Raw genomic sequence first — 144,179 nt, 5'->3', positions numbered from 1 at the left:
CATAGTATTCCATTTTTTGTGTGCATACATGATGACTTCTTGATCTATAGTTGGGCATCTGAGTTGTTTCTATATCTTGACTACTGTACCAAGTGCTGTGTGTGTATATTCCTTTGAATTAAGGTTTCTATCTGGGCATTTAGGCCCCTCGCTGACCCTTGCTGATGCAGACTGGTGCAAAACCTGACCCTCCTCCTGAAGAGGCTGTAGCACTGTCCTCCTGTTGTTCATCGATCTCCTCGAGTGGGCACCAGTAACGTCTCCATTGTGAGACTTGTTGTTACTGTTTTTGGCATATTGAAAATGTCACAAGGAACTTGCCAGGTTCTGACATGCGGGCAGGATACTCTCAGTAGCTTGCTGGGCTCTCCAAGAGGGATGGAGGAATTGAACCCGGGTCAGCTGCATGCAAGGCAAACGCCCCTACCCACTGTGCTATCATTCCAGCCCACTGAAGAGGCTAATAAAGATAAATATATACTCCACAGCCTCCCCTACAAACCCACCCCCACCTTCTGCCTTGGAATCATCCTCATCCCTCTCCCTTTCCGGTGAGTTTCCCCATTCCTTTCTCGAGGCTCATTCTGAGAGTCCACAGAAAGGCATGCTCTGAGGTGAGATGTGTAATTTTCTTGTGAAAAAGAGAGAGGGAAGGGGGTAAGGAAGAGAAAGAAGGATAAGAGGGAGATGGAGGGAGGGAGGAGGGAGGACCATTGACACAGGTCTACAGGAGAAAGTTATACTAAGACATTCCATTTGTTGACACAGTGAGACTTTGAAATACAGAATCAGGTGATGGGGCCAAAGAATGTGCCTTACACACAGCTGACCCAGGTTCAAGTCCCAGCATTCCATATGGTCCCTCGAGCACCACCAGGAGTAACTCCTGAGTACAGAACTAGAAGTATTCCCTGAGTATTGCTGGGTGTAGCCCAAACCCCTGCCCCCTGCCCCTCCACAAAAAAAAGAATCAGATGCTTACATGGAAAGTATCATGCTAAGCGAAATTAGTCAGAAAGAGAGGGACATAGAAAGATTGCATTCAGCTGAGGAACATAAAGTAACAAAATAGGAGACTAAAACCTAAGAATAGCCGAGATAGGTACCAGGAGGTTCACTCCATGGCTTGGAGGTCAGCCGCACATGCTAGGAGAAAAGGCAGCTCAGATAGAGAAAGGAGCACCAAGTAAAGGGTGTTGGGAGGATCCTCCCAGGATGGGAGATGCAGCTGCAAGTAGACTGTAGACCGAACATGATTGCCACTCAATGCCTCTTTTGCAAGCCACAGCACCCAAAAGGAGATAGAGAACAAAAGGGAATGCCCTGCCACAGAAGCAGTGTGGGATGGGGGGTGTGGGGAGGGATACTGGGATCCGTGGTGGTGGAGAATGGGCACTGGTGAAGGGATGGGTACTTGATCACTGTATAACTGAAACCCAAGCACAAAAATTTGTAAGTCTACAACTGTACCTCATGGTGTTTCACTAAAAAAAAAAAAGAATCAGATGCTTAAATGAGGCTCAGTGTCTGTTCCTTCATGAACTCTGACACCTGGACTACACACAGCCAGGTCCTGAACACATGGGACGCTCAGTGGGAAAAATTAACAAATCCCAGTTGAGGGAGCAGAAGCGAAGAGGCTAAAATCGAAAAGACTCCCCTCCGAGGTGAGCCCAAAAATCCACCACGAGGGACTCGTTTCATGGGTTGAAGGTGCTATGTCGCTCATCTTCATTTTTTCAAGTGTCAAACAAGCACCTAACAGCATCAGAGAATCGTATCTTTGTAGGGTTTGATCTGTGTCAGGAGTTGATGCTCTGATACTGGTGGTATTACAGCTATAGGGTAAAGAAATATTTTTAAAGGAAGATGGGGTTGGGGGTGGAAGCCAGACAGTAGCTGGGATGGGAGCAGAAGCAGAGAGAAAATTACAAACAGGCACTCAGGAACCGGCAGCTACTTACCCTCTTCACAATTTTATATTATAAAATTAGAGAACATAAAAGCTGGCAGGAAGCCTAGAGATCACCCATACCATGGTTTTCTACATTGCATTGGCAACTTGTCCTTCGCATAAATATTGCCGGAAGCCTGATTCTTAACCCAGGGGGAGGGAAGCCACCCAGACAGAGGAGGGTCTCCACACCTGGCTGTTCTCAGGGCAGTCCCTTAGGGCACCCCAGGACCCCAGGCTGCCCACACCAACTGCAAATCCTTGCCTCACACGTTGCGTGTCCCAGAAACATCATTTTTGAGATGCCCAGTGTTGCGGCAACAGCTGCTGTGTGTCTGTCCTGAGCAAGTCACACAAACTCAGATCCCATGCTGTGAGAGTGGACTCTCGGACAGGGTCTCTCCTTCTGATCTCCTATCAATTTTTCGGGGTGCTGTCATTTTTTATGTCCATTTCTATCAGCTACATGATGCGAGACAAAATAACAGTTCGTATGAGTTGGTTGAAGGGAGAGAAAACAGGGGTTAAGGCACATACCCTGCCCATGTCCAGTACCAGTTTGGTCTCCAGTAGAGCATCATCAAGTGCAACTCTGGGGCCCCCAACCACCACAGGTGTGACCCAGGGTGATTCCCAGCCCCATATCCTCAGGCCCTGACACTGACCCGCCAGTTCAGTTGGCCAAGAATCACCAAGAAGGGATCCCCAGGACTCTGAAGCACTGCTTTTGAGATTACTCCCTACAGAGAGTTGGAGAGAGCACTTGAGCCCAGATTCTCTCTCCATCTGCCAAGCTGGTTCTCCAAATGCATGTGCCCCGTCCTGCAGAAGGGGAAACCAAGGCATAGCCTGGGAGTGAGCTGCATGCAGCCAGGAAAGAGCAGGAAGAGGGCTGCCAGACCAGAGCTCCATTCCAATTCCTTCACCCAAACAATGTAGGATCATGTAAGGTAAGGTAAAGGCCCTCCCGTTGATCGTCGATTTGCTCGAGCGGGCCCAGTAACGTCTCCATTGGAGACTTTGTTGTTACTGTGTCTGGCATATCCAATACTCTCGGTAGCTTGCCGGGCTCTCCGAGAGGGGCGGAGGAATCGAACTCGGGTCGGCCATGTTGGCCGCTTGTAAGGCGAACGCCCTACCCGCTGTGCTATCGCTCAGGCCTGGAGAAAGAACAGTGTCAGTGGCAAGTTTCACACACTCATCTCACTCTCCCTCCCTTCCGGGGCTGCCGGGAGAGGATTCCCAGGGAATGCCCTGACCTCTCCCCTCTGACTTCACCTCAAGCCACATTTGGCTGGGGTCTCTCCTCTAGGAGTCCAAGAAGCTTTTTCTAGGTGCCTGTTCCTCGACCGACCACAGCCTCTGGAGTGAGGGCCAGCCCCAGGTCCCTACAGCGTTGGCCAAGTTAACACGCAGGCTCATTGCATGCTGAAAGAACCAGTCAGTACGGGCAGAGTGAAATCAACCTCACACAAGAGAGCATCTTGGGAACACCCCAGCCTATGTAGTTTGTGTGTTTGGTTTTTAGTCCTCAAAGTAAAACATCCAGTCCAAAGGTAAACAAGAAGTGATTTCTAAATAAACGCAAAAATCTGCCCCAAAGGCAGAATTAAATAGATGCTTTTGTCCCCTAGATTGCACATGAGTCTCTTTTTTTTTTTTAATTTTTATTAGTGAGACGCTAATTTCTAGACTAAGTTGTAGACTTACAAAATTTTGTGCTTTGGTTTCAATTATACAATGATCAAATACCCATCCCTCCACCAGTGCCCATTTCCCACCACCACGGATCCCAGTATCCCTCCCACCTCCAATCCCTCCCATCCCAGCCTGCCTCTGTGGTAGGGCATTCCCTTTTGTTCTCTCTCTCCTCTTGGGTGTTATGGTTTGCAAAAGAGGCATCGAGTGGCAATCATGTTTGGTGCACATGAGTCTCTTAACATGCCATTCTACTCCATCACAAAGTCCACAGCCTCTCTGTTCTCCAGCCTTTTGGGGCGAGAAACCTAAAGGGTAGGTGCCACTACCCACTTGCTCTTGGGTCATCCCAGCCTCCACCAGTCTGTGACAGGTGAACCCCGAAACCCTGCTTGTGGCCATCCAGGAAGAAGCCAGTCTATGCCCACAGCTCCTTCTGCCAGAGCATAGTTTCAATTGCTGGAAAGAAGCCAGCAAGGAAGAGAAAAGCTTCCTTGCCAGCCTTGATCTTCTCTGAGTTTCCCTTACCCTGGCTTACCCTGGGATCCAACCGACAACACCCTGGCCCGTACAAACCATTCAAGACTCGTCAGTCTATATGTAGCTGTTAGAAAGGATGAAGTCATGAAATTTACATACAAGTGGTACTACATGGAAAGTATCATGCTAAGCGAAATGAGTCAGAAAGAGAGGAATAGACATAGAAAGATTGCATTCAGCTGAGGAACATAAAGTAACAAAATGGGAAACTAACAACCAAGAATAGCCGAGATAAGTACCAGGAGGTTCACTCCATGGCTTGGAGGCCAGCCTCACATGCTAGGGGTAAAGCTCAGATAGAGAAGGGAGCACCAAATCAAGGATGTTGGGAAGATCTGTCCATGATGGGAGATGCATGCTGAAAGTAGTCTATGGACCGAACATGATTGCCACTCAATGCCTCTTTTGCAAACCACAGCACCCAAAAGGAGAGAGAGAACAAAAGGGAATGCCCTGCCACAGAGGCAGGGTGGAATGGGGGGGATGGTGGGTGGGAGGGATACTGGGATCCGTGGTGGTGGGGAATGGGCACTGGTGAAGGGATGGGTACTCGATCATTGTGTAACTGAAACCCAAGCACAAAAATTTGTAAGTCTACAACTGTACCTCATGGTGTTTCACTAATAAAAATTTTTAAAAAAAAGACTCGTCAGTCTATGCATCCAATATCCCAGCTCCATCCACAATGGGGTTTTCACTCTCTGCCATCCTCACTGCTTTCTGGCCTTTGGGGGGCTTTATCGACAACGCTCCCCCTGCTGCTGCAGGGATTACAGCAGCTCCTCTGACAGCGGCACCCAATGTCTCTCCTGGTGCTCATTTCTCACGTTATCCGGCCGTGCCTCTTTCTTTTCCATTTGCTGCTGAGTTGGTCTTGCTGGACTAGATGGCTGGCAAATGGCCTTTGCCTGTGTCATTGTGGGAGAGGCCTTGTGCCAGCTGCAAGTCTTGATCTGTTTCCTCTTCTCCCCCCGGGCACACAATTATATATGTTTCCTGGGTTCCCTTGTAAGTGCTCCCTCACAAGATTTAGTCTCAGCCAGCTTATTGTGTACAGAGTTCAGGTCTGGAAGAAGCAAGCAAGACCTCAGAACCAAGCCTAATAAATGTTGATGAGAGCTGTTTCTCTCTAGAGAGGAACTCTGACTCATTAAAAAGGACGGAGAAACATAGAACATTTGCACTCATTTGCAAGATATTAAAAAAAAATCATAGTATGAGAATAATACCCAAAGACAGTAGAAATGAGAGCCAGGAGGACTGGTCCATGATAGAAGCTTGCCACAAAGCACGGTAGGGGGTGGGCAGTTAGGATAGAATAGGACCACTATGACAATGATAGTTGGAAATGATCACTCTGGACAAGAACTGAGTGCTGAAAGGAGGTCAAGTGATACGCACGGTACAGAATTGCAAACCACAGTGCCTAAAGGGATAATGAGAGAGAGGATGGGCACTGGTGGAGGGATGGGTACTTGATCATTGTATAACTGAAACCCAAGCACAAAAATTTGTAAGTCTATAACTGTACCTCATGGTGTCTCACTAATAAAAAAAAATAAAGAAAAAAAGAAAATGTACACTGGTGAAGGGGACAGTGCTGGAGTACTGTATGACTGAAACCAAATCTGAACAATCTTGTAGCTGTGTATCTTACAGTGATCCAACCAAAAGAAAAATTTAATAAAAAAAATTTTAAAGGAGGAACAGCAGAAATACAATAGTATCATTTTCCAAACTTCTGATGAAAGAATAAAATTACAGTGATGATTGATCATTAAAACACACACTGCCATCTATGAAGCAAGATTGTCCCCCAGAAGGAGACTGAATCTGGATTAAGACTCGGAAATATAATGACCAGTTTCGAGAAAAACCCAGAGAAACTTGTGATGATCCAAGGAAATACAGAAAAATTGCACAATAGGGCTGCAATTAGCAAAATCCAGACTGAAAAGTTCTAAAGGATCAAGGACCTGACACAGATAACTTCAAAGGACAAAAGGGAGGGAGGTTTCTCTCAATCAAGAGAGACCCGAGAGAAGTTGTCAACCAACTTGACTGTGTGCCTCGTGGTTTCTAGCAAACTGCTGAAGAGAGAGAACAGATCAGGTGAAACTAAAACTGAACCCATACTGGGTGATAGCAAGAAACTGTTGTCGGTTCTACAGGAAATAATAAGTTTGTGTTTCTTGTGTATTTTAAAGAGTCCCAAGGGCAAGAGCAATAGTACAATAGTGTGAGGTCGACCTGGAACTTCAATGGTCCCCCGAGTTTGTCAGGAGTGATCCCTGAGTGCAGAGCTGGGAGTAAGCCCTGAACACTGCTGGGTGTGGCCCAGAAACAAAACCCAAAAAATCCAGAGGCCTCTTCTGGTGAGGAGCGTGGTATTGGAGTATTGTAGGCTTGACACCCTGTCATTAACAGCACTGTAAACTATGGTGACTAAAATAGTTTCTCTAAAATACCCATAAGTAGAGAGAGAGTAAAAGGAAAACTGTCTGCCATAGAGGTAGGGGGAGGGGTTGGATGAGGAGGGAGGCGTGGAACCGGGAGAAGGTTACTGGGGACATTGGTGGTGGAAAATGTACGCTGGTGGAGGAATGGGTGTTCGATCATTGTATGACTGAAACTCAAACATGAAAGTTTTGTAACTGTAGCTCAGGTTGATTTAATTTTTTTTTTTTTTAATTTATTTATTGAATCACTGTGGGAAAGGTTACAAAGCTTTCAGGTTTATGTCTCAGTCATGCAAATATCAAACACATTTCCCTTTACCAATACTTATTTTTTACCATGAAGAACCCCAGTAAAACCCCCACCACCCACCCCTCCCCGTCCCTGTGAAGCAGATGAATTCTAGTTAACACTCTATCTGCTTTGATTAGATTCATTGTTTCAATAAAAGATTCACCACTATTATTTAGAGTTTACCCCCCCCCCCAATCAGACATGCTGAAAAAGCATTGTGAAGTGATTTGCTTTCTACGGCTGGGTTCAAGAATTAAATGTTGGTTTTGGATTTCTGCTCTTTTACCTATTGACCCTGGAAGTATTTCTACTGAAAGTCAGATAGTTAAGAAATTGGTTTCTGTGTTCTGGAGTCCTGGCCGTGCTGGAGAGCCGCTCGCGGGGGGCAACCGGTGGCCTCGGTAGGGCGTGAAGGGCGGACCGAAACGCCCCCCTTCCCATGAGGTTTTAGTCGCCCCCACACTCCCGGCTCATACCTGCTGTCCACAAGGCTCCCATGTGGCCGCCATCTTTCTTTTCAGAGAGGAGAGGGCGAATGGGGCAACACCCTTTCCCCTCCGGCAGACTTGATGGCCTGGATCAATGCAGAGTCTGTTCACTTTTCTGCTCCAAGCTGCTGGGTTCTGCATTAAGTCCTTGTGCTTCTGGGGCCAGGGCCGTGCTGGAGAGCCGCTCGCGGGGGGCAACTGGTGACCTCGGTAGGGCGTGAAGGACGGACCGGAACGCCCCCCTTCCCATGAGGTTTTAGTCGCCCCCACACCCCCGGCTCATACCTGCTGTCCACAAGGCTCCCATGTGGCCGCCATCTTTCTTTCCAGAGAGGAGAGGGCGAATGGGGCAACACCCTTTCCCCTCCGGCAGACTTGATGGCCTGGATCAATGCATAGTCCGTTCACTTTTCTGCTCCAAGCTGCTGGGTTCTGCATTAAGCCCTTGTGCTTCTGGGGCTGTGGCCGTGCTGGAGAGCCGCTTGTGGGGGGCAACTGGTGACCTCGGTAGGGCGTGAAGGACGGACCGGAACGCCCCCCTTCCCATGAGGTTTTAGTCGCCCCCACACTCCCGGCTCATACCTGCTGTCCACAAGGCTCCCATGTGGCCGCCATCTTTCTTTCCAGAGAGGAGAGGGCGAATGGGGCAACACCCTTTCCCCTCCGGCAGACTTGATGGGCTGGATCAACGCATAGTCCGTTCACTTTTCTGCTCCAAGCTGCTGGGTTCTGCATTAAGCCCTTGTGCTTCTGGGGCTGTGGCCGTGCTGGAGAGCCGCTCGTGGGGGGCAACTGGTGACCTCGGTAGGGCGTGAAGGACGGACCGGAACGCCCCCCTTCCCATGAGGTTTTAGTCGCCCCCACACCCCCGGCTCATACCTGCTGTCCACAAGGCTCCCATGCGGCCGCCATCCTTCTTTCCAGAGAAGAGAGGGCGAATGGGGCAACACCCTTTCCCCTCCGGCAGACTTGATGGCCTGGGTTAACTCATCATCCGTTCACTTTTCCGCTCTAAGCTGCTGGTTTCTGCATTAAGTCCTTGTGTTTCTGGGGCTGTGGCCATGCTCCAAACTTAACTCTGATTTTCAGGGAGAAAGATTGGGTGGTTTACTTCTCATTGATCATTTTGTACATAGAGAGATGTCGCGAGGCCGCGTAAGCGGCCGCGCGGTTTTTGAGAAAAAGTCCTCGTTCCCGCATACTCGAGCTGTGTTTGTAGAGGCTTCTGGTCACCAGGGTTCCATCTGGGGGAGGCGGGATGCAGCGCCTTACTCCATCTGTAACTTGCTGGTGCTCTCGGCTCTTTTTGGAACCTGTTTTTTCTTTTTTCTTTTCCTCTGGGATCCCGCACCCTCCATGTGTTCCTTCTCTTGTTCTGAACGTTTCAAAGATGGCGCTGGGGGGCGGGCTGTGGGCATGACTTCCGGGATCAGAGGTTACCTGGGAGGTGTAGTCCGGCAGATTTGAGAAAAAGTCCTCGTTCCCGCATACTCGAGCTGTGTTTGTAGAGGCTTCTGGTCACCAGGGTTCCATCTGGGGGAGGCGGGATGCGGCGCCTACTCCATCTGGAACTTGCCGGTGCTCTCGGCTCTTTTTGGAACCTGTTTTTTCTTTTTTCTTTTCCTCTGGGATCCCGCACCCTCCATGTGTCAGGTTGATTTAATTTTTAAAAAATTTTTAATTAAAAAAGTAATAAAATTTTAAAAAATGGTTTCTAGGAAATAATAAACTAAAACAGTCATCTTTTATAGATCCATATTTGCATACAAAATGATGTGATATCAGGGTTTGGCTTCAAAATAATCTAATGGGGAAGCAAAAGAAGAAGGGGACGAAGGAGCTGTCGACCCAATAAGAATGTCCCTTCGGGCCTGAGAGATAGGAAGCAGGGAAGGCACCTCCCTTGAAAGCAGCTGGCCCGGATTCCATCCCTGGCACCCATGTAGTTCTCCAGAACCCTGCAAGAAGTGACCCCCCACCTCCGAGAACAGCTGCATGTGGCCAAAGGGGGGAAATGTTCCTAAATTGATCCCTGTTGAATCAGAATGAGGAGCATTTGGAATGAGCATTTGTATTCCTCTCCCTTTATATGTGCTTGAAAAATCCTGCAGTAAGAAAATGCAGCTGGGGGTCGAAGTGATAGTACAGGGGGTAGGGCATTTGCCTGCATGCAGCCAACCCATGTTCAATCTCTGGCATCCCATATGGCCTCGAGTAATTCCTGAGTACAGAGCCAGGAGTAACCCCTTAGTACAACTGAGTGTGTCCCAAGAAGTCAAAAAAAGGAAGGAAGGAAGGAAGGTAGGAAGGAAGGAAGGGAGGGAGGGAGGGAGGGAGGGAGGGAGGGAGGGAAGGAAGGAAGGAAGGAAGGAAGGAAGGAAGGAAGGAAGGAAGGAAGGGGAGAAGGAGGGAGGTAAGGAGGGAGGGAATGAAGGAAGGAAGGAAGGAAGGAAGGAAGGAAGGAAGGAAGGAAGGAAGGGAGGGAGGGAGGGAGGGAGGGAGGGAGGGAGGGAAGGAAGGAAGGGAGGGAGGGAGGGAGGGAGGGAGGGAAGGGAGGGAGGGAGGGAGGGAGGGAAGGAAGGAAGGAAGGAAGGAAGGAAGGGGAGAAGGAGGGAGGTAAGGAGGGAGGGAATGAGGGAGGGAGGGAGGGAGGGAGGGAGGGAGGGAGGGAGGGAGGGAGGGAAGGAAGGAAGGGAAGGAGGGAGGGAGGGAGGGAGGGGGGAGGGAGAGAGGGAGGGAGGGAGGGAGGAAAGGAGGGAGGGAAGGAGGAAAGGAGGAAAGGAGGGAGGGAGGGAGGGAGGGAGGGAGGGAGGGAGGGAGGGAGAGATAGTGAGTACAAGCTCTTTGCAGGAAGTCATCAGCATGGACAAATCTACCCCTCTTACATGAGTAGGAACCAAGTTTCTACTTGGAGCCATTAGAACATTCTTGGTCAACTTATTTCTATTCTACATTTAAAATATAGAAACAGCCAGTGGTTATTAAATAGCATATGTCTTAATGGTGCTATATTTACAAAATTATTCTGTCATCCGAATCATTGTCCCTCCTTCTTCTCTCGGTGTGTTCTGGTATTTGGACCTTGAAATGAAAATGCCAAGCAGACCATGGGAAAATGTTTGGGAAATATCCTGCATCCTACAGGAAGACCACGTCAGCTAGTCAATATCCTTTGGGGAGTGGTTCTGTTACGAATCTACCTTATTATGCTGACTCTGTCCTGTCCAGAGACTATTATGTCCCTGTCAGATGCCTGGTTAAACTCTAACTAGACCACTGACTCATGGCTCTCTAACTCTATTAAGAAAAGGATCTACGATTAGGTCTGATTCGTTTTTAGCAAACTTGCATAATTCTATTTACGTTTTTCAGTTCTGTGCAGTTACAGTAATTCCAATAAAAATACATTCAAATGTCAAGCCCATCATTTTAGAATTTGTGTGTGAGGTAGAAGTGGGTTAGCTTGTCCCCTTTCAAAAATCCTGGAGTGTTTCTGCCCAGAGGGGAAAGGGTGTTGCTCCCTTCCGCCCTCCTCCCTCTGGAAAGAAAGATGGCGGCCGCATGGGAGCCTTGTGGACAGCTGGTATGAGCCGGGGGTGCGGGGACGACAAAAACCTCATGGGAAGGGGGGTGTTCTTGTTCGTCCTTCACGCCCTACCAAGGTCACCAGTTGCCCCCCATGAGCGGCTCTCCGGCACGGCCACAGCCCCAGAAGCACAAGGACTTAATGCAGAACCCAGCAGCTTGGAGCAGAAAAGTGAAAGGACTATGCGTTAATCCAGGCCATCATGTCTGCCCAGAGGGGAAAGGGTGTTGCCCCATTCACCCTCCCCTCTCTGGAAAGAAGATGGCGGCCACATGGGTGCCTTGTGGAGAGCAGGTATGAGCCGGGGGTGTGGGGGCGACTAAAACCTCATGGGAAGGGGGGCGTTCCAGTCCGTCCTTCACGCCCTACCGAGGCCGCCAGTTGCCCCCCACGAGCGGCTCTCCAGCACGGCCACGACTCCAGAGCACAGAAACCAATCTCTTAATTATCTGACTCTCTCTCTCCTCTACTCTCTACTTTATGGCAGGTACTTTTCCTCTCTCTCTCTCTCTCCCTTTCTCTCTCTCTCCTCTCCTCTCTCTGTCTCTGACTCTGTCTCTTTCTCTCTCTGTCTCCTCTGTCTCTCACACCTTTTGGGCATTATGGTTTGCAATACAGGTACTGAAAGGTTATCATACTTTCTTGTCCAGTGTCATCATTTCCAACTATAATTGTCATAGAGGTCCCTTCTCTATCCTAACTGCACTTCCCTGCCACCACTTCTGTCACGCTTCCAACCGTGGAACAGTCCTCCTGGCCCTTGTTTCCACTATCCCTGGGTATTAGTCTCATACTACCTCTTTTTGTATCTCACAAATGAGTACAACTATTCTATACCTATCCCTCTCCTGACTCATTTCACTCAGCAAGATACTCTCCATGTCCATCCATATATAAACAAATTTAACGACTTCATTATTCCTGGTGGCTGTGTGGTATTCCTCCGTTGTAGATGCACCATAGTTTCTTTATCTAATCCTCTGCTCTCAGGCACTCAGATTGTTTCCAGATTCTGGCTATTGTGAATAGTGCTGCAACGAACAAAAAAGTACAGATAGTTTTTCTGCAGTGTTTTTTTTTCTTTTAGGATGACAAGAATTTATTCAAGGAAAAATTTTTTTGATATTATTTATTCTTTTTGTTTGTTTGGGTTTTTTGTTTTGTTTTGTTTTATTAGTGAAACACCATGAGGTACAGTTGTAGACTTACAAGTTGTTGTGCTTGGGTTTCAGTTATACAATGATCAAATACCCATCCCACCACCAGTGCCCATTCTCCACCCCCACCAATCCCAGTATCCCTCCCACCCACCCCCATCCCCCTCCCACCCTGCCTCTGTGGTAGGGCACTCCCTTTTGTTCTATCTCTCCTTTTGGGTGCTGTGGTCTGCAGAAGAGACATTGGGTGGCAATCATGTCCGGTCTATACACTACTTTCAGCATGCATCTCCCATCCTGGGCAGATCTTCCCAGCACCCTTTATTTGGTGCTCCCTTCTCTATCTGAACTGCCTTTACCCCTAGCATGTGTGGCTGGCCTCTAAGCCATGGAGTGAACAATCTGGTATTTATCACAGCTGTTCTTGGGTGTTAGTCTCTTATTTTGTTACTTTATGTTACCCAGATGAATGCAATCTTTCTATGTCTGTCCCTCTCTTTCTGACTCATTTCACTTAGCATGATATTTTCTATGTAATACCACTTGTATGTAAATTTCATGACTTCATTTTTTCTAACTGCTACATAGTACTCTATTGTGTAGATGTACCAAAGTTTTGTTAACCATTCATCTGTTCTCGGGCACTCAGGTTTTTTCCATATTCTAGCTATTGTAAACAGTGCTTCCGCAGTGTTTTTAAGGATACCTGGGGTATATTCCCAGAAATTCTATCATTCTTATTGAGAAACTCATTCTTGAGGAAGAAGAGAAGTAAAATAAGAATAGAGTGAGTAGCTCTACTTTTTCTGGGATGACTGTGTTCATTGTGTGAAATTCTCTGAGTAGTGACTTGTTTCCTGTGCCCAGAAGTGGCAGCAGCCTTCCGATTCATTGAGTCCTTCTCCCTGTATTCGCTGAGTACTTCTACCTTCTACCTGAAGCTCCACTTCAGCTTCTCAGGGAAAACACTTTCCATCGTACAGCTTCAATCTCTGATTATCCCAACCTCTTCCCCTCCAGGCCAACATGAACAGTGCACCAACAGGGCAATGCCCACGGTTTGATCTCTGATGTGAGGCTGAAGCCCACAGACAGACAGGCTTCATTTCCTTTCCTCTCAATTCCCAGCAGCGTTTGACCAAAGAGAACAAAAGAAGAATGAACACAGAGAATGACTTGCAAAAGAGCGAAGTGATTTGTCAGAGTCCATTTTCTTTGAAGTTCCTTTCCTCATCCCATCTGAGTTACTTCCTCCGCACATGGCAGTTCTGAGGTTCCCTAAGGGTTCATAGTTCTGGCTCACATCAGAGGCCATTATCATCTTTGAGCACCCCCTCGAATAATGTGTAACAGTACACTTGAATCCAAGTCATCTTTGTCATTCTTGCTCCACGTGTCACTGAATTTGGGCTTTTTGGTTTCGAATCTCAAAGCATTCTCAATTTAGGATCTTCTGACAGTCTATAGACACAATCTCTTACTCTGTTGTGTGACTCACTTGTCCTTTCTCCCTCTCCCTGTCTGCTCATCCACTCAAATGCTAATTCAGATGCTCCCCTTTGATAGTAATTTGGGGATTCTAAGCCATGTTACACTTTTCTTTTTTAATTTTAATTTGGTGTGTGTTGGGGATGGGTGGGTGGCAGGGGTTGGGCCACATCCAGCATATTCAGGAGTTACTCCTGTCTCTGCACTCAGAAACTAGTCCTGGTGATGCTGAGGTACCAGATGGGATGTCAGGGATCAAACCCAAGTCAGCCACATGTGAGGCAAGCCTCCTACCCACTGTACTCTCTCCAGCCACCACACGAAACACCTCTACTTGTTAAATCTCTTCTCTAGTGTCTGAACATGGAATTGCACATATGTTTTCTCTAAAATGTGTAAAGTTGCCTTGTTGAGGTTTGTAAAATGCACTTTGTGCCCTGCCCTCCCTGGTATCTATGTCAGAGTGATGCAAGGGGAAAATGCACCCAAAGATGATTTGAAAATATGCAAACTTCTTCCTTATTCTTGGGGGGTGCTAGATGACCTTGAAGGTTCTACTTCCCCTGAATCCACAAGCTTTTTATTAGATAACTGACTCCCTGCTCTGCTGCTAAGGCCCAAGAAACCAAAGTCTTTCACAGAGACGTAGAGGCAGAGGATTGGGGTGTCTGTTAGGACCATCTTGCCTATCATGATGGCCTCATTTCTAAACACTTCCAGAGATGGGACACTAAATTCACTACCTCCAAATGGAATCCACTTCAACTTCAAAATGTGTCCCTCCAGAATATATCCTGGAGATGCAAAAAAGTATAGTAGAAATGATATCTGCACTCATGTGTTCACTGCAGTACTGTTTACAATAGCCAGAATCTGGAAAAAATCCGAGTGCCCGAGAACAGATGACTGGCTAAAGAAGCTTTGGTACATCTACACAGTGGAATACTATGCAGCTGTTAGAAAAGGTGAAGTCATGAAATTTGCATATAAGCAGATTAACATGGAGAGTGTCGTGCTAAGTGAAATGAGTCACATGAGAAAGAGAGGAACTTAGGAAGACTGCACTCATTTGTGGAATATAAAGTAACAAAATGGGAGACTAACACCCAAAGATAGTAGAGATAAAGCCAGGAGGATTACTCCATGACTTGAAAGCCGGCTCCACATGCTGGGGGAAAAGGCAGTTCAGATAGAGGAGGGACCACCAAGTAAAGGATGCTAGGAGGGCCCGCTTGGGATGGGAGATGTGTGCTGAAAATAAATTATAGACCGAACATGATGGCCTCTTAATACCTGTGTAGCAGACCAGAACAGAGGTGGGGTGGGGGGAGAATGAGGGGGAGGGATACTGGGAATATTGGTGGTAGAGAATGGGCACTGGTGGAGGGATGGGTACTCGATCATTGTATGAACAAAAGGTAAGCACGAAAGTTTGTAACTCTGTAACTGTATCTCACGGTGATTCATTAAAAAAAAAAATTTTAAAAAAATGTGTCCCTCCGGGTGTTGGAACATTATATATTAAAACCCTATCATGAAAAACTTTGCAACTATAGATCTCACATGATTCCATTTTAAAGATACATAAAATAAAATAAATATTAATCTATCCCCAAAAATGTGTCACCTCTGAGGAAGGTCTTTTCTGAATATAACCAAGATCCACCTTGCTGCAATATATCTATCTAAAAATTATGATTCTATACCAGTAATGTGGGCCAGAGTGATAGCATAGCGGGTAAGGCATTGCACACAGCTGACCTGGGTTTGATTCCTCCACCCCCTCAGAGAGCCCGGCAAGCTACCGAGAGTATTCCACCCACATGGCAAAGCCTGGAAAGCTCCCATGATGTATTCAATATGCCAAAAACAGTAACAACAAGTCTCACAATGGAGACGTTACTGGTGCTTGCTCAAGCAAATCGATGAACAACAGGAAGACAGTGCAGTGACAGTGTTACCAGTAATGTAATTGTTATAATATTTATCATGCCTGATTTTATTAGTAATGCATACTGTTATTCTTCAGGGTGGTTACATATTTGTTCCAATAAATATCTGCATTGAATCAAAGCAAACAATAAAATAAAATGAACTATGCAAGATTTGGGAATTGTATAGGGGGAGACAAACAGAACTTTAGATCAGAAAGATACTGATATATTTTAAAAGTCGGTGAATTGCAAAACCCAAATAGATCATCCAACTGGGGGTGGGGAAGCAGAGCCCAAGTAGACAAAAGAATAAAGAAATGGCACAAATTGAATCCAAAGTCCCACGTTAAGTGAGCACGTCCCTCTTGAAGCTGTTGGCGTCTTTGACAGTCAATCCCAATAAGCTCAGTGTTCACTGAGAGCTGACAAGTATTCAGCTGAACCAGACCCAGTCATTGTGCTCATACAAATGAGCCAAGAAGGCAGCTCCGAACACTGTGTGGAGCCGACACTCTCCCTTCCTCCGTGGCTACATCTTTCCATCTCAGAAATCACTTGAATTGGGTTGCAACATTGGTTAGCAAGGTTGCAGTGGTTGGAATTTGCTAGGCTTGGAGCAGTAAAAATGTGAATTGAACTTCAAAGGGGGCAGAAGAGCTTATTTTCCTGTCCACAAAAAAAAACCCTCAAAAGTGTCAAAGACTCACAATTTTTTAATTGATTTTTTTATTATTATTATTATTTTTTATGAGTGAAACACCATGAGGTACAGTTGTAGATTTACAATTTTTTGAGCTTGGATTTCGATTATGCAATGATCAGATACCCATCCCTCCACCAGTGCCCATTTTCCACCACCATGGATAATATCCCCCCCCACCCCCATCCCCCCATCCTCCCCTGCCTCTGTGGCAGGGCAATCCCTTGTGTTCTCTCTCTCCTTTTGGGTGTTGAGACAATTTTTTTCTCAAAGCAGCCATCATGATCATCTCACCAGTCACCCTATCCTGGGCTCTGGGCTGTGGCTCCTGACAGTGTGCTTCTCTGCTCCCAGGACAGTCTCCAGTAATGAAGAGCCTGTCAGCGTCTCTGCTGCCAAAGGAGTCCCCCTGCTAGAAGCCGGAAGGTGATCCCTGAGTCACCCCTCAGTGCCCCGGGGTTATTTGGAGAATCTCCATCCATTGGGTCTTCCTTCCCATGGAGAAACCTCCCTGGGAAAACTTTGACTCCCTGGTTCTTTTATGCTTACCCACCTGGGGGCTAAGTGGTGTCTCCAGTCCCATCTGCGTGCTTTTTTGTTTTTGCTTGTGGGGTCTCTCCAGCGGTGCTTGGTCCCAACAGGATTATACTAGTTAGAGCTCAGGAGGACATAAAGTGCCGAAGGATTGAACCCAGGGTCCTGTGCAAACTGGACACGTGCTCCAGTCCTTTAAGCACTTTCCCCCACCAAACAACTCCATCTACCCTCTGACCAGATTAAATTCCCCCATTTAGAAGCTAGTTCACCTGGGGCCAGAGCGATAGTACAGCAGGTATGGAGTTTGACTTGCATGTGGCCAACCCATAGGGTCCCAGGAGTAATTCCTGAGTATAGAGGCAGGAGTAAACCTTGAGCATCGCTGGGTATGACCCAAAAACATGAATATAAGAATAAAAGTTAGCCCCTTCCTTTTATGGTCATAGTTACAAACGTGCCAGGATAAAAGACTGTTGCTCACATATGAACTTGTAGATAAAATAACTCAGATAATTCAAAGGGAGGTAAGTCCATGGATAAGATCCACTTTTGCCAAAAACAATGGTTTAGCAAGGTATTTGAAAACTAACTTCAAGGCCAGAGAGGGAGGGAGGGAGGGAGGGAGGGAAGGAAGGGGGAAGGTAGGGAGATGAAGAGAGGGGGGAGAGAGAGAAGAAGGGGAGAGAGAGGGAGATGGAGAGAGAGGGAGGGAGAGAGGGTGGAAGGCGAGAGAGAGAAAGCAAGAGCGGGAGGGAGAGAGGGTGAAGGACGAGCGAGAGAGAAAGAGAGGGAAGGAGAGAGAGAGAGAGAGAGAGAGAGAGAGAGAGAGAGAGAAGGAGCTCTGTGGACTGAACACTTTGTCTTGGGGAGACTCAGGTTCTTGGCCTCAAACTGCCTAGTCTCCAGAGCCCCACAGACTCCTACCATCAAGTATGAACCACCCGCCAAAAAAAAAATCCCAGGTTTAAAATGTGATCTACCTTCATGAACCTTCCAGTCATCACAGATTTGAGGACACTTCAAGATGGTCTAGTGGCTCACAGAGGTTAAGCATACAGGAATCGTCTTTGAATGAGGCTGGGAAGCCAAGAGAGAGTTCCTGTGTAGGCGTAACCAGCAGACTGCATGATCCAATAGGCCTACATCTCCAGGAAAGTGGCAAAACCTCCTCATCACAGCAGAAGGAAGAAAGAAGTTCCTCTGAGCTAGCAAGAGTCCCTTTTAATATAACGGGGTGCAGGCTGTTGATCTGAGTCAGAGCTCACATGTCTTACCAAGAGAAAGCACTTTTCAAACTGCCTCTCTGTTGGACTTGAGAGATAATATGATGGAGAGGGCACTTGCCTTGCACATAGTTGACCCAATACTATCCCTAGCATCCCATATGGCCCCAGGAGTAATTCCTGAGCGTAGAGCCAGGAGTAACCCCTGAGTATTGCTGAGTTACCCAAAAAACATAAGAAAACAAATTGCCTTTTTGTTATTGTTCTAAATAAACCCAGTGTGTTTATGAAATACGTGACTGCATGTGGTGGGGAGTGGATTGGAGGGGGGCAGGGAGTGTTGGGCCATGACCAGTGCTTGAGTGCTACTCTCAGCTCTGTGCTCCTTCCCAGAAGCGCTGAATAACTTTGGAGTGCCAGAGATTAAACCAGGAACAGTCACCTGGTGGGTACGTGCTTTAACCCCTATACTAGCTCCCTGTCCCCCGACTTGTTGGGGGATCTTGATATAGGAAATACAAAGTTGGATTCCATTAGGAGGGCATGCATCAGACTTAAATTTGGAATGGAAATTTAAATTTAAAGTTACTTCTTTCACACAGCTCACTAGCTCTAAATATAAGGTAAGCAGATCTGAAGTAAGCAAATGGGACTTTCAGAGGAAACAAAGCAAGTTCAATGAGCCCTTGGAAAACACATCTTCTGGGTCTGTTTCTGCCACTCTCTTTCTTCCTATACATTCCTGGAAAGTGGAGACTCAAAAGTTTTTCATCAAATTTTAATTATCACCTTGCACACAATGAGCTCTCAATGATTAGGCATACGAGTGAAAAAGTCTGTCTCCAGTCAACAGAAAGAGGAAACCAAATCCTTATTATTATGCATTAAAGCCCAATCCTCAGAGCTCGTGTCTCTGAACCATCCAGGAAGGATTTCTCTGGTTTCTGTCTTAGTCCCTCTCCTCCTAATCACTCCTATCCACTCTCCCGCCCCCACCCCAGACTCACTTTCCACCTCCTCTGAGAAATCCCCACTGTAGCAAATGGAGAATTACTTCTTAATAAGAAGAATCTAGAAAAGAAAAAAAAAAAAAGACCGCAATGTGAGTTCCAGGAGGAGCACGCTCCTGATATGCAAATTTCATGTAATTATTTTCACCCTCTGCCACATCAGGTGTGGCCTGCAGCCACACACTCAGCATTGTTCCTACAAGCATCTCCTGACAACCTCATAAAGATTTCATTTCAAACGAGCTCGAGGCTTACTCAATAATTCTGCAAAGTGGCTCTCCTACGCATCTTCTCCCAGCATGCCTTTGAGGAAGAAAATCCAAGGCCTTTCTGCTTCTACCTATAACTCTCACATTCGGAAAAAGCTCCCGCTCTCCGTCCCCAGAGGTCTGAGAATCTTTAGAAGCTCAGCAACCTCCAAGTCTGACATGCTGAAACTTCGCGAGCATCTTGTTGTTCGATCTGGCTTCTAATCCACTGGGGTTTACTCTCTGGTCCATGGGTAATCAGCAACACAGGAAGAGGGGAAGGTCAGTAGCAAGTGGTCCATCCAAATATTTTAGAAGCAGTAAGTCTGGGCAGGGAATATGAAGAGATATTTGAATGGAGCCTTAGAGAGAGACTCATGGGGCCCAGGGGAAGGCAAGTGTGTGAGGTCTACGTCCTCCAGAAAAGATCTGTCATAGGACCAGATGGGCTCATACTTCTGGAGTATGAGTTCACATATTTATCCCCTGTGCCGAGTCTGGTCCTTGGAATTGACTGAGAGCTTAGAGCAGGGGGAGCTACAGCTGGAAACTCCGTGAGGGGATAAATATGTGAACTCATACTCCAGAAGTATGAGCCCATCTGGTCCTATGACAGATCTTTTCTGGAGGACGTAGACCTCACACACTTGCCTTCCCCTGGGCCCCATGAGTCTCTCTCTAAGGCTCCATTCAAATATCTCTTCATATTCCCTGCCCAGGAGTGCAGAAATCAGAACATGAAGATCATGTTGCTCATAGTAGGTAGATAGAGAGATATGTCCATGGCCATATGAACCAAAAATATCTATATACATATATTATATAAGTGCACGCGTATATCCACACAAACACAAGTACACAAAAGAATAGCATTTGTCCACAAAGAAAGGAAATCCCATCATTCTTTGGCAATATGGATGAGCCTGGAGGATCTTGCATTAAATCAAATAAGCCAGGCACAAAATGACAAAAACTGCATGATCTTCCCTATCTGTGAATCTCAAAGAGGCAGTCTCTCAGAGGAGAATGTGATTTCTAGGAACTGGAGGGTGTGGGGAAATAAGAGAGGAATGACACACAGTGATATTGGCCCCAGCATGAAAAGTTTCTATTAAACAAGATGAGGAAGTTCTAGAGATCTAATTCACAGCCATATAATGAAACTGTGCCGAGTCTGGTCCTTGGAATTGACTGAGAGCCTAGAGCAGGGAGAGCTACAGCTAGAAACTCTGTGAGGGGATAAATATGTGAACTCATTTGTGGTGACTATTTGACAATGTATAGACACATATCAAAACACTGAGTTTGCATCCTAACAATATACCAAAAAAAATTCTTTTTTTTTTTGCAGCGTGGGAGATTGAACCCAGAGCCTCAACCATGCAAGGCAAGTGCTCTATGTCTGAGCTATATCCCTGGCCTAACTGCAACAATTTTTATTTATCAGTTCTCAATAAATTAGAGACGATGGAGAGAGATGATTTGCTATTTTAATCGATAACTATTAAATTAGAATGTACCAAATTTCAGCTCACACTGGCAATAAATAAGAGATCGTCTGGCTTTATGGATTCTACAGTTTAATGTAAAATATTTGCATTGCATAAAAAAAACAAGCTGGAGACAGAACAATAGTACAAGGGGTAGGACCCTTGCCTTGCACGCAGCCAGCCCAGGTTCAATCCCCAGCACCCCATATGGTCCCCTGAGCAAACCAGGAGTGACCCCGGAGCACAGAGTCAGTGGTATACCCTGAGCACCACTGAGTGTCCTCCAAAGATAACAAAAAAAGAATAAAACTACTTTTGTACTGCAAAGGAGACCACCAACCAATTTTAAAGAATGGGAGAAAGTAATTGAAAATCACATATCTGACAAGGGGTTAATAAAACAAAAAAATAATAATTTCATTAAAAGTGGACAAAGGATTGTCCAATGCAGACATTAAGATGACTGGCAGACATGCATCAAGGTGCTGGACACTGAGAGTGATCAGGAAGGAACAAGTCAAAGTCGTGGAAAGATATCACCTCACTCTGTTTAGAAGAGCTATTTTTGAAGAGTCAACCACTCACAGGGGTCCAGAGATGGCTCTGAGGGAGAAGTGTCCGTCTCACCTACTTGAGGCCACAAGTTCAATCCCCAGTGCCATCCACCTGGTCAAGTTCAATGACAACAGTCTGCCGTCTGGCACCTCTGTCTTCTCAGCTCAGCAACACTGTGTAATCTCTGGCACACAGCCAGGCATGCACAAGTCCTGCAACTAAAGACTCATGAGGACTATGGCAGGAGTCACAGGTGCCAGCAGCTTGTATGTGAGCCCCACGGTAACTCCCAGCCAAGTACCACCACCAGAATGTGGAAGCTGCATTCTAAACAAGCGCAGCCCCAGAGCACAAGTATGTGAACAATATACAGGTGTGTGTGGCTTCCCCTAGTCATCTCAACATCAATGAATGGAAGGGAAGGGTCAAGGAGAAATAGTGTTGGTGAGGGTATGGAGGAAGCATGAGCAGACACACTCTTGGTGGGATGAAAACTTACACGACTGCCAGGGCAAACAGTGTGACAGGGCCCCCCAAAATGCAAAGAAATCCAGCATTCCCATTCTTCAGCGTTCATCAGAAGATACTGAAAACAATAACTCAAAAATAAATAAATAAACACCCAAAGTTCATTGTAATATTACTGAGGAGTGATAGCACAGTGGTAGGGCATTTGCCTTGCACGAGGCCGATCGGTCAACCCAGGTTCGATTCCTCCACCCCTCTCGGAGAGCCCGGCAAGCTACCAAAAGTATCTCACCCGCATGGCAAAACCTGGCTAGCTACTGGTGATGTATTCGATATGCCAAACACAGTAACAATAAGTCTCACAATGGTGACATTACTGGGCCCACTCAAGTAAATTGATGAACAATGGGAGGACAATGACCGGTGACAGTGACAGTGACAGCCAAGACACAGCTCTATCTGGGGGCTGGATCAATAGCACAGCAGGTAGGGAGGGCATTTGCCTTGCACCCAGCTGACCTGGATTTGATTCCCAGCATCCCATACGGTCCCTCAAGAACCACCAGGAGTAATTCCTGAGTGCAGATCCAGGAGGAACCCCTGTGCAACGCCAGGTGTAACCCAAAAAGAAAAAGACATAGCTCTATCTGGATAAAATGTTTTTCAAATCTACATGTGATAAAATATAGGATTCTGACCTAAAAAGAAGATATTCTTGACATTATTTATTATGTGGCTATATCTAGAGGAATTATGCAAAGTGAAGTAAGTCACACAAACAAGACAAGTGCCATATGATCTGTTACCTGTGGAGTCATAAAACATAGTATAAAAATAATTAACCTGAGTTCAGAGATACCAAAAACAAATTGTCACTTGCCAGAGTGAGACAATGGGACTGGGAGAAATAAATGAATGGGATCTATTTTAAAAGGTACAATTATATATAATAAAAATAAGTTCTCCTTAGTGAAAAAAAATTGTAATCGTGTGTGGGAATATGCTAACTAGTCTTATTGTGGTGATCATCTTGCAACATACACAAATATCAAATGATTAAGTTTTATACATGAAACTAATCCGATGCTTCATGTAAATTATTCTTCAGTTTAAAAAGAAAGAGGCTGCATGGATGTAACACTCCATTTTCCCCATGTCAAAAGGCCACATTAATGTGCCTTTTCACTTAATTTGTTTTCATAAGTTTCAACTCTATAGAAGCATTCTTATATTGTGATAGAAAAATGTATAGGGATGGAGAGACAGTTCAACAGATTGGAAAACAGGCTCTTCGTATGGGAAATCCAGGATCCATTCTCAGTACCACAGGGTCTGCTGGTAGCCCCCCACCCCCAACACAGAGCCAGAAGTAGCCCTAGGGAATACAAGGTGTGGCCCAAAAGTCTACACAAACAAAAACATAGCATATAAAAACAAGATAATGTGATTTTCTTTTCTTTTTATCTTTTTTAATATATTTTTTAAGGCAACAGACTCTCGGGGCTGGAGTTATAATACAGCCAGTAGGGCATTTGCCTTGCACGCAGCTGACCTGGGTTAGATCCTCTGCATCCCATATGGTCCCCCAAGCACCACCAGGAGTAATTCCTGAGTGCAAAGCCAGAATTGATGGGTATGATGAGAATTGATGGGTATGACTCAAAAAGAAAAAAAGGCAACAGACTCTTTTATTTTATGTGGTTCCCCAGAGCACTGTCAGGAGGAACCCAAAAATAAACAAAGTTGAACATATGTCCCTGCACAAAAGGAATTGAACCTTGCCAAGCATTTCAAAAGCATCATCTGGATTCAAAATCTAATTTGAAGTAAAAATAAAATGTAGACCAATGGCAAAAGCTGTGTAAGTGATAAAAACCTTATATTAAAAAATTAATACAATACATTTTAAAATACAGTTTTGAAGTTCAGTGACCAAGTTGTCCATTACATGACATTTATGATATTCTTAAATGGTAGTATGGTTTAACATCAGAAAATCTGTTAATGTGATTTATCAACAAATTAAAGAAATGAACAGAACTGGACAGATGGCATAATAGGCTAAGCATGTGGAAAGCCAGGGTTTGAGCCCCAGCACACATGGTCCCCAAGAACTGCTAGGAGTGAGCCCTGTGCAAAAAGCCAGTAGCCCTGAGCATTGTCAGAGATGATCCAAAAGGAGGATGAGGGGGAGGAGGAATAAAACCCATATCTAACTAGATGGGTGCCAGAAAAGCATTACATAAAAATTCTAAGTAAAATTAAAATAGGAAACTATCTCAAATTTAATGGCAATGTTCATCTTATACCAATAACAATTATAATTACCCCTGAGTGGTAGTATTCTACTCAGGTTAAAAATAAGGGAGGATGCCTAAATATCTTCCAGAATTGTTCTTAAATTTCTAAAATTATTATGCATGAATTTTATTTCCAAGAAACTCAAGTATCTCAACAACACCCAAAAAATTAAAACAAAGAAACAAAGCAGAAGTATAATCAGATATAAGCTAAATATACAAAGAGAAATCCTTTCCTTTATACCAGCAATAAAAACTTGAAAGCATGCTAGGATGTAGGTGTCAGGGGAGCCCAAAGAGGGACACTCTGAAACCTGCATTTGCTGTTCCACAAAACCACCACACCAAGGATTTCTCATCTCCCAAATTCCTGGAACTCACAATGGAAGACTACCTACCTGACCTTGGCAACCTACCCCTACATAAGGCTCCTTTACTTCAACATAAATCCACCCTAAATATAAATCCAGGCTGGCACAATCTTCACTAGCCTCTCTAAGGACTTAAGAGATCCACCCAGGAATGGTCTCCTTCCTATAAACTCTATTTTAGCCTGATTCTCCTCTTGGATTCTGTCTCTTCCTTTCTGCAACTCATCCCCAGAACTTTCAGTAGATACCTTTCAAAATGCAATATATCAAAGATAAAATTAATAAAGCGTAGGCTTGTTATTTAGTAACCAAGAAGATAATATAAAATTTTATCCAATGATATGGAGATAAAGATATATGATACATAGATTGTGTGGATTTGTAGCTAAAAGAGACCTTGGAATTACCCGGCCCAACTTCCATTTACTGGAAAGAAACTTACAGAGAGCCTTTGAAGTTGATTGTACTCACTAAGAAGCTGCTTAAAAATGGAATCCAAACCCAATCCATTGCTCTTCCTGCTGTGTTGAGCTGGTCTCATGAGAAAACTCAACAATCAAGAAAGAAAAACTTGTTCAAAATGACCTTCAATCAAACAAATTGAAAATGCCACAGGAATTAGAATATGTGATTGCTTCCTTCTATAACTTCAGTTATCTTTGCTAGCCAAGGGTCCAGAGAACAAAAATAAAAACAAAACAAAACATTACACCCAAACTGTAGGCAGTTCATGCTTAAAATAATCACTCTGTCATTGCTGAAACAGTGAGCCCAGTGACACGGTGCCAGGTAGCAGATGTGCAGCTCATCTGGAAACTCCCCACTGTGTCCATTTAAATCTGTGCAAGGCATCGAAATGATATTGAAGAGTGCTCCAAATTTAAAGCTATCTACCTTCAACCATCTGGAGAATCTCACTTATTAAATTGCTTCTAGCTTCAGAAAAGTCTCATGATAATTCATTATCAAGAGAAAAGAAATCTGTTCCTGGTTCATAAGCCTGACGGACAGCCTCTCAGTCTGCACTAATGACTGCCTGACATGCACAGAATGAGACCATCTGAGACCGTCTGAGACAGATGAAGAGGAAGACCCTACAGCATCTCAGATACGGGAAAGGATTTAGGGAAATTTACAAATCAACTCTAGCAAGAAACTGAAATGCAAGAAGTGATTAGCTGTAACATAAACACAAGACTACTTCCAAAAGCAATAACACAATCCCATAGTTCCACAACACCATACTTTGAAAGAAAGGTATTATAGGTACAAAAAGAAAAACACTGAAGTTCCTGGGGTTTTGTTGTTTGGGGGAGTCACACCAAGAAGTACTCAGGCCGTACTCCTGGCTCTGTGCTCACTCCTACTGGGGTTCAGGGCCCATATGGGGTGTGGGAAACAGAACCTGGGTCTGCTGTGTATGTACAAGAAAGAACCCTACCCACTGGAATATCACTCTGGCCCCAACACTACATTTTTTCTGAAAGTTTAAACTCCTAACATTTACTAACTGCGTTTCTCCAGTGGTAAGGGACTAATGTCAATGAGCCCCCAAGGGTGGCTTATATGAGGTGGAGAGGAGAGAGATGGTCACTTTCTCCCAATCTACTTCTGCCACCCCAGGACTGGCTGGGAAGGCTAGGATTGACAAAGTCTGCAGATGAACTCCTACATGCCACAGGCCAGAGCCCCGCAGGTGACTGTCAAGCCACACCTGATGTCTGCTTGGTCTTCTCGGCATGGAAGTTAATCTCCACCACCACATTTCTCAGGAAGCCGCGGACTCAGGCTGGAGCGAGGAAGTAACTCTTTGCAGGAAAAGAAAGCCAGGCCTAGGCCTTATCCAGCCCTTAAAGGTCTTTGTCCTATCACACAGAATAGATTTTCAGGAGTAGACAGCAATGAAGCGAAAAACAGATTTTATTTGGAGGTGTTGAGGAAGGGGAAGGAGGAAGAGAGAGAAGTGAGAGTAACATGTTCAAGAGAGAACAGGAGCTTCTCCAAAGGCCCAAGACATATCTCAAGAGGGGAAATGCAGTTGACACATGTGCTTGGACACCACATGTGCTTGGCCACATAAGCACAAGCAGCACATGGGCTCGGGCAGCATATGCACACGCTTCCTTTGTTGAAGGTGGCTTTTATAGGGTTTCTCCAAGCCACCTCCATGCGGGGCTTCTACCTAGGTCAAAGTCCATGGCTAGGGTGGTTGCCAAGGGGGTAGAGTTGGGAGTGGTTGATGGTCTTGAAATTCCTTTCCTGGTACCTTTGTTCCTGCTGGAGCTTTTCTGAGAGGGGGTCCAGGCTTCCCTGGGTCTGTTAGAAGCAGGTGAAGTCTTATCAGTAGTTCCAGTGTCTGAAAGATGGGCTTTTTTGCAGTCTCAGGGTCATAGGTTTTGGTTTTGGTTTTGGTTTTGTTGGTGGTGGTGGTGGTGGTGGTGGTGTTTGCTTTTTTGGGTCACGCCCGGCAATGCACAGGGGTTACTCCTGGCTCTGCATTCAGGAATTACTCCTGGTGGTACTCGGGGGACCATATGGGATGCTGGGAATTGAACCCAGGTCGGCCGAGGGGCAAGGTTTTATTACTTCCCAAGAATTACATTGCCATAGAGGCCCTTCCCTATCTACCTGCCTACATCAGGACAAATGATAAAGCATACTATTTTCTTTAGATAAAATTGTTTCTTGGGGCTGGAGTGATAGCACAGCAGGTAGGGCGTTTGCCTTGCACGCGGCCGACCCGGGTTCAATTCCCAGCATCCCATATGGTCCCCTGAGCACCGCCAGGAGTAACTCCTGAGTGCAGAGCCAGGAGTAATCCCTGTGCATCCCCGGGTGTGACCCAAAAAATAAAATTGTTTCTTCTTTTCTGAATGCAACTATTCAGGTGATATTGCAGAGATAGACAGGGGGCTTTGATAACAAGCTTTTGGGAAATAATAAAACTAAGGAAAAATTGCATTGACTTGAAGCCCAAAGGCATGAGGAGCACCTTTTAGATGCAAATCCTGAGCTCTCTGGGGATGGAAAAATTGAGGCACCTCCCAGAAAAGGGTGGGTCCCCTCAGGAAAGGAGTACCTATTGCAGAATAAAAGGCCCTGATATATGAAAATAACATCAAGTTTCCAAGGGTTTTTCCTGTGACTATATCCAATTAACCATTATGTATGCAGAGAACTCCAGGCCAAAACAAGTTGGGGAAAAAAGTGTATGTAAAAGCCACTCTCTGCTTTTTCAGCTCTGGTGAAGCCCTGTTCTCTCTTAAGCCTGTATCTCTGTATCTCTCTCTGCTCTCATATCTAAGTAAATTTCTTTAATAAAACTATTTTACTTCACTATTTTTCCTCCTCCTGAAATTCTTTTCTGCAAGGGAAAGCAATGTCCCTGGGATGCACTGAGTTTAGGACTGACTTTTCTTCCTTCAGCCTGAGTCTACGGGTCCCTGAGAACTCGGGTGAAGGGGACCAATTCCTGCATCATGCAGAAAAAGTGGACCACAGATACAATCTGACAGCTGCCTTTGTGGGGCTGGTGGGATGCCAGTGTACGTGCCATATAGGTACTGAGAGCAAATTTTACTAGTCCTAATCCACTCCAGGCATTCTCCTTCATGACCAAGATGGCTTGAGCAGAGAGGTAGAAACACTCTTCTCAAAGTGACCTCCCTCACTCCCCACTTCCCCAGTCACCTACATTAGTGATATCTTCATTTTTTTATTTGGGGGGTGGAGTGGGGGGGTACACCCAGCAGTTCTGAGCGCTGACTCCTGACTCTGATCCTCAGGAATCACTCCTGATAGGGTCCCAGGGACCATATACAGTGTGAGGGATTGAACTGAGGCCAGCCTCATGCAAGGCAAGGACTTTAGACGCTGCACTGTCTCTCCAGGCAAAAGGCAAAGACAACACACAACAACTGGAACTATAGAAATAATACAAAGGTTAAGATGCATGCCTTTCATATTGATGTCGGTGGACCCCCAGGTGACTTATGTTAAGCCAAGAGGAGAGAGGCGACCACTTCCTCCTGATCCATCTCTGCCACCCCAGGACAGGCTGAAATTCCTTTTCTTGAACTTTGTCCCTGCTGGAGCTTCTCTTGGAGGAGGGTCCAGACTTCTGTGGTCAGTGCTGGTCAGGTCAAGGCCCTGTCAATTCCTAGTTCCTCTGTCCGCCAGGTGAGTCCTGACAGCCTTAGAGCCAGTTGGCTATTAATTCCCAGGAATTTCATTGCCATGGGGGCCTTCCCTATCTACCTGCCTGCCTCAATATGGTTAATCCCAGTCCAATCCCAAGTACTACATAAATGGTCCCCTGATCAAAGACAAGAGTCACCCTTAAGCACAGAGCCAAGAGCAGGCCCTGAGCATGGCCAGTTATGGCCCAACGCTTCCCCACCGCCACCAATAATAATTTTTTAATTAAACAAATTTTTCTAATGCCCTAAAATTTACCAAGAGGTTCCCTACTTGATTTCCAACTTTACCTCCTACCTGGCTCTAATTCAGAAGGAACCATGCCCAGAAAAAGAAGAATATCTCTCACATGCTCATCAAGTCTCTGTACACACTCCAGGTCAATGAAAAGCTTAGACTCTGAGAGTCTATCTGGGGTCAAACTAAGTAGTAAGGAAAGAAATCTTCAAGATTTTTTGTTGTTGTTTTTTGTTTGTTTTTGTTTCGGGACCACAGCAGGAAGTACCTAGTGCTTATTCTTGGCTCTGCACCCAGGGATCACTCCTGGCAGGCTCTAGAAACCGTATGAGCTACAGGAGATTGAACCCCGGTCAGCTGCATGCAAGGCAAGCACCCTACCAACTCTCCTATCTCTCCAGCCCACAAGATTTTTTTAAGAGACAGAAAAGAAGCAAATGATAAAGTTCAACCAAAAGCAAGAACTGAAAGAAATAAAAAATTATTTCTTATTTCTATCCTGCTGAATTGAACAGGCTACAAATTGCTTTTATTTTGACAACAAAACTATGGCCACATAGGACAACAAGAAAGGTCACCTGAGGCTGGTTTTTCTAACCCCATTAAGGAGTTACAGTAATTGAAAATTCAGAAACTGAGAACCCTATCCCCACCCACAGAGTTCCACAGAATTCCAAAGTGGCAGGAGAGAAAGGCCAAAAGCTTGGCTGGGGACGGTGCCGTGCACAGGACTATTGATTAATGAATTGCATTCAGAATCACACTGCAGAAAGCGACCAAGACTGCCTGGAGCTGTTGTAGGAAAGTGGTGACTGGTGCCAAAGAGGCAACAGGGAACTTAGTAGCTGATGAATACATTCTGCCTCTCGGTGGAGAGGGTGGTGACACGACTAAATAGACTGTACTTAAAGGGGTGCTTTTTATTCTATGTACACTGCACCTTATCTGGAAATCAATGAAGACCATCCCCATGAGTAAAGCTAAGGCGATTTATTCAGAGCTTGTAGAGCAAGGCAGGCAGCCATGATTGCTGCATTGAGTAGAGATTCCGAGACAGGCAAACCTGTGGGAAAGCTTTCTGGTTGGAAACAAAACCAAAAAATATATATATATTTCTACTTTGCCTGATTTGTCTACAATAGAGAGAAGCTGGAGGCATAAGGGGATCTACTTAGCTTTCCCTGATTGGCCCTAAGTTAAAGGCAGAAGCAAAAAATAAGGGAAACTGTCACATACTGATTAAATGGTACCCATTATGGATAATTGTTAGACTGGTTATTAATTAGCTTTCTTCCTGGGCTACCAACAAAGATAAGTGTAGGAAAGTATCAGACAATAATCAGTCACCATGTTATTGTTTTTTCTGTGTTTATTTTAATTTTGTTTGTTTGAAATTCATAGATGAGTTTCACATATACAATATTCCAACACCAATCTCACCCCAGTGTCAACTTCCCTCCACCAATGTCTCCAGTTCCTCTCCTACCGCCCCTCAATCTGCCTTCTTGAGAAGAAATTTTTAAGTTTGGTTGCTGTACTTTAGATCTCCTGCTTTCGGATTTGCGAGTTCTATGGTTCAAATACATAGATATGCCACACTTCTACACCACCGTTGATGTGCCCGAGTCCCTGGTCCCTGCCCCTGCTACCTTATTCCTCCCACCCACCCCTTCAGTTTCTTTCCTTCCATCTCCTCAGTTCTATAATCCAGGTATTTTTTAAATTTCCCTTGCCATTTATTCAGTCAGTGAATCCTTGGAGACATGACAGATTGCAATGGATAGAACGTCGGCATTGCAGAATCCCTTCTCCAGGGGAAGTCAGAAACTTCTGCTGTGCTCCCACATCAGCATGTGATCAGGCATGTGATTATTTCAAGCAGAGATGACTGGAGTATCTGCAGGCCCACTCAAAATCTCCCCACTCCCATGCATGCCGAAAGTAGACTATAGACCGAACATGATTGCCACTCAATTCCTCTTTTGCAAACCACAGCACCCAAAAGGAGAGAGAGAACAAAAGGGACTGCCCTGCCACAGAGGCAGGGTGGGATGGAGGGATGGGGGATGGGAGGAATACTGGGATTAGTGGTGGTGGAGAATGGGCACTGGTGGAGAGATGGGTACTTGATCATTGTATAACTGAAACCCAAGCACAAAAATTTGTAAGTCTACAACTGTACCTCATGGTGTTTCACTAATAAAAATTTTTTTTAAAATCTTCCCACTCCCTACACCACACAGAGGAATGAAAACTGGGTGTACTACCTAGAATTCATATTTCTACAAGAAAAAACCTTTCTATCTTAGAAATGGCAAGTGAATTACCTCCCAACCAACCATCTGGTCTACCTTATGTGGGACACACTCGCATTTTTGTTTCTACTTGATTTTTTATTTTTATTTTTTCTTTAAAGAAGTTTCATTCGATCACTGTGAGATAGTTACAAACTTGCATGATTGCATTTTAGTCAAACTGTGCTCAAGCACCCATCCCTCCACCAGTGCACATTTTCTACCACCACTGTTCCCAGTGCCCCACCCGCCACCAATACCACACCCCACTCCCAGCCTCTGTGGCAGATACATTCCTTCTTACTCTCTCTCTCTCTAGTTTTGGGCATTGTGATTTGCAATACAGATACTAAGAGGTCATCATGTTTGGTCCTTGGTTTACTTTCAGCACACATCTTCCATCCTGAGCAATCCCTCCAACTATCATTTACTTAGTGGTCCTTCTCCAGCCCAACTGCCTTTTCCCCCAGCACATGGGACCGGCTACCAAACCATGTTGTGATCCTCCTGGCCCTTATCTCAACTGTCCTTAGGTGTTAGTCTTGTATTATGCTACTTTATATTCCATAAATGAGTGCCGTCATTCTATGTCTGTCCTTCTCTTTCTGACTAATTTCACTTAGCATGATATTCTCCATGGGACATGCTCTCTTGACCAGATGAGTTCCCCCACCACACACACACATACACACACACACACACACACACACACACACACACACACATACCTTGCTCCACTGGGATCTGACTAATCTTACCCAGTTGGCTTTAGATTCCACATCTATGTAGATTCTCCACATGTGTGTAATTTATTCTTCTTTCCGACTAATCTGATATTAATTTGGTTATCAAATCAGCCTCAGAAGAGCTCAGAGGTCTAGGGGGAAGTTACATCTCCACCCTGATAAAGGCAAGAGTCAGTGAGAATCACAGTTTCCACAGACTCGGAGCCAGGTGGTTAAGACTGAACAGCAAGCATGGAGACTGTACTGACTTCCAGCATGACCCATTTCCCAAAAGCCTTAAGGAGGCTTCCTCTGCCCCTCATTGGCAGCAGATAACAATGAGATTAAACCCTCTCATCTCTGAGACAGCCACAGATGCACCTCGGGGATCTGAGTGATAAATCATCTCCAGAGTATTTGTGAAAAAATTAAGATGCAGTGTTTCACAAATGCCAAACCACTCTTGGGGCTGAATTTATGACTGGCTTTAACAGCTTGCTTTTCTTTCTCCTCAAGCTCTGGTTCTCTTCACACCCAGCTTCGGAGGTAAAATAGATAGGAGCAGGGAAATTTCCATAACAATGATCGTCACTCAAGCTGAAGACACTCATCATCAAAGAACTGACAACCTAATGGACTGTTCATTAGATCCTTCAAGAATAATAAGCCCCGGCCAAGTGAGAGGGCCCAGCCGGAGCCTGAAATCAAGGAAACACGGAGGAAGAGGACGGGAAAGAAGCCCGGAGGCGACAGATGATCCTTTACTAAAAGAACTGTCTGGGTGATATACACGGCACTTTGCAGAATATTATCACCAACTTTGCAAGCATAACAAGTTTCATTTAGAATTCTTTTATACAAAGAGAAAAGAATTGGGAATTTTATATTTTAATCAGACAGCTTAAATACACATTCAAATCATATACTTTTTTTTTTTTTGCTCTTTGGGTCATACCCGGCAATGCACAGGGGTTACTCCTGGCTCTGCACTCAGGAGTTACTCCTGGCGGTGCTCAGGGGACCATATGGGATGCTGGGAATCGAACCCGGGTCGGCTGCATGCAAGGCAAACGCCCTACCCGCTGTGCTATCTCTCCAGCCCCTCAAATCATATACATGTTTTTAAAGAAGGTCTAATATCTCCCCTTCCCCCACCCCCCTGAAGAGACTGGATAGGACTATCAAAGGCTTTTGCAACATTTCCCCTCTCTTTCCCCCTCAAAAATGTAGGAGCTCGGGGGGGGGGGGGGGGGGGCTGGAGAGATAGCACAGTGAGTAGGGCTTTTGCCTTGTATGCAGTCAACCCAGGTTTAATTCCAAGCATCCCATAGGGTCCCCCGAGCACGGCCAGGAGTAATTCCTGAGTGCATGAGCCAGGAATAACCCCTGTGCATCGCCAGGTATGACCCAAAAAGAAAAAAAATATGTAGCAGATCTCTGGGATTAGGAAAAGGTCAGTAAGACTGGCCTGAGGCTTGTGGTTTGAGGGTGAGCCAGCCTCTCTCTCTGAGAGAAGCTGTCCCGTTACACTCTGTCGGCTGTGATTGGCTCTGAACAGGCCAAAGTGAAGAATCCATTTATTTCTCCAAGCCCAGGGAACACAGACACTGGAGTGGGTAGAGCTGAGGGTATCTGGGAAGCCGGAAACGGGTCTCAACATGGCACCTCTAAGCAACAGGCTTCTATAACTTCCGGTCAGGAGGAGTCAGGTTTGCCCCTTGTCCTTTTAAGGTAAAGGGGCAAAGTAACCACTGGGATTAAAATCTTAGTTCTGGGAGCTATGGAGATAGTACTGAGTGTAGGGTGCTTGCCTTGCACATAGTCAAGCTGGGTTTGATCTCCTGCATCCCATAAGGTCCTGAAGCACAGACAGGAATAACCCCTGAATATCCCTGAGTATCATAGGTATGGCCCAAATTTAATAATAATAATAATAATAATTTATAGTCAAAGTGACATCTGCACTTGTTTGTTCATTGCAGCACTGTTTACAATAGCCAGAATCTGGAAAAAACCTGAGTGCCTGAGAACAGATGACTGCTTAAAGAAGCTTCAGCACATCTATACAATGGAGTACTATGTAGCTGTTAGAAAAGATGAAGTTGTGAAATTTACATACAAGTGGTACTACTTGGAAAGTATCATGCTAAGCGAAATGAGTCAGAAAGAGAGGGACAGACATAGAAAGATTGCATTCATCTGGGGAACATAAAGTAACAAAGTAGGAGACTAACACCCAAGAATAGCCAAGATAAGTACCAGGAGGTTCACCCCATGGCTTGGAGGCCAGCTGCACACGCTAGGGGAAAAGGCAGCTCAGATAGAGAAGGGAGCACCAAATAAAGGTGTTGGGAGGATCCTCCCAGGATGGGAGATATATGCTGAAAGTAGACTATAGACCGAACATGATTGCCACTCAATGCCTCTTTTGCAGACCACAGCACCCAAAAGGAGAGAGAGAACAAAAGGGAATGCCCTGTCACTGAGGCGGGGTGGGATGGGGGGCTGGGGGGTTGGAGGGATACTGGGATCAGTGGTGGTGGAGGATGGGCACTGGTGGATGGATGGGTACTCAATCATTGTATAACTGAAACCCAAGCACCAAAATTTGTAAGTCTACAACTGTACCTCATAGTGCTTCACTAATAAAAATTAAAATAATAATAATAATAATAATAGTGAAAGTCTTTGTTCTGTTCTGTGGAGAAGGGAGATGGGCAGAATGTGAAAAGCCTTTTGTTAGATTTCATACATGGCTGAGACTGTCCACAGCCACCATAGAAGAGGGTCCATGGTTCTGACTCTTGATCAAGGGCAAGTGGTCATCAAATATACTAACAGTAATAACATAATAAAGGATAAGGACAGTAATGATACCAATAGACAGGGAGACCACTCATCATAGAGCATTTGCTCCCATGTGGGAGGCCCTAGGCTCCATCCCCAGCACCTCCAAGAAAACCATAATTAGTAATATGGTCATAAGGAGCCCTGAACTTTAAAATGATGTTCTCTCCTTATCCATGCGTAGTTGTATTTTATGTTCCATCACAGGACCTGGCCTACAGTCCCCTGGCACCCAATGCATGGGGGTCCAGGCCCAGGCTTCTCATCTCATAGCATCCCACTGTAGCAGGAAGAGGGGATAGGGGGCCCCTGGTAATGGGATCTTCAAGATGTGATTTAAGACTTTACTGAGTCACCCATCGCTGTAGCACAGCTGGTAGGGCATTTGCTTTGCACATGGCAGACCCGGGTTCAATTCCTCCATCCCTCTCAGAGAGCCCAGCAAGCTACCAAGAGTATCCACCCACACAGCAGAGCCTGGCAAGCTCCCCGTGGAGTATTCGATATGCCAAAAACAGTAGCAACAAGTCTCACAATGGAGACATTACTGGTGCCCGCTCAAGCAAATCTATGAACAACAGGACAACAGTGCTACAGTGCTACTGAGTCACCAGCTCTGAAGCAATCCAAAGGCACAAAGGTGACGCGCAGACGCAGAAACTGAGGTACCATCCAGAGAAGGCGGGACACCATCAGAATAAAAGCTCCAAGAATCTCCCACTCTCTCCACATTTCTCTAAGTAAAACTATTTTGCTTCACTGTTTGTTACTTCCTGAAATTCTTTTCTTTGAGGAAAACCATGGATTGACTTTCCTTTTCCTGCACAGAGAAATTCCTTGCTTGAGCCTGAGTCCATCACTCCCCAAGAACTTGGGAAGTAGGGACCAGTTTCCACACTATGCAGATCAAGTAGATCAAGTGGACTCAAGGTGCAGTTTGAAACTTCCCAGTGGAATTGGTGAGATGCTAGTCCCCACACCATGTGGATGTCCATAGCAGACATTACCTGTCCTAGCCTAACCCAGGCATTTCCCCAGGTGACCAAGGTGGGTGGAGTAGGAAGTGGAAGCACTCTTCTCTCAAGGATACCTCTCTTGTTTCCCACTTCATCAAGTCACTCACAACACTTGGTGAGATAACCAGGAGTCAGGCAACCCACCACATAATTCATGAGTCACCTTGGGAACCCACATTTTGGTAGGAGCCATTTCTTCCACCTGCAACACCACACTAATTTTGACCAAACACATTAAACTACTTGTTCACTGCACGCTGGGTCTGATCAAAATAGGGTCAGGATTCCACTCTCCGGACTCACTGCTGAGGAATTCAGAGTGTGCCCAACACTATTCACTTCTGCTACTCCTTCAGCCAGAGGGGCAGAGTTCTGACAGCAGCCAGAGGCCTGGAAACATCAAGCTGGCCAGCTCACTTCATTCCCCAGATGTCTGTGTGAGAAAAGTGAAGCAGAAGATGTTTAGAAGATCCTTGCAGAGAGTGTTGGACCAAAATAAAATTTCAACACTACATGGAAGAAAGGAATTTTTTCCTTTCTTCTCCTGCCTTTCTTCTCCTGCCCCAGTCTCCTGCCCCCGCGCCTGGCTGTCCTCACCGGGGCCCCTTGGAGCGGTGAGGGTTGAGTTTCTCTCCTCCCACCCCCACCCCGAGCAGAGCCCCAGCAGCTGAGGACCTCCGGAGCCAGCCACAGCCATGCTGGGACCACTCTCCACACATCCGGACGGGCCTCATGCATGAAAGAACTGGCAGAGGAACTCAGGCATGCGGGTCCCGGGGCTGAGGTCTCCAAGCCTACTCGGATTGGGACTGGGCCTTCTCCACCCAGACCCCCACATCTTCCAGTAGGTAGGCATCACACCCACCAGCTGCCGACAGCACCAGGTTGCTCCCATCAATGGCCAAGACGCATAGACTAGAAAACCCAGCTCCCATTGTGACCGCGTGACATCTTAGTATCTTTGCTTTGGAGAACCTGGCAGGCTACTAAAAGTATCCTGCCCGCACAGCAGAGTCTGGCAAACTTCCCGTGTCGTACTCAATATGCCAAATACCAGTAACAATGATGGGTCTCATCCTCCTAATCCTGAAAGAGCATTGAAATGGCTCTTTTAAAATCTCAGGGCTAGGACGAAGGAGATGTTAACTGGTGCCTTCTGGAGAAAATTGACGAACAACAGGATGATCATGATCGTGATCGTGATGGAAGAAAGGACAAAAACAAAGTTTCTTTATCTGAGTTTAAATGGACTACAGAGGGAAGAAGGGGGGGAGAGAGAGAGAAAGAAATAGAGAGAAAGAGAGAGAGTTCTGATCAGTTGCGTACCACCCACTTCTGATGCCCAGCTCAAATTCCAAATTCTATGCAGTTGAAAGGGGGGCATATGGTGAGCTACTGTCAATCAAAAGGGAGGAAAGCTAGATTCAAGTCATCATCAAAGTAGCAAAGTGATGGTCTTCAACAGGAAGATATAGTCATTCTTAGAACTGCTGGTGGGAGAAGTGTCCCTCATCCAATTAAGCGGGTTCCCCAGCTAGCTCGGGAGTAATGTTTCAGGTCACCTGATTCCTGGCTATTCGCCAAGTGTGGCAGATGACTTGTATGAATTGAGATGGAAGGGAAGTAAAAAAAACTGATGAAGAGATTTATAGCAAAGTAATACAGTTTTATTTAGAGAAACATGAGGAGGGAAAAAGATAGGAAGTTGTGTTCAAGAGATGAGACGTCTTCTTCAGGAGGGAAAAGGCCAAGAGTTTGAAATGCAGCCAAATCTTCAAGATAGTGAATCCACCACAAAGTAAAAGAGAGGAATTAGGTTAAGATCATCTCAGGTCAAAAAGCAGTCCATTCTCCCAGGTGGAAAATGTGCCCCATTTGTCTTTAGAAAGCTGACTTTATAGCAGGGCTTTTGCCAAGCTGCCCTCACCTGGGTTAGAGTCTGTAAGGAGAAGAACTTTAGATTCTTGATGTTCTTTTCCATGTTATTATCATTACATGGATATTTTTTGAAGCCTCTCTTTTTCAGAGGGGTGCGTCCTTCTCTGGGTGGTGCCATAGTTTTTGATCTGAGTAATGTTTCATTTTCTCCATCTCCCAAGAATTCAGCATGTCAAAGGGTGGTCCTCACATCTTTGGACTACTTCAGGGTTAGAAAATCTCCTCTTAGTTTTATTATTTTTAAAAAGTTTATTATCAGGGCCCCCACCTATCTGCCTTCCATACAAGTGTTAAATTGTCCTAACTAAAATCACCCCCAACAGCAAGTGATACAGAGAAGACTTTCTCGTTTGGGGGGTGGGTTAGTTTTGAAGGCCACACCTGGTGATGCTCAGGGCTGATTCCTGGCTCTGTGCTCAGGGATCCAGGGACTATAATGAGTGCTAAGGATTGAGCCTGGGTCAGCCACGTGCAAGGCAAGTGCCCTACCTGATGTACTTTCACTTCAGTTCCAGTCCCAGGAATGAGAACTTTCTGAGCTGACTCCTGGCCAGGGATGTGCTGGTCCTTGTCATCCTGAGGCTCTGGCTAAGCTGAATTCTTTGGTGATAAGCTGAATGCTCCAAAAAGTTCCACTTGATTAGTGGTGACTCACTGAGGAGGGAATTAAAATGCCCTTAATGGCAAAGGAATAGGAATATGTTACACCTAAGAATTTAGAGATGTAAACACTGCTTAAAGTCATCATAGATAATAGATTTGTTATTTTCGCCATAATTACTTCTATTCTGTTCTAAAGAAATGGTAATTATGAATGTGATTTCTGTAAAGAAATCATTATGTGGAGGGGAAAGGTCTCATTTTGATGCATTTGGAGACCCAGGACTCATTTGCTGGCAGATAATACAGGAACCAGAACTGAGTTTCTAGGGAACAACATAATTCCACTTTAAAAAATAAAACTGCATTGTCAAAATGGCAATACTTCCCAAAACACTGTATAAATTCAACGCAATCCCTATTAGGATACCCATGACATTCTTCAAAGAATTGGAGCAAACACTCCTGAAATTCATATGGAATAATAAGCCCCCACGAATAGCTAAAGCAATTCTTGGGAAAAAGAAAAAGGGAGGAATCAACCTCCCTAACTTCAAACTCTACTACAAGGCAGTAATAATTAAAACAGCATGGTACTGGAACAAAGGCAGAGCTGTAGACCAATGGAACAGGGTTGAATATACTGACGTTCCCCCCCCCCAAAGCATACGAGCATCTAATCTTCGATAAGGGGGCAAGAAAAGTGAAGTGGAGCAGGGAAAGCCTCTTTAACAAATTATGCTGGCAAAACTGGACGGCTATATGCAAAAAAAATGGGCTCAGATCTCTGCCTAACTCCATGTACAAAAGTAAGATCTAAGTGGATTAAAGACCTCAACATCAGACCGGAATCTATAAGATACATTGAGGAAAATGTTGGCAAAACCCTTCATGACATAGAAGCTAATAGTGTCTTCAAAGATGTCACACTGCTGGCCAAGCAAGTGAAAACAGAGATAGATAAATGGGACTATCTTAAACTAAGAAGCTTCTGCACCTCAAAAGAAACAGTGACCAAAATACAAAGACAGTCAACGGAATGGGAAAGGATATTCGCCAACTACACATCTGATAAGGGGTTAATTTCAAGGATATACAAAATACTGGTTCAACTCCACAAAAAGAAAACATTCAACCCCATCAAAAAATGGGGAGATGAAATGAATAGAAACTTTGACAAAGAAGAAATCCGAATGGCTAAAAGACACATGAGAAAATGTTCCACATCATTAATCATCAGGGAGATGCAGATCAAAACCACAATGAGGTATCACCTCACACCACAGAGACTGGCCCATATCCACAAGAACAAAAGCAACCGGTGCTGGCGCGAATGTGGTGAGAAAGGGACACTCCTTCACTGTTGGTGGGAATGCCGACTAGTTCAGCCCTTCTGGAAAACAGTATGGATGATTCTCAAAAAAACTAGAAATTGAGCTCCCATTTGACCCAGCAATACCACTCTTGGGAATATATCCCAGAGAGGCAAAAAAGTATAGCCGAAGTGACATCTGCAATTGTCTGTTTATTGCAGCACTCTTTACAATAGCCAGAATCTGGAAAAAACCTGAGTGCCCGAGAACAGATGACTGGTTGAAGAAACTCTGGCACATTTACACAATGGAGTACTATGTAGCTGTTAGAAAAGATGAAGTCATGAAGTTTACATACAAGTGGTACTACATGGAAAGTATCATGTTAAGCGAAACGACTCAGAAAGAAAGGGATAGACATAGAAAGATTGCATTCATCTGGGGAACATAAAGTAACAAAATAGGAAACTAACACCCAAGTATGGCAGAGATTAGTACCAGGAATTTTACTCAATGACCCGGAGGACAACCACACATGTTAGGGGAAGGGGGAGCTCAGAAAGAGAAGGGAACACCAAATAAAGGGTGTTGGGAGGATCCGCCCACGATGGGAGAGCATGCTGAGGGTAGACTGTCGACCAAGCATGATTGCCACTCAATGCCTCTTTTGCAGACCATGGCACTCAAAAGGAGAGGGAAATGCCCTGCCACAGAGGCAGGGTGGGATGGGGTCGGGGGGAGGAGGGAATGCTGGGATCCGTGCTGGTGGGAAATGCGCATTGGTGGAGGGATGGGTGTTTGATCATTGTATAATCGAAACCCAAGCACAAAAATGTGTAAGTCTACAACTGTACCTCATGGTGCCTCACTATTAAAAAATAAATAAATATAATAAAAATAAATAAATAAAAATAAGTAAAGCTGGATTATGGCAGCCTGGTGGAAATGTTTGCACCTTTTTGAAGGCTGTCTAGACACTTGGAATTGAAGCATCTGAGGAGGCAGTAATCAGTATTTCATTTCAAAGGCTTCAGGTTGGATGTGACAATGTCCAACATTCCATGATCCCAGAAAGCATCAATGGCTGAGAAACCCACCTCTGACTTTGTGCTCTAAGAATAGAAGGATCTCACTTTACATTTCATACTTTATACCACCAATATACCAAGAGGAGCATACCATATTTAACTGGGCTTAAAGTAGAAGGCAACCAATCTTGGGGGTAATATATTTATGCAGATATACAGATATACATACATGTGTGTGTATATACATATGCATGTGTATCCATACATATACATATATACATATATATATATAAATGCACAGAAGGCTCAACCTTTAAAAACATGTTACTAATCTCTTAGAGAAGAGCTTAATGGCTCCTGAGTGAAATACAACAATCTTCACAGACTTTCCTCTAAGAAACTATTTTTATCTCATTTTTAGTGGATTATTCATAACAAGCAATACAAAATAAATTATTTCGGTTCGCTTTGGGGGCAGGGTTTGGAGTTCAGGGTGTAAATATGGTGGTGGGGAAAATGTAATGGGGGTGGGATTGGTGTTCAAATATTAAGTGTAATAAAATATTGTGAACTTTATAAAATTTTTTTAAAAGAATGAAAGGGTCGGGGCTGGAGTGATAGCACAGCAGGTAGGGCGTTTGCCTTGCATGCGGCCGACCAGGGTTTGATTCCCAGCATCCCATATGGTCCCCTGAGCACCACCAGGAGTGATTCCTGAGTGCAGAGCCAGGAGTAACCACTGTGCAATGCCAGGTGTGATCCAAAAAGAAAAAAAAAGAAGAAGAATGAAAGGGTCTCAAAGCAATACTGTTTCTAGCTTATGACCCAACTCCACTCTGATTTCATAAAAACCTGATTTTTCTCCACTTCTTGAAAACATCCCCTCATTAGTGATCTTCTCTACATTGCAAGAGCCCAAATAAAATCATATGAAAGGGAGGGAGAGATGGTTCTCTTCCCCTCCTACCCTTCTTTCTTTTTTATCCACCTGGTGACTCCAGCCTCCTAACTCCAACTCCCAGGGGGCCAAAGAGATAAGACAGTGGGTAAGACACTTGCCTTGCATGCAGCCAATCTTGCATGCAGTTTGATCCCTGGCACCATATATGATCTCCCAGACCTGCCAGGGATGATCCCTGAGCACCATGAGAGACCCCCCAAGAGCAAGAAAAATAAAAGAGTGAATCAGAACAACTCCAATTACTAAAACAAGAGGCATCATGACCCAGCTACCCAAGAAAACCCGTATGACAAGTGTTCTGGGGACAGGCAGAGAGGAACTGCTGTTCAAGCAAGATTTAGGGGGTCAAAGAGGGAGTATAGGCAGAGAATATTGGCAAGGGATGCCCAGACTTCTTGAGCCCCATGTAAGGGGCTCCAAGATAAAAAGAGCTATGCTTGGAAGAAATCAGTGACTGCCTGAGAGCAAGTGTCCTGTCCCAGAAAAGCAGATTTGAATGAATGGCATTTGACCTGGTAACCATACACTGGCCTCACACCACCTAAAACCCGCCCACACACAGTCCCCCAAGGATAGCTCCCCAACTTAGAGTGAGAAAATTCTTTCCAATTGCTTCTGCCAACAACACTTTTCAGGGAGGATCTCTGAGGACCCTGGGTTCCAGAAAGTTCCCAGAACACCTTGGAGCAAAGGAGAGAAATCCCCTTCGCATTTCCATCACCCAGTTCTCTTACTAACTGACAATGAGCAGGAAAAAAAGATATGATGAAAGGGAAGCAATTTTCTCAAAGAACAAATGAGCCATACCCAGGAGCTAGCCCAGAGCTGCAGGGCAAAAAGAAATTAATGATCCCTATGAACTTGGGTCACCTACACCTGTGACCTCTAAGACTTGGTCCAAGGAATTCCCATGAAAGACAAAGCCTTCTCTCAACTGATTCATTTGCCAGATTCTTTCCTTCCACCTTCTATCCCTGGGTCCCCAACACCAGGAAGCCTGGTGACCGAGCCATGTTAGCGAACCCACCTCCGTGTTTTCATTGGATTCTGCCCAAGTTAGACTAGGAGCTCCCTGAGGACAGAAACTATGTTCTCCGGTACCATTACTTGGCACAGCTGCTACAGGGAACTTGACAAATGCTCATTGAACACACAGATGAACTGTCGTGAAGGTACATTCTTGCTGGAGAATAACGGAATGGGTGTCAATCATTGTGAGCCATGTTGTTGCCAAATCCTGAGCCACTGTTCTTGCCGAAGGACAATCACTTGTGTCATGGCAGTCCATGGCACACACATTCATCCTGCCTTAGAATTGATGACCCTTCTCTTCCAGCACTGGAGCTGGAAGATAGCTGGAGCGATAGCACAGCGGTAGGGCGTTTGCCTTGCACGCAGCCAACATGGCCGACCCGAGTTCGATTCCTCCGCCCCTCTCGGAGAGCCCGGCAAGCTACCGAGAGTATCTCGCCCTCACGGCAGAGCCTGGCAAGCTACCCGTGACGTATTCGATATGCCAGACACAGTAACAACAAAGTCTCCAATGGAGACGTTACTGGGCCCGCTCGAGCAAATCGATGATCAACAGGAGGGCCTTTATTTACCTTTTACCTTACTTACTTCTCTTCCAGCAAAGCACACCTTCTATTTGAATGCGGGGTTTCTCCAGATATCAACATTAAGGATTTGGGGGCGGGGTTGCTTTGTTTCTGTTGGGAGACACCCCCAGTGATGATTAGGGGTTACTCCTGACTCTGAACTCAGGGATCACTCCTAGTGGTGCTCAGGGAACCATATGGGATGGATGAGGGTAATTGAACCCCAGTTGGCTGCATGTAAAATAAGTATCCTACCCACTGTCCTATCTTTCGGGTCTCTCAACATTTTAAGATGCTCTGGAATATAAGGTTACACTTATTATTAAGAACTCAAGGTCATCGCTAACAAGAACACTAATCAGAAATCCCCTTACATGATTCAGATCTCAGTGAACTTTTCTCAAAAGACAGAAGCTGAAGAATAGACTTAGCTCTTTAAAAAAACAAGCCTACAGCCCAACTCCGCTGCATCATGACCGAGCTCCATGGAGAAGGTAAACATTTCAGGAACATTGGGGTGTTTTGGATGAAAACTCCAGGCCCTCTTAGAGTCAGGATGTGTAATCTCCCCCCCACCTCCCTCTACTTCCAGAAACCCCATCAGCCACGTCACCACCGAAGCCATATAAGCTCATCTACCAGGCTTGTTCCAGACACACATAAATAAATCTTGAACGAGATCAACTAGCCACCAAAATTTCTCAGGTACCCAGTCCCAGCTGAGACCTCTGGGTTGATCTCAGAAGAGGGGCAGACCAGCTCCCACCCTACCAAAGCCCCAGCAGCTGCACTCACACCCCAACTGTCGACATGCTTCCCGTGACTTCCTAATCAAATATTCCAGATTTTCTGAACATCTCCAAATTTTACAACACTAACATCCCAGTAGGAGCACACCAGATTGGGTGGTAAAGTAACATAGAAGCCAGCTAGTCTCCACAAACAAAAAGATTGATATGAAAGGCTGAACTTGCAACAACAGTTCAATAAACCCTCAGACAAGGACTCAATGTTTCCATGGTGAGATACAAAACTTTTCACACATTTTCTTTTACTGAAGCATTTTTTTTATCATTCCATTCACCAGTTAGTGGTAAGAAGCAATATAAAATAAATTATTGTGGGCCTGCTATGAGCACAGACTTGAGGGGTGGTTGGGACGTTGGAGACAATGGCGGAGGAAAGCTGACAGTGGCGGTGGGATTGGTATTGAAATATTGAATGCCTGTAACAAGTCATCATGACCAACTCTGTTAAACCATCGTGTTTAAATGAAGTGGGAAAGATTTTAATAATATAGACAAAATACATAAATAAATAAATAACAATCCTAAGTACTGTTCGCTGTAGACTTCCATAAGTGAAAGAATTAGATTAAGCATTTTACAAGTATGCTCTCACGTAATCCCCTTAAAAACCCCAAGGAGTTATTGCCATTTTATAGATTAGGAGACTGACTTTGAGAGAGGCTAAAAGTGACTGGTTAGATACAATGCAGATGACAAGCTGCAGATCCCAGAGCCCAAAGTATCAAGATTTAAATCGTCCATTGGCCATATCCATGGTGTCTAAAAAAAGAGATGTTCTTGGACAACTCCAGTTCTATCTCCAGAACCACAAAGTATGTGGGTGAGGTGCTTGCTTTTCACAAGACAGACCCAGGTTCAATCCCCAGCATCCCACATGGTCCCATAATCACTTCCAGGAATAGTTCCTGCATGTAGAGCCAGAAGTAAGCCCTAAGTATCACTGGGTGTGGCCAAAAAAAGAGAGTCTTCCTGAGCACTAATATATGTGACTCCAAATCTCCCCAAAAGAAGACAGGGAGAGAGGGGAGAGATGGATTGACAGTGGGCGTGATGAGGACCAGAAAGGACCATTAGAAGGACAGGAAACAAGGAACCATATTTCATTATGTCCCCCTGAAAATGTCTGTACTGCTCCAAGAATATTTGTTTCTTTCATTATTCTCTTGTTATCTGCCATAAAACTGGACGGGAACCTGAGGCGAGGAGTGATTGGGAGAGCATTATTCCTCAATTCTCTACTGGAATTTGACATAAGATCGTATATCTAAGCCCACGTTAAGAATCTCTTGAAGGCAATAAGCTTGCAAACTAGATTTCCAGCAGCAAACCACACCACCTTGGGGCTAGTGAAGTCTGTGTGGAGACTAAGATGCAAGCTATCAATAACCAAGACTTATAATGACACGGAAAATTCCTGAGGGTTCCCTCTGGACACTGGAAACTTGTCCTGGAGCAGGCAGCCCTTGGACACTCCCTACAAATCACAGAGATGCTCTTACCCAGTGCAGAGAAATTCTGTCCAGATCAACTGACAGAGATGGCTCAAAAAAAAAAAAAAACAGGTGTGAGTCTGGGCATGAAATATTCTGACTGCTTTTCATATGGATCATTGGGTCCCTTTAGTGAGAAAAAAATGAGTCCCAAAGTGTTGGGTGCAGGTAATTGATGAAAAGAATATATCAAAATTTAATGGAGGAAAAGAGTCTGGTTCCACCCCGTCCACCTCCCACATCTGCTAGCATGTCGATTCACCGGCTCCATCAAATCCCAACTAAACCATACAAGCCAAACAGCTAAGCCTTACGGAACTGCTGGTCCCTGCATCTGGAAACCCCAGAACGCCTCTAGGAGGCAGGTGGGCCGAGTACAGGTTTTGGCAGACCACCCACCTCTATCCACCGCCACAGCTCTGCCTAAGGCTCAACTCACCACCTCTCCAATACTTCTGCAGACACACTGATCTCTGAATAATTTAAGGTACCCAGTGCCCAGGATGAGAACTCTGAATGTTTTTTTGGGGGGGAGGGAAGAGGGGTCAGGGAGGGTAGCCTCTCCCCGACCCCATCCCCAACCTTCCCAGCCTGCCACCTTGTCAGTATTTTGGCCCAGACCACAGATCCGGAAGTGCCCGGACCACGTGGCCACATGACACCTCCTGAAGCAACAAAAACATAATAAATTCTTAAACAAGGATTTAGCAACCCTCCGGTCAGATATAACAGTGTTCCCATGAATTTATTTCCTACATCTATTGATTTTAATATTGCAACTTTGTATCTAATCAATTTTAAGCCTAGGATTGTATCAACAGTAACCCCTTTTTTTCTGCAATTAAAAGAAAATCTTTAAGAGAGGTTGGTTCTTATTTTTCCTCTTGACAAAGAAAGATCTTGGGTCTGGGGAGGTCGCTCAGGGGGTGGTAGTGTGTGCTTTGCTTGCAGAAGACCCCAGCTTTGATCCCTAGCACCACGTGGTCCCCATCAACATCCAATGCACTGTGAATTGGCCCAGGTGTATTAGACCTGAGCATTGCTGAGCATTGCTGGCCCTGGGTCCCCGATACCATCTGAGTAAGCCCTGGTTCTCCTGAGCACTAATTGGGGGCTTCCCTTCCCCCACCCCCCAAAAGACAAAGAACTGCTTGGAATCACATCAGAACAAGATGAGACTGGAAACTGTTCCCTTTAGAAGAATCAGAACGATGACTTAAGGGTCTCCAGCTTTTTTGACTTCTTCTCTCCATAATTAATAAGATATGTGGCTTATTTGTACAATTTCACTGTGGATTGCTTGGGGAAAGTTGATTTGAAATAAAGACAAATGGGGGTCGGGGGGGAGAGGAAATGCAGCAGGTAAGTTATTTGCCTTGCATGTGACAAACCCTAGTTTGATTCCTGGAACCCCGAATGGTCCCCCAAGCTTAGGAGTGATTCCTAAGCACAGAGCTAGGAGTGAGCCCTGAGCACTGCCAGGTGTGTCCCTGAAAACCAAGTAAAAATGATGATGGTGATGATGGTGATGATGATGATGATCAAGAAGGACAAACATTTTGTGGAAGACAAGGCCACACATGAAAGGAAACGTTTAAATTCTCCCGAACTGCTGACTTTTTGTAATAACTGTGAAGCCAGGCATGGAATGAACTGCTGCTAATTTGCATCTATTACTCTGTCTAATTAATCTTGAGAACCAAGCCGAATCAGGAAGAGACAAAGCTGAGCTCCTATGAGCTTCACTGAGCTGTCAATGAATATCAATGTTCTCCTCTCTGTACTTCCTATACAATCATTATTACTCCCTGGTTAGGGAACCAGGAGGCACTCTTCCACAAACAGGATGCTGCTGCTTCGAGTTGCCACAGTCGGCTTGCTCTTTAAGCCGTATTCTCCCGTGAACACATAGCTCGCTTGCTTGCCTCTGTGTTTCTTTGCTGTTCTCTCTCTTCTATAAAGAAGCATGTGCTGTCTTTTTTTATTATTTTAATGAATCACCATGAGATACAGTCACAGACTTACAAACTTTCATGATTGCATTTCAAACAATGTTCAAGTACCCATCCCTCCACCAGTGCCCATTCTCCGCCACCAATGTTCCCAGTATCCCTCCCCCCCACCCCCTTGCCTCTGTGGCAGGCACATTCCCTCTTACTCTCTCTGTCCTTTTGGGTTTTATGGTTTGGGTTTTATGGTATCAAGCAGCCAACATGTTTGGTCCATAGTCTACTTTCAGCACACCCCTACTATCCCGGCATGTATGTGTTCTGTCTTAAACACATACTCCTCTCTCTCTCCCTCCAAATCTTTCTAAATAAGTTCCAATAAGAACTATCTTGCTTCACACACACGCACACACACACACACACACACACACACACACACAAAGAAGTTGCCACATTCATGTCCCATTCACTTCTACTTACTTTCCCAGACAAGCATCAACCAGAGGTATAAATTGTCCAAAGGTCTAACACCATATATGAGATCTGCATGCAGTGGAGTATTATTAAGCCATGCAAAAGAAAGCAGTACGAGACATAAAAAGGTGGAAGAATCCTGAGAACAGCATGCCGAGTGGGAGAAGCCAGACACAAAGGCCAGCTCTTCTCTGACTCTCTTTCTATTCACCCCATTCTCTGCGAACACAGAAAGCCAGCAGGCAGAGTCCGGGTTGCTGCATGCTGGGTTCAAAGTGGAGGGAAGAGAAGGAGAAAATTACCAAGGAGCTCCTTCATTAGTTCTGGATGACCAGAGTGAGGGAAAAGTTCTGAAAAGAGCTCAAAGTGGCAGCCACACAACGTGGTGAATATAAGAGGTGCCACTGGAGTCTCACTCTCAAATGGTTCATTTTATGTGATGTCAATTTCACTTCCACAAAAAGAAATTTCAATAAAATGAGGCACTTACTTTATGTCCTTTTAAAAATCCCATATGGAAATGTTCCTCCATATGCAAGGCGTCAGGACAGTCTGACAAATATCTGTAATAAAAGCAGCTGATGAGAGCCTGTCTCCTGTCCCCCCCACCCCCACCCCTCATCTCTCCAGAACAGAGCAGAAAGTCTTTGGGTGGATCATAATCTTCTGAAGAAATATGGATTTAATCAAACAACTGGGTTTAGTTGAGCAGAGAAGCTCCCAGCCACAATATCCCACTTTTTAACCCTCCTCTGTAGGATTAAAAAAAAAATTGCAAATGGCAGCATGTCCCAAAGCTCTTTCTTTCAAGAGGTGGTTGATTATATCTGTCTCTTCTGAGCACCTTGGGGATGAGAGAGCAAAGTTATTCCCCGGAGGAGGCTCCTGGGGTTCAGAGGCAATTAGTCCTCCTGGCTGATCTGAGGGTCCAAACCTCTCTCCACACTCAGAATTCAATTTCCCCACAGAGAGATACCAGCTAGTTTGTGTGTGTGTGTGTGTGTATGTGTTAGGAGGTCACACACAGCAGTGCTCAGGGATCACAGAGCCTATGGGCCTCCCAACTCTGCACTCAAAGATCACTCATATGGGCCTGGGGGACCTTACAGAGTGCCAGGGATCAAACCCAGGTTGGACTCATGCAAAACAAGTGCCCAGCCTGCTGCATCATTGCTCCAGCCCCAAGAAGTTTCTAGCGAGTATTTTCCCAGGAGCCCAGAGACTTGTAAAGAGAGATAGGACCCAGGTTGTTGAGGTCCACTCCCTGACTGTAGCCCACAGTACTAGATTGGAGGGAAAGATAGAGTTGTATCTCCACAGACAGGAGAAGGAATGCACTACCAGCCGAAGGGAGAAAAGGAGACTGGTAAGGACATTAATATGTACTTACTATATTAAAGACATTAATATACACTGTGTTATCTTTGGCTGGGCTTCTAGAGGCAGAGAAGAAAGAAGTGGTTCTGCATTGCAGAAAATGGTTCTTCCTTCATCCAAAGTCAGGAGCGGACAAGACACTAAAATATAAACAGTGTTTGTTGGTTGTCTTGGGGATTGGGAGTTTTGTTTTGTTTTGTTGTTTTTTTATTTTGTTGGGGGGTTCACACCCGGCAGTGCTCAGGGCTTACTCCTGGCGCTGTGCTCAGGGATCACTCTTGGCAGGGCTAGGAGGACCACCTGGGGTGCAAGGAATCAAACAGGGTCAGTTGGGGGCAAGGCAAGATGCCCTTCATACTGTATTGTCACTCTGGCCCCATGGAAGGGTTTTTTGTTTGAGTGAGGTTTGGGGTTTGCTGGGCCACACAGTGATCAAGAACTACTCCCAGCTCTGTGCTCAAGTGTCGCTCCAGGAGGTGCTTGGAAAGGCACCGGTAAGGCGGGGGATCAAACTCAGACCTCCCACTCCACCAGCTGAGCTATCACTCTCTGATCCCAAACGGCTTTATTCTTTCAATAAAGATTGAAGCTGTCAGATGGGCTTTAATTCACAGGGTGCCCCCAGATCCATTCAGTTGGGCAATTCTGCTGTAAGAAATGTTTTATTAATTACACCAAGGCATATCAAAAATTAAAAGTTAAGTTCTGTGAACCCCAGATTCCGTTTCCATTACCTATCATTGTTAACCTTTTATCTCAACCAGAAAATTCAAATAATGCATCAAGTAGAATAAAGACGTGTTCCGGTGAATTGAGATGAGTTGTCATTTTAACGTGCTTCCCAACTACCCTTAATTGATAACACGCTTATATTAAATGCTGCATTCAAAGATGGAAGAGCGTTATTTATAAGGAACAATCTTCAAGCCGGCATTGTCAGATGGCCTGGTACTTCAAGATTCTATTTCAAGGCAATCCCTGCTGCCCTTAGAATTCTAATGAGTCTCATAGACAGAATCCCTTAACAGTTCAGGCAACAAGGAATGCTCTCCATAACAATATTCTCTTTTAAAATGCGGAGTTTGCAAGCAAGAGTTAAAAGGAGGTGGGGCTGGAGCGATAGCACAGTGGGTAGGGCGTTTGATTTGCACAGGGACAACCCGGGTTCGATTCCCAGCATCCTATATGGTCCCCCAAGCACCATCAGAAGTAATTCCTGAGTGCAGAGCCAGGAGTAACCCCAGAGCATAGCCGGGTGTGACTCAAAAAGATATTTTAAAAAAAAGAGTTAAAAGGAGATAGTCATGTGAATAGGCATTCAAATCTGTAAGCAGACAGGATGGAGACCCTACCTGTGCTAGCTAGTGGGCTCTAAGTCAGGGGCTCTCAATTTTTGTTTGGCTTTGGGGCCACATATGGTGCCAGAGATCAACCCAGGTCTGCGATCTATAAAGCCAATGTCCTATCTTCTGTACTATTCTCCAGCCTCAGAGGACACTCTGAGTTTTTATTGTTTTTGCTTTGGGGTCACACCTGGCCGATAAAAACAGCACAGAGGGTGCCTGGAGGAAGACACACAGGCTGGAACCAGGAAGCACGTGGGGCCCAAGGACGGGGGCTCCAAGATATCAGGGAATGATGGGGACCGACAAGCAACTCATCATTCATGCCCAAAGAAAATGGCTCTGAACGTTCCCCTTTGCAGAGGAATGCTCCCTCTGCTCAGAGAAGGCAGCGAGTCTGGGCTGTTCTATGGGCCCTCACCCTGGCGGGCTTCCTCCCAAGGGGTCACAGCGCCGACTAGAGGAATCTCGGCTGTCTCCAGAAATAGAAGGCAGACTCTGGAGAATACACCCCATGCATAAACACAGATGCCCAGATGACCCGACCCGGCTTTGTTCTTACTCCCCAGTCCTGCCTGCTTCTCCGGAAGAGAGGTGGCAAATAAAAGTACAATTACAGTGTTTTCCAACACCTGACCGTGAGTGGCCTGGCTGGGACAGTCACATCAAAGGCAGCAGAAATGGACCCGAGGCAGCTAGTGAACACAGCAGTAAATATTTTGACTCTTCATATCAGCCAGAGGGTACCTCATCCTTCTTTACTCAATAAGAACTTATACTGCCAAGAGAACACAGGTATAACCCTAAACAGGCCACCTCTGGGAACCACAAGCAATAACTTCCTGTCATTTCCTATTTCCAGTTCCATGTAAGTGTCCAAGGTCTAGTTTTTTTCGGGTATCCTAAAAAGACAAAGGTGCACCTGAACATGGAGAGCCCAGAAGCAGCCTCATAGGAAAACTAAACATAAGGTTTAATCTCATTTTCTTTGGCGTAAGCATCATTGTGATTTGGGATGGTCCCAAATCCACCTGCCCACTGGCCATTTAATTCAGAGAGTTTTATTGCTGGGGTACCACAAATCTTTTATACTCCAGTTATAGTATCTTCCAGTGCTCAGTTATTTTACAGCATGCGGCATTTATGAAAATATCCTTTGAGGGGCTGGAGCGATAGCACAGCAGGGAGGGCGTTTGCCTTGCACGCGGCTGACCCGGGTTCGATTCCCAGCATCCCACATGGTCCCCCAAGCTCCACCGGGAGTAATTCCTGAGTGCATGAACCAGGAGTAACCCCTGTGTAATGCCGAGTGTGACCCAAAAAGCAAAAAAAAAAGAAAAGAAAAGAAAATATCCTTTGATGCAGGGGACCCTCCTTCACCCCATATTCAGCACCAGACTACAAGTTCAGGTGGGACTCCTGATCTTTAAGTCCAGGAACTGAAAGATGTAAATCAAGCAATCAAGCTGCTAAATGAGCTGGATTTTATTCTCCTACTTCGATAAGTAAACCTTCCGAAAAAATAAGAATCCAACATGTGTATAAAGCTGGGCCTTTGTTTGCCAACCTCAAATTTGGAAAAACGTCAAAAACCACAGAATATATAAAACATGTCAGTTTAGTGGATGGGGTTGTTCAAGAGTAAAAATAAATTTCATCAATTGAATTTAATCCATACATTATAGGGCGTCTTCACTTCATCTTGGCAAAATCATAATTTAGTTTTACAAGCAATATTTTACATATGTATAATTGATCTAGAGACTTAAATGACTATATAATCAACACCTAACAATAATTAAGATGCAGAAAATTAGGATGACTTTTTATTTTAAATGTAAGGTAAACAAAAAGCACATTTAAGATCAGAGAGATATCACAGCAGATAAGGTGCTTGCCTTGCACTCTGCCAAAACAGATTCGATCCCCAGCACCCCATCTGGTCCCCCTAAGCCCAAACACAGAGCCAAAAGTAAGTCCTAAGCATCACCAGGTATGGGCCCCCCAAAAAGTAAGGTAAAACTGTTAGGGCACGACTCTGGATCTCTGACCGCAAGCAAGGACCACGCAGGAATGCAATCAGCAAGCAGGTAGTTTATTGAGCTGGCTAGCCAGGGTCAAGTCATCAGGCCAGACCCCGAACTTCTTCAAGGGGGATCTTATATAGGCCTTCACTGGCCATTACAGCAGAGCCCTTGCATTTCATGGGCGGCTAGTGGGTATCTCCTAACTCAGACATTTGGTTATCTTTCTGTTTACCTGGCTCCCTTTGATTTACAGCTCATGGCACCTGCATTCTTGTGGAGGTGGAGGTGGATAAGGGAAAAGTTACTAACAGAGGTACAGATAAAGAAGGGTCAACAAATGGAGACAGAATTTACATCTCAAGGCTTCACCAGGGAGGGGGCAGGTAAGGAAGAGTTACTAATTAGCAGAGTTTAGCTCTGGAATTTCCCTCAGGGTCCCAAGGGACCTTACAAAACAAGACATCAGATGTTGAAACTCAAAACCATGGGGCTGGAGAGATTGCACAGCGGGTAGGGCGTTCCCAGCATCCCACATGGTCCTGAGCGCAGAGCCAGGAGTAACCCTCTGTGCATCGCAAGGCATGACCAAAAAGCAAAAAAAAAAAAAAAAAATCATTTTTTTATTTTCAAAATATATTTTCTAGAGTGTTTCAAACTATGTTAGTATGGGAGAAAATATGTATGGGTAAAATCTTTTAAATATAAAAATTTAAATTAAAAGTACTTAAAAGAGAAATTAATTTAACTTTAATGTAATCAAAGCTTATTAAATGAATTTTACAGAAGTTAAACTCCACCTAATTCTAGCATTTAATTTCTATCTAGTTGCCTGCATAAAGAATTGATCAGAACACTTCAGGCGTCTTATAGCTAGACCTACACATATGCATGCTTAAGAATAATTAATATACGTTTTTAATATTTCAAAATATTCCTCCCTGTAACTACTGTAAACACTGTGTTAATTTATGAATGCCTCTGGAACCAGGAGTTGGAACACAAAGAAAGCAAGAAAATGAACACTTGGCTCGAGCGAGAAGCAATCATTGTTTGTGCAAGAATCCATTGTAAGTTAATTAAAGGTAAATTAATCAAATCGTCTCTGCTCTACCCCAGTGGTCTGCTGCTCACATCATCCCCACAGCATGACCCTCCCCATCCGTGGTGTCCAGGCGCTCGTGCCTTTGCTTCAAGGACACGAGGCAGGACCAGGGAGAGCTCTTTCAAAAACAGTCACCCAGGCAGGTGTTTCGGGCAGTGAATCCGACTGTGCCCAAGCTGGGAATGGGTTCTTGAGAAAGAGTTGTGTGTGTTCTTTGGGATGTGTGTATGTGTGTGTGTGTGTTCTTTGGGATGTGTGCGTGTATGTGTGGGTGGGTGTTTTATGCAGGACTCTCAAAGCACAAGTGTTTCAATATTGAAGATAAGGTTGAAATCCAACTCACCCATCCACCCCATCTGTTGACATTCAGTGCAAATCATTTGAAATGCATAGAATCTCTGAAAGAGCTAACAATGGTGACACAGTTAAACCGTGCCAGGCTTTGTTCTGAGCATTTCATCCTCATCATTTTAAACTTGCATGACCACCCCGTGAGATAACTACTGTTCATATATTAATGTAGGAACTTATAGAGAATCTACCACACTGTGTTTAACATAAACAAATGTATTTTTGAGGTTTCATCCTTAAATTTACTTTGTTCTCTTAATATATTCTGAAGACCTTTTTGTTAAGGCATTTACATCAAACAACATCCACTCAAAATAGCAAGAGGTACATGCAAGCAAAATTTACTTTTGGGGGAGAGAAAAGTTTTCTAAAACTCTTCAAACTCCCCATTTACTGGGGCTAGAGCAATAGTACAGCAGGTAGGGTGTTTGCCTTGCACATAGCTGACCCCGGTTTGATCCCTGACATCCATATGGTCCCCTGAGCACTGCCAGGACTAATTCCTGAATGCAGAGCCAGGAGTAACCCCTAAGCATTTCCAGGAGTGGCCCAAAAAACAAAAGCAGCCTAAAAAAAGCCATACACTGAGATTCCTGACCTTCTATTTCTAATTAGTTTCAGGTTCTAAGATTCACAGGCAATTAGTCAGCAGGTGAACATTTAGCTGCAATGCTGACCAAAGCAAAGCCTCTAGTGTGGAAAGACCCAACCTTTTTCTCTCCCATGGAATCCTGACAGTTTTCTAAATGAGAGAACAAAAGTCCTGCCTTCAGTTTTTGGAGCATTTTCTAATAAATAGGCATGAAGTAGTAGAACATGTAATATACACACAATTATTCCTTAACAGAAGATTCTCCTCTGCCCTGGCCAAATTCTTATCAGTCACTTTCTGACCTCCCACCCCCCAACAATATCCTTTCTTAGATTCTGAATTGGTCAAAACTCCCCCAAGTTCTACGTGGACCTACTCCTCTTCCTCACCCCCCACTTTCTTCTCCATCTAATCAATAGATAAATCCCAGCCTAAATATATCTGAGCATTGGTGTTGGAATACTGAATGTAATGAATTATTGTGAAAAAAAACTTTATAAAAATAAAATTTTAAAAAATTAAAAACACGTATGAGCATTAAAAACACGTGTGAGCATCTCGGTGGGACCTTCTACAATTTTAGGGCTGGAGCAATAGCACAGCGGGTAGGGCGTCTGCCTTGCACGCAGCCAACATGGCCGACCCGAGTTCGATTCCTCCGCCCCTCTCGGAGAGCCCGGCAAGCTACCGAGAGTATTCGGTATGCCAGACACAGTAACAACAAAGTCTCCAATGGAGACGTTACTGGGCCCGCTCGAGCAATGAGCATTAGAAGATAAATAGCCTGAGAATTTCATAGTAGTAAAATAAGAGGCTGCTAGACCTCCTTTCAGAACTGTCCCCAAAACTGCTGGTTTCCATGGAAACTGGAGGATCAGGCTCTTTGGGGTTGACAATTAGGGACAGAGAGAAGATTCATCTGTTTATTTACTCCTCTTCATTGCCATCAGTAGGAAAAACCAACTAGCCCATTAGCATTTACTGGTGTCAGGCAAGATGGGAGCAGAGCTTGTGGGGGCCTGAATGCAAATGACTACACGAGCATCCTCAGGTACTCTTGTCTAACAGGTGTTTTAGATCACTGTCTTCAACCACATTTACACCTGAAGATCAGCGCCTGTCCTGCAAACCACAGTTCTTACTGAATGGTAGATCGGTGGTTTTCAACGTTCTACACCTGTGGACTTTTTTATTAATTTAAAATTTTTTAAATTTTAATTTAATGTAGTTCAATTTAAATGAAGTGCTCAAGATGACCTCAGTGCCTGTTGTCCGTCCTGGTGTTGTATGGATGAAAAGCCACAGCTGGTCATGACGACAGGTGATAGATCCAAAGTAAATGCCAAATCTGTTAACATTTTTCCATTTCTGAATCATCTTTTAAAAAAATCATATACAGGTCACATCATCCTCACTGCAGTCCAGCAGGGCAACCACACCATCAGGATTCATGTTCTCTCCAATAAAGAACATTCTAGAATGCTGAGTTCCCAGACAACTCTGCCCCAGGCCCCTGCATTGGTACTGAGGTTTCCCAAGCTCCCCACCCCATTCTCTTTCCAGAGATCATGCACCCCAAGTCTGCTGGTCCTCACCGTGGGTCACCAGTGAAAGAATCCACAGTTTTGATCCCCCGACGCAAACAAGACTCATGGGACCTGCTCACCAGTTGACTCCTGTCGGGGCTTGAGTGAGGTCAGCCCCTCACACCAGCCAGCTGGACAGGCTCGAAAAGCTACCATTTCTCCAGAGGCTGGCCCCCAGCTCCTGTCAGTTCCCAAACTCCTTATCCCAACTCTTCCCCGGCGATCCTGGCACTGAGCTGGCCCATTCCTGGTGCAGGAACCACCCCCTCCAGGAAGACCTTTGGGGCAGAGTTCATTCTGAGTTCCCCATATGCCCTGGAATCACCTCCTCAAACTATCTTCTCCAAGAAACCACTAAGTAAATGATGATTGGAGGGATCACCCAGTATGGGAGATATGTGTTGAAGGTAGACCAAAGACCAAACACGATGACCTCTTAGTATCTGTATCCCAACTCATAACACCCAAAATAGAGAGAGTAAGAAGGAATGTACCGCCACAGAGGCAGGGGGTGGGATGGGGTGAAGGTGGCGGGTGGGATACTGGGAACAATGGTGGTGGAAAATGTGCACTGGTGGAGGGAAGGTGCTCGAGCACTGTATGACTGAAATGTAATCATGCAAGTTTGTAACTGTATTTCATGGCAATCCAATAAAACTTTAAAAAAATAAACTATATTTTTCGGGGGAGCAAGACACCCCCCCAAGCAGGTGGCACCCCACCTTCGAGTGAGGCAGCCCAGGACAGAGATGATAGGAGCCAGCCCACCCCAACAGCCCAGCAGCTCAGCACAGAACACAAACCTGAGAACCACTGTGAATCATTAGCGTTCAAGTGGGTCTCATGAAAGGTTGCAAGGCTGGAAACAACAATATACACTGGAGGCATTTCTTTTTTAAAGCAGGCCAGAGGGCAGGCTGGGGTAATATGAAAAGGAAGCTGGTAACATTAGTGGAGGGAAGTTGACACTGATGGTACATTCAGTACTACAATATTGTATGTGTGAAACTCGACTATGAATAACTTTGTAAATCACAGTACTTTAAAAATGTTGGGGTGGGCACCTCCAAGAGTGATTCCTGAGTGCAGAGCCAGGAGCAACTCCTGTGCATTGCCGGGTGTGACCCAAAAAGCTAAAAAAAAAAAAATTTAAAAAGGGCTAGAGTGATAGTACAGCAGGTAGGGCATTTTGCCTTGCACACAGCCGACCCGGGTTCAATTCCCAGCATCCCACATGGTCCCCTGAGCACTGCCAGGAGTGATTCCCACCAGCTGGGAGAACTTGAACACCTCTGAACCTCAGTTTCCTCATCTGCTAATGAAGAGGACAACATCTGGGGGCAGGTGGCGCTGAGTGCAGAGCCAGGAGCAAACCCTGTGCATTGCCGGGTATGACCCAAAATGAAAAAAAAAAAAGATTTAAAAATGTTGGAGTGGGGAGAGAGAATCACTGTGAGATCATCAAACATGAGAATCATCAAACCTGAGAATCAGAGCCTGCATTTTCCCACCCCCACCCCCGACACCTGACCTCTGCAACCCACCAGCTAGGAGAACTTGAGCATCTCTGAACCTCAGTTTCCTCATCTGCTAATGAAGACGACAACATCTGGGGGCAGTGGTGCTGAGTACTCGGCAAGCTAACACAGGTGAATTCAGTAGTGAACTCACCTGAGACCTTCCATTCCATGCCCAGCACATGAGGCGCGTTGTGGCCGTCACGACAGGGTCTGTGCTACAGACAGTGCACTGGGCAGGCGGGTAACTCCCAAGTCCCAGGAATCCACAAACAACTCAGAAGAAAGACAAGAGGAAGCACAGCCGTGGGAGAGGGCAGGAGCACTTCCGGGAGGAGTTGTCAGTTCGTGCAAAGGAAGCCCGTGTTGGGGGTGGAGACCCCACCAGCTGCACCGGTGATGTCTGGCCTGGCAACACCTAGATTCAAGCAGTCCCTGATTAGAACATGAAAGGGAACACTCCTGTCCTAGAATGCCTCCAATCCTACTGGAAACGCGTTTGTTTTATATTTTTTAAGAAAATATTTTTAAACTGCAGAAAACTGTGCTTAGGATATAGGACTACAAATTATTTGAAAGATGGTACTATAAAAATGCTTGTAGGAGTGATAGTACAGCAGAATGGATGTTTGCCTTGTACATGGCCCACCTGGGTTAAATCCCCAGCATCCCATAGGGTCCCCCAAGCACCGCCAGGAGTCATTCCTGAGTGCAGAGCCAGGAGGAACCCCTGAGCATCACCGGGTGTGACCCAAAAAGAAAAAAATATATAAAGTCTCCAAGAGCAGCAGCCAGGAGATAGTATAGCGGTTCAGATGTACCTGACCAGGGCTTGATTTCTGGTACCACAGGACTCCCTTGAGCATTGATCAACCTGGGTTCAGGCCTCGGGTTCCCTGAGTGCCGTGGCATGTGGTCCTATATGTCCCTAGCATTGCTGAGGTGCCCTGGATGTCCCCAACATCGCAGGTCTGAGCAGCAGCATATCTTGGGGCGCCTGCACTGAACTGCTGGTCCAGTTGGTGGGGAATCCCTGGGGATCCCCAGACCGCTCAATACCACTTGGGGGCACCCACCCCAAAATACACTGAGAGCAGCGACCTTCAGACTGTCACTGAAATTGGCAGTCGCTGACTGTCATTGAAATTGTCTGAGGAGACCAAATGCTAATTTCGATTTTGATTTTCCAAGATTCTCACTGGATCTGCAGTTTTAACAAGGACTCTCAATCCAATGACTCTGGGATAAGTCATCCAGGGATCTTAATTTAAAAAATGCATTGAAACAAAAAGCTGTCCAACAAAATAAAAATTAAAAACACATCAAAACATGTTTCACTAGAAATATGTGGCGGGGGAGGTGGGGGACACTTTATAAATGACTATAGTGAAAAGGTGGGTCCAAGGTGGAGGTTGTGTAATTCATCACGAGAATTTCACTGAGCTCCCAGATGGAAGCAAATGACCTTTAACTGAGTCCCCAAACTCATAGCAAAGACCTACTGTGTGCCAGAAATTGGACTGAAGGTGATAGAGACAACAGTAGACTTAAATATTTCTAAGAGCAACCTCACTTTAAATCAGTATCGAAAAAATGTTAAATCTTTAAAAGCATTTCATTTTACAATAATTATGAGCTTCAGTGGGATTCACCAAGCATTCCTTTTAAGTAAATGGTTTTGTGGTATCATAAAATTCTATGTATGAACCATTAACTTCACACAACTTTTCAGGAATACAAAATAATAATAGCTAATATTTATTCAGCACTTTAAGAGGAAATAGTCTAAGTCATCGCTATAATAGTCTTAAGAATAACTCAAAGCCTAGGTACTATTTTCCCCTCTTTAGGGTAAAGAAAACAGGTTCAATGAGGTTAAATAACGTTTCTAAATTTACCCAACAACAACATGGTGACCAAATATCCAAAGAGAGATGAATAATGAATAAAGACATTGTGTTATATATACACAATAGAATACAGCAGAAAAAGTGATATTAATCAGTTCACTGCAACTTGGATGAAGTAGGAAGGCATCATGTTAAGTGAAATAAGGCCCGGGAGGAAGGAAAAATACTGGATAAGTTTACTCATCTCGGTGGACAGAGAAACAAGGGAAGGGAATAGAAGGTATCAAATGATGGCAAACCCTTGACCATGGGCTACAGAATGGAGAGTGCCAAGTAAGAGTGTTGAGGGGGGAGGGGAAGGATGAGGTTATTTTTTCAAAATAAATCGAATTATTTTTAAAAAGAAAAAAGAAAACTGTGACTTTTCTAGAGTATTGCCTCAGTGTCAAAAACACAGGATAGTGAAGGCAAGAGCTAGGCAAATTCCATCCACACATTTTTCTTATCATCCTTATAAAATCAGGTTTATTCAAAGGTCTTAGAGTCCCAAGGTTGAGATCATTCTCCAGAGGAGACAGGATGAGCCCCAAAACAGAGATCACCCCTAGTCACTGCTGGGATCTGTGAGGACACGTTTCCCATTGACCTTGAAGACTGTTTTAGGCTGTGCTAAGGAAGCAGAAGCTATGTCTTGGGGAGGTGGGGGGATGAGGAAGCAGGTCTGATATTTTTCTCAGTAATTGTTCATTTTTCATTTCATGCAGAAGATGAAGGAGCTTTAGACTCTAATGGGGCAAAGAACTGCACAAGCTTTCAGCTTCATAATTTATGCTATCATTTTATTCTGTACAAAAAGATAAATGACATCATAACACTCTTAAATCAATTTAGGCTTGAATTTATGTTAGGAAGGTAAATGTGACCACTGATATTTCCATAATAGGTTTAATTTCCGTTCAAGCTCTCTTTGTAAGACCAGAAAACTCCTACTTAAGAGGAAATTGCATTAGCATATGATAAAAGTAGATGCAGAATAGTCACCTTTTGTTTTAAGTGCTTAAATTCAGTCCAGTCATGCAGTTATGGGCTGAGATTAATAAAAGACTCGGATCCAAAAATCACAGGACAGCGACAGCATATGGACTTTACGATCCCAGAGACAAAGTCTCTAAATCTAAGGAAATAAAATGTAAAATAAAGCTTAGGACTGGAGAGATAGTTCAGAAAGGCACTTGCCTTGCGTGTGGCCAGGACAATGGTTCGAATTCCAGCACGTCATCAGGTCTCCTGAGCACATGCAGGCTGAGCAGTCCCCGAACCCACACAAGCCAATGAGAGTCTAAGGCTCGCCTGATGGGTTCTCGGGCTGCATGTGAGCTCTCCCGCTCCAATCCCCAAGGCCGCCCTCCCAGACGGGCTCACATTCTGACTTACACTGCAGCTCTCTGGGGACTTCTCTTCTCGGGGTGGAGCACCCTGGAAGCTGGGCAGAAACTGGGCTGAGCTGTAATCTACGTGATGTCTCCAAACAACAATGGCTTTAACGTTCCCTAACCAGGCAAAAGTCAACTTCTGTCTCTTGGAAAGTCCAGGGCCAGGGAGGGAGGCTCTGCCATCTTCAGAAAGTGGTCCTCTTCTGTCTAGAGAAAGCAGTAGGAGCTGGAGTGATAGCCCAGCAGCTAGGGCGTTTGCGTTGCACACGGCCGACCCAGGTTCGATTCCCAGCATCTCACATGGTCTCCCCAAGTACCTCCAGGAGTGATTCCTGAGTACAGAGCCAGGAGCAACCCCTATATATCGCTGGGAATCACCCAAAAAGCAAAAAAAATAATAATAAAATAAAGAAAGGCAGTACAATAATTTCATGTTGACTATTGATTCTTGCTTTATTTTCCCCCACTAACTATAAGATTCAGATCACGTAAATTAGATGTAGCTTTATTGCATATTATATATGTTATACAGAACTGAAATATACCTGTAGTTGGTTTGGAAATCTGAAAAATAAAAGGAAATGCCAAGTCATAAGATCCTCTCCTTTCCATGAAAAAAACTATCTTATAACTTTTGTATTCTGATTATTATTTAAGATAAACCATTACTGTTTTCTAGAGTGAAATATTCATTTGAGTTTTGTATTAAAATGTAAGCAACAATTAATGTGAGAAGAATTTGAGCATAGATTGAAGAACTAAAGACAAACTGTATTAATAAAATCAGAAATTCGAAAGAAAGAAAGAAAGAAAGAAAGAAAGAAAGAAAGAAAGAAAGAAAGAAAGAAAGGCAGTAAGGAAAAGGCAGGTCCTGCCTATTAAAGACAGAGCCAAGTTAAAAGTTCTTTTACTGGATCTGGAGAAATAGTACCAGAGTTACGGCACTTGCCTTGCATTCTTTCAACCTTGAATTGAATCCCCGAGCACTGCCAGGGGTCACTCCTGAGCACAAAGCTAGAAATGCCCCCCCCACCCCCGCCCGCAATCCAGCACTGCTGGATGTGTTCCAAAAAGAAAAAAAAATGCTTTTACTAGCAAGAAAAGAGAGAGCATGCAGCATAATAAAATTGGCCATTGAGGGCCAGAAAGATAGTTCAGGGGTTAAGGTACTTGCCCTACCCATGGCCAAACCAAGGTCTATCTCCAATGCCACATATAGTTCTCTGAGCACCACCAAGAGTAATCCCTGAGCACAGAGTCAGGAGCAAAACCAGCACAGTTGGGGAAGGGGAAGGGAGAGGATGGAATGAGTGGATAGGGAAAGAAAATGGAAAGGGAAAGGGAAGAGGAGGAGAGGGAAGGGAAGATGGGAAGGGAAAGGGAAGGGAAGATGGGAAGGGAAGGGAAGGGAAGGGAAGGGAAGGGAAGGGAAGGGAAGGGAAGGGAAGGGAAGGGAAGGGAAGGGAAGGGAAGGGAAGGAAGAAGGAAGGGAAGGGAAGAAGGGAAGAAGGGGGGAGGGGAGGGGTGAGGGGAGGGGAGGAAAATTAAGTCATTTTGCATGACCATATTTTAGAAAATGCATACAATGAAGACCTGTCTTTATCTGACAAAGATGTTTTAAATACACTCCCCCCACCCCTCACGTCAGCATCTAGACTCCAGGACTCCAGGCAAGAAGGGAATCTGCAAACAATGGATGTGTAAGTGAGAGACCCTTCTATGCAATAGCAATCTTGAAAGAAAATAATTTAAAATATGGATGCTATGGACACAAGTAATTTCTTCCTTACAGTAAGTTGTAGATAAAAACAGATATATATTTAAAGTCAAATTTTGTGTGTAACTTACTAGAAGATATGGAAAATTAATTATAAAGGAAGTAAACATACAGTCCTGATTTATTGGGCAATGTTGTCCCTAGAAAAATGTATTATATTGTCTTCAGCCTGAATTTTTCCCCTAACAACTTGTTCGTATTTTACTCTGAAATACAGTTTTACGTTTTCCCTGTATAAAACAAACAGAGGGAGAAAAAAACATTTATTGTTGCTTTTTGCATTTAAATAAATACACAGGACTAAATTCTTTCAGCATCTTCAATAAGATAAATATTCAAGGGACTTTATCTGGGAAAGAAGCCAAAAATCCAAGTTCTATTTATTATTACTTCTAAATTATATATAAAGCACCACATAAAACTTTTCATAATGATGTCAGTTGAACTGGCTCGGAGTGTATTATTATTGTCAGCCAGAGACGTCACTAACTTAGACTTTTCTCATTTTCCAAATTCCATTAAGATGGAAGTTCCCAGAGGACCCTCGGCATACATCATTCAGAAGTCCAACCAGTATACTGCCTTCCACAGCTGGGGTCCCCTCTTTCGGTGCCTAGAAATTATTCCTTTCGTCAGGCCTAATGCAGCTTGCCTCTTTACTATTTGCACTCACCATTTTGACAAAAATGCCAACAGTAGTTTGAATAGTCTAGAGTAAACATTTTCAATTCCAATATTAAGAGATGCATGAAAGCCTTGCATTGAATTCAAATGAAGTTGTATTTAATTACAATTAAGTTTTGAGAACTGAAGGTTTTTTTTTTTAATTTTTATTAGTGAAACACCATGAGGTACAATTGTAGACTTACAAATTTTGGTGCTTGGGTTTCAATTATACAATGATCAAATACCCATCCCTCCACCAGTGCCCATTTTCCACCATCACGAGTCCCAGTATCCCTCCCACCCGCCATCCCCCCCATCCCACCTTGCCTCTGTGTCAGGGCATTCCCTTTTGTTCTCTCTCTCCTTTTGGGTGCTGTGGTCTGCAAAAGAGGCATTGAGTGGCAATCATGTTTGGTCTATAGTCTACTTTCAGCATGCTTCCCCCATCCTGGGAGGATCCTCCCAACACCCTTTATTTGGTGCTCCCTTCTCTATCTGAGCTCCCTTTTCCCTTAGCATGTGTGGATGGCCTCCAAGCCATGGAGCAAACCTCCTGGTACTAATCTCAGCCACTCTTGGGTGTTAGTCTCCTATTTTGTTACTTTATGTTCTCCAGATGAATGCAATCTTTCTATGTCTGTCCCTCTCTTTCTGACTCATTTCGCTTAGCATGATACTTTCCATGTAGTACCACTTGTATGTAAATTTCATGATTTCATCTTTTCTAACAGCTACATAGTAATCCATTGTGTAGATGTACCAAAGTTTCTTTAACCAGTCATCTGTTCTCAGGCACTCAGGTTTTTTCCAGATTCTGACTATTGTAAACAGTGCTGCAATGAACAAACAAGTGTAGATGTCACTTCGACTATACTTTTTTGCCTCTCTGGGATCTATTCCCTGGAGTGGTATTGCTGGGTCAAATGGGAGCTCAATTTCTAATTTTTTGAGAATCGTCCATACTGTTTTCCAAAAGGGCTGAACCAGTCAGCATTCCCACCAGCAATGAAGGAGGGTCCCTTTCTTGCCACAACCGCGCCAACACCGGTTGCTTTTGTTCTTTTGGATGTGGGCCAGTCTCTGTGGTGTGAAATGATATCTCATTGTGGTTTTGATCTGAATCTCCCATGCTTTACACCATCTGATTAATGGTGTAGAGCATTTTCTCATGTGCCTTTTAGCCATTCGGATTTCTTCTTTGAGAAAGTTTCTGTTCATTTCGTCGCCCGATTTTTTGATAGGGTTGGATGTTTTCTTCTTGTGGAGTTCAACCAGTACTTTGTATATCCTTGATATCAACCCCTTGTCGGATGTGTATTGGGCGAATATCCTTTCCCATTCAGTAGACTGTCTTTGTATTTTGGTCACTGTTTCTTTTGAGGTGCAGAAGCTTCTTAGTTTAAGATAGTCCCATTTGTCTATCTCTGTTTTCATTTGCTTGGCCAGTGGCATAACATCTTTGACGATACCATTATCTTCAATGTCATGGAGGGTTTTGCCAACTTTGTCTTCAATGTACCTTATGGATTCCAGTCTAATGTTGAGGTCTTTAATCCATGTTGATCTTACTTTTGTACATGGCATTAGGCAGATATCTGAGCCCACTTTTTTGCATGTAGCCAGCACAATTTGTTAAAGAGGCTTTCCTTGCCCCCTTATCGAAGATTAGATGATCATATGCTAGGGGGAAGATGTCAGTATATTCAACCCTGTTCCATTGGTCTGCAGCTCTGCCTTTGTTCCAGTACCATGCTGTTTTAATTATTACTACTTTGTTGTAGAGTTTGAAGTTAAGGAGGTTGATTCCTCCCATTTTCTTTGTTCCCAAGAATTGCTTTAGCTGTTCGTGGGGGCTTATTTTTCCATATAAATTTCAGGAGTGTTTGCTCCATTTCTTTGAAGAATGTCGTGGGTATCGTAATAGGGATCGCATTGAATTTGTACAGTGCTTTGGAAAGTATTGCCATTTTGACAATGTTAATTCTCCCAATCCATGAACAGGGGATATTTTTCCATTTCCTCGTGTCCTCTTTTATTTCCTGAAGTAGCGTTTTGTAGTTTTCTTTGTACAGGTTCTTTACTTCCTTAGTTCAGCTGATTCCTAGGTACTTGATTTTCTGGGGCACAATTGTGAATGGGATTGCTTTCTTCATGTCACTTTCTTCTCTTTCACTATTTGCCTATGGGAAAGCCATGGACTTTGGGGTAATGATTTTATAGCCTGCAACTTTACTATACAAGTCTATTGTTTCTAGGAGTTTCTTGGTAGAGGTTTTAGGGTTGAGAACTGAAGTTTTTAATCTCTAAAACTCAAGTCTTGGCAATTGTATTTTCTTCCCTAGCACAGAGGGTAGGGCATTTGCCTTGCGCACAGCTGACCTGGGTTCGATTCCTCCGTCCCTCTTGGAGAGCCCGGCAAACTACCAAAGAGTATCCCGCATGCATGGCAGAACCTGGCAAGCTCCCTGTGACGTATTTGATATGCCAAAAACAGTAACAAGTCTCATAGTGGAGACATTACTGGCGCCCACTCCAGCAAATCGATGAGCAACGGGAGGACAGTGCTACAGTGGTACAGTGCTGCTAACTCATGATATATGGAATTTGAGGATTGGAATGATAGTACAGCGATCAAGATCACGATCATCCTGTTGTTCTTTGATTGCCTCAAGCAGGCACCAGTAACGTCTCCTTCTTCCTAGCCCTGAGATTTTAAAAGAGCCATATTCAATGCTCTTTCAGGGCTAGGAGAATGAGACCTATCATTGTTACTGGTATTTGGCATATTGAGTACGACACAGGAAGTTTGCCAGATTCTACCATGCAGGCAGGATACTTTTGGTAGTCTGCCGGGTTCTCCAAAGTAAAAACGAGATAATAATCGTACATGTGGCACAGGATAGTACAGCAGGTAGGGAACTTTCCTTCCATCCCCAGCACCCCACATATTCCCCTGAGCCTGCCAGAAGTGATACCTCAGTAAACCCTGAACACTGCAGGGTATGGTCCAAAAAGCAAATAAAAAAAAAAAAGAAAGATCTGATTTGATTCCTCCTTCCTCCCTCATTGATGCCCAATGCTTCTACTTGTGCCATTTCTGGTAGAACAGCTACAGTGCTCTTCTAGAATCTTTCTCCCCTTCATCCCCTCCAGCTGCATTAAGCCTGACTAAAAAAATAATTCCTAGGCACCACACAAGAATGCCGCAGCTAAAGAAGGCAGAGCACTGTCTCTCAGAATTTTGCAGTTCTCATTCTCTGTAACTGAGTTGGATACATATTTATTCAGCTAGCCTGGATAACGGACTTGGCAGGCTGGATAATGGTTACCATTTGTTTAGGATTTACCATAAGTAAGACACAATTCATCATCCTCTGATGAATACTGTCTCTCCTGAATTCATGAATTCTCTCACGAAGACTCATTCATTCATTAAAGACTCTTACGGGTCATTTACTATACATTCAATCACAACATTTATTTATGAAGCAACTACTATGTGCCAGACATTATGCTAGTTTTGCAAAGGCAAACACAGTCCCCACGTTTATGAATTTTACAGATTGTTGAGGGAATTGCACAGATGGAGATAAAACCAATCATCAAGCAGGATACCAGTTGTAACCCTTATAAATCTGGGATTCTATGGCTCAGTTTCCTACAAGTGTCACAATCAACACAATTAGGGCTCGGAGGAGAGCTCAAAGGGCAGACATGACTGCTTTGCAAGCTGGAGCCCTGGGTTCGATTCCTGGAACCCCACGGTTCCCTGAAGAACGTCCAAGCACTGCCAAGTGCGGCCCACAAACAGAAAAGGAAAGAAACAGTGCAACAAACAATTTTATATAATTTTTATAATGCACAGAATTCTGTCAAGGGATGTAAAACAAGGGAAGACTGAAAATCATACCTGGAGAATGAAGAGAGACAATAACTCACAAGATGTGACTCATTAAACCACACCCGGGAGTAGAATGCGGAACACTGTATCACTGTCATCCCGTTTTTCATCGATTTACTCACCAGTAAGGTAAGGTAAGGTAAAGGCCCTCCCGTTGATCGTCGATTTGCTCGAGCGGGCCCAGTAACGTCTCCATTGGAGACTTTGTTGTTACTGTGTTTGGCATATCGAATACTCTCGGTAGCTTGCCGGACTCACCAGTAACGTCTCCATTCCCCAACCCTGAAAGAGCCTCTAATACGGTTCTTGGAATAATGCGGATATTCCTAGAAAATTGGCAAATCGAAATGCAGCCTGAAACTTGGTTAATGGCGATGCACTATTGCCCCTTTCTTGATGGGTGAGAGATACGTGGGAGTCCTCTCTACTGTCTTTGCAATTTTTCTGTTAGCTTGAAGTTACTCCAAAACAAAAGGCTTAGTTTATAAAAGGGATTATATCTTTATTTGAATCCTCCAAATCTCATGACAGGTCCTATCTCCAGTGGTAGTTAACCTATACAAAAATCTGGGTTTGTGATTTGCCTCATATTAATTATATGTGGCTGCATAATAAATCAACCCACAATTTATCAGCTTAACACAACATTAATCACTTCACCTATTTGGGGGGGATGCTGTACCCCAGTCACTCAGTCAAATGTATCTGCCTCAGAGTGTCAGGAGAATTAGACACTAATGATAGTGGAGCATCTTGTGAAACCTCTGATCATATTCTTCGGAAAACTCAAGGTCATCAGAGATAGGAGAACCTGAAAACTTCTTTAGCTAAGAGGCATCTAAAGAGACATGATATCTTAATGCACTGCCAGGTGTGGCACAAAAAGCAAAATTTAAAAAAAAAGAAAAGTAAATAAAACATATTCAATAAGCCCAGTGATACACACAGGACTTTCAGCTCTTCTTCACTCTTTTTCCTAGTTGCTCTAGTTCTTCTGTTTTAGGTGTGTGTGTGTGTGTATGTGTGTGTGTGTGTGTGCGCGCGCGTGCGCGCGCACGTGCACATACTGGGAGCCACATCTAGCTCTGTGCTCAGGAGTGACCCCTGGAACTCCTCAGGGGGTCATATGCAATGCCAAGAATTGAACCAGGATTGACCAAAGTTGCTATGTGCAAGGCAAATGCCTAACTTCATGTACTTCAACCCTAGCCCTTTTTTTCTTGTTTGTTGTTGTTTGACTGTCTTTTTATTTTTAAGTGCCTTGCTCTTAAAAATAAATTCCCAGTATCTGAGGAAATCCCTTAATATTAAAGACACCAAAAACAGCGAAAAAGCAGTTTGAAAGAGACACTCCACATAGAAAAAAAAAGGTTTAAAAGCATATTTAATATTCTCAGAGCAATAGAATATTTTATCTCTATGAAATAATAATAGGATGCTATAAAAATGAACATGAAAAAGAAAAAGAAGAGGGCTGTTGAATATTAAAATTTTAACAGCCAGAGGCCAGAGAGACAGTTCAACAGGCTGAGCACTTTGCGTCAGGAGCTCAGGTTGGACCCGGTGTGGTTCCCCAACGTTGCCAAGAGGAAACCCCCAAGCACAGAGGCGGGAGGAGGCCTGAGCACCACTGGGTATGGCAGGAGGGGGAGGAGAGTTCAAAGGTTAGCAACTTAGAGGAAAACAAAAAGACAATGAATGGAAAACATGAGAGAAATAGGAATAGCAGGTCAGCCCAGAGGCCCAATGGCCAAACAACAGGCGGACCACAAGGCAAATAAAGAAAAACCAGAGAGAAGGAACTTACTTCAATTTCTAGAACACTTTCCAGACTTGAAAGAGTGACTCAGGGGCTGGAGCAATATCACGGCGGGTAGGGCGCTCACCTTGCACGTGGCCGACCCGGGTTCAATTCCCAGCATCCATATGGTCCCCTGTGCACCGCCAGGGAGTCATTCCTGAGTGCGTGAACCAGGAGTAACCCCTGTGCATCTCCGGGTGTGACCTGAAAAGCCAAAAAAAGAAAAAGAAAAAGAAAAAGAGTGACTTAGCATTTTGAAATGGGCCAGTGAATGGAGTGGCTAGGAAGACACGTGCCAGTCACAGGATCCCAACGTTTGCAGGGGGGCCGAGAGACGTGCTTTAGACGTGCAAGGTTTCTCAGTCTTCTCTCCACCGTGGCCCCGCTTAGACCTTGTTCCTTCCTGTGGCCCCCTCATCTCATACCACGCCTCTCCCGGCATTATGTGATTCCCCCTCACACCCCCATGGCTCTTGGAATGTTCTGGGGGGTTCATTGGGGATCCCAGTTGAGGAACACTGCTGTAGTCATAACAGTGACCACCTCCCTCCCCCCAGATGAACTGCAGGGTCCTCACAGCCAACAAGCAGTGATGCCATGAGCAATGAGAGTAGTACTCACCTCAAGAATGCTTTCTCCAGAACTCAAACAGATGCAGGAGGAAAGACTTTCCTTTCCCCAACTTTGGCTGTTCGAATCTGCCTCAGTGATCTGCAAAGCCCTAGTTCAGCAGGCAGGGCACTTATGTTGCATGCAGCCCACCCAGGTTAAATCCAGGCCACCATATGGGTCCCCCAAGAACCACCAGAAGTGATCCTTGAGTGCAGAGCCTGGAGTAAGCCTGGAGCACTGCTGGAAGCACTCTCCAACAACAATAAAAATTCGAGCAGAGGACCCAGGAAGACCCAGGAGGGCCCTTACTCAGTAAGCGGAAGAGCGAGATCTTAATCTGACTCCAAGTTCCCATTCCTCGTTTCTGTTGTTGTTGTAGCTGTTTGGGGCTGCCCAGCTGTGCTCAGGGCTTACACCTGGCTCTACACTCTGGGATCACTCCTGACAGGGTTTGGGGGGAACATATGGGGTGCCAGGAATCGAATCTGGGTCAGCTGCACGCAAAGCAAGCACCTTATTATCTCTCCAACCCCGCCTCATTCTTGATTTAGCTCCTGGTCTCCACTGAAAAACAAACCAGGGCCGAGGGTCTGAGAAATAAATCACACCAAGGGCTCTAATTGTGTCATAATCGTTAGAAGTGCTTCCGATGAATGTTTTCTGGAAGCTCTGCAACTTGAGTTGGTTATATTCATTAGTTCTAGAAAGTAATTCTAGATCATAAATCCTTGGGTGGCCATAAACTGAAATTTATAGTAACAGCACTTAACAGTTTAACCTACGACTCACTGAAAATGTCGTCTGATGATTAGGCACGTTAAGAAGGCAGTTACTTGGCTTGTTTTCAACCCAGAGTTCCTATTTGGTCTCCAGCCTGTTAAAGTCTGGAGAGGTCACGGCCCTGAATCTGAGTGTCCAGGTCTACCCAATTAATCAGTTCCACCACCACAACCTCCACCAAGAATTCCAGTCAGTAATCTTCCAAATGCAGAAGGTCTGGGGCAATACTCTAAAGCAAGAGGTTATTGTTACCAGATAACCATGAAATCATTAGGAAGTGGTCTAATTGGGAGGTGGGAAGGGAATCCCTCATTCCTACAAACCTATAATCATAGTCCTGATAAGAATTAGAAAACTGGGGCTGGAGAGATAGCACAGTGGGTAGGGCGTTTGCCTTGCACGCGGCCAACCCTGGTTCAATTCCCAGCATCCCATATGGTCCCCTGAGCACCGCCAGGAGTAACTCCTGAGTGCAGAGCCAGGAGTAACCCTGTGCATTGCCAGGTGTGACTCAAAAAGCAAAAAAAAAAATAAGAATTAGAAAACAGGGCTGGAGCGATTAGACAGCAGGGAGGGTGTTTGCCTTGCATGCGGCCTACCCAGGTTCAATCCCTGGCATCCCATATGGTCTCCCAAAACTGCCAGGAGTGATTCCTGAGTGCAGAGCCAGGAGAAACCCCTGAGCATCGCTAGGTGTGACCCAAAGAAAAACAAACAAACAAACAAAAAAAGTTAGGAAATATCTTCTTTGGTGACAAAGAAATTCTGCCATGCTTTTGATTTGAACCTGGTCAGTGTCTCCACGTGCAGTGGTGTTACCCACCTGCTGTGAACTGAAGACACCCCGCCCATCCCTCTGGCCACATCTCCATCCTGCACATCCAGCCTTCACAGATATCGGGACTGCGCCTCTGCTCCTGAGGGACTCTGACTAGGTGAGGCCCATGGTCTTCACCTTCAACCTCAGCAAATGGTCCTGCTATGCTTCGACCTCAAAGTCAGCCATCCCTGGTCACTCACACACACACACACACACACACACACACACACACACACATCGGTCTATAGATTCTTCCTTCTTATTCCTGTGGCTCTGAGTTTAAGCATCGACTTTGTATTTTTTTCTTTGGAGAAGGGGGGATTTGGACCACATCAGACTATGCTAGCACAGGGGTGCTCTTCCCAGCCCAGTGCTCCAGGACTATACTTGCCCAGGGCATCATGTGGTTCTGGGAACAGAACTTGGAGCTCTCACATGCAAAGCTGATTCTCCAACCCATCATGCCTTCCTGGCCCTATAAATTTTTTTGTTTGTTTTACGGAGGCCTCTCCAGCTGGGGTCACCATGGCTACTGGCTGAGACACTCAGGGCCTCCTTTCTCTCCCCATTCTCCGTGGCCATTAGTTTCACTGATGCTGTATTGGAGAAAGCAGAGGCACAGTGGAATGGAGGGGGTTCTAAGTGGGGAACCTCTGGACGGGTCCACCCACTGACGCCTCATTTTCTGCTTTTCCCTGTCTGGCATGGATGAAATCTCCTTATTGTTTAGATCTGTGCTTTCCTCAATCTGAGCTGTGACACAGACCGACCCTCCTGAAATGTCTCTTCTATTCCCTTCCTATTTATATACTGCCCCCTTTTTATTTTTTCTGCCTAGTGGGTTTCCTTTTGGCTCCATTTTGCTTTTTAAACTGGTTTTTGTTGTTGTTGTTGTTTTGTTTTTTGTGATTCTCGATGTTAACTTTGGCCACACATGGGACAGGTACAGTTACCCACCGATTCACTGTGAGGGTGACACTAGCCCTTAGCAACTGACCAGGGACTTTTCTCAGCTCTTCCCTTTTTTGCTTTTGTTTTTTGGGTCACATCTGGAGATGCTCATGGGTTACTCCTGGCTCTGCACTCAGAAATTACTCTTGATAATGCTCGGAGAACCACATGGGATGCCAAGGATCGAACCGAGGTCGGCGGCATGCAATGTAAATGCCCTACCTGCTCTGCTGTCACTCACAGCTTCCTTTTGCTTCACTGCCGGGGCCCTGAGGTCCTTCCTGAAGTCCTTCCCCAGGGGCCCGGGAAACAGCATAGAGAGCTGTTGCACGTGCTTTGTGCTTCCTGCAATGTGTGGTCCTCTGAGCACTGCCACACCCCACACACCCCAGCAGACTGCCAGTGTGTCTGCAAACCCTCAGAATGGAAAACAATACTCCTCTGTGGGATGAGAGAGCAAGGGGACAGGGCACATACCTTGATGTGCAGACTTGAGTTTGTTTGGGGCCACATCCAGCAATGCTCAGCATCTACGCCTGGCTCTTAGCAAAGGGATCACTCCTGACAAGGCTCCGGGAACCATATGGGGTGCAGGGGATAGAATCTGGGCCAGACGCATGCAAGGCAAGAGCCTTAACCTCTGTGATATCTCTCCAGCAACAGCAAGGACTTGAGTTTGAATCCTGGCACTGCAAACCTCCCAAGCACTGCAAACCTCCCAAGCACTGTCGGGGGAGCCCCAAAGGCCCCCAACTCTGCCGCGCCACCTACCTGAATATTCAAGCACCTGGCCTTGAATCTCAGGAGTGGCACTGCAGGGGAGCCCCCAGCCTAAAAAAAAAAAATGGATTCCTCTCCGGCCCCAAATAGAAAATACCACTGCACTTTTTTTCTATAGTATTGCATTTTTTTCTTTTTTTTTTTAATTTTGCTTTGTTTCGTTTTCAGGTCACACTCAGTGGTGCTCAGGGGTTACTCCTGGCTCTGCACTCAAAAATTACTCCTGACAGTGCTCGGGGGACCATATGGGATGCTGGGGATCAAACCTGGATTGACAGTGTAAAAAGCAAATGCACTCCCCACTGTACTATCGCTCTGGACCTACAATTTTGATCTTTTTCGGTGAGTGGGTTCCCCAGAAACACTGTGCGTCTGATGGTTCTGTGCTCAGCCTGTTGGGGTCTCAAAGCAACCCCAGTGGCACAAGGTGGAGACATGTGGTGTTGTGACCTCGGGCATGCAACATGCCAACTCCAGACCTCTGAGCTCTCTCCCAGACCCCGCGGGGTTGGGGGTCGGGCCCTCCTGGAGTTGCTTGGGGCTACTCCCAGATCAGTGCTAGGAAACCATGTGGTGCCAGGAATTGAATTGTGGGCTCTTGTATGCAGAGCACACGTTCCAGCCCTTTGAACTAACTCCCCACCACGCAACCCCAAACTTTCATCTTTAAACTCAGAGCTTTAATTCACTGGGAATTTATTTCTGGGTATGGTATGAGATGAGTAGCCAACACTGTTTTTCTCCACATAATAACCCAATTTCCTCAAGATTACTTACCACATAATCCATCTTTTCCTCATTCTCTGAGAGACCCAGCTCTCATTTTATACTTGACCTACTTCTGGGTGTCTTTCTATTCCATTTGGGCCTGTTTTGATGTCTGATTCTAGAATTTAAATAAATATCTGGGACTTAGGTCTCTCTTTCTGCTCCCACCAAACATCTCATGAAATGTTATTCATCTAATTTGTAGGATCAGTTTATTAAGTCTCCCGCATATATATATATATTCAGAATTATAGCTGGAGTTGCACTGAATTCATAGATTATGTGAAAAACAACAATTTTATGGTACTTCTATGCCACCCAGAGCACATTATTTATATCTTATTTTACTATCCTTTAATAGAGATTCAGATTTTTTTTTTCATCAAAGACCTGGGACCTTTCATTATGCTAATTTCTAGAAAATGTATAGGTTTGAAGAATTTAGGACAGCTCTTCTCTTTTAATTGGTATCTTCTTTTCTTTCATATCTTATAACGAGTTGTTTCTAGAGTGGAAGGTGCTATTAATATTGATTTTTGCATCCCCAAAACTTGATAAGCTTTTATGGGCTCTATGTTGTATTTCCTCGCTTGGATTTACTATACAACTACAGTCAAACTTAAAAACAATTCTGTCTCTTTAGTTTTGTATTAGCAGACACAAAATAGAGTGATTTAAAAAGACAGACATTTATTTCTCGGTCCTGCAACGGTTGGTGCTGAGACAATGTTCTCGGGGCACCTCTAGCCCAGGGTCTTGCTTGCAAAGGCTGTGGGTGTCTCATCCTCTTATCTCTTATCCTCTTGCTCACAGCCGTGTTTGCTGCACAGGATGAAGAAACACCTCAGAAGCGCCTACATAGAAATCTCTGGACCTTCCCGAGCCTAGATGAGTGACCTCCCCCACCTTCCCTGTGCTTCCAGAAGCCCTGGCAGCCACACCACCCACTGCAGTCATCTACCAGCCCTGTTCCAGAGACTCATAAATAGCTCTCAAAATATACCAACTGGGGGGTTGGAACGATAGCACAGCGGGTAGGGCGTTTGCCTTGCACGCAGCCAACATGGCCGACACAGGTTCGATTCCCAGCATCCCATATGGTCCCTCGAGCACCGCCAGGAGTGATTCCTGAGTACATGAACCAGGAGTAACCCCCGAGCACCGCTGGGTGTGACCCAAAAAGAAAAAAAAATACCAACTAGGGGGGCTGGAACAATAGCACAGTGGGTAGGGCATTTGCCTTGCACAACACCAATCTGGGTTGGATTCCCAGCATCCCTTATGGTCCCCTGAGCACCGCCAGGAGGAATTTCTGAGTCCAGAGCCAGGAGTTAACCCTTGAGCATCACCAAGTGTGACCCCTCCTCCCCAAAAAAATAGTACCAACTAGCCACAAAAATTTCTCAGATACCCAGTCCCAGCTGAAACCTCTGGGGTGATCGAGGGATGGAGATGGATCAAGTTCCCATCCTACCAAAGCCCTGGCAGCCACTCACACCCCAAGAGCTGCCGCCAGCCTCCACCTGGACTGCCCAATTAAATATTCTGGATTTTGTGGAGCAACATCTCCAAACTCTAGAAAACTCACATTCCAGTAGGAATGTATCCGCCTGGCCCTCCAGCTATCATTCTCAACTTTCCTCTCTCATCTTAATTCCAAAATATCGCGCTTCCTCTATTGCAAGAGGCATCCATTTGCCCTGATTAGCTCTTCTTGGTCAGCCCTTTGCATCAGCATGCAAAGCATTGCTTCCTCTGTGTCACTGTGGCTTATTTTGCCATAAATTTCCCTGGTACTAAAAGCACTATCTTGAGGCTGTGTCCTTGTTCACCTATCTTGAGGCTGTGTCCTTGTTCACCTCTTTATTTCCCATTTGCCTGTGTAGTTTTGTTTCAAGCACTGCGAGGTATTAGCACTCTGGTGGTGGGCGTGGGCGATGGCTCCGGATGTCTCTACAAGATAAATCTCAATAACAGAGAAACGATACTGAGTTTCTGCCAGCCCGAGCATCACAAGGTCCAGCACCACCGGAAGCGACCTCCTATGCACAGAACCAGGCAGGAGTCCCCAAGCCCCTAAATCCACCTCCCCTGCTTGGTAGATAATAGATGATACCTTGCTTAGCCCCCCCCCGGTCTCCCTTCTTTCTGCTCCTCAGACAGTTTCAAAATATCCCCATTCTTTTTATATTGTTTTTCTTTTGGGGCCACACCCGGTAATGCTCAGGAATTTCTCCTTGCTCTGCACTTAGGAATTACTCCTGGTGGTGCTTGGGGGACCATATGGGATGCTGGGGATAGAACCCAGGTCGGTCGGTGCAAGGCAAACGCCTTCCCCGCTGTACCATGGCTCTGACCCCATATTCCCCATTCCCCAAGGCCCGACCGGTCCTCCATAGCACTGGCTCCGTGGGGAGCTAAGGGCCCTCTCTTGCGTGTCTCCAGATGAACTGCAGCAGTGGGGAAAGATCACCCGACCTAGACTTTCCACTCTTGAGCAGTCCTGCTGGGCACCGTCTGGGGCGGGCGGGGGCGGAAGCTCTGGTTTCCTGGAGGTGGCAGGCCATCAGGGAGCCAGGGCACTAGTCCAAAATTTGTCCCTGTGAAATGAAGGTCCCGCAGCCCAAATTCTGGGTAGAACCAGCAAGCTCAGGTTAGCTTTCGTGCTGAGAGCGCCTCCCAGCGGCCACTTGGTGCACCCAGGGACTGGGCGGCAACCCACGGAACATAACGAACATTCCACCCTTCTGCAGTGGAATCCTGAGTCCTCGAAGCTCAGTGTCCAGAGCCCCAAGCGCTGCAGAAGGAACTGGGAACCACCCACCCCGTCTCTAGGGCCCCTGTCCCAGGCTTGGAAACTCAAGTTGTTCCTTGAGCAGAAGATGAATTCTAGACAGCCCATACCAAAGATTTGTTTTTCTTGCAAGATGTGCACCTCTTGGTTGCCGGTAAAAAATTTTAAATTAGATTTGGAAGCGCTCCTAGGGTCAGATGGTGGGGAAATACTGTTCTTTCTCTCTTTCCTTGCAACCGGCAATGTTTGCATGGATGAAGTGTCAAGACTGTGAAAGTGGGCACTCTGGAAACCTTCCCCCCCCCCTCTGTTTCTTTTTCCTCTCTCTTCTCTCTCTTTCCTCCCTCTCTCTCCTCTCTCTTTCCTCTCTCTCCTCTCTCTTTCCTCTCTCTCTCCTCCCTCTTTCCTCTCTCCTCCCTCTCTCCTCTCTCTCTCCTCCCTCTCTCCTCTCTCTCTCCTCCCTCTCTCCTCTCTCTCCTCCCTCTCTCCTCTCTCTCTCTCTCTCTCTCTCTCTCTCTCTCTCTCTCTCTCTCTCTCTCTCTCTCTCTCTCCCCTCCCTTCCCCACACTAGACAGTGTCCCATACCATCCTCTCAGCATTTTGCCTGGTTACGGCACTTGTAACCCATCTCTAGGCATGGCTGGGCCTCCCTTTGTACAGCCGTGCAGTCATCACTGAGACTTGGATGACTGTGTTTCCTCGGAAGCCACGTTCACTGATTGACATTAGCTGTTTGCAGGCTTCTGCCATTAGGAGTGGCGCTGCCTGACTGACACAGAGTTTAGCGGGCGTGAGTGCGAGAGTCCCACATTCCGTTCCACAAGGCCCCCCGTCTTTTCTTTCTCCTGCTGCTGCTTCGTCCCTCCTGCTGCATTTTTATTTCCTCGGAAGCCAAATGGTGATGCTTTATTACAGTTTGCACATTGTTCGGGGTCATTTTCACGGTTTGAACGATGCAATAAAAGAGAAATATGTACATTTGCAGAAGCCCTGAGAGGAGCCAGCGCAACAACAATTTGTCCAGAGCTTTCTGCAGCCCCACAGGCTGAGGCAGCAGAGTGGGGGCAAGGGAGTGCCGAGGGGTTGGCAGGATCCCGGGTGTCTGGTGCAGACACCTCCTGTGTCAAAAGACCAGGAGGGGGCTGAGAATGTGGCTCAGTGGTCAGGCACACCCTTAACATGCAGAGACGGGGTTCAATCCCTGGCACAGCAGGAAAAGAAGAAGAAAGCTGTGGGTATCAGTCAGGCTTACAGATCCTGCCGAATACACACAGGGGGTTTCTACTCAGTGCTCTCGGCTTTCTGATCTCTACGACACTTGGAAGCCAACCTCACATGCTGGGGGGAAAAGGTAGCTGAGAAAGAGAAAAGACCACCAAGAAATTGATGCTTAGAGGGCTCACCCAGGATGGTAGGTGTGTGCTGAAAGTAGACTATAGACCGAACATGATGGCCACTTAGTACCCGTATTGCAAACCAGAACACCCAAAAGGAGAGCGAGAGTGAAAGGAAATTTGCCTGCAATAGAGACAGGGGGGATAGGGGGGGTGACAGGAGGGATACTGGAAACATTGGTGCTGGAGAATGGGCACTGGTGGAGGGATGAGCGCTTGATCACTCTATGACTGAAACGTAATCATGAAAGTTTGTAGTTTTGTCACTGTATCTCATGGTGATTCATTTAAAAAAAATTTTTTTTAATTCCGAGATTTTAACACTTAAATCAGGAGGGATTTCTGCCAAAACCTGCTGGGTTCCTAGATTTGCTCTCTAGGATCATGACCGTTAAGCAGCTTGATCAGGAGCCAGAAAGGCTGTTCATGGGCGATGACTTGGGGTCTCGTTGGGATGGGGAGGATAGGACCGGCTCCACCCCCCATCTCGTGAGGCCCAGAATGTCTCATCACTGTGGGCCCAAACATGACTGTCCAATGGCCTCTGGAGGATGACACCCACTGAGCCGCCAGGGGGAAGCAGGCGGAGGGGGAAAAAAAATAAAAATTTTAAAAAAATAAAGGGGAGGCTGGAGCAATAGCACAGCGGGTAGGGCATTCGCCTTACACGCGGCCAACCCAGGTTCGATTCCCAGCATCCCATACGGTCCCCTGAGCACCGCCAGGGGTAATTCCTGAGCACAGAGCCAGGAGTAACCCCCGTGCATCGCTGGGTGTGACCCAAAAAGCAAAAAAAAAAAAAAAACCTCCTGTTGATCGTCGATTTGCTCAAGCGGGCCCAGTAACGTCTCCATTGGAGACTTTGTTGTTACTGTGTCTGGCATATCGAATACTCTCGGTAGCTTGCCGGGCTCTCCGAGAAGGGCGGAGGAATCGAACTCGGGTCGCTTGTAAGGCGAACACCCTACCCGCTGTGCTATCGCTCCAGCCGGGCGTGGTGGCGCGCGCCTGTAGTCCCAGCTACTCGGGAGGCTGAGGCTGGAGGATCGCTTGAGTCCAGGAGTTCTGGGCTGTAGTGCGCTATGCTGATCAGGTGTCCGCACTAAATTAAATTAAAAATTTAAAAAAATAAAGGACTCAAAGATGTTTGTACACATTGCTTATAGCAGCAATAGTCACAACAGGCAAGGGATGGAGGGTAGAATGTAGATATCTACAGACTGGTGAATGGATAAACAGAATGTAGTCCCTTAAAGGGCGGGGGCACATTCTTGGCATATAGTGGGCTGGGTTTGATCCCTGGCACCACGGGGTCCCCTGAGCACCACCAGGAGTGACTCCCAAGAATTCCCAGGTATGGACCCTAAAAAAACCCAGAAACTTCAGGAAGACAGCACAGGGCTGTACCCAATCCAGTCTCCATGCCCAGCACCACATGCCCTCCTGAGCATGGCCAGGTACAGTCCGAGGGTCCCCAAGCACCCTTAGGGTAGCACTCATGATTCCTGGCACTGCACGGCCCAAACAGCACGGAATCCGCAGTCTCTAGCACTGAACCGCAGGCTTCACTAGCCAAGCCTCACCGGGAATGACCCCCAGCCTCAACCTGAGCGGAGTTTGGAGGCCCCCGCTAAAACATGGAGCCACTGGAGGTTTCTTTAGCCTTAAAAAAAAAATAGCGAGAAAAGGAAAGAAATCAGCACTCAGCACACTGCAACACTTGAGGATGCTGTGGGGGTGAAGCAGACCCACAGATACGAAGAGCCAAAAGGAGCCAATTTCACAGAGATGAGAAGGAGGATGGCGGCCTCAGCCGGGTGAGAGGGAAGCCTGGGAGTCTGTGGTTAGGTGAGTACAGAGTTTTACATCGTGGAAAATGTTCTGGAGGCCAACAGACCAACGGTAGTGAGGAATGCCGTTAATGCTTTTCCTCAAAGCCACTAAATGGTAGACTTAAAATGGTTAGGACTTAAGAGTGTTGTGGTATGTGTCCTGAACCACACTTACAAACATTTTAAAGAGCAGAAAACCAACTAAGGCAACCCCTGGATGGATGTCAGATGTCAGCTGTCAGAAGCGCCTCGCCTGGTCAAATCATATTTCTCCATCACCCCCATCTGCACAAAAGTGAAGAGTATCGTACAGAAAGGCCTTGCACAAGTGCGCAGTGGTGGTGAGAAGCTGAGTGTGATCCATAGCCCCACAGAGTCAGACTTGCAACGAGGCTTCTGACAACTCCCCCTGCATCCTTATTCAGTCTCTGCAAGGCTGAGATTGTCTGCATTTTCAGATGAGAAAACTGATAGTGAAGATGGCCCCCAAGTGCAGCAACTGAATCTACATTGGTATTAAAATTAAGTCTGGGGGGAGGGGGGGAAGTACCTGCCATAGTGGCAGGCTGCAGGGGGGGGCGGGGATGTGAGAAATACTCCTGACTTTGCGGGGGAAACTAGGGACACTGGTACTAGGAAATGTACAGTGGTGAAGGGATGGGTGTTGGAATACTGTATGACAGAAATCTAATCATGAACAGCTTCATAAGGATCTATCTCACAGTGATTCAATAAAAATATATTTTTAGGGGCTGGAGTGATAGTACGGCCTGTAGGGCGTTTGCCTGGCATGCAGCTGACCTGGGTTCAATCCCCGGCATCCCATATGGTCCCCTGAGCACTGCCAGGAGTAATTTCTGAGTACAGAGTCAGGAGTATTGCCCCTGAGCATCACTGGGTGTGACTCAAAAAGCAAATATATATATATATATATTTTTTTTTTAATTTAAAAAACATTAAGTCTCTGGGCCAGGAGACAGCTCAGCCAATTGGAGTGCATGCTTTGTAGGAGGTCCAGGGTCAATTCTGGAGTAGCCCCTGAGCACCACTGGAGGTGGTCCCAAAACCAAAAATAATAATAAAAAGGTAAAGGCCCTCCCGTTGTTCATCGATTTGCTCGAGTGGGCCCAGTAACGTCTCCATTGGAGACTTTGTTGTTACTGTGTCTGGCATATCAAATACGTCATGGGGAGCTTGCCAGACTCTGCCGTGCAGGTGAGATACTCTCGGTAGCTTGCCGGGCTCTCCAAGAGGGGCGGAAGAATCGAACTCGGGTCAGCCATGTTGGCTGCATGCAAGGCAAACGCCCTACCGCTGTGCTATAATAAATGAAATTTCTGCCTGGTGAAATAAAGAATGATGCCATTGGCATGAAATAAAGTCTTGCCCGTCACAGCTTCCCCGGCACCTCAAGTGCACCCCTGAACAGTACCAGGAGTGACCTCTGAGAAGCCACAGAGCCAGAAGTAAGCCCTGAGAACCACTAAGTGTGGCCTCGAAACAAACTAGCAAACAAAATACTGAATTTTCTGATCAAGAAATTGGTACCTTGGGGCCCAGAACTATAGCACCATGGGTAGGTGCTTGCCTTGCATGCAGCCAACCCAGGTTCAGTTCCTGATATCCCATATGGTCCTTGGAGCATGCCAGGAGTGATTCCTGAGTGCAGAGTCAATTTCCCTGAGGAAATTGTCTGCCATAGAGGCAGGGGGAGGGTTGGGATGGAGGGGGAGGGATACTGGGGACACTGGCGGTGGAGAGATGGGTGTTCGATCACTGTATGACTGAAACTCAATCATGAAAGCTTTGTAACTGTATCTCACGGTGATTCAATTTAAAAAAAAAGACACCCCTAAGCATCGCTGGATGTAGCTTAAAAAATAAATAAACAGGGGCTGGAGCCATAGTACAGCAAAGGGCGTTTGCCTTGCACATAGCCGACCGGGGTTCAATTCCCAGCATCCCATATGGTTCTCCGAGCACTGCCAGGAGTAATTCCTGAGTGCAGAGTCAGGAATAACCCCTGTGCATCGCTGGGTGTGACCCAAAAAGCTAAATAAATTAAAAAATAAATATAAAACAAAATGATACGTTGGAGTCACGTGGATTTTGAGAGGTAGAAAGCAACCAATGTGGGGGCTGGAGTGATAGCACAGCGGGTAGGGCGTTTGCCTTGCACGCGGCCCAACCCTGGTTCAATCCCCAGCATCCCATATGGTCCCCTAAGCACAGCCAGGAGTAGTTCCTGAGTGCATGAACCAGGAGTAACCAGGAGCATCACCAGGTGTGACCCAAAAGAAAAAAAAGGGGGGGGGGGGAGGGTTGGGATGGAGGGGGAGGGGTACCCAATGTAAATGGGGTCGCGGCAGTTACAGTGAAAAACAAATCCTTTAGCCAATTCAGATGATTTCTTTGATCCAATCAAGTCTATTTTCTCCGACTTGTAGGAAACTTTTCCAAGTTGAAGACTCACTCCTTCCTCTGAAGAGTGAGTTCACCAGCTCTTGTACGTACTTAAAGAGATTAACTTCCACGCGCTTTCCTCTGATCTGAAATGTACACCAGCTCCTTGGCCTTCGTGCCCGGCTCCCACCGGGACAAACCAGGCACCGGGCGTTTGAAGAAGCCGCAGCTATGATTAAGGAAGAACTAAGCGGTTGCTGATCAAATGGCAGAAATGGGTCAAGGATTTAAAAATAAACCCCATCCACGCACTGTTTTCTGTAAGCCAAACCTTTCCATGCCCACGCTCATTGAAATCTCATAACTACCCTAAAAGCATCACTGCTACATTTTTGGGAAACTGAAGAAGTGAGATTATGTGCTAAGTAGGAAACAAGGATTTGAACCAAGAGGAGTTCTGTTCGGAGCCTTGGCCATCTCTCATCACCTGACACCCCCATTCCCCCCCCCCCCAGTTCTTTAATGGGGAATCTCAGGGACACGGAGTACTGGGAACTGAGTATTCTTCCGAGTTTATAACAATGAGGCCCCAGGGAACCAGACCTAACGTGGCACTGCTACACTGAACTCTGTTACAGTGATCAGCGCCAACGACAGGTGAGTGGATGGAGAAGGCGAGCTCCATATTGCAGTGGAAAACTACTCAAGGGGCTGGAGCAATAGGACAGCCAGGAGGGCATGTGCCTTGCACGCAGCCAACGCCGGGTTCAATTCCCAGCATCCCATACGGTCCCCAGAGTCCGCCAGGAGTAACTTCTGAGTGCAGAACCAGGAGTAACCCCTGAGCATGCCAGGTGTGGCCTAAAAAGAAGTAAAGGGGGAGTTGGAGTGATAGCACAGCAGGTAGGGTGTTTGCCTTGCACACGGCCAACCGGGGTTCGATGCCCAGCATCCCATAGGGTCCCCTGAGCACTGCCAGGAGTAATTCCTGAGTGCATGAGCCAGGAGTAACCCCTGTGCATCGCCGGGTGTGACCCAAAAAGAAAAAATAAAAAAAAAAAAAGTAAAGAAAAATTAGTAAAGAAATGAGTCATGAAGACGAACAGTTTATTTCAAATGCAACAGCCTTTCATAGTGAACTGTCTGTACCATTTTCATAGTTTGGAAGATGTTGAAAGCTCATCCGGCATGCCTTGCATGTGTGAGACCCCAAGTTCCTACTCCCAGCATCACATGACACTTCTGGGCCCAGCCCTGGTGGACCTCCAAACATCACCACATCACAAGTCTGGGGCACTGAGCTGTCAGGTCCACACGACTGGGCTGAGTATTGCCCCCCGGTCCACACTCGGGACACATACCCTGATAAATCAGTATATCACTGTCATCCTGTTGGTCATCAATTGCCTCGAGCAGGTGCCAGTAACGTCTCCTTCATCCTAGCCCTGAGATTATTAAAAATGTCACCTTTGAGGCTCTTTCAGGGTCAGGAGAATGAGACCCATCATTGTTACTGGGTTTTGGCATATTGAATACACCACGGAAAGTTTTCCAGACTCTGCCATGTGGGCAGGATACTTTTGGTAGCCTGCTAGGTTCTCCAGAGTAAGACCTAGATAATAAGCATGACTGTGGCTGGAACCGGAGGTCTTCAGTTGCCGAAGCTCTGCTCGGGGTGGGGAGGGAAACTCAACCCACCCTCCTCCAAGGGGCCCCAGTGAGGACAGCCAGGCACGGAGGCAGGAGACTCTGCGCTGTTCTCTTCTGGAAACAGGGTTTTATAGTCTCTGGGTCTTGGCCATTCATGGGATTACACGGTGCCGGGGGCAGTCGGTAGGTGTACTGCCTACATACCACCCTGATAAAAGGGGGAGGAAAAATCTTTGAGTTGATTTCTTCCATAGCAGGGAGGAAGCTTTGTTCTAGAGATACAAATGAAATGTGATACATGTGCATGTTGGAATTATCACTGTGCTGATCCAACCACATCCAGGGGTTCCAGCTCCCTGCACCAATCACAGTTCCAGAAAGTCTCTCAGAATTCAAAATAGGCCCAGGAACAGACTAAGGTTCTTCTCTGGGGATCAGAGAGCAGGCACAGAGCTGGCCCTGTCGAATCCAGCCGGTGCTCAGGCTGTTCTGGGCATAAAAGCAGCCCAGGCCGGCCCCAAAGATGCCAGGATTCCAAAATCTCCATCCGGGGCTGGAGTAACAGCACAGCAGGTAGGGCGTATGCCTTGCACGCGGCCAACCCAGGTTTGATTCCCAGCATCCCATAGGGTCCCCTGAGCACCGCCAGGGGTAATTCCTGAGCGCAGAGCCAGGAGGAACTCCTGTGCATTGCCGGGTGTGACCCAAAAAGGAAAAAAAAAATCTCCATCCTAGCACACACCTTCCCGGGGAATCTTCCTGGGACTCAGCATCACCCATTCAGACTTCATTGTATTTGACAGCAGTAGAGGTTAACTATCATCTCCAGCTAACAAAATATTGCCATTTTATTGGGAATGAAAGCCCCCAGGGCACAGGCAGTAGAGAGTGATAATGGCAGGACATAATCACATCTGGCCTGACACAGACAAACTGTCCTGATTCAGACGCCAGATGCACCTCAGCAGGGGGCTGGAGGTGTGTAGGGATGACGGAAGACGGTTCTGAAATTTTGCTGGCCAAGGGAAGGTGCTACTAGAAAATGAATTTTTAAAGAAATTAGGCAATGGCCTGTATGTATAGTTCACCTCCACAGTACAAGCCAGCAGGAGGCCTTGAGCACCGAGATGAAAGGTGTTTGGTCTAAAGGATAAGAGGCAACTCTCTCCCCACACCAAAATAAAAAGGGAAAGAAGTAAATAAAGAGAAAGAAAGAAAGAAAGAAAGAAAGAAAGAAAGAAAGAAAGAAAGAAAGAGAGAGAGAGAAAGAAGGGAGGGAGGGAGGGAGGGAGGAAGGAAGGAAGGAAGGAAGGAAGGAAGGAAGGAAGGAAGGAAGGAAGGAAGGTGGGTGCATCAGTAGATCTGCTTTACAGATGTTCCGTGTGAGACTCCGAAGAGCCCTGGGGAGCAGAAAAGGAAAACATCTCTAAACGCTCTTAGCAAACACATGGCCTGTGGGATAGGAGGATTGTGAAGAACTCAAAGGTTCCTGCACTGTTTGGGGGTCAGGTGCCGGGAAGAGCCAGCGACAGCATCAGGACAAAAAGCAGGATAGAGAACTGGGTTTTGGTGCGTGCTGGGTTTGCCTTTCTTTCATGCCCTCTGAGGGCAGAGCCCGTGTCATTTCCCCCAAGGAACCTGCTTTTTTTTTTTCAGTAAGTCTCCGAAGCGCACAGTGGAAGGATGAGCAGGAAGTTAAGCCCAACGCAGAGTCTGGGTGACAGGGCAGGTTTCTGCAGAAAACAGGAGCCCCAGACTGGCTTCACCAGACAGGCCCAGGGCTGGAATGACCTAGAGGAGGAGGAGGAGGAGGCAGACATGGGAGTGGCTGCGAAGGAGAACAGGGAGCAGGGCTGAGCCACACAAGCCCGATGGGCACAGGCGCGTGGGAGCTGGCGGGTCAGGGACAGTCACGGGCCTGAAGCCAGGAGGAAGCACCCGGGGGACAAGGAAACCCACTAAGTGCCCCCGCCAGAGGAACACACAAACACCGCCCTTGTGAAGGACACACAGTGGCTCCTTTCTCAGTGCCAACGACAGGTCACCCCCCACGGCCTCTTTAGATCACTCTGGTCCATTCACAGGAGGGGTTTACACCCACGTCAAAGCACAAATAAAGAGTACTTCCAGCAAAAACAGCCCAGCAGGAGCGATTTCTTCATCTTTCCTGAAAATGGTACCATCAGAAGCCCAGTGGCTAACGGAAACGGTCAGGAATCCAGTCAGTGTGAGTTGTGGTGACTCACAAAATACACAGGTCCCGGGGAACGTTAATCTTGACTGACCCAAGGAGCATGTGACATGCCCCGGGCTTTCCTGTCACTAACCTCACTCAAACCCACTGCTGGTTGCAGAGAAAATGAATCTCTCTGTGGGTTTGACAAGCCCCCTCTCAGGCGACAGCGGAAAGGCTGTTCTCAGCCCCAAGACCCGCCTGGACTTTCCTGTGTGAAGACCCCTGGATGGAAATTACCCTAAAAGGAAAAAAAGAGGGGCTGGAGTCATAGCACAGTGGGTAGGGCGTTTGCCTTGCACACTGCGACCCGGGTTCAATTCCCAGCATCCCATATGGTCCCCCAACTAGCACCAGGAGTAATTCCTGAGTGCAGAGTCAGGAGTAACCCCTGAGCATTGCTGGGTGTGACCCCAAAAAGCAAAAAATAATACTTTTTTGCAACATTAATTCTACCAACATTCCTGTTCCTTTGAACTCAAATTGCCATCTCAGTTTGAACTTCATTCATTCCCTCAGCTGAACAACAGCAAAACAACCCACAGCTAAAAGGTTTTTTTTTTCCTCTCAAAGGTTGCCCTTAGGGGTCCAGGTAGCATCTGGAGTAGGGTGCCGGCGTTGCATGCAGCCAAGCCAGGTTTGATCCCCAGCAACCCATATGGCCTCCTGAGCACCGCCAGTAGTTCCTGGGTGCAGAGCCAAAAGTAAGCTCTGAGCATTGCCGGGTTTGGCCCCAAAACAAACAAACAATGGGTTTATTTACAAAAAAGTAGACTTTAAAAGGTTTTTATTGGGGGGAAGGGAGAGCCAGGAATGGGCCCCTAGCACCATGGAGCCCAAAAGCAAAAAAAAAAAAAAAAAAAAAAAAAAGATAAACAACTTTTCAGCTCAGGCTGATATACCTGGAAAGCCAGACTAATGCATGGCAGAAAGAGCTAGAGTGGGGATCTCAAGGGACACAGCGAAGGGCTTCGTCTTAGTCCATAGCAAGCACTTGTGCAATGTTCCCAACTGTGCTCGTGCAATGAGAATGCTCTTCCGTGGCTACAAAAAGACAAAGCAGCACTGGAAATGTTTTCTTTCAAAGAGGTGTAAGGTGACCCGGGAAATGGCTCAGAGGGCTGGAGGAATCCCCAAGGCGATCCCCAATATAAATGCTCCCCTAGCACTGAGCCAGGAGTGTCCCTGAGCACTGCCGGGTGTCGCCCAAAAATCAAAACCAGAAGAAAAATAATAATAAGGAAAATCCTACTCAATACCCTAGACAGCTCTTTCTGCATTTCCCACTCAACAATGGGATTTCATACCTGTGGCCGGGGCTTCCCCCACTCGAGTCCTTCCACGGGTCTCCAATGGACTGTTCCCTCCCTCTTCTCACTTGGCCACTACGTACTGGTCTTCAGGTTACCCGCCTGAGAAGTCCAACACAATACTGGGACAAGGAGATGTCAGGCATCAGACACTGTATTTAGGTGCAAACTTCCATAATCAAGTCTTTTCAAAGCTGCTCTTTATTTTTTTTTTCAATCACAACAATCCCAACCATCCTGTTATTCGTCGATTGCCTCGAGCAGGCCCTAGTAACGTCTCCTTCGTCCTAGCCCTGAGATTTTTTTTAAAAAGTGCCATATTCAGGGCTCTTTCAGAGTTAGGAGAATGAGACCCTTCACTGTTACTGGTATTTGGCATATTGGGTACACCACCGGGAGTTTGCCAGACTCTGCCGGGTGGGCAGGTTACATTCGGTAGCCTGCCAGTTTGTCCAAAGTAGGAATGAGATGATAAGATGCTGCGCGGCCGCATTTGCAGCCGCGCGCTTCTGGGAGCTGGGTTTTATAATCCCGTTGATGGGATAACACAGGCGCCAGGGGGCCAGTTGATGGGTTTGACCCCCGCCTACTGGAATTTGGAGGATCTGGGTGGAGGATGCTCAGCCCCGATCCGAGTAGGCTTGGAGATCTCAGCCCCGGGATCCGCGTGCCTTTGTTCCTCTGCCAGTACCTTCATGTGTGCGGAGAGTGGTCTCAGCATGGTGGTGGCTGGTTCTGGAGGTCTTCGGCTGCCGGAGCCCTGGTTGGGGCGGGGAGGAAAACTCAACCCGCTCCGCTCCAAGGGGCCCTGGTGAGGACAGCCAGGCACGGGGGCAGGCGACTCTGCTATTATTTTTTTTAATAAGTTTTATTTTATCACTGTGAAAGTTACAAACTTGCATGATTACCTTTCAGTCATACAATGCTCGAGCACCCAATCCTCCACCAGTGCATTTTCCACCACCATCGTCCCCAGTGTCCTTCCGGCCACCCCACCCCTTCCCACTCCCCACCTCCTGCTCATTAGTACAGGGTGGGGACCCTGGTTTCTGCCCAAGGCCATCTGGATATTTAGATCAATGCAGGCCACACAATATAGGCAGACTCCAATGAGAAGCACGGACATCTGTCTGTCCCACCCAGTACCGGGGCCAAATCCTGTGGCGATGTCATAGCTTTACAAGGCCCATGGGTCAGAGGTTCCCTCCCAACCCCTGCCGAGTAGGAGCTGGAAACGGCAGCACCTGCCGCAAGCACATCATTGCCACCCAGGGTGAATCCACATTTCCACTGTCTCCTGAATGTCCTTGAAAATCCCATGCAAGTGCATATTCTGAACAAACTCTCTATCCCAAAGTCCACTGTCTAGACCAGCTTCGCTTGACGAGGAGGGAAAGAGACTTCATTTCCTCACCAGGGTTAACAACAAGGTTTTTTCCAAATTCCTCTGCATGACTAAATTGGAAATCTACGATAGGGAGGTTTTCTGGGGAGGAGGAAGGGGATGCTTCCAGAGTGTTCAGGAGTTCTGGGGCCCACTCACAGGTGGGCCTGCCAGGGCTGTAGTGCTTAGAGTCCACCAGGGCTACCCCTCGTACTGTTGAGGGGAAAGTGGGGTGACGAGAAGGGGCTGGGAATCCAACTCGGGGCGTCGGGCCTTTAGACCAAGCACTTAAGTCTTGTTGGTGAGCTCCCTGGCCCAAAAGGTGTTTTAATAAGGAAAATTCCAAGTATCAGGGAGAAAGACTGTAGCACTGTTCTCCCATTGTTCATTGATTTGCTCGAGCGGGCCCAGTAACGTCTTCATTGTGAGACTTGTTGTTACTGTGTTTGGCATATCGAATACATCAGGGGTAGCTTGCCAGGCTTTTGCCATGCGGGCAAGATACTCTCGGTAGCTGGCCGGATTCTCCGAGAGGGGCAGAGGAATCGAACCCTGGTCGGCCGGGTCAACCACGTGCAAGGCAAATGCCCTACCCGCTGTGCTATCGCTCCAGTTTTTATCAGGGAGAAAAGAGGACAGAATTTAGGTGGTGAAAGAGGAGGATGAGGATGCTCCACCTCTAGAAGTACCATTATCCAACCGGAAGCACTGTTATCCAAACCGGAAGTGCTATTATCCAAGTAGCAAAACCACGGGCAGCCCAAGAGTGCAGCTAGGACTGGAGCCCATGAGCAGTTCTGGGAAGAGCAAACCGTGGCTGGTGAAGGTACAGCATCCGGGCCAGCACCCCGGGCATCAGTTGAAGCCGAGCCAGAGCCCAGTAGTGGGTTTTTTTTGGTTTTTTTTTTTGTTTTTTTTTGCTTTTTGGGTCACACCCAGTGATGCACAGGGGTTACTTTACTCCTGGTTCTGCACTCAGGAATTACCCCCTGGTGGTGCTCAAGGAACCATATGGGATGCTGCTCGCGACATGCAAGGCAAACGCCCTACCCGCTGTGCTATGGCTCCAGCCCCGAGCCCAAAAGAGTTTGCTGGGACTTGAAAACTAGGTCCCTCTGGGGCTGTCCATCACATACCCCCACGGGTCCTCAGATCCTCTGTGGACACTGGCCCCAAATGAACACGCAGAAAACGCAGGGGGAATAATCCAGACAATAATCCAGTTATAAATTGAAAAAAAAAGATCCAAGTTGGATTTTATTAAAATAGACATAAATAGATAGTTCTCATTTTTCTTTAGCTGGCAGTCTAGGGAAGGAAGTAGAAAGAAGAGCGACCATCCGGGTGTAGGGAACGCAGGAGAAGGCGAGAGGAGTCAAAGAAAGCACCGCCTGGTCTGGGCCCCGCAGGCTGGGAGAGGCGGGGAGGGTGGTGTCCTCAGCTGCCAGCCGGGAGCGGACCTCCAATGCCCGGTGGTCCTCACGCTAGTGCCAGGAGCAACGCTACTGTCACCACGATTAACTAGAGAATTGCAAGAGTCACAACAAAGGTAAGCCCACACAGATCACTGAAATACTTTTGAACACAAGCCACGCAGGAGTTTGCTGCTTACAAAAGTGCATGGATATTACTGTTTATTCACACTGATTAGGATACACAAGAAAAGGCATATCCTGGTTTTTTTTTTTTCCTAAAAATTCTGTTCCATGAGAACTATGTACAAAATGTGCAAAATGTTTCTACTGCATAACAAAAGAAAGAAATCGGTATTCTCCTCAGCATTAGGAAAATATTTAGATCATTTGAAGGTAGAGTAAGACAAAAGTGAAATTTTACACAACAGTCTGTCCATGAAATAGATTTATAGTCTACAAGCATGTGGCTCATACTTTCAAAACACTTTGGTATAAGTAAAAACAATACAGAGCAAAAAAATGAACAAAGATCTCAACTTTGGTTCTCGTAGTTAAGTGAGCGTCTGCGTGGACCGTCACGGCTGCCTCCAGCGGCAATGAGGAAGCTCTTGCTGCCCTCCTCTTCCGCTCACCCCTTCAGGCCAGGAGGGCTCCCAGGCTCTCTGGAGTGGGGAGCATCCCGCCTCCTCCCGGTAGGTGCTCTCAGCAGTAGCCTGATGATGTCCTCTAAGCTCACATCCCACCTCTTCAAGCGACCATCCGGGTCTCCTCCGAACACATACAAATGTCCCACACCGTAGCAGCAGAGCAACGATTCACATTGAACGTAGAACAGACATGTTTACAAAAACCAGGGGCCAGAGCGACAAGGACAGCAGGTAGTGTTGACCTTGCACGTGGCCAACCCAGGTTCAATCCCCAGGACCCCATATGGTCCCTGAGCTCTGCCAGGAATAATTCCTGAGCACAGAGCACGGAATAACCTCTGAGCATGGGCCAGGTATGGTCCCAAAACAAAATAAAAACAAAAAAACAATCTAGCCAGAAGACCACACTTGAATAAAAGAACATACTACATTAATAAAAAATATATGCAAGTTTAATAGCCCATCAGCAAGAGCTTTTAAGAAACAGTAACAACCATTTGCATGCTACAAGTATTCATTGATATTCCATGTTACTTTGACAACTGAAGAACTAAAGTCATCCAAGGAATTGTTCATTTCATCATTTTCAGAATTACGTTTTCTCATCTAGACTGTCCGAATGTGGTAGTGATTGCTCTCCACTGTCTCCTTGTCGTGGCTCTGTGCGCTGGTGTCTGAGGAATGCCCCCAGCAGGGAACGCAGGCCAGCAGCTAGCCGGGAAGCCAGCCCTGCTCCCTGCCACAGAGCGCACTGGGGACGTCTGGGAGGATCTTCTCAGAATTGTGCTGTCGTCTGGGACTTTCTGGAAGGATAAGGAGACTGAGTGAAAGCCAGGCTCTCCTCTCAGCTTCCCACACATGCTAGGATGAAGACCACACACTGCAGTGAAAGAATACTCTACTGTGGATCCCACTGATTCGGGGCTTTTTGGTTTTTGAGAACAGAACAGCTCCAAGGAGGCACAGTCAGTGGTGACCTGGATTCAATTCCCAGCAACTCTGATTCACTCCCTCCGCCCCCAAACACCACCAGGGTGGGCTGGGGACCCCAGCACTGCTGGGCCAAGCAGCACTCGGTTCCGTATCACCGAGTAGCCCCTGAACACTACCGAGGAGACCCCATCAGAGAGAACAAAAGGGGCTGGAGAGACAGTACGGTGGAGAAGGCACTTGCTTTGCATGCAGCAGACAGCGGTTCGATTCCTGGCACCCTGTCTGATCCCCGAAGCTCCACCAGAAGTGGGCCCTGAGCACCTGGGTATGGTCCAAAAACAAAGCGCAGAAGCAGGGAATTAGGGCAAGGGTCCTACAGCTCTTAACCCCCACTATTTATTGAATCTAAGACCTCACCAACTGTAAGACGCACCATTACTTCTTGAGGGTGAAAAAGGACTGAAAGGGAACCCTCACGACACAGGTCAGGAGGACACGCAGTTTGCAGATCTCCAGGACAGCACGGGTGGGGAGGAAACCCCCGTGCCCCCATCTGCAGCGCACCCCTGCCCCTCACTGCTGGGTGCCACGTCCACATGGTCCATGCACTGAATCTGCTCAGCTGAGCTCACTGACTGTACTGGCCGTGAGCACGTGCCACGGCTCCGTGGACAGGGGCAACAGGGGGGCGCTCCTAGAGGAGGATGGGATGTCACTGGAGATGTCGGGGGTTGGGCTTTCCTGGATTCTCTGAGGTTTCTGATGGCGCTCAAGTGGAAGCTTCTCACTGCCCCATAAGCCTGCATGGGGTCGGGGACACAGCATGTGAGTTTTTGCAGTGGAAGGGCAACACGTTCGTTCCCGAGGTCAGGAAGCGACCCCCTCGCTGCTAACCAAGGCAGAGAGGCTGGCGCTCAGCAGTGCTGTGGATTCAGGAAACACTCATGCTTTTCCCCAGAGACTGTCCAAACCCAATCTGAACTAAATGACTAATTCACAATTGAAAAAAAGGGGACTTTGAATCTTTAGATCGGCTCACGCATCCCAGAGTTTTCACTTCCTCCTCTCGTCATTCCATCAGTAAAGAACGGAGATACTGGGGCTGGAGAGATAGCATAGCAGGTAGGGCGTTTGCCTTGCACGCGGGCAACCCGGGTTTGATTCCCAGCACTGCCAGGAATAACTCCTGAGGGCAGAGCCAGGAGTAACCCCTGAGCATCACCGGGTGTGACCCAAAAAAAAAAAGAACAGGGATACTTAGAATACTATTTTGTTAGACCACACCAGGACTACTCCTCACTCTGCACTCAGGGATCATTTCTGTTGGGGTTCAGGGGGGTCACAGAGGGTTTTGGGAACTGAACCTGGGTCAGCCAGGCCCCAGAGGACCAGCTCTCTGGCACAGAATGCCGCTTTTAAAGCGGAAGGGCATAGTGCTGCAACACTGTGTGTCTAAGACTCAACTACGATTTACTTTCTATATCACAGTGCTTTAATAAAAAATTAACTGGATTTCCACGTGACCCAGCGGTTCAACTCCTAGGAAGATGGACCAAGGGCCCAAAAGCACAAATCAGAAAAGTTGCCTGTAAGTCTATGTTCACCGCAGCTCTGTGTACAACAGCCAAAAAACATAGGAACAGCCCAAACGCCCACAAACAGATGACTGGATAAAGAAACTATTGCACATATACGCAGCCTTAAGAAAAGATCAAGTCACACAATTTGCTACAACGTGGATGAATTCAGAAAGTACTGTGTGGAGTAAAATCAGAGGGAGAGGAACAGACTCAGAATGTTCCCCCTCGTATGTGGGATAGAAAGAAATCTTGTACAGGAACATCAAAAGCTCAATGCAGCAGAAACGAAGAGCAGAAGACCTGGTCCCGGTGGTGAGCTTGGTCATGGGCAGAAGTAGGGTGAGAAGTTACGGAAAGGGGCACAAGAACAACAGAGGAGGTGACAGTAGGGACTTGGGAGGGGGGTCGCAGGGACAAAAAAGGGGACACTGGTGCAGGATAGTGGGCATTGGTGAAGGGACTGATACTGGAATACCGTATGCCTGAAACTCAACTACCAATATCTTAGTAACTTTGCAAATCATGGTGATTCAATTAAAAAAAGAAAGGAAGCAAGCAAGCAAAAAAGCAGGCGGGAATAAACACTGGCCAGTGATGACAGACCCTGAGAGCCGAGTGTGCTAGCGGGGTCGCGGGGAGGGCTGACGAGGACACGCGGGGACGCCGGGCGATGCAGGACTCGGCTGGCAGGGGTGGGGCAGCATCATTACAGACCGGAAACACTGATGTTTACACTAGGAAGTCACGGTACCGTAATAAACTTAGCGCTATAAGAAAATCATTTTTCACTACGCAGTTTCAGGGGTGGGAGATGACTTGGGACATAACAACATAGGCATAGTCAGGAGGTGGGCAAAATTTTGGACAAGGCTCTTTCCCAAGGAAAAGGAGCAGATCATCCTGGTCTGCGTTTTTTCGCCTGGGATAGAGAGAGAGGTGGGGATAACAGGCGTCACCCCGAGACTCTCAGCCACAGGGACATGTGAAAGAGATGCTCCCATGGGGAGGCCTGTCACGCTCCCGTGGGGGCCAGTTACGCTCCTGCCAAGCACAGCTAAACCGCGATCTGTTTAGGGCAGCGGCGGGAGTCGGGCACCGCAAACTACCACCAAAGGAGCCCCTAACTCCTATTCCTGGGAATTGTTTTTAAGAGAAACTGAACATGCCAGAAGACACAGAGCTGGGGAGAGACGGCAGCAGGCGGAGGAGCGCCTGCTCTGCACACGGTCAACCAGGGTTCACTCCCCGGTACCCTACATGATCCCCGAGCACAGAGCCAGGAGTAAGCCCTGAGCACCAGTAGGTGTGGCCCCAAAATATAAATAAACGTTCTTCCTAATTTTTTTAAGGCCCAGAAGATGGTTAACAAGTTAGAAACGTGAGTCCCTTCCTTAATGTCTGTTCTGCATTCTTAAAGCAGAATCACAGGAACAGGAGAGAAAGATAATACAGCCCCGTAAAACTGATGGCAAGAGCAGAAAAACTGCTCAGTGGCTATGTGCGTACCCCGTCTGCAAGAGCCCCGGGTTTGAGCCCCAGCCCCAGAGCCTAGCAGGTAGCAGGGACCATTCCCAGCTACCAGCTGGAGGATAACCAGGAGCAGTCCCCAAGCAGTATCTGGTGCGAGCCAAAAACCAAAGAGCGAAGACGGCAGACTGCCAGGTTCAGAATGACGGACACACAGTCACGGGAAACATACACCACAACGACACAGTAACTCACGGTGGGGGCCGCCACTCAGTGCTGGGGCTGCTCTGGGCTGATGTTCATTGTTCGGTAAATTTCCTTCAGTAATAACAAGGCAGTATCTTCAGATTCCCTGTGACAGAGAAAAGAACATTTACCCCTGGGGCTGCAAGAAATTCAACATCTCTGTGTCAAGGGGGGAAACGCAGCTTCTGTTCCATCCTACTCTTCCTAAACAGTCTGTGAAGATGCAGGGAATGGAATCCGAGAGCTGTCCTGGGCAGGTGCTGGTCTGGGATTCTCCTTGGGGAGAGACGGACGCAGGAAGTAGAGCGTGTCAGAGTGCAGGGCACCCCCTGCCCACAGCATCCCTCCACAACTCAGTGTGACGTTTGCTCAGGCAAAATGGCAACTAGGACCAAATGGCGACCAGCAACATTCCTAGAATCAGGAACCACCCTGTCCCCAGCACGGAGGACAGGACTTATGGCTCACGTGGCACCGGGAAGCCACCAGGCCGCATTCCCCGCTTCCTCACCATCGACCCCCGACAGATAACGGAGCCAGACCAAGGACACCGGTTCCACTAGTCCTGGTTCCCTTTTCCCGCCCAAGACAACTTAAGGAGCCCCCTTCCTCTTTCCCAGGGCGCGGCTCGACCCCAGCCTCACCCGTGGTTCAGAGAGTTCGTCCGGGAGCACATCCCAATCAGCTTTTCCTATTCCCTTCCCTTCCTTCGTCCCCGTCCTCTGCAACAGATGGGCTTCCCAAATCCATCACTGAGCCCATGGACTGAAGGCTGGGCTCCACACCGGTGACACACTGCCATCTTGTGGGTAACTAACCCGAAAGGGGAAACGGATTTGGGCTATCGGGAAGCTCCAATGGACACATCAAGGCTAAGCCAAGCAAGAACCTCACTAGGGCTCGCGTCCCTCTCTGTGCCCAGGAGCGTCGGGGAGGAGAAACGCTCACCAGTAGCACAGGTGACTCTGAAGCGCGAAGAGATACTCGTTGAAGCTCTCGATGGGCTTCTCCTGGAGCACATAGTCAATGCGGCGGCCGCCGTTGAGCATCCCGACCTTCCCCAAGTAGTCCTCGTCCTTGGGTGAGTCTGGACTGTCGACAATCTTCTCCGCTGGAATTGAAGCCATTGCCACATCAAAGTCAGTCCCTTCCCTCTCCCCCTGCCGTCAGCCGACTGCCTGGGTCCGGTGAGGACACTGTGTGACTATAGCAGCCCAAAGCTCCCGGGCTCACTGCCCGCCACTCCAGAGAACCGGGGGGGGGGGGGGGGGGGGGGGGGGGGTAGGGGGCTGGTCACCTAAGGGATAGGAGAGAACGCCACGAGCTGAAGGAGTTTGGGAGAAAGAGGAGGAGACAGCATAGCAGAAAGCACGATAACAGCGGAGACAGGAAATCATCACAGCATCACTGCATGATGACCTGGCCTGGTGTCGGAGGCGGGTCACCATCTCGCAGTGACGGGGCTCCCTGGTGCGTTCAGGGCCAAGAGATGCTCCCCGGTTGATAGACAAGGAACAGGTTGCAGACTGATTACTAGGTGATAAGCAACAACCTTTATTCCCAATCCAGAGACCAAGTAGAGGGGAGAGCGACCGCCAGAGAAGGGGGCAGGGACAGACCGGGAAACAGTGCAGGGGGCGTAACACAAGGAGAAGTTTATCCCGGGAAATTGTGAGTATCCCCAGGGAGTTGGTGAGCCATGGCAGCACTCAAGGGGGGAGACACAGGGTGACAGGGAATCCGACTAACATGACCTCCTAGCAAGGGGAACAGAACGCTCGTAAAGGAGGAGCAGTGATCACAGATTACAGGGGGCGGCGCCCCCTTGGGCACCGTCCTTGGCCTCTGCAGCCATGTCTGTCTCCGAAGCTCTCTCGCCTCAGATGAGAACCCCCGTATGGACAGGGCAGTCTCACCCAGAGGGACCGGGAGCAGTGCCAGCGGGGGGTCCAACAGCACGGCTCGGCACGTCTCTAGCAACACACTACAGAGGGTCACCCAGAAGATGACAGCGAGAGTGAAACTTTAAATTGCCTCAATACAAACCTAATTCTCATTAGGTTTCAGGTGGTTCATTCTCTTTTTTTGTTGTTGTTGTTGTTTTTGCTTTTTGGGTCATACCCAGCGATGCTTGGGGGACCATATGGGATGCTGGGAATCGAACCCGGATTGGCTGCGTGCAAGGCAAACGCCCTACCCATTATGCTATCGCTCCAGCCCCAGATGTTCCACTCTTGCCTCAGGAATCTCGACAGCAGCTGGAGCAGTGTTACAGCAGGTAGGTGCTGGCCTTGCATTTGATCCCTGGCAAGTGCCCAAGCCCCACCGCCTGGACACAGCCAGGAGTAAGCCCTGAGTGGCCCAAAAGCAAAAACAAACAAAAACATAGTCATAAAAATAGTAAATGTGATGATCACAGTCTGTATCCGTCCTGGAAAACGTCTCAAGTGTCAAGATTTACCTTCAACTACTTGCTTCTCTTCTTCCTCTTTGATCTGATTGGCCACCTTCTCCAGTTCTTCCTGCAGCTGAGCTGAAGAGGTATGGGCACGCGCAAACTCGTTCAACGTCTGCCAAGCGCTTTTCAGAGAGCTAATAAAACCCTGCTTCAGATCAGAACCCATACGAGAGAGGCTTTCTTTCAACTCTAGAGAGATCAAAACACATCAAGTTATTAGCTGTGGACAGCACAGTAGATCCTCAGGCAGTGACTTTAGTAATATCATCGCAAGACACAACCACCATCACAAAATGGCTCTTATTGATCCAAGTCTCCATTCACCATTGTACAGTATGTACGATATGAAGTACCTTGTGTCTGCAAAGGGGCAAACTGGGGTGATGGGTGGGCAAATATGGCATTGGTGGAGGGAAGGGCACGCTGACTGGTCTTGGGACATTTAACGCCTGAAGCAACTGTATTATGAGCACCTTGGTAAATTATAGTCCTATAATCACGGTCACGACCATGCCTCAAGCAGGCCCCAGTAACGTCTCCTTCGTCCTAGCCCTGAGATTTTTAGAAAAGTGCCATGTTCAAGGCTCTTTCAGAGTTAGGAGAATGAGACCCATCATTGTTACTGGTATCTGGCATACTGGGTACGCGACGGGGAGTTTGCCAGACTCTGCCGTGTGGGCAGGTTACATTCGATAGCCTGCCAGTTTGTCCTATAATAAAAAAAAATAATAAAAAATAATAATAAAATTTAAGTTATTCGTGTGGAAAAAAAAGCCCTGCACCATGAAAATTAAAAGAGAAGTTGAACATTTCTCAGACAGGTAAGAACTCTTTCTCCTCCCCTAAATGTTAAATGCATGCGAGTTTCTCAGCCAAAATCCTTAACAATTAAAATATTTTGAGTCTGGGCAGAGTGATAATACAGCGGGGTAGAACATTTGCCTTGCACTTGACCGACCCAGATTCAATCCCAAGCACCCCAGAAGGCCCCCTGAGCACCGCCAGGAGTGATTGCTAAGTGCAGAGTCAGGAGTAACCCCTGAGAACTGCTGAGTGTGGTACCAAAAATAAAAAAATAAAAATAATAAAATATGACATCTTATTATCTCATTCCTACTTTGGACAAACTTGCAGGCTATCAAATGTAGCCTGCCCACAGGGCAGAGTCTGGCAAACTCCCCGTGGCGTACCCAATATGCCAAATACCAGTAACAATGATGGGTCTCATTCTCCTAAAGAGCCTTGAATATAATCTCAGGGCTAGGATGAAGGAGACGTTACTGGGGCCTGCTCGAGGCAATCGACGAATAACAGGATGATGAAATGAAAAAATGAAAAAAATAAAATATTCTGAAGAGTCTTATTATTCTCCTTTTGGTGCAAGGTACAGGATAACAAACAGTGGCGTTCAGAGGCCCATGAGACGCAGGAAACGGAATCCATCCAGGACGCAGACCAGAGCGCAGTCTGAGCCAGCTCCCTGGTCCCCGTTCCCTTTGTAAAAAAGGAATCTTGGGGACTGGTGAGGTGGGGAGGGGGGAAAGGAGGGAGTGAGGCATTTGCCCTGCATACTGACAGCCCCAGTTCAATCCCTACACTACAAACCCCCTCCCCCCCAGCAAATGCCGTAAGCAGGTTCACATCATGAACTGCTTTATGGTTGGAGACGTAAGGTAATGGGTTTGCGGGCAGCCAAACTTGGTTCAAAACTCTGACTCCGCCTATGGCCCCCCAAGCACTACCAAGGATCACTCCTGAGCAGAGAGAACCATGAGCACTGCCAGCGTGGCCTCAGTTTACCACAACTCCCCAAATGAGTAATGAATACCCAGGGCATACTCATCTGTATTTTTAATCATAAAAAAAAAAAAAAAACAAGCCCTCAAGAGAGCAGAGCAGTAGTATAGCAGGTAGGACTTGCAGCCTTGCAGCCGACCTGGGTTCAATCCCCGGTACCCCAAAGGCTCCCTGAGTTCCACCAGCAGTGATTCCTGAATGCAGAACCGAGAGTCAGCCCTGAGCATTGCTGGGTACGGTCCAAACTCCAGGCCCTGGAGCCTGAGAGAATGAAGGCCAGGTTGCGCGCGGCAGGACAGCAATCCTGCACAGGGTGACTAACCCTCAACTGACTTTTCAATATCACAAAAGGAAATTAAAAACTAAAAAGACGAGTCTTCCCAATCTGTTATAATCTGATTTTCTGGGCAATCTGAGTTTCTGACATAACCACAATTTAAACTTCTAATTTAAAAATGGAGAAACTCCTTTCCTTCTTATTTCTGTCTAAAAGAAATCACGAGAATTTTATTCAAATGTTTTTACTTCAAACTGTTTTTTTGGGGGGGTTGTTTTGTTGGATTTCTTTTGGGGGGTGAGGGAGACGGGGAACAATGCCCAACTGTGCTCAGGGCTCACTCCTGGTGGACTCAGGGACCCACATGGGTGCCAGGACTGAACGAACCCAGGTCAACCATAAGTCAGAGCCTGAATCGCTGTATTTTCTCTTCAGATCATTTTCTCAACACCTTTCCAACTTTTGAGTATTATCTGAGCATTATGTCAACATTAGGAAGAAATCTTTATAACTCCTACAAATATTCAGCAATAAAGCAGTCCTAAGCACAGCAGGATTTGAAATAATACTCATTCTGTCAAAGTATTTACTGCAAACATTTTCATAATACATTATAAATGACCGATTACAAAACAACGGGGAGGAAACAAGTTTCCACATTTTTGCGATTTACCTAAATGAAGTCTTTTTCTGCCTTTGTGATGTGGAATGAGGACTGCTTTGAGGTCCAAATCGGGAACAATCATGGGCTCTAATCTATATGCCACCGGGTCAAGCTACAAAGAAAAGAATCGGAAAGTTCTGAGAGCTCTTTTGATTATTTAGCTGAGTGAAAAAACAAGTCACTGACAAACGAGGGATTTCTGTCCATGATGTCTTCAAATAATGGTAATTTGAAGATGCCTTTCAAGATGTGGTAAAATCAGCCTGCAAAGGAGTCGGGGGGGGGGGGGGGTGAAGGTGCTTGCCTGGCAAGTGGCCAACCCCAGTTTGATCCCTGAACTCCACCAGGATGACCCCTGATCAAAGAGCCAGGCAGGAGAAAGCCCTAAACACCTCCAGATAGGACCCCAAGATCCCCAAAGCCCCCAAAATTTATTTTGTGAGCAAAGGAACAGAATTACTTCCTTGAACAAAGGTTTCACGGTAGAAGTTATGGAAAATATTAAACTCTACAAGGACAGAGAGCTGAACTGTACAAAAACCAAGATCAGAATTAATTCATTTAAGAATCCGAGACTTGGGGCTAAAGCGATAGCACAGCGGGTAGGGCGTTTGCCTTGCATGAAGCCGACCTGGGTTCGATTCCCAGCATCCCATAGGGTCCCCTGAGCACCGTCAGGGGTAATTCCTGAGTGCAGAGCCAAGAGGAACCCCTGTGCATTGCCGGGTGTGACCCAAAAAGCAAAAAAAAAAAAAAAAAAAACCAATCTGAGACTCTGGCAGGATGAAGAGGGCAAGGTAAGATGGGCAGATAGCTCATAGGGCTGGCCCCCAGGACCGCATGGTTCCCCGAGGAAGGAAACTCAGTGTACTCACTGGGTGGTAAATATTGAAGAAGCCTTTACACGTGGGTAGCCTGTAGTTCTCATCAATCCGATCTACTCCTCGAACAGTGAGAAGCACACCAATGGGAGATCCCAAGGCAAAGAAATTCTCTGGCTCAAAATCCAACGAGTTATAAACAACAGAAACCTAGAATTGAAACACAGTTAACAGAGGCAACAAAGGATCACTCTGGGCTCCCCGATCCCAAATCTGAACCCTGCCCACACAGAGAGGGTCCGGGGCGGCGGTAACACACACCTCCCACTGCCCCCGTCTCTCCAGTCAGGTGAGGAAGTCAGCTAGAGACTGTAAATCTGTCCAAGTCGGTTCACATTTTCAGGTAGAGGTTAAAATGGCATCTCTAGGGGCCGGAGCGATAGTCCAGCAGGTAGGGCATTTGCCTTGCACACGGCTAACCCAGGTCTGGGTCCCAGCATCCCATATGGTCCCCCGAACACCACCAGGAATGATTCCTGAGTGCAGAGCCAGGATTAACCCCTGAGCATAGCCGAGTGAGACCCAAAAAGAAAAGAAAGAAAAAAGGCATCTCTAGGGGGCTGGATAGCACAGCAGGTAAGGCACTTGTTCCATCCCCAGCATCCGGTATGATCCACCAAGCCCACCAGAAATGATTACTGAGTGCAGGCAGAGCCAGGAGTGACCCCTGAGCAGCACTGGGTGTGGCCCAAGAGCAATAAAGCAATTAGAAAATTAAATTTTAATAAAAAATAAATTGTCACCTTTAGGGGGTCAGAGGGACAGAACAGCACAGCGGCATAGGGATAGGGGCTCGCCTTGCACACAGCTGGCCTGGATTTGATCTCCAGCAACCCATAGGGTCCTCCAGGCATCTCCAGAAGTTAATTCCTGAGCACAAAGCCAGGAGTAATCCTTAAGCATCATCGGGTGTGACCCCAAAAACAAATAATGAAATGCCATCTTCGGGCTTCCTCCTCAAGCCCGTGTTCTCCCTGAACATGACTTACCTTGCCTGTCTCTACATTTCTCTGCTTCCCTACGGTCCCCAAAGCTCTGCAGGGGTGACCCCTGAGAACTGTTGGGTGTGGCCCTTGCAGGCCCCACTCCTCAAAAAAAAAAATTTATTGGGGCTGGAACGATAGCACAGTGAGCAGGGCATTTGCCTTGCACGCGGCTGACCCAGGTTCGATTCCCAGCATCCCGTATGGTTCCCCGGGCACCGCCAGGGATAATTCCTGAGCGCAGAGCCAGGAGGAACCCCTGTGCATCGCTGGGTGTGACCCAAAAAGAAAAAAAAAAGAAAAAAAATATTTTAAATCTTGCTTCAACAACCTCCACACTCTTTCCTCTCAGGAAACTTTTCTGTAGCATTTTCAACGATTTTACATAACAAACAAAAGAAAATATATTATTTCGGTTCTGCTTTGGGGCAGGGATGGAAACATCAGAAATGTGGTGGCGGGAAGGTACAATGGTGGTGGCATTGGTGTTCGAATATTAAATGTAATGAAATATTGTGAACTACTTTATAAAATTTTTTTTAAAAATTGAAAAAAAAAAACCCTGAAACTAGAACTACACATGTTCTAGCAATCCTTCTCTGGGAAAAAAAAAAAAAACACCTCAAAGAAATAAAAAAAAAAATTTGCTTCACAACAACAACAAAAGTCACGACCTTCAGGGGCTGAAGATCGGCAGGGCACTTGCAAGGGTTTGGTATCGGATACCCCGTGGGGCTCCCACGCCAACCCCCAGGAGCGATCCCTGAGAGCAGAAGCAGGGATGGGCCTAGCCGCAGACGTACCTGCCCGGTGCCGACCTCAAAGGACTCGTAGTGGACGTTCGCAGAGGACACGCAGACGCCGACGGGCAGTCTCCTCTTGGCCTCGCCGGGCGCCGGGGCCGCTCCGTCACCTTTCGGGGCATTTCCTTCTGGTCCTGGGGTCACGGCGGCCACTGCAGCCTTCTTCTCCGAAGCCATCTTTCTCTGCTCCTGTGACATCCCAACACTTCGTGTCACAACCCCGAGGAAACCCCCAGTTCCAGGTAGCACCAGGGAATCGTTCTCTTTAGGTCACGGAACGGCTTTGTAGTTATTAGAAAAACCGTCCTTTGTAGGGCGAGGGGACAGCACAGTGGTTAGGGCACGTGGTCCCCTGAGTATCACCAGGTGTGGCCCTGGAGCCCCCAGCACCACTGGGGTGACCCGGGATCAGAGCTGCACTGCACCCTTGGGCCTGTGCACTGAGCTGAGCTGAGAAGGGCTGAGGTCTCCTGAGTATTTCTTTTGGGGACCCAAGAAAGAGAAAAGTGGCCGGAGCAACAGTACAGAGGATAACAGTAACAGTACTGTTAACAGCAATAGTACAGAGCCGTGCCCTGTGCATGGCTAGCGGGGTTCCAACCCTAGCACTGCCTTTGGTCCCCAAAGCCAAGCCAGGGGTGATCCCTGAGCACTGCTGAGTGTGCCCCCCCAAAAAATACAGAGGTAAGAAAAAAAATATCCTTTTAAGAAATGCATACTAAATATCCAGGGAAGAAATACCAAGATGTCTATGATTGTGAAAGGAAAAAATTAAGAGGCAAAAAGAAAACAGAACAGGACCAGAGGGACAGGCTAGTGGGTAAGGCCTTTGTGGTCCACAAAGCGATCCAGGTTCTATACCAGCACCCATAGGATCCGCAGAGCCTGCCAGGAGTGACCCCTGAGCACACAATGAGGAGTAAGCCCTGAGCACCAGCTAGGTGTGGCCCCAAAACAAAGCAAAAAATATCAACTTCCAAAACATACAGCTAGCAGAGACTACTTTCACTTTTCTATACAATTAAACTCTTCAACGATCAAAAGGGAAAATTTCAACTTCATCATTATATATACTTGAGATGGTTTAGAATTCATCAAGAGAGATGTAAAACTCCGGGAGAAAGTTCTTCTGCAGGTTTCTACCAATCCACCTGCACCCCCTGACAGGCTTCTTGCAAAGCCGTTTTGGGAGGAATGGAGAAACACGCCGTAGTATAACCACCCCCCCCCCAAAAAAAAAATAACTACTCAGAAATAAAAAAGAATGCAAATGCCTCAACAATGGGATGACTCTCACAAACCTCATTCTGTATGAGAGAGGCCCGACACAAGAGTACAGCGTGTTTCTGTTTCCATGGACTTCAGAAACTCATGAAGATGAGAGTAATCAAAAAAAAGCACGCCAGGGAGCGCGCAAAGGGCTAGACACAGACCTGGCACTCACAGGGTCCAGGGACACCCTGGTGGTCCCCAGCACCTCTGGGGACTGGGAAACAAGTCCAACCGGTTCGTCCATTCCCCCAGCTTCTTCCTGTACAGTTTTGAGGTCACACCCACTCCGGGGACTATGCAGTTCCAGGGATGAACCCTGAGGCCGCAGCCTGCAAAGCCTGAACCCCGATGCGAGCCTTCGTGCCGGCCCCTGGGCAGTGCTGGTGCAGGGAGCTGCCGGGCAGCAGAGAGATGATCTGCATTTGGGAAGACGCGGTTCCCTCTGCCCTCTGCAGGCGGCACACGGGCAAACCCACAACCCCAGTGAGGAGCCGTCCTGAGGCCTCAGCTCTCCTCTCAAAGAAGGAACTGCCACCACACTCAGACTTGACATTCTCAAATGCGGAAAGCAGCTGAAGTCATTCAAAATTACCCGAAGCCACGTGCTTTGTTCAAATAACTCCTACAGAGAGCCAACATGTACACAGCCATCAGTATTCCCAACAGTCAGAACTGTTCCTTTCCTTAGGGGTCGGAGTGAGTACAGCAGGGAGGCGCTCAGCTTGACCTGGCCTGCTCCCCGGGCATCCCATATGGCCCCTGAGCACAGAGCCAGGAGTAGTAAGCCCTGAGCACCACTGGGTGTGGTCCCAAAACGAACAAAATAACCACCCCTTTTCCTTCTCAAATGAAAATCAGAAATAAGGACCAAAAGAAGACGGGGCCAGAGCAATAGTCCGGCGGGGAGGGCGTTAACCTTACAAGCAGCTGTCTCCCGGGTTCGATCCCCAGCATCCTCCATGGTACCCAGAGCACAACCAAGAGCAATTCCTGAGAGCAGAGCCAGATGAAAGCCCCAAGCACTGCTGGGTGAGACCCCCGCACCCCACAAAAAAAAAAAAAAGAAGAAGAAAGAAAATCACTAAGATAATTTACAAAGGGATAAAGAGTGCTGGGGCTACAAGTATTTCATCTCATTATAAAAGAGTAATAGACTCCTGTTATTTCGGTCACAATAAATCAATGGGACACACCGCATTATCTTATAATTCACCTGAGAGGATTCTGTTAACCTAAAGCGATCAATGACAACAGAGCTGAGCAAATTTTCATGGATCATCACAAAGCAATTACCTTCGAATCTTAAAAACAGGATCAATTTAGAGGTCGGGGAGATCTCCCAGGGCAAGGCAACCCACGCCTTGCGTGGTCCAGGCCCCTAATTCAAGCCCTGGCACCAAGAGGATCCATCGTACTGCCAGGTACGACCATGGTGACCCCCAAGCACAGCTGGGGTGTCCTTGGTGACCCCTAGGTCAGACACACACCCCCAGGACTGTGTACTGCTGACACTGGCCCCAAGCACTGCTGGGCGGGCCTAAAAGGGTAAGGTCAATTTGGAAAGTTTTCCAAACCCCCCTTCAGTGCCATGATTCAGGAATCCTAAACATCCCCAGGTATTCTCCATGAAGTTTTCAGGAGCTCTCGGGCATCTCCAGTGACACTCAGGGCAGGACCCGGGCCTGGGAACCGCCTCCTCCCTCCTGGGCCCTGCTTCCCCATGCTCGTGCTTCACTGGGGGACACAACGGCTCCCAGGCAGGGCCACGAGCCTGCTCTGGGTGTGACCCCCGGCTACGACGCTGGACACCTCGAGCAGCTCGGCGAGGGGACGGGCTCTGAGCGGCAGAAGCGCTGTCACTGCTGCATGTGCCGGCAAAGGAACCCAGACTCACGGGCAGAGCTCAGGGCCCCTTTCTGAGCTCTGCCTCTTCCTGAACTGCTCCAGACGGCTGAGACAGCATCAATCAACGCTCTCAAATGCTGGAGAAGACTCTTCCTTCCCATTTCCGATTCTGCCCTGGCATCTTTCTCTGAGGCCCTTCCTAATGACCAAGCACCATTCGGATTTCTAGTAACCGCCAATGCAGCAAACATTCTAGCAGAAACCTGCCTAAGGGTCTCCTGGAGTCATCACCCCCTGCCCCACCCCTATCACCTGCAACCTGCCAGTGGCTTTGAGTTCTTACTTTGCTTTGTTTTAATATGATTTAAATTTGTTTTTAGGGGCTGGAGCCCGATAGCACAGCGGGTAGGGCATTTGCCTTGCACGCGGCTGAATTGGGTTTGATTCCCAGCATCCCATATGGTCCCCCGAGCACCGCCAAGAGTAATTCCTGAGTGCATGAGCCAGGAGTGACCCCTGTGCATTGCCAGGTCACGGTCATGGTCATCACGGTCCTCCCGTTGTTCATCAATTTGCTGGCGCGGGCCCAGTAACGTCTCCTTCGTGAGACTTGTTACTGTGTTTGGGGCCGCGACACTGCCAGGTGTGACCCCCGCAAAAAAACTGTTTTTAATTTGTTTAATATGATTGCTAAGAAATTCAGTGGGAGAGGTGGAGGACATCCCTCAGCACAGCCAGGAGTAATTCCTGAGCTCAGAGTCAGGAGTAAGCCCTCAGCATAGCTGGGGGGGAACCAAGAAAGGAGAAAAAGAAAATTCAACTGGAAGCTCGGGATGTAGCTCAGTGGGAGAGCACTAACTCAGCCTGCTTGAGGACCACTCCCCGGGTAATGGGCACACAGGGGACTTTCTTTCCGGATTGTCTTGATGAGGCATTTGCATCTTCTTCGCCCTTCAAATGGCTGGGATGGGGAAGAGAGAAAGTGAGTGCTCCCGGCAGGGTGCTAAGGTTTACAAGCATGACTTGATCCTCTCTCCAACCCTGCGAAGAGGATACAATCGATTCTGTTTTAGAAATAAAAGGAATCCAAGGATGGGGAAAAATGAGGCAGACTGTTCAAGAATGTGTAGATCGTTAGTAGTCAAACTGGAAATCAGGATGACCAGCTCATTTATTTATCCAATCTTGCCTAAATTTTTGCACTAGGAAATCCCCAAATTTCCTGAGCCACCCATGCTGACGCTCAGGGATGACACATGCAACGCCAGGAACCAAACGGCAGTCGGCTACATGTAAGTTCTGTCCATTCTCTCCAGACGCCAAACGTCAGTTCTGAAAGTAAAAGCCCTCTGTCCCAGAGAGTCTCCCACCCCGGGAAACATGGGGCAGTCACCCTCATGGGGATTCAGATCCGGCTCTAGGTGACGCCAAAGCCTGTGCTTCTGTCAGCCCCGTGCCCACAGCGCGGGGACAGAGCAAACTCGCCGGCCTAACTGCAAGGGGAGAGACAGAAACTTCCAGAACAGAATGAATGAGCTGCCACAGGAACGAGTATGCGCTGAGTACGCAGGAGGCCCAGGCACGCTCTCACGTGGTCCCCAAGCACAGGGACAGACCCCTGAGCAATAAGGAAGAGCTGAGAACCCCTCCTAAGTAAGTAAGTACACAAATAAGTCCGGAGCCGGTCAAAAGGAGCTTAGCGCTTGTTTTAGAGCGAAAGCGGCCCTTACCAGTTTGGCGGCTTTATGCTTCACGAAGTTAGCGATCTTCTTTCTGGGTCCCAGGGGTATTCCCATTTCCTTCAGGTCATCCACGGTACACATGAGCTTTAAGACAAAAGGAGCACGTGCACGAGTCAGCCCAGTGAAAAGGCAACTGAAGGCAAATGAGAAGATTTATAAAAGAAATCAACACCTGAAGCCATCTGAGATGCAGTTCAGTTCATTTTTTAAATGACAACTTGGGGGGAGAGAGACAGAGACAGGGAGATAGAGAGAGAATGGGAGGGAAAGAGGGAGAGAGGGGGAGACAGGGAGAAAGAGGGAGGGAAGAAGAGAAAGAGAGAGAGAGAGAGAGAGAGAGAGAGAGAGAGAGAGAGCGCCTGCCAAGAGGCAGGAAGAGGGAAACTGGGGACACTGGTGGTGGAAAATACACACCAACGAAGGGACGGGTGTGGAACATTTTATGACTGAAACCCAATCACAAACAACTTTATGACCATGTATCTCACTGTGATTCAACTGAAAAAAAAAAAATCTCTCCGAATCTAAAGACTCCGCAGTGACAGTCAATGAATCCAGCGACCTCTGCAGCAACCACGGGTGTGTTCTCACTCCTCCTGGAGATGCCCTACCGGGGGAGCAGCCCACTCTCTGTGCGCTGTTCACAACGCAAACGGGACTGCCCTGATCAGAAGGGCTGTAGAGATGCCTGCGGTACCCGGGACTGACTGACAGCCATGGGCATGGAGAGACGGCGCCATCGGCAACTTCACAGCTGCCAGAGCAGCCGATGAAGAAGTTGATCCTGAGGTTTTGCCAGTCAGGCACTACAATGACTATCCGTAAAGGTATTCCTGAGGGGGGGCTGGAGCAACAGCACAGAGGATAGGGAGTTTGCCTTGCACGCGGCAGACCTGGATTCTATCTCCAGCATCCCATATGGTCCCCTGAGCACCGCCAGGGGTAATTCCTGAGTGCAGAGTCAGGAGTAACCCCTGTGCATTGCTGGGTGTGACCCAAAAAGAAAAAAAAAAAGTATTCCTGAGTGAATGTTTCTCTACAGGAAATACAGTAAAACTGCAAGGGCAAAGGGCAGAGTTTTAGTAGAGTTCTATATAAATATGTATACATATATTATGCCTTACGTACATATATATTTTTGTGTACATATTTATATACATACATACGTGTTTATGTGTGTGTGTATATATATATTTTTTTTGAAGAAAAAACCATCATATGTGTGTATATACACACACACACACACACGGGATGTCTGGGTCACATATGGCTGTGCTCAGAGCTTACTCCTGGCTCTGCGCTCAGGGATCACTCCTGACAGGCTTAGGGGACCTATATGGGATGCCAGGAATTAAACCCAGGTCAGCCACATACAAAGCAAGCGCCCCATTCACTGTACTTAATGCTCAGACCCTGGTCACCTCCTTTTTGAAGAAAAAACCATCATCATTCAAGAACCCCAAAAGCAACCAAGATTTCTACCCTGCCCCCCCCCCCCACCTACCCCATCATTCCAGCATCCTGAGTTTTTTTTTTTCCTTTTTGGGTCACAGCCGGCGATGCACCGGGGTTACTCCTGGCTTTGCACTGAGGAATCACCCCTGGCGGTGCTTGGGGGACCATATGGGATGCTGGGAATGGAACCCGGGTCGGCCGCGTGCAAGGCAAACGCCCTCCCCACTGTGCTATCGCTCCAGCCCCTCATCCTGAGTTTTGGGGGGTCGGGGAGATCACCCACTCTGGGCAACACTGATTTGAATCATCTTAATTTTCACTGTGAGACACGGGAAAAGCAATCTCAGACAGACATAAATCAGTCTTCCCAGTACCAGGGATTCCATGTCAATCTTTTCCTTCTCGAACGTGCTGGTGTACTCAGAGAGGCTGAGTGTGTCCAGGGCCTCCTGCAAGGTGACGGCGTCTTCATTTTCAACCTCAAGGTCACAAGACTCATCCAAATTCGGCTTTGGCTCTTCAGATGCCTTCAAAACATGAAGGTGGAGGAACAGGACAAGATGAGTCCAGAAAAATCTCATCGAATTTCTCCTGAGCTAGCCAACATCTTAAAACAATTCAACTCTATACCCAAATCATAACTTTTGGTGGTTTGTTGCCCAAAATGTGAATAATTCTGAGGACACATCAATTTAATAAATCATGTTCCATTTTCTACAATCAGTTTTTAGTAAGATTATATTAAATGTAATGCTTAATCTCCTCACATTTAAATTTCTAACCCATGGGGAAGGATATGAAACACCCACTACCAAATTTTCCCACTACCCTTATATATCTCAGGGTATTTTGATACAGAAGAGCTTTTCAGGAAACAGTCTGATTCTGGAAAATTCCTCAAACTCTAACTCTGAATGTTAGTAGAGTCATACCTGCTTTTCCTGAAAATTCGGCTGCTTCACAATGCCATTAGCAATCGTTAATGGCCCGGGAGACTTGGAAAAATTCAAATCTTTTTGATTGGACAGGATATCAAACAGTATTAAAGAACCTGAGGGGGAAAGATCTCTTTAAAAAAACAGTAACGTACAAGGTACTTTTAGAACACACACCCCCACCGTCCCCTTTAGTAGTCGGGCCAACGCAAAGGTGCGTGGGTCAGTGCTCTGGGACCATGTGGGGCTAGAATCAGAAGCGGGGCCTCACGAACACTAGACAGGGGCTCTAGCCTTGAACCACAGGCCCAGCCCTCTGGGGCCGAGAGGTGGCACAGTGGGTAAGGTTGCTGCCTAAGATGAGGCTGACCCGGGTTCCAACACCAGCACCACATGAAGGTCTCCTGAGCACTGCCAGGAGTGATTCCCCAGAGCACAACCAGGTAGAGCCCAAAAACTAAAACAAACAAACAAACAAAAAAGAAGCAAAAAAGAAAGGGCTAGAGTGATAGCATGGTGGGAAGGGCACTTGCCTTGCATGTGGCCAATCCCGGTTCAACCCCAGCACCCCCTAGGGTCCCCTGAGCGTAGGCACGAGTGATCCCTATGCACAGAGCCAGGAGGGGGCCCTGAGCATCCCTGGGCGTGACCCCCACCGCCCAAATGAATGAATGACTTCAATGCAGCCAGGCGGCCCTACCTAAACTGTGCCCCGCGACAGACACCCCGCCTCTGAAGTCGGGGTTCCGACTCAGGAAGAGCGCGTGCAGACGATTCATCTCCAGCCCCACTTTCTCCACGATGGCCTGGCAGTAGGTGGGACTGTTGTAAAATAAAATATCGAGCAAGGTTTCGTTGGTGAAGTGACGAAAGCGGCCAACACTTGGTAAGGTGATTTTCTTGATGTTCCTGTTTGACAAGAGAAAAATAATATTCACTCATCGGTCCCCTGAAATCAGTGGAGATTCCCCACCACCCACCCAGTGCTGGGGGTTAAATCCAGAGCCACCCACAATGGTAGGGGACCGTCCGGTACAGGGACAGCGCCTGGGTCCCTGAACATGCAAAGGACCCTCCATGAGTCACACCCTTGGCCCCAAATCTGTGGGATCTTTTTGCTCTGTTTTGGGGTCACACTCAGCAGTGCCCAGGGCTTACTCAAGGCTCTGCTCTCAAGGGATCACTCCTGATGGGGCTCTGGGAACCATACAAGATGCTAGGGACTGAACCCGGGTCAGCCATACACAAGGTCTACCCACTGTGCTATGGCTTCTGCCCCTCTGTGGAATCTTTTTTTGATAAGAGGCCTGAATGAATTCTTATTTAAAAAAAAAAAATGTTTAGTCACTGTGAGAATCTTTAAAAAAAAAAAAAAACCCACAGAGTCAACTCCACAAATTAAGTGTTACTGGAACCAAGAGAGGGTTTGACTCCCAGCACCTCCGGCAGACTCCCAAGCAGAGCTGGGAGCGAGGGTCTAAGCCCAAAACCGAAAAATGAAAGTGTCTATTTCTGCCAATGAATGCACTATGAATTTAGGAGGGACCAAAACAATAGTACAGTGGGCAGGGCGCTTGCCTTGCACATGGCCAACCCAGGTTCGATTCCCACATCCCCCGAGCCTACCAGGAGTGATTAACTCAGTGCAGGGCCAGGGATAAGCCCTGAGCAGCACCTGCGGGTGGCCCCAAAACCAAACATAAAGGTACCAATTTTGGTATCGATAGCATAGCAGGTAGGGCATTTGCCTTGCACGCGGCCGACCTGGGTTCGATTCCTCCAGCCCTCTCAGAGAGCCCGCGGCAAGCTACCAAGAGTATGCCGTCCACAAGGCAAAGCCTGGCAAGCTCCCCATGATGTATTTGATATCCCAAAAACAGTAACAACAAGTCTCATAATGGAGACGTTACTGGTGTCCAGTCAAACAAATCGATGAACAATGGGAGGACAGTGCTACGGCGCTACAAGTTATCACATAAAATAAGGCGCATATGGAAGTCTAAAATCATGAGGAAGGCAGGGAGTTGGAGGGGACAAGTCCAGCCGTGCTAGACCACTCCTGGCTTCAGGACTCAACGGTTGCTCTTGGTGATGCTCCAGAAACCATGTGATGCCAGGGGACAAATCCTGCCCCCCCCCGCCCCCCCCCCCCATGTACAAAGTGTGTGCGCTGGTCTCGTAAGCCATCGCCCTAACCCTGTTTTAATTCTACAGCAGAATTCCAGGGGTTGGGGAGATGGTCCGAGCCTGTGCCCTGCATGATGCCAGGTTCAGCCCCAGAAACCCCAAGCCAACCAGCAGGGCCTGGTATTCCCCTGCACACAGGGTCTGGGCAGTTCAGCATTCTCGAGTTCACACTGAACCCCGGTACCCCCCACTCCAGCTGACCCAGGATCACAAGAATGGCCCCAAGCCCTAAACACTGCTTTGGAGGCAAAAAAAAAAAATCCACTTCTGATGGATGGAGTGTGGGTCAGTCAGTTTCCACACGTGTGGCCTTGGCACCATTTAAAAACATCCAGATTCTCTTTCTGTTTTGGACATCAAGATAAGTGACCAGAAACTGTGAGTAGTGAGTCGAGAGAGATGGTGTGACGGGCTGAGAACTTGCTCTGCACACAGAAGGCCCAGGTTTGTTTGATGCCAGGCACCACACACAGCTTCCTCAGGAGCCCAGAGCACCAGGCCAGAAAAGCCAGCCCCTGAGCACCCCCAAAACAGCAACAGCAAATTGTGGGCGAGAAGGACAGCAGAGCTAACACCAAAAAGAAAAGCACTAAGGAGCTCTAGAGAATGAAACTCTTCTGATTTGAGAAGGGCCACGATGGGGCACAGAGGCCAGAGAGCAGGGAAGGTGTTTGCCTTGCACACCGTTGGTGTTTCTATTTTGATTTGGTTTTAGTTTGCGGTCACGCCCGGCTAAACTCAGAGGTAACTCCTGGCTCTACATTCAAGAATTACTCCTGGCAGGCTCAGGGGACCACATGGGATGCTGGGTATCGAACCCGCATCACCACATACAAAGCAAGCATCCTACCTGCTGTACTCTCTCTCCAGTTCTGCCGCTTACCCAGGTTCAATCCCTGGCTTCGCATAGGGTCCCCTGAGCCCCTCTTGGAGTGATCCCTGAGGACACAGCCAGGAATAAGTAAGCCCTGAGGTCTGCTGGGTGTGGCCCAGCACAGCGAGAACGGCATTGGCCGCCATTGGTAGGATTATCTTTTGAAGTCAGTGCTCTGAAGTATCAGGACCAGTTTCTGAGACCCAGAGACATCGGCAGACCCAGAGCCAGGTGAGTCTTAATGAATCTGAGGTAACCGGAAGCGTTCACAGCCAAAGGGGGGCACATTTGGAGTTGCTGGCAGGTGCTGCTGGTATCTGGTGGCCTTCAGAGGGACCCACCAAGCTCTCAACAGCCTAGCTGAGAGACAATGATCTCAGTCCCTGGCTCTCCACCAGAGGCAATGCCCCTAGAGGACACGGGGCAAGGACTCGCGACCTTTCGGTTGTGACGGGGGTGGACAGTGCTGCTGTCGCTGCCCCATGGACCATCCACACTGCTGCACACTAGCTCGGCAGATTCTTTTGTTTTGTTTTGGGGTCACAGTCAGTTGTGCTCATGGGTTCCTCCTGGCTCTGCATTCAAAAGTCACTCCTTTAGTGCTCAGCGGACCGTATCGGGGTGTTGGGGACAGAACCCGGGTTGGCCCCATATAAGAAAAACGCACTCCCCGCTGTACAATGGCTCTAGCCCCTAAAACAGCATTTGTTAGCCAATTTGCATGTCTTAGATTTGCTGAACGATTCAGAGTGGGCAGGCAGACAGACAGACAAGGCAGACAGACAGACACACAGACAAGGCAGACATGCACGCACAAAGGAAATGGGCACGTGTCAGAGCCAAGTGTAGCATTCAAGTAAGGGCAGCTGCTACAGACCCATCAGTCTGTTTCCTACTCCACCAAAACCGTCTAACCCACCTGGGCCAGGTCTAATGAGCCAGTGCCGAGCCCCACGCACCTGTCCACGCCCGTGGCGTCGCCGCCCAGGGCGCTGTGCCAGTGGACCGGCAGCACCTCCACCCGGCTCACTCGCTGCGCATCCACCGAGCTCTTGAAATGCGTCTGCAGCAATTTGAGAGAAACCACCCTAAAATCATCCACTTAAAAAAGAAAAACAAAAAATACGGCAAGATAAATTAAGTTGATAAAACTGTCATCATTTAATAAGCAGTCAGCAATACCTCAAATATGAAGAATTCCGGGAGTGGGGCGGGGAGTCCACACCCGGCGCTGATCAGGGATGACTCCTGACAGAGCTCAGGGACCCTATGGGGTGCCGGGGATTGAACCTGGGACAGTTGCGTGCATGGCACATGTCCTACGTGCTGTACTATCATTCTAGCCCCTATGTCAGCATTTTTCATCAGCAACTTTTTGAGAAGAAACACTGATGACGAATTTAGTTCCAAAATCCCACAAGCCCCTTCCCCTGCTCCCAACTGCCATGACCGCTCACTCTCATCAGTTACCATCCTAGAGGACAGTGTGATTAAACAAACAGGACAGGCTGGCAGAGGGGCGTGCTCAGATCTACAGCCCAGGACACCCGGGAGTGGACTCACAGAGCCCGCCCTAACAAGGGGTGATGGTGGCAGTCTACTCCCCAAAGAATCCGAAATAATCCACCCACACACCTGACCCACGTCAACTATTCAATAACATGAATGATTCTCCTGCCACTGTCAGACTGAGAGTTCAAAAAGGAAAGGAAACCAGGAAGGCACGTACATCCATGAAACGATTCCTCTCCGTGAATTCACTATCCATCAGCTTAAGCCACAGCTGTTCCGAGCGGCTGCAACAGCTCACCCGGAAGTTGTCGGGAAAGTGACACACTACTTCCCACCAGCACTCCCCATTCTTCCCAGGCCAAGACCCTCTGGGTTCTGTACGCCATAAGGAAAACCAAGTACACATTATTTCCCAGTGTAGCGATTTGATGGACTCTCCTTATCCCCTTCAGTCGGCAGTCAATGGCCGGAGACGATCTTAGAAAGCCACATGTGACGGACAGCGTTCCCGATAGCTCTGGAACCATCCCATCCTCGGGAACTTACCGCATTCAACGATGCTCCTGAAGCGCAGATCACACACGGGCCCGATGCCGTGTACCATGAAGACCAGGTGGTCCACCTGAGGCCGCTCCCCTGCAAAGAAGCACAAGCACGTTCACCCCGAGTACACGGACACACACGCCGGGCCCACCTCGCGCCTTCACTGAAGAGCAAGAGTCCAGCTCCCCTCAGCCCGAACCCCCAACTCCGTAACTTTTCCTGTCCCATAAGCGTCATAACCCTCCAGCCAAGAGAGAACAAAGTTCATGGTCCAGCCTGGGGGCCAACAGTGAACTGGACCAAACATGGAATGAGCTGTGTACTCAATAGACAGTGTCCACCTCCAGAGGCCCCTGGACCTGCGACTGTGCAGGACCCACTGGGCCACGAGACCTGCCCACAGGAGGAAGAAAACTCTTTCCTCCAAATCCTTCCCTGCGACGTCCCACTTCCGTTGGGTTCACCCTCGCTTCAGGAACATGTCCAAGAAAATCTATTTTACTTGTTTTTTAATTGCTTTGAGACGTCTAGTTTGGGGGGAGATGGTGGTGGCGGGGGGGGGGAGGGGTTGGGCCCACACTGCACACAAGGCAAGTGTCCGGCCCCTCATACTCTCTCTCTCTCTCTGGCCTACTCTGCAATCTCATGAAACAATAAAGTTACCAGCAAAGTAACTGTCAAGTAAAATTCGGACTTCAAAAGGCATTAATAGGAGAAATCAAAGCATAGACACAGGGGTTGGCAAACCATGTTCATGGCCTGTTTTTATAAAACAACATTTCCGAGCACACAGTCATGCCCACTTATACAGACAAGTCCATAAACGCATGCTGAGATGAGGCGCCAAAGTCCATATGAACCGAACGAAAAGTCTAAAATTTTTACTACAAAGTTTTTCTGTTGTTTTATCCTTTTGGTTTATTTTGTCATTTTTTTTGTTTGTTTTTTCCATTTTGGGGCCACACCTGGCGATGCTTGATGGTCTTCCCGGTTGGACGCTTCAATGTCACAACGGCAGTGCCGGGGACCTGGCCATGCAGTGCCGAGGCTGAACCCAGCTGCCGGCGAGCAAAGCATATGCTCCCGCCTGTCGTCTCTCCGGGCCCACCAACTGGGTTTTACAGAAAAAGCTTCCTGCCTCTTGCACTAATTAATAACAAGCTAGATGAGGCATGACAAAACAAGTTCCAAAAAAATTGCAAGAAGCTTTCAATCAGCAATATTCTTGAAGGCGGGTGGGAGGGGGGAGGATTCATCCCCATGGAGCTGAGAGCTTACTCCTGGCTCTGCACTCAGGGATCACTCCTGGCAGTGATGCATGAGGGACCATACGGGACGTCGGGGATTGGACCGGGGTCTGCCACGTGCAAGGCAAGGGCTCTCCCCGCTGTACTATCACTCCAGCTCCACGAAAACACCTATATCAGCGGCGGGAGAGGGGGCAAGGGGTGTATCTCAAAGGCACACTGTCTCAGACTCAAGCGTGACCCAAAACCAAGGAAAAAAGGAAGGAAGGAGGACAACCCATATTTTAGAATCTCTATTACAAGTTGTATTTTCCCCAGAATTCTAAACTGAAAAACAGATAAAAGTTAAAAAAGGAGGGGCTGGAGAGATAGCACAGCGGGTAGGGCGGTTGCCTTGCACGCGGCCAACCCAGGTTCGATTCCCAGCATCCCATATGGTCCCCTGAGCACCGCCAGGAGTAACTGCTGAGTGCAGAGCCAGGAGTAAACCCTGTGCATTGCTGGATGTGACCCTAAAAGCCAAAAAAAAAATAAAATAAAATAATTAAAAAAAAAGTTAAAAAGGAAGCTTCATGGCCAGGGACGGGGAGGAACGGAGGCAGAGTGGGAGGACACAGAAGGGCAGGGGACGGTCCAGGCACTCCCGTGACAGTGCAGCAGCTCGGCACATCAAAGCCATCAACACTGACCATGGTCGGAACCGTGGCACCTAAACGTCCGTCAAATTTTTTTTTAATTTAAATGGAAGGAAGATTTGTGCCCATCTGGCTGATTTCCTCGCAGTGATGCTGGCCACTGTTTGTCCGAGCAACAACGCTGCCACAGGACGTGTGATGCCCCAACAACCCGTACCCACCATCGGGAATCTCATCCAGGTCGTCGTCGATGCCGCGCTTCACCACGCGGGGCCGCGTCTGCCCGTCCTGCGTGGTCCCCCACTCGTCTGGCACTGACGACGGCTGGAACTGGACGATGACCTGCGGGAAACAGGGAGCGATGCTGACGGGGCCTCCACGACAGGCAAATGACTCACTCCAGCACATCGCCAGGAAGAAGGCTGAAGGGCTGTTCCCCCGACCCTTTCTCCAGAGTCCTGCTAACGTTCAATAAACATGAAACACATCATGACAGTGTCCCTGTGCTAATGCCCAAAAACAACCCGACTAATCAGAAACAATAAGCCTGGGGCAGGACGTGGTACAGTGGGAGAGCGTCTGCCCTGTTTGGTTCGTGAAGCCCCGGACCCATCGCTGAGACTGGAAGAGAAAAAAGAGGGGACCAGAAAGAGAGTTGAGCGAGTAGGGCTCTTGCCTTGCAAGCAGCTGACCCAGGTTCAATCTCTGGCACCCTGTATTGCCTCCAGGGCAGCACCAGACATGGTCCCTTAGCGCAGAGCCAGGAATAATCCCTGAGTACTGCCAGCCCAAAAACAAAAAAGAAGAAAAGGAAGAACGAAATTGAGTAGTTTTGGGGCCAGAGAGATGGTATAGCACGTCAGGTATTTGCCTTGCACAAGGCCAACCCAGGTTCGATCCCCGGCATCCCATAGGGTCCACTGAGCCCACCAGGAGTGATCCCTTAGTAAAGAGTCAGGTGTAACCCCTGAGCACTGCCCGGCATGGCCCCAAAACAAAAATAAAGATAGGGGCAAGGAGACAGTACAACGGGTTCGTCGGACACGGCTGACACGGGTCCAGTCCCCAGCACCACATATGGTTCCCTGAGCACCGAGCCAGGAGTGAGCCCTGAGCATAGCTGTGACCCACCAGCACCCCCTCCCACCCCAACAGGAAGTAGGAAACTGGGGGCCACGGCCAGAGAGGCAGTGCAGCAGACCGGGCACTTGCCTTACACTCGGCTAACCCACAATCGATCCCCAATATCACATACGGCCTCCCAAGCCCACTGGGAGTGATCCCTGAGCACAGAGCCAGGAGCCAGCCCTGAGCACACACAGCCAGGTGCGGCACAGAAGCAAGAGCACTGAGAGGCCGAGCAGCCTCCTTCAGAGAAGCTGCGGCCTAAGAGGGGAAGGCTCTTTCCATCTGATGCCCCGCAAATCTGATTCTTATTTTACTGAGGACTATAGAGGTGGTCCAAGTCCAGTATTTTGTTATACTCTTTTACATGGTCCTGGAATAGATAACAAGATAATAGATACTAAGAAAGCACTTACTAGAACATACTAGAATGCACAGCTCTGTGGCCACAGGCTGCCTGGGAGGGAACTGTGCAAGCCACAGGCTCAGTCTAAGTTATGTGACATCATTACATCGCCTACAATGACACGGGAAGTTATTTCTCCTCTCAGGGGGAGGAGCCTGGAGCTGAGATAAGACTGATAAAGGAGGGCAAGAGAGAGAGTCCAGAGGACAAGTAAGGCCAACAGAGGTTCAATTCCCAGCAACTGCGTCTGGTCCCCTGAGCACCACCAGGTGTGGCCCCAAAGCAAAACCAAGAATAATAAATGAGGGTTGGAAGAAGCCGCTCAAAAGACAGACGGCAAGGTTTCCTTCAGGTGAGAGGCTAAAAGAGTTGCGTGATCTCTGAGTCGTGCCAGAACCTCCTCCTGAGCACCAAATGCAAAGCCAGAAGAACCCCCAACCCCAGCACTGCAGGTGGGCTCCACCCCCCACCAAAAAAAAAAATATATATATATATATATATAAAAATGCAAGAATGTAGCCACTTAGCCACTAACTACTGATCAATATCCTTAAAAAATAGATAAGAAAAGTTTATGGAAAAAATACAAATGTAAAAAGAAACATTTTTCATTTTTTTACTTTTAAGGCCAAAACAAACTACCGTCAAGAGCAGGGTGGGCAAACCACAGCCCACCAGGCAAATCTGGCCGCCACCTGTGCTCATAAAGGTTCACCAAAAATAGCCAAGCCCAAGGCCTGGGAGAGAGCTCAAAGCGCAGACCCGCAGTTCTCATGCAGGAGCCTCGTGTTTGGACCCAGCACCTCATGCTCCCTGAGGACCCCCTGGCGTGCCCCTTCCTGCCCCCACCCTAGCCCGTTGTTTTACACCCTCTGAAGCTGCATTCAAAACGCTTTAATCAGGCTGGCACGGTAGTTCAGTGGTACACAAGCCAGGTTCAACACTGATGATACCAACTGGTCCCTCGAGCCCCAGACCAGGAGGGATCCCTGAGCACCGCCAGGTGAGGACCCCAAACCAGGGAAAAACAAAACAGAACCCTAAGTATTTACTGCTTTTGTTGTTGTCGTCAGATGTTGGTTTTCAGTTTCTGGCAATGCTCAGGGGTACTCCTGGCTCTGCACTCCGGAATTACTCCTGGTGGCATTCAGGGGCCCATATGGGATGCTGGTGCAAGGCGACAGCCCCACTTCTTTTGTTCTTTAAAAAAAGTCTACTAGCCCCTAGTCAAAGTCAAAGTGATTTCTATGCTGAACATCAGTACTTCTCAGCCTTTGTTCCGACTGTGGCCCCTTGTGACCTTTATTCCTTCCAGGGCCCCCCCGACCTGCTAGTGGTCCCCATGTCCAGGCCACGGCACCCCCTTTTCTGGAGTTTCACCTGTTGAGGCTGACAGGGGCCATAAGGCGTGTGGTTCAGACACAATGACATATAAAACTTCAGCTAACATGTTCTAGTGAACATAAATTTCATAATACTAAAACAAACAAGTATAAATAAATATACATATATATACACTGTCACATTAATTAAATTAATTAAAGGCTCTCCCGTTGATCATCGATTTGCTCGAGCGGGCCCAGTAACGTCTCCATTGGAGACTTTGTTGTTACTCTGTTTGGCATATCGAATACATCACGGGGAGCTTGCCAGGCTCTGCCATGCAGGCGAGATACTCTCGGTAGCTTGCCGGGCTCTCCGAGAGGGGCGGAGGAATCGAACTCGGGTCGGCCGTGTTGGCCGCGTGCAAGGCAAACGCCCTACCGCTGTGCTATCGCTCCAGCCCCCAGTCATTAAAATCTTAATTCCATTTTTGTTCCTGTGAGCCATATGAATTGATAGCAAATTTTACAATGAGGCACTTGTTAACTGCATCAACTACCAAAAATAACAGTACTAATCTCACTCCTGGCCCAGCCGCCCTCGGCGATGCTGACCCAGCCATCCCGAGCACGGCCACCCCGTCCGGGCACCCTTACCTTCGGGTTGTGCATCACGATGGTCTCTCCGCTGGGGAACTCCAGCCTGCGATGCCACTGGTTGGTGCTCACCGCCTTTTTGTACTCGGCCTGCGAGAGCGGGAGGAAGCCGGTAAGCGTGGAGAAAGTCGTACTGGGAAGCGCGTTCCCTTCTCTGCTCGGAGTCACTCTGTATACAGTCCCCATGTCCTCAGTCACTCCTCCACCACACGGCACCCATCAGATGGAGGGAACCAAGGTTTAGGAAGCCGATTGGTCTCTCGGGATGGTCAGGACAGATGCTGCCTTCTTGACAGGCTTGAGCGGTACCCACTGCACCATCTCCCCGGCCCTTTCTGGTGCGGGAGGCTGGCAGCCTGGGCCCGAGGCATCAGCAAGGCCTTGCTCCTCTGAGCACGGGACAGAGGCCCTGTCTCCGGGGGTTTGCCACGGCGACCTACAGTGGCCCCTGCCTCCACTTCCACGGGGCATCCGCTGTCCCAACAATGTCCCTGGGGATCCCACTCACACTGGACACCCTCACCCAGTCTGACCAGCCTGGCCATACCTGCAACAGCACCTTCCCCGCCTACTTCTGCCTGCAGACCCGAGGAGAGGACTCAGCCTGTCTCTGGAGACCAAGTTCAGTCCCAGCAGTTATTTCACAGGAGCAAAGGCAGAACTGCAGCTTACTCGGGCCCGGCGACAGCCCAGCGGGGAGGGCATTTGCCTTGCATGCAGTTTGATCCCTGACATCCCCTAAAGTCCCCGGAGTCCTGCCAGGAGTGATTCCTGAGTACAGAACCAGGAATAACCCCTGAGCACTGCTGAGCATAGCCCCCTAAAAAAAAAAAAAAGAAAAACAAGAACTGCGGCCCAGCGCCACCCCGGTTCGTGACTCCAAAGCCTTGTGGCCCTTGTCCTCCCATTTTCCTGTTATCCTCGAGGTACTCAGCCCTGCGCAGGAGGCAAACCTCTCTGTGACCCGGAACAAGATGCCAAGACAGGGGAGAGACCATCTGGCATGGCCACTGTCTAAAGTCCTTCGATTAGTAACGAGATTGCCAGGGGCCCACTCCAGGGAGGAGTCCGTCTGTCTGCCTCCTGGGCAGCCCTCAGTGACGGCCCTCTGCGCAGCCAACCCTCTTCTTCCTCACTTGGCTCCTTTTCTTTTAAAACAATTATCTGCAGCTCTTAACAAACAATCATTATAAAAATGTCTTACGAAAGAAGAAAGGTTTTGTCATCTTGAGAATTGTTTCCACTTCCCCGTGTCCTTCCAATCCACAGCTCTATAGTAAATCTTGTCAAGGGGAGCAAGTCTGAATACAGGAAAATGATCCTGGGGGCCGGGGGTGGGCCTCAATGGCAACGTGCGAGTCTTGCACACACGAGAACTCACTCCATCCCTGACATCACAGGAAAAGGAACACAGGGAACCAGAGAGACGGTACAGCAGGGAGGGCACCGGCCTTGCACAGGGCCAACCCCTGGCATCCCATATGATCCCTCCACGTCCCACTAGGAGGGATCCCTGAGTGCAGAGCCAGGATCAGCCCTGAGCACAGCTGGATGTGGCCCAAAACACTAAACAAAAAGACAAGGAAAAGAGAAGAAACACAAGACAACAAGAGATTGGGCTGAAGGATGCTCAAAGGGAGGAAAGCATATGCCACCTGGATCCAGTGCCCGGCGCCACCCGCACGGCTCCCTGAGCACCGCAGGGTAGGGCATCGCCAACCCCGGTTCCATCCCCGGCACCCCAGAACCTGCCAGGAGTAAGCCTCAGCACACACAGCCAGGAGCTGCCCCCAAACAAAACCAAACCAAACGAAAATGGTCCATGGTCATCTTGACACTCCGACCTTTCACAAAAAACTTCGGCGCAGTTTCCAAATGTTCCCTAAAAATAACTGCCGTGACAGAGTAGCTGAACCTTCTAAAATAAGTTGGCAGGAACTGACATCTTTTATCATATTGAAATAATCAATCTACGAGCAGAACATAGAGCCCATTCCTTGAGGTTCTCTTTTATGCCCTTCAACTCTGTTTTATGTTTTTCCTCCATAGATATCATAAACCTCTGACTTTTTTCTTAGTTAGCCTATAGGACTTGGGGGGCGAGGGGAGGCGGAGGGGTGCCTGGGGGTCACTTCCCAGCAGTGGGGGGTGGGAGGGTAACATGGTACGGGGTTGAGCCCAGCATGCAAAGCACCCACTCAGTCCACTGAGCTATCTCTCCAGCCCCCACAGGGTACTTTTGTGTGGCTATGAAAAATACCTTTTGGGGCTGGAGCAATAGCACAGTGGGTAGGGCATTTGCCTTGCACGCAGCCAACCCAGGTTCGATTCCCAGCATCCCATAGGGTCCCCTGAGCACCGCCAGGGATAATTCCTGAGTGCAGAGCCAAGAGTAACCCCTGTGCATCGCCGAGTGTGACCCAAAAAGAAAAACAAATGTACCTTTTTATTTTTTAATATTGAGGGGGTGAGGGGCCCATACTTGGAGGTGCTCCGGGGCTACTCCCAGCTCTGTGCTGGGAATCGCTCCTGGGGTACTCTGGAGCCAGGAATATGGGGCCAGGACACTAGCCAGGGCTGGCCCCGTGCCCAGCGAGCCCCTTTACCCTGAGCAGCCTTCAGACCAGGGACCTTTCCTTCTTCAATGGCTCATGATGGCACACTACCAAGGTGCGTACCACACTTCAGCATAAAAAGTATTTAGTATGGGTTGAAATGAGAAAACTTCGGGCCCAAGAGATAAAAGAAGGGTTTAAGTCTTGCACTGCCCAATTTGATAACCAGCGTCACGTATGAGCCCCAGAATCCGCTGGGACCATCCCTGAGCATGGTGGGGCGTGGCACAACCGCCAAAGGAAGAAGAAAAAATATGGAAGTCTCCTGCATAGCATGTACCAACACATGATCCCCTGAGCACCAGTTTGGAAGCAAGTATGAGCACTGCTGGATATGGCCAGAAAAATAGGAGGAGGAGAGGGAGGAGGAAGGATGGGAGGAAAGGAGGAAGGAAGGAAAGAAGGAAAACCCACAGTATTCGTCTTACCATGGGCAAACTTTCGGTATCAATTTGTCTCTAGAACAGTTTAGTCATCACTATAAAAATCAATACTCCCAGAGAGGACACAATTAGCAATGCCCAAAAAGTACATTTATAGGGGCCGCAGCGACAGTACAGCAGGAAGCGCATTTGCCTTGCACATGGCTGACCTGGGTTCAATGCCCTGCACCCCATATGGCCTCCCAAGCCCCGCCAGGAGCGATTCCTGAGTGCAGAGCCAGAATGTGGCCCAAAACCACAAAGTGAGCACCACTGGGCGTGGCCCAAACCCCCAACCACCACAAAAGGGAAAAAAAAAACTGCATTTATAAATTTTAAAAAGGAGCTACAGAAAATATGGGACCAAGGAGAGCTTGTGGCAGTGTCTGCCTTGGAAGCATTGGAAGCAGGAAGCCACAAACTCAATCATCAAACCACCCCCACGTGTGGTATCTCTGGGCACAGCACAACAAAGGGTGCACCCTGCATGCATCGCACCTGCAGTGTGCGAACACCATAATCACGTGTGACCTCTTGTCACCAAAACAACAAAAATGGGAAGGGAAATGGTATAATTTTTTTTAAGCAAATGTACAATTGTAGCAGCTGTGGGGGATAAAGGAAAAATCTAAAGATTAATGTACAAAAAAATGGTTTACTGCAGAGGCTGGAACAACAATAGAGCATTTGCCTCGCACACCTGGTTCGAGCCCAGCACCCCATACGATCCTTGAGCCCTGTCAGGAGTGATCCCTGAGCAACAAACTAGGCGTAAGCCCTGAGCACCCCCAGATGTGTCCCTCATGACCTCCCCCCTCCCCCAAAATAAATAAATAAATAAAAGTGCTCTACTGCAGAGCATAGTTTGACACGTTAACGGGATTGTGATTTGTTCTTCTTCTATCCATCATATTATGTTCCTCATGAAAGAAAAATTGGGGAAATTAGTCAACGAGCAATGTAACCCGACTGGTGGCTCCTCCACAGACAATAAACCTCCAGGGGAGGATGAGGATGAGGATGAGGATGAGAGGGCTCAGGTGGCCACAGTGCGGCCCTGGCACACAGGATGCCCTGAACTTTATCCCTGGCACCATCCGCGCTGCACTGCGCCCCTGCACCACAATGAGGCCCTGGTGACCTCCAGCTCATGGGAGATAGAGCAGCGCCACCACGTCAGCAAGGGTGGGCCAGTGGGAGCACTGCCAGGACGAGCACTCCCAGGTAGGGCCCCCCGAGCACTGTCTGGCCCTGAGCACCAAGGCCCGTCCAAACAGAAATCTCTGCCGGCACCTACTCAAATCATGACGCTAAGGAGGACCAACATTTCAGAGGGCCCTTGCGATTTTTATATTAGTGTTATTAAACTGCAAGTTTAGTAACAACATCCAAAAAATAGTGACTAAAAAGCATTCTGTTTCCCATGTAAGCAAACTTCTGAGTTCGTTTATTTCAAGTACTTAATCCTGGGCTCTTTCCCCCCCAGCCACACCTCCCCCTGTAGACAGGTACTTTTGGCCCTCTGAGCTCGGGGAAGCTGTCGGGAGACACTTAACGTGTGACTCGCAGAATGCATGAAGGCAACTTGTCGTCATGTTTAGGTGCGCACAGGGGATGCTAGCCTCCATGAACATGAGTGATCATGAACACAGAGGCGCAGGGCCTAGGGTCTCGCACATGGCCCACAGGTGCTGTGCGCGCACGGACACGCCAGGGTTCAGGAGAATCCACACTTAAGAAAGGAACAGAACTTTGGGGCTGGGCACAGCGGGTAAGGCATTTGCCTTGCACACGGCTGACCCAGTTCGAGTCCCAGCATCCCACTGGGTCCCCAAGCACAACCAGGAGTAATTTCTGAGTACAGAGCCAGGAGTAACCCTGTGCATTGCCGGGTGTGACCCAAAAGACAACAACAACAAAAAAGAAATTAGCTGGACCATGTAAGACAATATTACTCCCAGGTCTAAGGAACTTCGGAAGTCCTCTGACTGTCCAGAGTGACTGCGAACACCCGAGGTCACTCCTTCCTGGAGTCCTGCCTGGTGCTGTGACCATCCCAGGCTTCAGCACAAGGACATCAGCAGCCTGTGCTGTGCCCAAGGAGCCTGAGGACGGCGGCACTGAGTGCGCCTTCCTGTGGAGGGGACGGGGCAGGACCAGCCACGCACCTCTAGCTTCTCGCTGAAGTCCTCCGTGTAGGGGATGAACCTGCTGTCCGTGTCACCTTTGTAAAACCAGGTGCAGCGCCGCACCTCGGTGGGCTCCTCCTCCCAGTACACGGCCTTCCGCATCCGGTCATAGAGGTGGACGTCGTAGCGGCCTCCGTCGGTGGCCAGGACCACGCTCTCGGGGTCCGGCTGGACTGGAGCACAAAGTCCACATGGTCAGTCCCGCCATCCCACAGGGTCTCCCGAGCCTTCCAGGAGGGGCTCCTGAGCACAAAGCCACGAGTAAACCCTGAGCACCGAGAGAGGCGGTTACCACCACCACCACCACCAAGAAAAAGGTGGGGATATACAAAAAGGCCATTTTAAAACCCCATTACAAGAAACAATCAGGAGAAACAAGCTCACCAAGAAATGTCTCTGCTCGGGGACTTCTCAGCCTTAGCACATCCCTACGCACTGTCCACCTCAAGAAGTGGCCACAGGCGCATATGCTGCCCGAGTACGTGTGCTGCCTGCGCCCACATGGCTGAGCACATGTGTCGCCCACATCTCCCCTCTTGAGATGTGGACTTTCAGGCTTTTGTGTCTAATACTGGGATGTGCCTAGGGGCTCTCTCCGCCCTTGGAGAAGCCCGGGTTCTTTCCTCTTTCTCTCTCTCGCTCTCTCTCGCGCTCTCTCGCGCTCTCTCTCTCTCCCTCTGTCTCTCCTCCCTCAAAAACCCTCCAAATTAAAAAAAAAAAAAAAAGAAGTAGCCACAGGGGCCGGAGAAATAGCACAGCGGGGAAGGGCATTTGCCGGGCACACGGCTGACCTGAGATCGATCCCTGGTACCCCGTAAGGTCCCCCAGCACCACCAGGAGTGATTCCTGAGTGCAGAGCCAAGAGTCACCCCTGAGCATCTATCGCCGGGGGTGGCCCAAAGCAAAGAAAATGAAGTGTATATATATATATATATATATTAGCATTTTCTTTCCTTTTTTTTCTTCATTGTTTTTGGGTCACATCGGGTAATGCTCAGGGTTCACACCTGGCTCGGCACTCAGGAGTTATCCTGGCAGCGCTCAGGGGACCATATGGGATGCTGGGGATCGAACCCAGGTCGGCCGCATGCAAAGCAAACACACTATGCTATTGCTCCAGCCCCCTATTACAGCATTTTCAAAATTAGCCTAATTTTGAATTAGGCTAGAATGCTGATGAAAGTAATGCCGGGAGGTTATAAAGTTAAGGGTGTTTGCCATCAAGAATGTTTAAGAGCAACATGTGTCTACAGTACAGTAAGTTCAAAACTCAAAGTCTAAATCTCGTCATCAGTCAACTGACCTTTCTACCCACTATACTCACCCTCTGTCCCTGCTCCCTTCTAAGTAACAACTACTTGCTCTTTGAGTCTAAATTTTTTATGACTTGGTTCATGCATTTCTCTCCACGCTGTGAGATCATACAGAATTAAGTCTTTTTCACCTGACATCTTAGTAAGCTCAGCGCCCTCTAGTTTCAATTTCTCAGAGCATCTTCAGGAAAAGGATTCCACAGAAAATGCTTCATCAATGTGCCCATTATAAGGAGTGAGGCAGACAGGAACAATGACACTGAGATTGACTATACCGACTATTTCTGGCTTAACAACTCTGTTCGCAAAGAAGAAAACTACAATAAACAAATACCCTGATCACTTGGGACTCCTCTCAGTAACACCGTCTCAGGTTACAGCCCTGTGAGTTTCACAGTTTAAGAGATTTGACATTATAAAAATAAAAGGGGGGGGGTCTGGAGCAATAGCACAGCGGGTAGGGCATTTACCTTGCACGCGGCCAACCCGGGTTCGATTCCCAGCAACCCATATGGTCCCCTGAGCACCGCCAGGGGTAATTCCTGAGTGCAGAGCCAGGGGAAACCCCTGTGCATTGCCAGGTGTGACCCAAAGATTAAAAAAAAATAAAAAAATAAAAACCCAGGTGGTGGAGACACGCTCTTCACTTCTTCAGTCCCAAAGAGTAGACACAAATGACGGATGACGCTGGGCACTTACCTGAATTATAGGTCTCCTCGAGGTTCAGAGAATCCAGCGCGCTGAAAGCCAGCCACAGCTGCCTGTGCTCCACCTCCTTGCAGTAGAACCAGTGGGGCCGGACAGGTTCGTACTGGTTCTGGGGAAGGAACGGGGGCGGCGGCTGCACCGAGGGGCCCGTCAGCCGGGCGAGGGCCTGCTGCGCCGTCGGAGGGGGCAGGCCCGGCTGCACGACCCCGGGAACCTGCAGGCACACAAAATCAGGGTCGGCACGTTTCTCCAAAGCACCTTTTTTTTGGGGGGGGGGCACTTAGGAGCTCAGTCCTGGCTCTGCATCCAAGGATCAGTCCTGGAGAGGCTGAGGACCACACGTTGTGCCAGGGATGGAACCTTGGTCAGCCACTTACAAGGCTAACATCCTACCCGTTGTACCATCCATCACCCTGGCCCCGCCAAGTTCCAGACTCAAACTGAGGGACTGGAGCGGTAGTCCAGCGGGTCGGGTGTTTGCCTTGCTCGCGGCTGACCCAGGTTCGGTCCCGGGCATCCCTGATGGTCTCCCGAGCCCCGCCAGGAGTGAGCCCTGAGTGAGCCTTGCACACCACCACCAGGTGTGGCCCCCAAACAAACAGACGCAAACTGACATTATTGATAATTACCCTATAGATCTTTCGGAACCACCATTTAGTTTAATCACTAGGTCCCAAAGCACAGTTTTGGTGAATATAGCACCCTCCTTGGAGGAGGGAGATGTGTACACTGGGATGGGGGCGGTGTTGGACTTAGGAGCATAAGAAACCATTATTATCAGCATTGTAAGCCACAGGATCTCAAGGGTTTTGTTTCTTGTTTTTGTTTTTTAAAAAAAGGAACTTCAAATGAAAAGGCTTTTGGGGGCTGAGAATCAGTTGGAGGGCTCACGCGCATACTGTGTGCACAGCCGTCTGGATTGCCCGGCCCTGCATGATCCCAGAGCAACGACAGAAGTGACCCCACGACGTACCAGGAAAGCCCCTGGCTCTATGCTCAGGGGACCGTACATATCTCAGGAGTGCCGAGAATCAAACCAGGCTCAGCTGCACGCAAGGCAAGTGCCTCGTCCCCTGCTGTCCCTAGCTGTCTCTCCGGGCCCAGAGTTACCATTTTTTTAACTTGTAAGAAATCTTCAAAAACCTTTTTAGCAAAACTCCTGTACTAAACTCTTCAGGGGCCAGAGCAACAGTCTAGCAGGTAAGGTCTTAGCAGGTAATAGTCTTGCACAAGGCCACCCCAGATTCGATCCCCAGCATCCCAGATGGTCCCTGAACCCCTCCAGGAGTGACTCCTGAGTGTGGAGCCAAGAGCATCGTCAGGTATGGCCCATAAACAAACAAAAAATAGCCTTTTCATCTGATGAATCGGATCACTTTGCAACATGTTAAACTTCAGTATTACCGAGATCTTATATTGGTATGATTTAAATTAATGACAAGACAGAGCTCATTCCCAATCCCCAAGAGCTTAGCGGGGATAAATACTGTGATTATATTACTACTAACTGTTCCACTGAGTTGGATTCATTCTTCTAATTATTTCCTTTTTTTAAGTCCACTGGGTTCCCTTTGAAAATCAGTGAATAATTGGTTGGGGGGAAAGTATAAGGGAGTTTTATAAAATTACCTCATGCAAATAAATGTTATCTCAGTACTCTCCTGAGAGAGGACTGTCTAGATCCAAACTCCATAAATGTAAATAAAAGGAACTATTGGTGTAATCAATTTTAGGCTCTGTAATTGCGTGTTCTGACTGAATAGGATAATTAAAAAATAAGAAGTCGGCAGTCTGCTGATAATTACTTCAACTCTCACATGTCCTTAGATGACACTTAATGCTGGCATCCCACATTAAAAATCTGGAAATAGTGGCATATAGTTAATTACCTAAAATCAATTACTACTGCCAAGGTCGAAGAGGGAGGGCACTTGTCTTGCATGTAGCGGACGCAGGCTCTATGCTCAGAATCACAGATGATTCCCTGCACCCCACCAGGAGTGATCTCATTGCACAGAGCCAGGAGTAAGCTCTTAGCACTGGCCGATGTGGCCTCCCCAAACACAAACAAAACTGGGGCCGAAGTGAAGTACAGCGGATAGGGCACTTGCCTTGCACATGGCCAACCTGGGTTCAATCTCTGGCATCCCACATGGTTCTCCAAGCACCGCCAGGAGTAACTATTGAGAACTATTGCAAGCGTTGTACAGAGCCAGGAGTAACCTTGAGGACTGCTGTGTGTGGCCCAAAACAAAAAATCCAAAAGAATCGGGGTGGCGGTTGGTAGTAAAGCAGGGGGGGCGTTTGCCTTGCACGCGGCCTACCTGGGTTCGATCCCCGGCATCTCATACGGTCCCCCGAGCACCACCAGGAGTAATTCCTGAGTGCAGAGCCAGGAGTAAGCCCTGAGCATCGCCATGTGGCCCAAAAAGCCAAAGAAAAAAAAAAAAGAATCAGGGGACCATCTGGGTGCCAGGAACAGGCCAGAGAGGGTCCCACGGTAAAGACGCTTTCCTTGCAGGCACCCAAGCCTGGATGGATGGCCCCAGCACTGCATATAGTCAGGCCCCTGAGCACCATCCGAGTGACACATGAGCACAGGGCCAGAGGTAAGCCTGAGCACTGCTCAGTATGGCCCAAAAACCCAAAAAAGCAAAAACAAAAAGAAAATGTTTTAGGCCAGCCAAAGAGGCAGCCCTCAGAAAGAACAGCCTGCCCTGTACACAGCCAATGCCCGGTTCAAACCCCGGCATCCCCTGAGTATGGCCAGGAGCAATTCCTGAGGGCAGCAGAGCCAAGAAAAACCCTTGAGCATCATCAGGTGGTGCCCTTCCCTCCCAAAAAATAAAAATAAGGGGCTGGAGCGATAGCACAGCGTGTAGGGCCTTTGCCTTGCACGCAGCCAACCTGGGTTCGATTCCCAGCATCCCGTATGGTCCCCCAAGCACAGCCAGGAGTAATTCCTGAGTGCATGAACCAGGAATAAACCCCTGTGCATTGCTGGGTGTGACCCAAAAAGCAATAAATAAATAAATAAGTAAAAACAGAGATGGAGCTCAGTGGCGAAGCCACGCTTTGTTTGGAGGTATCCCTGGTTCGATCCCCAGAATCGGCCCGGTCCTGAGTACCGCCAGAGCCAGGAGCTGTGCTGGGGCACCACCAGGCACAGCCCCAAAATCAAACAACAAAATAATGTTCCCTTCAAAGCACAAAAGCTTACAAGAGAACACCCTCTGGCAATGCCACACCCGATCAAGTGGAAGAGAGCGTTGGGGCCAGAGCGTCCTGTGAGGCCTTGCACCAGCCCCGGCACCCCACAGGGTCCCCCAAACGCCACCAGGAGTGACTCCTGAGTGCCGAGCCAGAAGGAAGCCCCGGGCATCTCCAGGCGTGGCCCAAAAATCAAAAAATAAATAATAAATCGATTTTAAAAATCAATCTATCAATCTAAACCTGGGGCTGGAGCAAGAGCACAGCGGGGAGGGCGTTTGCCTTGCACGCGGCCGACTCAGCTTCAATTCCCAGCATCCCACAGGGTCCCCCGAGCACTGCCAGGAGTAATTCCTGAGTGCACGAACCAGGAGTAACCCCTGTGCACTGCCAGGTATGACCCAGAAAAAAAGAAAAAAAAAATACAATCAGTCTAAACCTAAAAAAAAAATTAAAAGTGTTTTGATAGGGGGAGGTGAGCCAGGGGGAAGAAAGGGGCGGTGGGGGTGCGGCCGCTTACCGGGGGCACAGACCCAGGAGGTGCCTGATACATGTGCACCGGGGGTCCTCCCGCGGGCGGAGGCTGGAGGGGCGCGGCGGGGGCCTGGCACTGCTGCAGCTGCGGTGGCGTGAGGTAGGGGTTGGCCCGGCTGCTGACGGGCGTGTGGCGGTAGGGGTTGTACCCCTGCGGGGGCGCGCCTTGCGGGGGGCTGCCGAAGGCCGGAGGGAGGCTGCCGGGCTGAGACGGCGGGTAGGTGCTGACGCCCAGGGGTGCCGGGGACGGAGCACCGAACGGAGCCTTGGGGCCGGCCGGCACGAAGGCACTCGCGGGGTCCTGGGCGCCCGCGGGGCAGGGCAGGCCCGAGGGCGGCCTGGAGAAGGCAGGCTGTCCGGCGGCAGTGGTCAGCGGCGACTGGCCGATGCTCCCGAAGGGATCACTGCTGCTTGAGGCCTGAGAGAAGTAACTGAAGGTCTGCGGCGCCGCCGCGGGGGCCGCCGTCTGGCCCAGGAAGCTGTCCTCCTCGCCCACCTCCGTGGAGTCATCTGCAAAGGGACAGGAAAAGACATGGTGGCCAGGGTGGGTCCTGGGGGGTGGGGAGGGGCCAGAAAGCAGCTCTCAGGTCGGGGTGGCCCCGGGGCCACCTCCAGGGGCTCCCCCACTGACCACAGAGGAGTATTTCATCCTTCTGTGAATAGGACCCCAGACCGGGCGCTGGGCAACTGGACCCCTCAAGCGCATGTTCAGACTTCTGTTTCTAAGAGCCGGAGAGAGAACACAGAGGAGAGGGCGCTTGCCTTGCTCGCGGCTGACCCAGGTTCGACCCCAGCATCCCACAGGGGTCCTGAAGTCTGCTAGAAACAGGCCCTGAGTTCAGAGCCTCAAGTCAATGATGTGGGCCAAAAAAAATTAAAAAAAAGAAAAATGAGGAAAACTAAAGAATTTCTACTTTTGCGTTACAGGGAAAACTAACACCTGTCTCTGAAATTAAAAAGCAGCAGGGCCGGGGCTGGAGTGACAGCACAGCGGGTAGGGCGTTTGCCTTGCACGTGGCCGACCCAGGTTCGATTCCCAGCATCCCATATGGTGCCCTGAGCACTGCCAGGAGTAATTCCTGAGTGCAAGGCCAGGAGTAACCCCTGAGCATTGCCGGGTGTGACCCAAAAAGCAAAAAAACAAAACAAAAAAAAAGCAGCAGGGCTGGAGAGATAGTGTAGTGGGCAGGGCACTTGCCCTGTACACGGCCAACCTGGCTTTGAGCCCCGGAACCATAAACTGGCCCCTAAGCATTAGGAGTGGACTAAGCACTACCAGGTGGGGCCCCAAAACCTCCCACAGAAGTAGCAATAATCCACGAAAGGAAAGGGGAAACTATCCTTCACTCAACGCCTATCTCCGGGACCATCATTATCAGCATGGTTGCATTTTGGTACCTACCCGAATTGTATGTATTAATACAGTGTTTTAAAATAGAAACAAGGGCTGGAGAGAGAGTGCAGTGGTAAGGCGCTTATAAGGCCATGCACACAGCAGACCCAGGTTTGATCCTCGGTACCTCCTATGGCCCCCCGAGCACTGCCAGGAGTAATCCCTGAGCAGACTCAGGGGAAAGCCCTGAGCACAGCCAGCTGGGGCCCCATATGAAAAATGAGAAAGGAGCGGAGAGAGAGCACAGCGGGTAAGGCGCTTGCCCTTCACACAGCCAACCTGGGGGTGACCCCCGACACCCATTTGTTCCCCCCGAGCACCGCCGAGCGAGCCCTGAGTAAAGAACCAATACACACATGTGTATGTGTATATATATGTACATATACATGGCTTTTTTTTTTTTTTAAATAAAGGAAACTGGGAACATTGCTGGAGGGAACTGACACTGGTGGTGGGATCGATGTCTAAACATTCTATGTCTAAACCTCCACTAGGAATAATTTTGTAAATTACCGTGCTATAGTTAAAAATATATATTTAGGGGGCTGGAGCGATAGTACGGCGGGTAGGGCGTTTGCTTTGCACGTGGTTGACCCGGGTTCGATTCCCAGCATCCCATAGGGTCCCCCGGGCACCGCCAGGGGTTTAATTCCTGAGTGCAGAGCCAGGAGGAACCCCTGAGCATCGCTGGGTATGACCCAAAAAGCAAAAAAAAAAAAATATATATATATATATACATTTAAATACTTTTGATTTTTTCAACTGAGATAGAAATAGAAACATGCCCATGACCCACATGTTGAGCTACTCACATGTACGTGCTCCCCCCTCCCTTTCGTACCTCGCCCGCTACCGCAGTCCCCAAGTGCGCAGCGTACTTCACTCCCAGTCACAGAAACTCAAGCGGACCTTCTCTGTTGACAAGAGAGAGGGCGCGCTGGGCCCTCGGCTACAAAGCGCTCATTGTGCACAGGGACAGGTGCTGTTTGCATTCCCAGGGAAAAGTAGGTCAAGCATCTCCGGCCAGCCCTAACCCCCCCCCCCCACAGCGCAGCCCCCACCCCCCTCCCGAAGCCCCCAGAGAACGCCAACTCCAGCTCCTGTTCTCTGGGAGAAAAAGTCACTTTCCACCCCAAGGCCCTTTTTTCTGATTTTCTCGGCCCAAACTGCCCTTCGCTGCAGGCACAACGAAAGCCTTTTCCCTCTCCAGACCTCCGAAGTCCGGCTTCCCTTTCCAAGTTTTAGGAGCCCAGGGCTGTGGGGCCGTCTCCCCCTCACCTCCCACAGGGCGCCCCTGGCCTGGAGCCTGCCCAAAGGATGGTCATCTGCCACAGTCCAGGGCTCAGCCTCTGGGCCAGACTGCTCCGCTCTGACTTGGGGCTAACCCTGAGTCAGTTCTCGAACACGTCACCATCACTTCCCACAAGCACGGCATGGTACTGTGGGCACTGCTGCAAATACGCCTCTGGACTGTCTCTTTGCAACTAAAATAAATAAAATACAGTGTGTCGGGGGGCGGGGGGGAGGCATTTGGGGGCAACCCCCCAGCAGTGCTCAGGGCTAACTCCTGGCTCTGCACTCTAGAATCACTCCTGACGGGGCTCAGGGACCATATGGGGTGCCGGGGGAGAGCATCCAGATCGGCCACGTGCAAGGTTACTGCCCTACCTGCGCTGCTATTATCCAAGTCCTTTAAAGACCAAACCCCCTTTTCCTGGCCCTCCCTTGGCTTGTACCATTCTGATGTCAGGCAAAGGTTCATTAGCTCCCACTCTTCCAGGCCACCGGGACCATGTCACTGGAGGTGTCCCCTGCACCACGAGAGCGTGACCAACCCTCCAGGCTGTTTTTCATCCTTTAAGGCAGTTCTGGCCCACCTGGCCCAAGACTACCACCAGGTGTTTCTGTAACTTTTTCCCAACTACTCCCTCTGACTTTTCCCGGACTCGAGCCTCCTAAGCGTCAACTGCGCTGGGCCCTGCCACTGCCCGCTGCTCCCGGTCCCACATCACCACTCTCAGGACACTGGGAATTGAACCCGGGTCAGCCGCGTGCAAGGCAGACGGCTCCCACTCCGTGCCAAACGGCCGGAGCGATAGCACAGGAGGGCATTTGCCTTGCATGCAGCCAACCCAGCATCCCACATGGTCCCCCGAGCACCGCCGGCAGTAATTCCTGAGTGCAGAGCCAGGAGTAAACCCTGAGCATCACCGGGTGTGACCCAAAAAGCAAACAAAACAAGAATGAAACTCGCCAATATCCACGCAGGCCCCTGGCTCTCTCCCCAACGCTCACTCCCTCAAAAACTCCCTCAGGAAATCTCAATCAACAGGCAGGCCAGGCCCAGCCCTGAGCTGGCCCAGACGCAGAGTCTGACCAGCCTCCAAGGACTCAAAAGGCCAACAGTGCAGCCCTAGAAGTCCCCTCTGGGGCCACAGAGGTAGCCCAGTGGACAGGGTGCTTGCCTTGCATGCGGCCCAGTCAGGTTCAATCCCGGCCCTGAGCACTGCCGAATGTGGCCACCCAGACATACTATTGAATATATAAAAATACTCTTAAGTACTCTTACATCACAAAAAAAGACAAGAACATGGAATGACCCAAGCAACATTCCTGAAGCTGGGATAGTATGAAAAGCCACTGGGCTGGAGTGACAGGACAGCGGGTAGGGCGTCTGCCTTGCACGTGGCTGACCCGGGTTCAATTCCCAGCATCCCATATGGTCCCCCGAGCACCACCAGGAGTAATTCCTGAGTGCAGAGCCAGGAGTAACCACTGAGCATCGCCGGGTGTGACCCAAAAAGAAAAAGGAAAAAAAAAGCCACTGTGGGAGAGTGTAGGATAACATCGCCACAGGGAGCTTAGGTTTATCGGGTTACACAAATCACAGTGCTCCTGAGTCACTCCCATTCCTCTGTTTATCTGTAAACTCTTCTCTGTGCTCTCCTCCCCAGCCAGTTAATCACCTTTTCTCCCTAATCAGATTCTGTTAGCTTATAAGATCAGATCCTTCTAAGAACACTGAACTTGTAAGTTACATCTTAAAGCAATGTCCTTTCTGTATGGACACAGGAAGACAGTTAATGTTATGCTTTTGTAACTTAGGAGTTGATTGACTCCGAATAATATTTACTCCTGGGCATCTGCTTTCTTGACTCGGTTGCCCTTAGTTCCTAGCATCCCAAAAGCAGGGTCCCAACGAGGGACTGAATGGACCCAGGGCAAGCTGTGAGCTACCCTGGCATTGAAATGGGCCAGGCCAAAGCGTCACAATACTCAACTATAAGTTGAGGGCACGATCATGGACAAATGCTGGCATGATCAGAAAGTTACGACGAGACTAGGACCCTGCTGGGATTAGGAAGACTAACCTGGCCTGAGGACTGTGGTCTACACACACACACACACACACACACACACACAAATATATGTATATATGTGCAGAATATAAAGTGAGAGGTCCTCAGGAAGAACCAAACTGTAAGTTTATATCTCTTACTGTGCTCATACAGAATAACGTAGCTAGAGATATTAGAAGTAGATTTACTACAACTATTTAAACGGATTACGAGCTGAGGAAAGAACACACCCTCGTTGGGCTCCCACCCTTGAGCGGATCTCCTAGTAATCTGGAGCAATCTCTTTAGATGAGATTTTATCCTTGAGTTAATCTCCTGGAGGAGTGGTCTTACCTCTCTTTGCTGATTTGTTAATGTTCCACCCACCTTTGTGTCACCACCACCCGTCTTAGTATAAACTTAGTATAAACTAAGACGGTAAGCTCGGAGGAGGCTCGGGCTCCCGAGGGCAGAGTCAGAGGTGAGAGGGGCTCAGGCTCAAGAGAGAGAAGCAGAAGGGGAGTGAAGATTGGAATAAACTACAACTGATACCGACCAGCCTGGCCCTCGTTCCTTCCTTCGCCTGCCCATCGCATTTGACCTGGTGGGGGGGGGGGGGGAAGAAGTGGCGTGAGACTACTGAACAAGGGCGGTGGGAGACATAGGGCGCCGCCAGCCTTCTGAAAACACCAGGAGACCCACAACAGGTCAAAAAGCATGGCCTTATTTACTCCTGTGTCCTCCCACTGCTAGCGGGTCTAGCCAAGTGAGTCCACCAGACCTACTACCCCGCTCTCCAAAGGCCTACGTATTCCTGACTCCTGTTTTGAACTCCCTCAGCCGAGTTAAGTTGATCTCCAGCATACGGGCCATGTTCTGAGACGTTGCGCTGCAGGAACTTTCGACACAGAGGCTGAGAGAAACAAGCGCACTCGCACCAGCACCAGGTGCAAAAACCGGCAGAACCTTCCAGGCCTCCAGTCTGGCCCCCAGCGCTCCTCCACGAGAGACACATGAGTGCTCCAAACACTAACTGATCCCTGTTCCCTGGGCCAATATGCAACCTTCCTGGGGATCAGGGCGCCAGGCACTAAACGAGACCCTAGAAATAGGAAAGTCCAGGGGCCAGAGAGAAAGTACAGAAGGGAGGACGCCTGCCTTGCACAGGGAAGGGCCAAGTTGGATCTCCAGCCCCCCCCCCCCCCGCACCCCACATGATCCCCAGAGCACTGCCAGGAGTGCTCCCTGAGCAGAGTCAGGGGTGGCCCAAAAACCAAACAAAAATGGAAGGGAGGGAGGGAGGGAGGGAAAGAAAGAAGTCCAACAGAAATGGAAGGAAGGAAGGGAAGGAGGGAAAGAAGTCCAACAAAAACGGAAGGGAGGGAAGAAGGGAGGGAGGGCAGAAGGAATGGATGGAGGAAGGAAGAGAAGTCCAGGGAGGGAGGGAGGGAGGGAGGGGGGGAGGAAGGAAGGAAGGAAGGAAGGAAGGAAGGAAGGAAGGAAGGAAGGAGCAACAAAAATGGAAGGGAGGGAGGGAGGGAGGGAAATTCAAGAAGGAAAGAAGCCCAGAAGTCTGCTGCCAACTTCAGGAAGACCACAGACACGTTGAGTTCACACCCACTGACTTAACACTCTGAACCGAAAGCAGCCTCCGATCTGCCAACAGTGCTCCCTCCTCCTCCTTTCCCCAAGAGCCGAACATTGTGGAACAGTGAAGCACAGAGAGTCCAAGGGACACGCCTGAGGTCACACAGCAAATCACCGGCAGGGCCTGGGTTGGCCCGGTTTGGGATTCCCAAATACCAGGCTCTGGGTCTGGCCAACCTGCCTGGCAAAATCGCCCTGACCAGGGAAGCGGGGGTGGGTGCACCCGGAGCGGCCGGCCTGCCGGGCTCCCTGCGTGTGGGCCCCTCGGAGGATGGGGAGCCGCGCTCTGCACACCTCTCCCCTGCAGAAAGGTGGTCTACACCGGGGAGGGGAGGCCCCCTGCGATCACGCCGAGGGGCACCACCGATGCATCTGCACTCCCTGCAAGCACCGGGCTCCTGAGCGTCCCGAAAACCGGGCAGAGGGGACAGTGGGCAAAGAGCACTGGACGCCCGGCCTCGGGGGTCTCCACGCCCCCGGCCACCGACGGCCCCGCCCCGCCACTCTGCCGGTGGGCTGGCAGCGGAGGGGAAACCCCCGCCCCAGTGCAATGCGACCCCGTCCCCCAGGCCTCCCCCCGGCACCCCGCACACCCCCGGCCCCGGGACGCCCCCGCCCCCCACCCCCACCCCAGCTTACCTCCGGGCAAGAGCAAGGAGGCCGGCACGGTGGAGGCCTGCGTGACCGGGATGAAGGGGACGCTGAAGCTGAACTCCGTGGCCGACGAGGAGAAGAGCAAGTTCGTGCCCGACGAGGAGGCGGAGGCGCCGCCGCCGCCGCCGTTAGACTTCCTCTCGGCCATGGCCGCAGCCCACCGCCCGTTACACGTCTACCAGGAGCCGGTGCAGCCCCGCCGACCGGAAGTCGGTCAGGGTCGGGGCCAACACACTTCCGCACCTGCGCACTGCGGCCTCCCGAGAGCGGGCACCGCCAGGAAGCAAGATGGCGGCGCCGGCTTCACGCCCGCGCCCGGGCTCGGAGCTGGGCGCAGGGTGGGGGGCAGCTGGCGCCCACCCCAAACTCCAGGGTCGGACGCACGCGGGAAATCTGGGACGAATGCGGGGGGCGCTAGACGGCCAGGAAGCGAGGACGAGCAAAGATCGGGCGGCCGAGGGGGCGAGAGAGGCGTGGGTCCAGGGTCGCCAGGCTCCCACCCGACCCACGCCTGACCCGCCCACTCGACTTTCTGGACGCAGCTGAGCTCGGAAAAAGAAACTGCAGAGAAGCAAACAAGAGGCCTCTTGTTTTTGGTGTGTCCTCCTGCCTGCAATGTCGAGGTCCACAACCACAAAGACCACAAAAAAATGTTTTTTAAGTTCTAGGGAGAAACTTTTGTTTCAAGAAGGAACCGTGGGATTGGAATGTAGGAATGGGACTTTTTTTTTTCTTTTTCATTTTGTTTCATTTGTGTTTCTTTGGGGGTCACACCAGGCGGTGCTCAGAGGAAGGCCTGGCTCTGGAGACTATATGGGATGCCAGGGGTTGAACCCAGGTGGGCCACGTGCAAGGCAGTCCTCCTACCCGCTGGACTGTATCTCCACCCCCCAGGAACGTGACTTTTAGAACAGCTTTTATTTCACGTTAAAAATATTACCTGCGGGGCTGGAGAGACAGCACAGCGGGTAGGGTGCACACGGCCGATCCGGGTTTGATTCCCAGCATCCCATATGGTTCCCTGAGCACCCCCAGGAGTAACTCCTGAGTGCAGAGCCAGGAGTAACCCCTGTGCATTGCCGGGTGTGACCCAAAAAAGCAAAACAAAAATAATAAAATAAAAATAAATAAAAATAAAAATATTATCTGCGGGGCTAGATAGTTCAGTGAGCTCTTGCTTTGCATGGGACTGACGGGGGTTCAATCCTCAGTACCTCATACAGTGCCCCAGCACCACTAGGCATGATCACTGAGCACAAAGTCAGGAGGAAGCTCTGAGCACCACAGATTACATACCAAAAAGCAACATTTTTAAAAGTTGTGTGATGGGGCTGGAGTGATAGTAAATCAGGCAGGACTTTTGCCTTGCATGCTGAGGACAACCTAGGTTCCATCCCCCCGCCACCCCCCCCCCATGGTCCTCCGAGCCTGCCACAAGTGATCCCTGAGCACAGAGCCAGGAGTAACCCCTCAGCACCACCAGGTGTGTCCCTCCCCCCCCAAAAAATAAGTATGAGGTCAAAGTGCTCTTGGATGTAACTCTTTTTTTTTTTTTTCATTTTTGGGTCACACCCAGCGATGCACAGGGGTTACTCCCTGGCTCTTCACTCAGGAATTACTCCTTGTGGTGTACAGGGGACCATATGGGATGCTGGGAATCGAACCCGGGTCGGCCGCGTGCAAGGCAAACGCCCTACCCGCTGCGCTGTCACTCCAGCCCCGACTTGGATGTAACTCTTAACTGTCATCTGATAAGAAACAATGAGAAAGAGAGAAATAACAGCTAAACAGGCTTTCAGGGTTTTGGAGGGTAGGAGTGGTTCATCAAGAAGGTAAAGAAACTAAAATAGGGGCTGGAGCGATAGCCGACCCAGGTTCAATTCCCAGCATCCCATGTGGTCCCCAGAGCACCGCCAGGAGTAATTCCTGAATGCATGAGCCAGGAGTAACCCCTGTGCATTGCCCCAAAAAGAAAAAAAAACTGAAATAATCAGACTCCCACTCACCATTCACACTTCTCCCTATCTCGATTTGTTTTTTTGATTTGGTTTTGGAGCCACACCTGGCGGTGGTCAGGGCTTTCTCCTGGCTCCACAACTCAGGGATCACTCCCGGCAGGAGCTGAGTGAACCATTTGGGGTGCCACGGATTGAGCCCAGGTTGGCTGGGTGCAAGTGCCCTTTCTGCTGTACTATGGCTCCAGCCCTATCCTCTGCATTAATGCGGTAACAACTGACACAATGGTAAAGGGGGTGCCTTGTGAGCTGTTTCTTCCTTAGAAGAAAAGAATTATGTAAGAGTGGGGTGTGCGAGGGTCGAGCACTGACAGGTGCAAACAGGCTGGAGCCCTGAGTGGTGGCCACCTGGCTTGGGTAATTGGCACTTACAGGAAGAGAAACTCCTACCTTCATGGAGAGCAGTGACAACAAGTTAGAGCAGTTAGAGCAGAGCGAGGCAGTCAGCAGGCCGGGAGGGGACCATGCCGTGGCGGAGGATTTCTCTCTGGAAGGAGTGGAGAAAAAATCGCTCCAGGAGGAGATGAGAGGTTTCAATTCCTAGCACCAAGACTGGACTGGAATACAGAAAATTCTGGCAGTCTTGAGCTTTTTCAGGGGGGAGGGGGGCGGGGGATGCCAGAGGAATTAGGGTCCCACCCAGAACTTCTAGGGGCTAATTCTGGGTCTATGCTGAGGGGTCCAATGGTGCTCAGGGTGCCAGAAATCGAACTGGGGTCAGCTGTATGCCAGGCAAGCACCTTAACCCTGGAGGGCCTATCTCTCTGCCCCCAGACATGAATTATTTTTTAATTTTATGTTCGATTCCTCCTCCCCTCTCAGATAGCCCAGCAAGCTACCGAGAGTATCTCGTCCGCACTGACAAGCTACCTGTGATGTATTCGGTATGCCATTAACAGTAACAACAAGTCTCACTATTTGTTCTGAAATGTTACTGGTGCCCATTCGAGCAAATCGATGAACAACCGGAGGACGGTGCTACAGTGCGTTAATAAAGTTGTTCACGATGATTTATTACATTCAATATTCCAACACCAATCCCACCACCATTACACCTTCCCACCACCATTATTTGCAATTTTCCCAACCACCACCCAAGCCTGCCCCAGTAGCATGCCCTATATGATTTCTTTTGTATGCTTGTTTTATAAATAATTTGCTCAAAATGATCAAAAAGGATTTCCTTAGAAGAAAGTGTGAAGATTGTTGTATCTTACTCTGGAGCAATTAAGCCTTTGTATACGAGATTACTGACAATGATGTTACAGGTTAAGCCTTGTGTGTTCATGTTTTCTGAATCGAGGTTTGTTGCCTTCTACTTTACCTCCCATCCAATGTGGTGTGCTACTCCTGGTATATCAGTGGCGTAGAGTATGAGATATTGTGCAGCTGTGTTTGTTCCAGGAATTCTAAAATTTTGAATGGAGTGATACCGTTGGAGTTAAACTTTTAACTGGATGGTGACTTTGGGGTCCAGAAGCATCTCTGCAGTTTGATGATGTCTTTTGAGATTTATTTATGAGTCTCTGGATCACAGCCAGTTAGTGAGCCTATATGGCACCAGAGACAGTTCATAGGCATCACTGCCAGGCTCTTGGAAGAACAAGAGGATGGGGGGAGGCCGCCCATCCCCGACTCCATGAAAGGCTGGAGATTTTGGTCACAAAACCCGGATAGGCATGCATTTTAAAGAGGACCTGTCTTCTTAAGAAGATGGCCTTAAGCTCTGAAGTCCTGGTAGAATATAGTCCAAGAGGATAGATGTATCACTGCTGTGGGTGAACCAGGCAGGGATTGAACCAACCCTGGTTTGATCCCTGATACTACCTGGTCCCTGAGCTGGGAGAGACCACCCCCCCAAGAACTGCCAGGTACAGCCCCCAGGAAACAAAACAATAAACCCAAGGTCCTTCCCAAGAGTTTGTAGTCAGGTCAGGAAATAGTAAAATACATAATAACTGTAAAGTGTGATAGCAGTAGATTTACTCCCGAACTCCTAGGTTCTTATATATTTTATGAAGGATATGCAGAGAGAGAGAGAGAGATGCTTAAGGAGTTTGTGGGGCAAGAGTGATAGTACAACAGGTAAAGTGTTGATGTGTATGTGACTGACCCAGGCTCTATCCCCAGTACCCACAAGCTCCATGATCCGTGAGTGCAGAGCAAGGAGTAATCCCTGAGCACTGCCGAGCATGGCCCAAAGACTGAAAAAATAATAATAATAACAAAAATCAAAAGCAAAGAGTAGGAGGGACCTGGAGAAGTTTGAGGTGTGGGTTTCACATAGTTACAATATGTTGGGAGAGCCAGAGATGCCACGAGTGGGTGGTAAGAAAAAAGCTGGAAATGAGAGTGAAAACTAGACCAAGGCCAGACAATGCTGGCACTCACTGGTTAGGGATGGAAGGGAGTAGAGAGGGTTTAAAGAGGGTGGAGAGAGGGCCGTGGTGACAGTGCAAAGGGGAGGGCGCTTGCCTTGCAGACCCAGGTTTGATCCCCAGCATCCCAGTGGTCCCCTGAGCCCACCAGGCGTGATTCCTGAGTTCAGAGCAAGGAGAAACACTGGAGTATCATCAGGTGTGTCCAACTCCCACCCCCCCCAAAAAAGAATAAATAAATAAAGGAGGGTGGAGAAATGATAACATCCGCCCTGTAGAAAGTTCACCCTGACTCATATAATCAAACAGATAAGGCGCCAGCAGGTCGGGCAGTTGGCAAGCTGCTGCCTGGACCAGCTGAGCCGTCACGTGGGCATGGCAGGACTGGGGCCATTGTGGGGAGCAGGTCAGAGTAGCCAGGACCTTCATTCTTGGCCCTGCTGAGTGCTGACAGCACAAATGGTGGACTTGGGTTTTTTGTTTGTTTGGGGTTTTTTGGGGGGGGCGGGGGAGGTAGCAGGGAGCTTGGGTCACATTTATTTATTTATTTATTTATTTATTGCTCTTTTTGGTCGCACCTGGCAATGCTCAAGCGTTGGGTTACTTCTGGCTCAGCACTCAGGAATTACTCCTGGCAGTGCTCAGGGGACCATATGGGTAGCGAGGAATTGAACCTGGGTTGGCCACGTGCGAGGCAAATGCCCTACCCGCTGTGCTATCACTCCCGCCCCCTTGGGTCACATTCAGCAGTATTCAGAAGCTACTCCTGGTTCAGTGTTCAAAAGTGCCCCCTGGCAATGGTCAGAGACCATGTGTTGCCAGGAATTAAAGCCAGGTCAAGCGTATG

The 144,179-nt window shown here is 48.0% G+C and overlaps 1 protein-coding gene across 2 annotated transcripts; it reads right to left on the bottom strand.

Annotated features, from left to right (window-relative positions):
- Positions 1-91,504: 91,504 nt before the first annotated feature.
- On the bottom strand, positions 91,505-139,139 carry SEC23IP (SEC23 interacting protein). Of its 2 annotated transcripts, none has more exons than XM_056120401.1 (19): positions 138,925-139,139; positions 131,894-132,417; positions 128,155-128,377; positions 126,122-126,315; positions 120,917-121,006; positions 117,628-117,748; positions 115,528-115,617; positions 114,429-114,570; positions 111,109-111,317; positions 110,406-110,524; positions 109,848-110,000; positions 108,007-108,102; positions 103,160-103,348; positions 101,368-101,523; positions 100,502-100,604; positions 97,758-97,943; positions 96,245-96,407; positions 95,306-95,402; positions 91,505-91,873 (listed from the first exon to the last, which is right to left on the bottom strand). In XM_056120401.1, exons 1-18 carry the CDS (start codon positions 139,085-139,087, stop codon positions 95,321-95,323), a joined length of 3,003 nt encoding a protein of 1,000 aa, XP_055976376.1. In that variant the 5' UTR covers positions 139,088-139,139; the 3' UTR covers positions 91,505-91,873; positions 95,306-95,320. The 2 variants fall into 2 exon arrangements, with proteins under 2 accessions (XP_055976376.1, XP_055976377.1); XM_056120402.1 differs by having other exon boundaries at positions 91,505-91,869.
- Between the last annotated feature and the right edge of the window lie 5,040 nt (positions 139,140-144,179).

The sequence above is a fragment of the Sorex fumeus genome, unplaced genomic scaffold, assembly GCF_029834395.1.
Source record: "Sorex fumeus unplaced genomic scaffold, SorFum_2.1 ptg000043l, whole genome shotgun sequence".
Lineage (NCBI taxonomy): Eukaryota > Metazoa > Chordata > Mammalia > Eulipotyphla > Soricidae > Sorex > Sorex fumeus.
The sequence above is the reverse complement of the archived record's forward strand: the minus strand, read 5'-3'. Positions and strand labels throughout refer to the sequence as shown.

Bases quoted from the DNA above. Each gene is read 5' to 3' on its own strand.
- SEC23IP (XM_056120401.1), bottom strand. From the start codon at position 139,087: ATGGCCGAGAGGAAGTCTAACGGCGGCGGCGGCGGCGCCTCCGCCTCC. The intron at 126,316-128,154 runs GTAAGTGCCCAG...TTTGTGCTCCAG, and splicing joins CGAGGAGACCTATAATTCAG to TCCAGCCGGACCCCGAGAGC. The intron at 115,618-117,627 runs GTGGGTACGGGT...GCTTCTTTGCAG, and splicing joins CCTGGATGAGATTCCCGATG to GGGAGCGGCCTCAGGTGGAC.